This window comes from Notechis scutatus, chromosome 8, assembly GCF_049901735.1.
Source record: "Notechis scutatus isolate UNSWTSFEM ecotype Mainland chromosome 8, rNotScu1.2, whole genome shotgun sequence".
Lineage (NCBI taxonomy): Eukaryota > Metazoa > Chordata > Lepidosauria > Squamata > Elapidae > Notechis > Notechis scutatus.
In genome coordinates, this window is record NC_142016.1 from 18,803,957 (window position 1) to 18,922,621 (window position 118,665).

The following is a 118,665-nucleotide window of genomic DNA, read 5'->3' on the forward strand; positions in this document are numbered from 1 at the left end:
AAAAGAAAGGGAGAAGAAAGAGGGGGAGGGGGAGAAAAAAAGAGAGACAGAGACTTCCACTTATTTTTAAAGCCCCCTGAGCAGCCCCCTCCAAGCAGGTCATAATAAATTCAGGTTTCTCCCCAGCAGGCAAGGATTTGCTTTGAGTCTTCAGCTCCTGGAGACTTTAGGAATAAGCTCATGTACAGAAGTAGTTGGGTTGCCTTTCCCCGAGATAATGGGGTTTCTTGGAGGGGAGGGGGGGCTTTCTGGTCTAGCCCACCCTCCTGGGATCTCTTGGTGGTGTGCCATGCTGCTTAGCTCTGCCAGGATCCTCCCCAAACAGCAGCAGAACTACTTGACCACAAAACCAAATTGGATCTGGTTAAATAATAAAAGAGCCATTCATTCTCATGCAGATTGGAATCTAATAAATACAATTATTAATTATTCAGCTGCAGCTTGTGTTGAACTAAAAAAGCATGCAGCTTTTCTGGAAATGATGCAAAAGTAAGAGTCAGAGTTTGCTTAATTTAAAAAAACCCTCTGGAAGTGAAGGGAAAGGAAGGAAAAAGGGAAGGGAAGGAAAAAGGAAAAGAGAAGGGGAAGGAAAAGAAAGAGGGAAAGGGAAGGGAAGGAAAAAGGGGAAGGAAGGGGAAGGAAAAGAAAGGGGAAAAAGGGAAAGGAAAAGGGAAGGGAAGGAAAAAGGGAAGGGAAGGAAAAGGAAAAGGAAGGGGAAGGAAAAGAAAGAGGGAAAGGGAAGGGAAGGAAAAAGGAAGAGAAGGGGAAGGAAAAGAAAGGAAAGGAAAGAGGGAAAGGGAAGGGAAGAGGGAAGGGGAAGGAAAAGAAAGGAAAAGAAAGGAAAGGAAAGAAAGGAAAAGGAAGGGAAGAGGGAAGGGAAGGAAGGAAGGAAAGGAAAGGGAAAAGAAAGGAAAGGAAAAGAAAGAAGGAAAGGAGGAAGAAGGGAAGGGGAAGGGAAAGGGGAAGGGAAGAGGGAAAGAGAAGGGAAGGAAAGAAAGAGGGAAGGGGAAGGGAAGAGGGAAAGGAAAAGGAAAGGAAAGGAAAGGAAAAGGGAAAGGGAAGGGAAGGAAAAAGGGGAAGGAAGAAGGAAAAGAGAAGGAAAGGAAAGAAAGGAAAGGAAAGGAAAGGAAAGAGGGGAAGGGGAAGGGGAAGGGAAGAGGGAAAGGAAGGGGAAGGAAAGGAAAGAGGGAGAGGGAATGGGAAGGGAAGGAAAAGAAAGGAAAGGGAAGGAAAGAGGGAAAGGGAAGGAAAGGAAGAGGGAAAGGGAAGGGGAAGGAAAAGAAAAGGAAGGGAAGAGGGGAAGGGAAGGAAAAGGGAAAGGAGGGAAAGGAAAGAGGGAAGGGGAAGGAAAAGAAAGGAAAGGAAGAGGGAAAGGGAAGGGAAGAGGAAGGGAAGGAAAAGAAAGGAAAGGAAAGAGGGAAAGGAAGGGAAGGGAAAGGGGAAGGAAGGGAAGGAAAAGAAAGGAAAGGAAAGGAAAGGAAAGAGGGAAGGGGAAGGGAAAGGGAAGAGGAAAAGGGAAGGGGAAGGAAAGGAAAGAGGGAGAGGGAATGGGAAGGGAAGGAAAAGAAAGGAAAGGGAAGGAAAGAGGGAAGGGAAGGAAAGGAAGAGGGAAAGGGAAGGGGAAGGAAAAGAAAAGGAAGGGAAGAGGGAAGGGAAGGGAAAAGGAAAGGGAAGGAAAGGAAAGAGGGAAGGGAAGGGAAGGAAAAAGAAAGGAAGGAAAGAGGGAAGGGAAGGAAAAGAAAGGGAAAGGAAAGAGGGAAGGGTAGGGAAAGGAAGGAAAGGGAAGGAAGGGAAAGGAAAGGAAAGAGGGGAAGGGGGAAGGAAAGGAAAGGAAAGGAAAGGAAAGGAAAGGAAAGGAAAGGAAAGGAAAGGAAAGGAAAGGAAAGGAAAGAAGGAAAGGAAAATTAGCTTGGACAGGACTGCAAACTATCCAAACTGTATTTTAGGGGGCCTCAGGAAGTAGGCTGACTCTCTCAAGTTAAGCTGTTTTGTAAATGATGTCATGGCACCATAGCCGTGCCAGGTCACTTTCCACCGTGCCCTAAGCTCCCCAACCCATAGTAAGTTAAACACTAACCTAGCTTTGTCCTGCTTAAACCTGTCATGTGAACACCACCGAATGGTCATCCACATCCAGAAAATTGGATTAACCGAGTGGAACACAGTTAAGGTACTCGGGGCGGGGGTGAGAAAGTCGGGGGAGGGGGGGAAGCCCACCGATTTCTCTTGGGTCTGTGGGATTTTCCACACTGGAGAATCCAGAGGTGGTGGGATCTGGAAGAGGCAGGAGGCACCTAGCCAAAGTAAATAAACCATTTGTCACAGGGAAGCGGAAGGATGTCCGTGGATCATTCACTCCTCGAAAAACAGGTGCAAGTTCAGGAAATGTGCTTCAGACGTAAAAGGGAAGAGGTCTGAATGCTCAGTTACTGATTACCTGGGCAACCAGCCTGGGTAGCTGTTGGAAGCTGACCTGGAGAGGGGGAGGGAATGGGGGGAAAAGCAAGCTCAAGCAGGGATGGCCAAGAAAACAGCCGTTCTTACCCCCTTGCACAGAGTAAGGAAAACTGAGCCAAACGTAGCGTATCTCCCACCCCTTGCTTCAGTTCTCAACCTACGCCCTGGAACAGGGTCTTCACCAGGGAAAATAGGCCAGGAAATTGCTGGCTTTTGAGGGTTTGGGGTCCAGTTAGCACTAGTTATTTGTTATTAATTGGGATATTCTTTTCTGTGCAAAGAAACAGAGAACTAGGGCAAAATAAAGCCTATTTTCTGGATTCAGAAAATGTCAGTTCCCAAATTAAGAATCAGAATAGAGCTGGAGGGGATCTTGGAGGTCTTCTAGTCCAGCCCCCTGCTCAAGGAGGAGAACCTAAACAATCTCAGACAAGTGACTGTCCAGTCTCTTTTTAAAAACCTCCAGGGATGGAGCACCCACAATTTCTGGTGGCAAGCTGTTCCACTGGTTAATTGTCCTCACTGTTAGGAAGTTTCTCCTGAATTCTAGGTTGCTTCTCTCCTTGATTAATTTCCCTTGTTTCTTGTCCTGCCTTCTGGTGCTTTGGAGAATAATTTGTCCTCCTCTTCTTTGTGGCAGCCCTTCAAATAATGGAACACTGCTCTCATGTCACCCCTAGTCCTTCTTTTCTGTAGACGAGCCAAACCCAAATCCTGCAACCATTCTTCATATGTTTTAGTCTCCAGGCCTTTAATCGTCTTAGTTGCTCTTCTTTGCACCTTTTCCAAAGTCTCAACATCTTTTTTGTAATGTAGTGACCAAAACTCAATGCAATATTCCCTGTGTGAGCTTACCAAGGCTTTATAAAAATGATACTAATACTTCAAGTGATTTTGATGCCTCTGTTTATTCAGCCAAGGATTGTATTAGCTTTTCTGGCTGTTATCAGTTCACGGGGCAAAACCAATCATACCGTACTCCGTGTTGGAGGCAGTCCAACTGTTTTCGTGGTATTTGAACAAGCATCCTTATTTTAATAATTTTGTGTGCCATCCAGAGTCACCTGTGTGACGTGAGCATCTATATGAGTGTAATAAACAAATAATCCCCACTGTTTTCTTGACGTTTGGAAGTTTCTTTTTAGCTGAGCCATTCTTCCGAGTCAGAAAGTTTAAAAATCCAGCATACCATTCATGGAATGAAACCGGAGTATTTGCCATTAGTTGAAAAGGCAAAGCTGAGTAGAACCTGGAATTGTACCTGTGGGGAAGGCAGCTGAGAAGAGGGGATGGCACACCCCCCTCCAAGCCAAAAGCAGGGTAAAACACGGCATCCATTCTCAAGGAAAGAAAGTGGTTGGGTAACATTAGGACACAGTGACTAAGATGCTGAGCTTGTCGATCAGAAAGGACGGCAGTTCAGCGGTTCGAATCCCCAGCGCCGCGTAACGGGGTGAGCTCCCATCACCTGTCCAGCTTCTGCCAACCTAGCAGTTTGAAAGCATGTAAAAACGCAAGTGGAAAAATAGGGACCCCTTTGGTGGGAAGATAACAGCGTTCTGTGCGCCTTCGGGTGTTTAGTCATGCCGGCCACATGACCACAGAGACGTTTTCGGACAGCCAGCACTGGCTCTTCTTCGGCTTTGTAACGGAGATGAGCACTGCCCCCTAGAGCCAGAAACAACTAGCACGTATGTGCGAGGGGAGCCTTTAGATTTACTAAAATTAGTGCACATCAGTAAAGTAACATGTGATTCACTGGGCCAAAGTAAAAAGAGGTTAATAATTGTTGAATCCTGGATGAACTGCCTATTGTCTTTTATATCTTACTAAATTGCTTCTTTTATTGGCTGTGACTGTAAGAAGCAGAGTTCACAAACCTCTGAAGGAATATGGATCCCCCCCACCCTGGTTTTCCTATGATTGTGCCACACCAACTCTTCAGATGCACAGATCTCTTCTCCACCCTGGAGCATCCTGGTAGAAAATGCACCTCCTGGGGGCACAGCAGTGTGTATTCTACGAAGAGTGTGAGTGCTTTGTTTCCAATGGAGTGTGTGCGACGGCATGGTTTTTCTTTCCTTCTCTGTGTACATAAAAAAAAGAAAGGCTCCAGGTCTTAGACTTTGGAGGGCACACCTGTCCTTTATGGGCACACCTGGTCATAATAGGAGAGGGCATCACTGTGGCATAATGAGAGATAAGCAAATAGTGGCCTTCCTGGGCCAGGTATCCAGAGCCACAGCCTCTCAAGGTGATGCTGTTTCTGTTAGTACTGAAGCCTCTGGTGGGGGTAAGTCTACTCCACCTTTTTGACATGAGAAGAAGAGGAGATGTTTGGAAAAGCAAGGTTGGAGTTCCGACCAGCCCTTTTTATCAGGGCAGGGGAGACAGAGAGAACGGTTTTGGATTCCAGTAGTGTTGCTGGTGTGAATATATAGTAGACTTACAAACCTCCCTCCTTCCTCTTCTCCCTCCTCCTCCTCTTCCTCCTTTCCCTTCCCCTTCTTCCTTTCCTCTTCCTCTTCCTCCTCCTCCTCTTCCTCGTCCTTTTCCATGGAGTGGGAACATGTTGGGTCATGAAACATCTACAAGAAAACAGCCAAAGCTCAGAGATCACCAAGAACCCCATAGGCGTCCTCCTCCTCCATCCCATTTCCATTCTTCCTTTCCTCTTCCTCTTCCTCTTCCTCCTCCTCTTCCTCTTCCATGGAGTGGGAACATGTTGGGTCATGAAACGTTTGCAAGAAAACCACCAAGCTCAGAGAGCACCAAGGAAACCCACAGTCCTCTCCTTCTCTTCACAAACCCCACTCCCTTCTAGCACTGATGACATTCCCTAGTTGGGTCAGGAAACATCTGCAAGAAAACAGCCAAAGCTCAGAAATCACCAAGGACCCCATAGGCAGCCACCTTCTCATCCTCCTCCTCCTCCTCCTTTTCCATGGAGATGGAACGTGTGCTGTGGCATAATAATATGCCATGATTTAATACCGAAGTGAGTTTTGGGTACACAATGATGTAAGAATGGTACTAACATGATAACACGTGTGTATGGGTATGAGTCACGTGTGGTTTTGGAAGTGGCATCATTTGCTACCAATCGCCCTGAGTGTGAACTGAATGTACGTCCTAAAATTAAATTCTGTAGACTTGGACATTAATACATTTAAAGTTTGAAAAGTATCTAGCTTAGCAGTCTTACCACTGTAATGATCTGAAGCATTCACATTGTCTCGTTCCAGTGACCAGCTGCAACCTCAAAAGTCCAAACACATTCAGAGCTAATCATCATATCAACATAACTTGCAATAAAGAACTTTTATCAGATATTTTCTTTCTTACAGACCTACCCCTCTAGAAAATGGTAAGTGATGAATTGTTAAGTCAGTGAGGAAAAAAAAGAGAGAATTATATTTTATTTACAATTATAATTACACCCTACCTGGGGTATAATTAGATGGGGCAAGACTCCTCTTATTTTAATTCCACAACATCCCTGTGAGGTAGATTAGCCTAATTGCGAATGGCTGACTCCAAACCAACTATGGAATCCTAAGGTCAAATGGGGCCCTCAGTCTGGATCTTCACAGACCCACTTCAGTGCCTTCACTATCTCACCACACTCGCTCTCCTAAAAATCTCACTGGATCATAAGGTGGCTTTCTAATGTGGACTTAAGTCATGCTGTTGGCTCAGCATATTTGGATCAAATCTCAATTTTTAATTTGGTCATAACTATTTTGGATGTTGTGCCATTGCTTGTTCCCTTAAGTGTGACCCTGAAGGGGGACAGAAAGTCAAGCTGAGGTTCTTAGCTTGGGGAAAAGCTTGTGTGGAGAAGAAGGAAAGAAAGATTGACAGAGAGAGAAAGAGAAAGAGAAAGAGAAAGAGAAAGAAAGAGAGAGAGAGAGAGAGAGAGAGAGAAAGAGAGAGAAAGAGAAAGATTGAGAGAAAGAAAGAATGAGAGAGAGAAAGAGAGAAAAGAGGGAGGGAGAGTGGGAGGAAAGAAAAGAAAGATAGATAGATTGAGAGAAATAAAGATTAAGAGAAAGAAAGAAAGAAAGAAAGAAAGAAAGAAAGAAAGAAAGAAAGAAAGAAAGAAAGAAAGAAAGAAAGAAAGAAAGAAAAAGAAAAAAGAAAGAAAGAAAGAAAAAAAAAAAAAGAGGGAGGTAGGGTGGAAGGAAAGAAGGAAGGAAAGAAAGATTGAGAGGAAAGAGAGATTGAGAGAGAGAAATATTAGAAAGAAAGATTGAGAGAAAGAAAATTTGAGAGAGAGAAAGAAAGAAAGAAAGCATGGAAGAAAACGAAGGAAGGAAGGAAGTTCAAAATAATTAAAATAACAGCTGTGACCCTGAAATCAAAGTATTAGACATGTCCAAAAAAATGTGGTGGATCTGCCATCTTGCCTTTTTTGTTCCCCCCCCTGCAGATGCTTCAGAAGAAGTAGGAGAAGAAGTTAGGTCTGCTTCTTGGTGGGGAAATGTTTCTTCTTCTTTTTCTTCTTCTCCCGTTCAGTTTCAGCTCTACAGAAACCACTCGATGCTCACCAGCGACAGCAGCGACACCTCCAGCTATGGCCTGAGCAACACCATGGAGAACTCCAAGAACATCCTCTACTCCACCGGCAGTCTGCCTCACACCTTGGATGACCTCCTGGCTGGCATGAAGTTCCCACAGAAAGAAGCCCGCCAGCCTCCTCCCGCTCGCTCGAAGCGCAGCATCCAGAACGAAGGCGTCCTCATCAATTTGGATGTGAGCGACGGCGAGACCAGCATCTCCGACAGCGGGTCCGAGTCCCCCGTGTATGTGCAGTTGCCGCCAGAGCCCGTCATCCAGGAGCACACGGTCAGCACCATCAATGCCAAAGTGAGCCTCCCTGCACAGGGACAGAACAAACTGCACCACTCGCATGCGGTGAAACCAGATTTCTCCTCATGGGTTTACTTCTCAGTAGAAATACCTCCTCCTCTGTTTGTTGAGCAAGCCACCACCAGCTGGTTTCTCGGGTATCATCAAGCCAGTGGTGGGATTCAAAAAATTTTACTACCGGTTCTGTGGGTGCGGCTTGGTGGGTGTGGCATGGTTGGTGGGTGTGGTTTGGTAGGCGTGGCAGGGGAAGAATACTGCAAAATCCCCGTTCCCTCCCCACCCCACTAACCTGCTTTCCAGCTCCGTTCTCCTGTGCAGGGCAACCAAAGAAGACCCAACCGATCAGCTGTGGGCATGGCTTGGTGGGTGTGGCTTGGCTTGGTGGGCATGGTGTGGCTTGGTGGGCGTGGCAGGGGAAGGTTACTGGAAAACCCCCATTCCCTCCCCACCCCACTAACCTGCTTTGCGGCTCCATTCTCCTGTGCAGGGCAACCAAAGAAGCCCCAGCCAATCAGCTGGGACTTGGGAGGTGGAGAATAGATGGGGGCGGGGCCAGTCAGAGGTGGGATTTGCCGGTTCTCCAAACTACTCAGAATTTCCGCTACTGGTTCTCCAGAACTGGTCAGAACCTGCTGAATACCAACCTCTGCATCAAACCCTAAGCCCAGGGGTGGGCTTCAAAAAGTTTAGCAACGGGTTCTCTGCCTGGTTCCTGGGTGGGCGTGGCTATGGTGGGCATGGCCTAGTCGGCCTCCTGCACCACAGTGGGGTGGGGGCGTTTTTGCCCCCCCGGGCTCCGGAGGCTTTCCTCGAGCCTCTGGGAGGGTGAAAATGGCCTCCCCAGGCTCCGGAGGCTCTCTGGAAGCTGGAAACGGGCCCATTTCTGGCCTTCCTGAACTTCCGGGAGGCCCGTTCTTCGCCCTCCCCGAGCCTCCGTGAGCGCCGTGCCCTTACCTATATCCAAAACGGGTGGCGTGGGGACTCTTGGGAGGGGAGGGCAGGGCCAGCCAGGAGTGGGATTTGGGGGTTCTCCAAACGGTGCAGAATCTTAACTGGGGGCTCTCCCAACCCCCCGCGAACCCCCAGCAGCCTCACCCCTGCCTAAGGCCTAGTTTTAAAAGATGAGATATGGGATGAAGAAATTTTTAGTTGAACTGTTAAGAGAAAGTGATAAGTTACCCAACTTGTTTGTACTTATTTTGATGAAGGGAGAAATCATTTCTTTCGTTCCCTTTGTTTGGTACATGTATCTCAGCAAGATGAAAATCATTTTCTATTCAAATTCTCAGTCCTTCAGGTCATGGTTGTTCCAAAGATGCTTTTTCAGGAGGCAACTGGACTTTCTTGGGTTTTTTTTTCCTTTGAAGACATTTCACTTCTCATCCAAAAAGCTTCTTCAGCTCTGACTGAATGCAAATGACTAGCTGTCTGCTAGAAATATAAATCCTTCCATTCCCCACCATCCAGTCAGACCTGAAGAAGCTTCTTGGATGAGAAGCGAAACGTCTTCAAAGAAAAAAACAAAGTGATAAGTTACTCAAATGGTTTGTACTTATTTTGATGAAGGGGGAAATCATTTTCTTTCTGTTTCTTTTTTTCTTTATATTTTCTTTCCCTTCCCCCACCCACGTTTCTTCTTTCTGCACTTTTTATATTTGTATACGTATATTTAGTTTTTTATTTTTATCGTTTTAAACTTCAATAAACTTTTTTTAAAAAAAGTCCTAAGCCACAGTTGTCAGATGGGGTGGATGGAGTGCTACAGTGCACTAAGCCATGGTGCCTTTTAACTGTGATTTGCTTCAAATAATAATTTAAGCCATAAATCATGATTGACAGTTAACAGTGTGCAGCAGGAACCAACGAATTGAACCCCAGGATAATTTAGGATGAAGGGAGAATTCAGTTAGTCAAATTTATAATGAGGAAAGTCATGGGAACTTGCTTGTCCAGTTCTTGATTTGTGTTCTTCCATTTCTTTCACCCTTACTGAGGAGATATAAGTTTATTTTCATTAGCAGTGTTCCAGTTTATTCCCCACCAGCAGAGGTGGGTATTCAGCAGGTTCTGACCAGTTCTGGAGAACCGGTAACAGAAATTTTGAGTACTTCGGAGAACCTGCAAATACCATCTTTGACTGGCCCCGTCAAATCCATCTATTCTCCGCCTCCCAAGTCCCAGCTGATTGGCTGACTCTTCTTTGGTTGCCCTGCACAGGAGAACGGAGCTGGAAAGCAGGTTAGTGGGGTGGGGAGGGAATGGAGATTTTGCAGTATCCTTCCCCTGCCACACCCACCAAGGCACTCCCACCAAGCCACACTATGCCCACCAAGCCACACTACGCCCACAAAGCCACGCCCACAGAGCCGATAGTAAAAAAATTTGAATCCTACCACTGCCCACCAGCATAAAAGGAATGTGAACCCAACTTTTCAGGAAGCAATTAGACTTGCAGACGAGTCGATCCCTGCTTGTTGAGTTCCAGTACAAATTGTCAGGTTGTCTCTCCCATGCAGGTCTCTTGGGCCGGCCCACAAAACGGAGAGTTGATTTCCTTCTATGAGCTGCAGCTGCAGGAGGCTAAGCTAGAAGACCAAGGGAAAGATATCCATTGGTTTTGCTCACAGACAGAAGAGAACTTGGAAAACCTGACTCCTGGCACCGTGTACGTCATCCGTGTCAGAGCTCTCAACGTGGCAGGCACAGGGAAGTGGAGTCCACCTTACAGGGTACATACTGCTCTGGGGCTCGGTGTTCTGACCCAGATCCCCAAACACAACAAAACCCTCTGATGTGAACTCAAAAGATTCCTTTATTAGGAATGCCAGCAGCCCCAGCAAAAAAGTTTCCCTTGCAGGCTAACACGTCTGTCCGGCAGGGAGACAAATAGTTGCCTGCCACATCTACTCAACTCCACCCCCTGCCTTTTATCCCCAGAGCTAGGGTGGGGCTTCGCTAGCAGCAGTGGCTCTTTCTTCCCAAGGGTCAGCCCATGGATTTCCACTGCTCTCCTCTCCTCTGCCTTCTGTGCATCTGCGTGTCAGGCCCTGGTCTCAATTGTTCCTCCTCTTCTTCATCAACCACTTCCAACCTGGGTGCTGTTGACTCTCCATCTGAGGGCTGATGGATGGCCCAGGCTCTGCCCACCCACCCCTCCGCTCCATTCCCTCTTCCCCCTCAGAGCTCCGGGGTTGCCCTGATGCTGAGCCTGACTCCCACGCTTCCTCCTCCACCTCTGATTTGGTTGCTGGAAGGGTCGGCTGGCGGATGACAGGCCACAACCACTTGGTGAATATACTTGGCATAATGTTGGGTCTCCAAAAAGTCAGAAAAACACTCCTGAAAGCAAATCTGGTAGATAAACCTAACACTGTCTACTACTCAAATATGTTCCTCAAATACTTGGGACCAAAAAAATGTATTGATCGTATTTCTAACTTGCCCTCCTTTATTAGGATGTCAAGACAGGGTATCCAATTATACTGTGAGATACATTAGGCTAAGGCATGATTGATCCAAAGTCACCCAAATGGTTTAGGGTTTAACACAATATTTTGAATTATATTCAGTAATGGGGCTCACATAATACATTAAACCCGTGTATTTCAAGCCTGGGCGCTTTTAAGAGGCGTGAACTTCAAGACTAGGGAATCCTGGGAGTTGAAGTCCATACCTCTTAAAGTGGCCAAAGTTGAGAAGCACTGCACTAAACCATGTGTGATTAACAATACCTTGCTGAATAACCCACTGATTTGATCAATGTGCTAGGCCAGGCCATGGGATTCAACCCCTAGTTATTGGAGTCAACCCACACCTGAAACATATTCAGTCAATGTGCAATGGGTTAAGGGAAAAATAGGCTGGGAGGGATGCATGCACGCATGGGATTCGAGTTGCATGCTGCTGAATCCTCCAGATATACTCCGGATATCTTACAGAAATGGAAAATAGGCTACTCCCCAAGCATTCCCATTGCAATATATGAGCTCTTATATGTTTGACTCCTATTCTTCCTAATTTAGTGAGAATACCTCTTAAGCAAAATGGGCAGAATATTACAGTGAACCTTTAATGTTGATCCTTGCAGTTTTGCACAATGCAGCCGATTGCAGGCATGCCCCTGGATCCTTCTCCTGTTACCGTCACTGTACGAAGGCATCGGAAATCCCAAAAGAAAACTATCTTTATTCCATCTCCCTAAGATTATCTGCACCAGGCAATAAAGGATGACATCTCTGACCTGCTCCAGGATCACCGTCCTTCTCCATCTCTCTGTATGTTACTTGGAGGAGTCTTGGCAAATTTGCACACAAAAATTACTGCCTAGATATTTTGAGCAAATTAGCTTTCCCCCTCCCCCCTTGACTGTACTTCTAGAAAGCAGAGTGTTCCACCAACTCTGCTGGTATCTTTTTTGTTGTTGATATTAATTACTTTTTACCATGAACATTATTAGGGTTAACGTCATTGCCCAGAGGATCATGGGTTACCCTCTTCCCCTCTTTGGAAGAGCTTTATAGCTGCCACTGCCTTAAGAAAGTTCAAAACATTCTCAAAGATCCATCTCATCCTGGGCACCCTTTTTTTGAACTATTACCACCTGGCAGATGGTACAGGACAATAAAAACAAGGACATATAGGCTGAAAAACAGATTCTATCCCAGGGAGGTAGCTCTGTTGAATTCTACTGTATAGTGCAATATGAACGCAATATCGGGGATTTTCAATTCAATGTATAGAATGTGAAGGATGTGTGTTTGTGTTTATTTTCACAGTCATAATATACACTGAAGATGGTATTTAATTTCATTGTACAAGGTGCAATGGCAATAAAGTAAACTAAAGTAAACTAAACCAAACCATGCAGGTGACCAGTTCATATCAATAGGAGAACTGAAGTGTGAAAGAGCAGACATGATATACCAATTAGTATTTTTAGGCTTGCAATAAGTGTCTCTATTTCTTTAAAATTTGGGGGGGGGGGATGGTTTTATATGGTGTGGCCAAATCCTCCTGGGACATGATTGAAAAAGCAGCATCAAATGACTTCAAACAACCACACGGGGATTGAGAAAATATGGTCAAAACATTAGGTCTCCAGCCAGGAGAATGAACAAATTATATTTTGACAAAGAACAACTATGGAGAAAAGTGCAAGAATTTTAAGGTTAGTTTCTGTTATGGGATGAAGGCTGACAGAGCATTTGCAGTGGGCTTCAAAAAAATGTTAAAATGGTGCCAGTAGTTATGTGAACAAAGCTCTGCCCTGTGACATGTGTAAAAAAAGAGGCAGAGTTTCAAACATTTTTAACTATATTGTTTAATAAAATATATTTATTGTTATAGTATTGCCCTGTACTTTGAATTTAACCCAGCCTTTTATTTCAGGAGCCAAAGTGTTACTTGTTTCTGCCAGTTACCTAATATTTATTTTTGATTTTCAAAAGGAAATAATTTGGAGCACAACATTAAGCTTTTGTAGACTACAGTCCTTTTTACGATGACAATTTCAACCTTCTCCACATTAAAATATCTGCAACTGTATTTTTCCAAATCTGTGAACAATGATTTTGAACTGAATCTTTATTATTTCTTGTCAAATAGATCCCTATAGTAGATATTTGATCTTTTTAACAGCAATACTGAACCTCAATTTTGGTCCACGTATTGGTTTTTTTTTTTCAATCACCAACTCCTTTTTGATTTTTTAAATTCCTTGTGGACTCTCCTGAACTCTGAACAGTGAACTCAAGTTTCCATTGGCAGATGTAGATGTACATTATAGATTGTAGAGAGATAAAGATTCATGTAAAGTCAGAAACAGAGAATGCATTTTGAGTCAAAGAAGAAAAAAAAAATTAAATTCTTTTATTTGGTGGAAGTTGTCTTTATTTTTTTAAATGCACAATAACTATGCAATTCCCTGAGTTGTACTGCTAGTATGGCTGTCGCTCCAGTTTAGTCTGTGTTGTGCAGTCTACTTAAGAGTTTGGAATGTGATCCAAAGAATAATAAGCTGGTTTTAATGGCTATGGACTGGAGGGCCTCATGAATGGGCAATTCACCTGCCCACAGGTGAGAGGCACTTAAGAAAAATGCCAAGGATGAAAGAAAATAATATGGCAGCTTGGAAACTTGGAGATGCAGGGAGAGGGAGAAAAGAAACAGAGGTTTCTTACACTTCAGAGCTACTTAGCACCCGGGAGGCATTTCCACAATTAGTAGGCCATGTAATTAAAACAGGTTACATAGTGTGCTTACTATTAACTAGCAATGACCTTCCTGTGGCCAGGCTCTTTCTGTCTAACATTATATATTTGTCTCACTGCTGAGAAATAGGTCCAATTAGCATTTGGCTAGGGAAATGCTAACCGACATGTCCAGGGGCTGGCTGGGATAGGTCACAAAATAAGGCAAGGCTGAAAGTATGGAGAACAGGTTGTAAATCATAAGGGTCTGCTACAAAGTGTGGTGACCAAATAATGGCAAAATAGGATAACGATAGACAAGGTTTTAGATCTACAGTAACATATCTTGATTGTGGTTGGCTACCTTATATTCCTGATTATCTGAAATGCTATTCTTATTTTTTTTTTCTGCTCAGTACATCTATGGAGATTCTCAAATCATCTAGATCATGGTTGTCCCAAACATGCATTTTCCAAAAGGCTTTTTTTCCTTTTGAAAATGTTTAGCTTCTCATCCAAGAAGCTTCTTCAGTTAAAGGAAATAAATTATGTTTATTAAGAGACTTCTTGGATGAGAAGAGAAATGTTTTCAAAGGAGGAAAAAAAAACCAAGAAAGTCCAGTTGCTTTTTTGGAAAAAGCATCTTTGGTTATACTTGGTATGGAAGCTTGATTTATTTTGAGAAGTTTTATGTACTGTATTTACAAACTTAATCTTGCCATATTTATTTATTTGAAAATTTATATTGCCACCTATTCGCACATGGTGATTCAATGTGGCTTACAATATAAAACCTCATATAAAAACAATAACACTAATAAAAGAGAGAATGATATAAAAATTAATAAAATAATAAAATAACTCCCCCACGCCAGCAACAACCCATCACATGACCCATTTATTGGGCTCTGTGGCTAAGACGCTGAGCTTGTCGATCAGAAAGGTTGGCACTTCGGCGATTCGAATCCCTAGCACCACATAACAGAGTGAGCTCCCATTACTTGTCCCAGCTTCTGTCGACCTAGCAGTTCAAAAGCATGTAAAAAAAATGCAAGTAGAAAAATAAGGACCACTTTGGTGAGAAGGTCACAGCGTTCTGTGCGCCTTCAGCGTTTAATCATGCCAGCCACATGACCACAGAGATGTCTTCAGACTGCACTGGCTCTTCAGCTTTGTAACGGAGATGAACACTGCCCCCTAGAGCCGGGAATGACTAGCATGTATGTGCGAGGGGAACTTTTACCTTTACCTTTGTATTAACGAAGCTGCCAAAAAAAAAAAAAGGATCATCAACCACTACGGAGGATCTCCCTAGACCCAGGGATCAATAGGATGTTGCAATCAGCGGAAGATTGACTTGACCTTGTTTGTTATATGCAAATGAGATCAGGTGCCCTGCTGTCTTGTTTTGTATATACTTTTTATAGCATTGAGCTGTATAAACAATTATCTTTCCACTCGGAAAGAATTTGCATGCTATGTATAGCATGAATGATTATTTCTACATATTAAACTTTTCAGTTCTGTGTACTTGTTTTCTATGAGAATTACATCTGCTGCTATAGTGATATCTACCTTATTAGCTGTACATTTAAAAGGTAATAATATATGGATCACTGCATTCTATTGCTAAGGCACCTACAAATAGCAAAGAACTGAAAATAACAATGATCAATTCAGCCCATTTTCTGCTTTTCTTGATCAGTTTGACTATGGTATGAGTAAGATTAGTGCTGATTTAGCCCGTAATTACCTCTAGTTCCTCAATAAGAACTAAAATTACATAAAAACATAACAATAAATATTTTTACTTTCATTCCCTTTGGTTGGTACATGTATCTCAGCATGATGAAAACCGTTTTCTATGCACAATGTCTATGAAGATTCTCAGTCATCCAGGTCATGGCTGTCCCAAAGGTGCTTTTTCAGGAGGCAACTGGACTTTCCTTGTTTTTTCTTGGAAGACATTTCACTTCTCCCCCAAGAAGCTTCTTTAGCTCTGTCTGGATGTTGGGGAATGGAAGGATTTATATTCCTTGCAGACAGCTGGTCATTTGCATTCTTTTAGAGAGTCATTGAGGCCACTTGGAAGTTTATCTGTGTTCTCAGGGTCACCCAAGTAGTGCCAATGGGTGTAGAGCAGGGGTGTCCAACCTTGGCAACTTTAAGACTTGTAGACTTCAACTCCCAGAATTCCTCAGCCAGCTTTGCTGGCTGAGGAATTCTGGGAGTTGAAGTCTACAAGTCTTAAAGTTGCCAAGGTTGGACACCCCTGGTGTAGAGCTTTCTTGGCTGCAGGATGTTTTCTTCCCTTTGTCCCTTCCCTGTTGAAGACAGGCGCAGGCTGTTGAGGATGAGTCTGTGTTGTCTGCATCTCAAACTGAAGCGCACATGGTTCTTGTAGTATGCAATTTTTTTTCTGGAAATCCGTTCATACTCCTGCACCATCCGAAGGGTGTTCATCAAAAAAGCGTAGCTAAAAGTCTATGGAGATTCTCAGTCATCCAGGTCATGGTCGTCCCAAAGGTGCTTTTTCAGGAGGCAACTACACAAGTGGCCTCAACAACCCTCTAAAAGGATGCAAATGACCAGCTGTCTGCAAGGAATATAAATCCTTCCATTCCCCACCATCCAGTCAGAGCTAAAGAAGCTTCTTGGATGAGAAATGAAACATTGTCAAAGAAAATACCAGAAAGTGTACTTGCCTCGTGAAAAAGCACCTTTGGGATGTTTTCTAGGCAGTACAACCAATTTCTCCCTGGCTGAAGAATCACTTCAGCAGCCAAATAATTTTCAAAGAAAATTCCCGTCAGGTGGGTAATGCAGGCTGAAGCTAAAACAAAATTGATGGGAGTTCAATAAAGGAAATCAATGGCATTTCATATTGGCTGGTGAATTGCAATCTAATCTGATTTATCTAGCATCAACATAGGGATTAAATGTAAGAGGGACCACTGGGATTTTTAAAAAAATCCAATGCAACCCTATCTTATACAAAAGTCCACCGATTACTCAATTACTGTAGTTGATAATTGCTTTAGGATTTTCTAGCCATTTTAAAATTTCCTTTTATAGTTATATTCTATGCTGGTCTTTTATTGTGTTACTTTGATTGTACAATATCCAAAACCATTTTGTAACCAAATCATCCTCCAAAGAAAAAAATCCAAAATAAACCCAGCTTAGTAAAGGGTGCACAAATGTAGCTAGAGTGTTATGCGAAGTTATTTATTGGGTTTATGAAATCATTTTATGGATTTTGAGGATAGCAAATTGTGCTGTTTTTTTTAAAAAAGATATTGTTTTATAGCTTCATTTATGCTTTGAACAATTGCCACCAGATGGTGTCAGAAAACATCATTCTTCAAGATCTAAGATTTCTCTAATACTGTACATAACATTAGAGAAAAAATAGTACTAGAAGGTATGTTATGTACATCAGTATTAAGTTAAGAGTAGACAAATAATGAATATGGCCGTAAATTTTAATTGTTTTTGCACAAGACATTTGTACCCAGATGACACTGTTTAGTGGAAGATGGATTGTTTATACTAAAATAAAATAAAGAATTTATAATAATAATTTTAAAAAAGATATAAGATTTATCTTGTGTTTGTGCTCTCTCTCTCTCTCTCTCTGTCTCTCTCTCTCTCTCTCTCTCTCTCTCTCTGAGGTGGGGAGAGAAAGGGAGAGGGAGAAAAGGAGGAGAATTTGTGACTCCAGGAAACTGCCTGAAAAAATCCCTCCAGTTTTCTTGCCAAGATTTTCCAGAGCTGGTTTGCCATTGCCTCCTTCCTAGGACTGAGAGAGAGTCAGGGGTGGGATTCTACCAGTTCGCCCCTATTCGCTAGAACCGGTTGTTAACATTCTAAGCAGTTTGGAGAACCAGTTGTTAGAAGAAATTACTGGCCTAATCCTGTAAGGAAGGCAGGAAGGAAACATTCTGGTGTTGCTTACAGAAACTGCCTCTCCGTTAACCCTTCTTACATTCTTGGCAGGACTAGACTTCCTCTCTCAGGAACTTCTCTGGAGTTTTTTTCCACTCCTTTGCTGGTACTTTGCTTGTGTGGAGTGACCATTCAAAGTTAAAATGGCACTGAAAAAAGTGACTTATGACCGTTTTTCACACTTACGACTGTTGCAGCACCCCCACAGTCATGAGAGGCCAGGCGAGGAGATGTGTGCCTTGATGTGAGTGATATTGAGTTGGCCACGCCCATCCGATAACATGACCACCAAGCCACGTCCACCCAGTCACATGAACACCAAGCCACGCCACCAACTAAGCCACGCCCACAGAACCGGTTGTTAAAAAATTTGAATCCCACCCCTGGAGATAGTGACTGGCCCATCAAGCTGGCTTTGTGCCTAAGGCAGGACTAGAAGAGTTCAGTCTCCTGGTTCCTAGCTTGATGCTTTAACCACTACACCAAACTGAGTCTTGGGACCCATTTACCAAGGTTGTTCAAAGCCGTAAGAGCAATTCTCATATACCGTAGCCTATGAAAAGCATGACAGCAAATCTGACCGTTAACAACAACAACAACAAAACAGGGACAGATGGAATTTGACCCTCTCTTGCTAGATAGGGGACTAGAGCTTCCGATTTTTCAGTTGGAAAGCGGCGTTTGGGTGCTCGCGCCTTAGTTTCGTCGAAGGGGGCGGCGGCTTCGAACGAAGAGCCATCCCGATGGCGGTGGAGTCTCACGTTACTCAGGTACCGGTCCGTGGAAGAATAAATAATTGTGAAACCGGTCCCTGGTTCGAAAAAGGTTGGGGGCCACTGGACTAGACAACATAGAGGGCCAAAATACTGATTCAGAAGCAGGCCTTGCTCTTATTGAAGATTACTCTAATTCTTTCATGGTAGCTACCCAGGGGTGGGATGCAAATATTTTTACTACTGGTTCTGTGGGCGTGGCTAGGTGGGAGTGGCCATGTGACCGGGTGGGCGTGTCGTTTGTGTGCAGCACCCCCCACCCGCTCCAGGTTTTTTTGGCCTCCTGGGCCTCTGGGAAGCCTCCTGGAGGGGCGTTTTTGCTCCTAGGCGGCTTCCCTGGAGCCCAGGAAGGCAAAAAAACGGAATGTCCCATTTTGCCTCCTGGGCCTCAGGGAAGCCTCCTGGGTGAAGTAGTAAGACAGTGAGGGGGATCCTGGCACAGCTGATTGTCAGAAAAGCTGATAGTCGAGAGGGAAAAAAAGAATACTGGTTCAGCCAAATTCGCCCAAACCAGGCCGAACCAATAGAATCCTTCCACTGTGGCTTCCTAACTTTTCTTCAGTTTATTAATTAGTTCTTGGATTCCTGTGAGTTTATTTATTTGGTTCCGATGCAGTCTCTCTTGAGTGAATCCTAATTTTAGCAGAAAATAGAATAGAAATAGCATTCTTTTCCTATCTAGAAACACAAATAGGCAACTTCTACAGAATCAGTGAAGGTACTTTATTCCGAGCCACCTTATTGATCTGTCTGGGCCGGAACTACGCTACGCTACTACAAAAGCTCGACAACCCACCTAGCGATAGCAATTGGCAGCCTACTCCTGAATTTTGTTTTTTTGTGAATGGGTCACACCCTCCCACATTAAAATACTGACCATCCTCTGAGACAGAATAGATTAAGAATGCTTGGCTGGGTCAAAAACTGGTACTGGTACCCATTCTCTTTTTTTTTAATTGGTATGTGACCAAGTTAAATGGATGGTACGGTGGCCTAGAGGAGGCACCCTTGCCTCACAATCAGGAGGCTGTGAGTTCGATCCTGGGTAGAGGCAGATATTTCTCTCTCTGAGCACACTGAGAAAATATCCGCTGAACAAAACTCTGCATTGGCAACAGGAAAGGCATCCGGCCAGGGAACATTCAGATCAATTCAGTTGCCCAGACGCCACCCCGCAAGGGATTATGGGGTCGTTAAAAGAGGAGAATGGTGATGAAGTGGCAGAGTTAAACGATTTAAATAAAGGAGCAACTTTTCATTGTCAATTACGGAAGGGTGAATTTGCTTCTTTATCAGGAAAGGCCCATCATCTCCACTCCTTCCACTGAAAATCTGCATCACCTTATCCCCTGCTTAGACCCATCCAGATGTTCTATAGTCACCCATCACACTTACGATAGGAATTACACCAGTGAGCCAGAGCGGGTGAAATTCAATCGTCTTTATTTATGAACAAACCCTATTCTATTGTGATGGCAGCTGATTCCTAGGACCAGCTCCAGAGGGAGGGGGGAGGGGTCTGAGCAGAGGGGAGGTCAGAATATTCTCCAAACAGCCAAAATGGCCTGGCAAGGTAATATAATGGATCCAGGAAGGGGAAATGTGGAGGAGGGCAACGGAGGTGATGGCATTGCTGTGACGGTTGGTCTGCACCAATTCCAAGGCCAAGCTCAGCCACCAAGGCCCAACACAGGGCACCGTGACAACCCACCTCTCTAGGACAGAGGGAGAGAAGCAAAAGTCTCCTCCTCCATCTGATTTTTATTCCAAGGTGTCTCTCCTTTGCAAAGACCTTCCCCATCTTCCAGACAGCCAGCTTAGAAGGAAGCCTTGGTAGAAAATTAGGTGATGGGTGCCTTGGCTAGGAACGGGGGCTTCGGGGTGGCGCAATTCACACATCCGTACCCACCCTAGAGAGTTCACTCCGTAACAAGAGTTTAGGACAGTGTTTGCATCCGAGCATTCCCTCCACGGCTTAGGAACCATTAGGCAATTGTCTTCTGCCCAGTCTCCACTCAACCCACGGCTGGCTGTGGCCACTGAGAAGTCCAGATCCATCTTGACACGCAGGAGAGATAGGTGGGATCCTCTCCTCAGACCCATCGAAAGTGCTGGTTGCGAAGTAACCGAAAGAATTCGAAGCGCGAGAAATGTGCAAAAACATCAGAAAGCGCAAGTGCTCCTAAAGGAAAGAGGCCTCTGGATGGGAAGGAGGGGGGAGAAGAGGCCACTGTGGGAAAGGACCTCAAGCTTTTTTTGCATTACGTAAACAAGCCGCCATGCTGTGTTCTCCTCATGCGAATGGCGGGGGCGGGGGGGCAATGCCCACTCCAGAAAGGTGATAACCTGGGACTAAAAGAGCGAAACTCCTTTGCTAGGAGAAGCCCACCTTCCCCCCCCCACCCCCACGAAAATAGGCATGACTGTCAATCTTGAGTGGCTGGCTTGGATAGAGAGTTCTGGTATTAAAAATAGCATGCTTTCATTAAGGAAAGGGGCCGTGCAGTTGAGGGGGAGGGGCTGCTTGGCTCCAGCTCACTTTTTCTTGGGGCTGCTGATCGCTCTGCTGAGTCATTTTGCCTCTTCTCCACTCGTCGTCGTCAAAGCCTCGTCCCTGGAAAATGGTGGATAACGCAGCGTTAGATCACCTCGATGGCAAAAGACAACCTGGCTGGAGGCCTGGCAGTCGGGAGTTTTACAACACTGGTGCCAGGGTTCACTACTTGAGACTTACAAGAAGAGATTGGAGTGCCATTTGTCAGAAGTGGTGTAGGGTCTCCCGCTTGGGGGGGGGGTTGGACTAGATGACCTACAAGGTCCCTTCCAACTCTTGATTATCTGTTATCTGTTATTATTAGTGGATTGCTTGCTAAGGGGGCGGGGGGCAGCTGTTAAAATCTTCTATCCCAGCGGGGGTCAAACTCAATTTCATCAAGGGCTGCATCAGGATTTGTGTTTGACTTCGAGGGGGCCAGGGGAGGTGTGGCCATCTGGACATCACTTGCCGAAGCTCCGTTTTCAGCCGCAACGGCCTCCCCGAGCTCAGTTTTCACTGGCAGAGGGCTGCAGGAGCCTGTCATGGCTGAAAATGGAGCCTGGGTGGGCTGCAAGCGGCCTCCCCAAGCTCAGTTTTCGCTGGCAGAGGGCTGCAGGAGGCCGTTGCAGCTGAAAACGGAGCCTGGGAGGGCTGGTTCTTCACTGTTTCCAGGGCAGCCCCGCAGGCCGGATGCAGGCCTTGAGTTTGACACCCCTGTTCTATCCACTTCCCATCTGAAGGGGGAGGGATATCACAAGCGTCATATCCTCATGGAAATGACATGGAAAGGGTGATTGATATAACGTCATTGACACTATGACATCATGGCACAAAGGAATATCTCTGCTGCTTGTCCTAGCCTGGTGCATCTTCTCTGACCTGTTGCAATTTCATCTTCTGGAGAAGGAAGAGAGGAAAGTCAAACTTCACCTTCCTGCTCTTCAACCAGTGAGCCCTAAAAGCCCCTAAGGGTGATCCTCAACACATCTGAAATGTCACCTCCAGATGGTTATGGGACAGAAGGGGAAACTTACTAGGAATCCTTGATGTTGTAAGACAACTGTGTTAGTTGATGCCTTCCCAAAGAGTCTGCTAGTTGGAGAAGGTGCTACCAGACTGTTTTTTTTTCCAGAATGATAAAAGTCTGTGTATTTGAATGAAGTTTAACTGTACATCAAATCAGATTTAGTCGGGAGTTTTCTCCTGCTGTTTAATTTTGATGGGGGAAAACAGTAAGACAATTTCGATCCATTCTCTCTTTCAGAAGTCAGCCAAAATCCCCTCCAACAATATCAACTGGTAGAAGGATGAGAAGTAAATGCAAAGATGGGAGTTGTATTTCCCTACTGCCTCACTGCTCCCATATCTAATTTGAGAGAGAGATATCTTTGGCTCTTATTATAGTCTGCAAAGCACCAGGCACCCTTGATACTATTATTAATAATATTAATAGGCACTACATCCTTGTTACAATATTAGGCTTTTGAGAAAAGCTTGAATGAATCCTAAATCACCAGCATTTCCCAAGTATTCTTCAGAAGAGAATAAAAAGTACATAATAATATAATTATAAATCAATATTGTTGCAGCTCTTGATGCAATACCAGGGAAATTTACCAAATTTTAGAAATGTCAACGTTCCTGGATTTGAAATCTCCTATTTTGCAAGAGAACAGAGTACAATTTATGGCAATACCTTCATGATAAGATTCAATCACCAGAATCAACACTCAGTTAGATTACAGGTAGTCCTTGACTTATGACCGTAATGGAGCCCAGAATTTCAGTCATAAGTTATTGTAGTCGTAAGTCAAGATAACACATGACCGGACTCTATCTTATGACCATTTTTAAGACAGCAGTCTTAACTTTGAGGGTGGATTGTAAATGGCTTTTTTAAAGTCCGTTGTAACTTTGAACAGTTGTACAGATGAGAACTGTATGATATTAATTTAGGCAATGGTGACGATAACGATCATACCTTATAAAAACCAGGAATCCCAGTGCCCATCAACGGCCTGGCCTGGGCTATTCAGCTACCTGCACCCCTGTGCAGTTTTCTTTACTTTCCGATGTGATGGCCAAGTATTCCGAGCTGTTAGGGGACAGAAAGACATGATGAGTAAACTTCAGAAAGGAGGTTGAGCTCGCCTTTCCCCACTCCTCCCTTACACAAGACAAACTCCAGTAACTGCTGGAGGTTCATCACAACCAAATGCTAAGCCAGCCTTCAGTATCTTTAAAAATAATAATAATATCCTTGATGTGCTTTGGTACCCCAATAAGATCAAGTGACTCATTTAGGAGGTCCAGAACACTCCCTCCTCACTGTGAGGGAGACAAACAAAGGTGGGATTCAGCAGGTTCTGTCCAGTTCTGGAGAACCAGTAGCGGAAATTTTGAGTAGTTTGGAGAACCGCCAAATCCCACCTCTGACTGGCCCCGCCCTCATCTCTTCTCTGCCTCCTGAGTCCCAGCTGATTGGCTGGGTCTTCTTTGGTTGCCCTGCACAGGAGAACGGAGCTGGAAAGCAGGTTAGTGGGGTGGAGAGGGAATGGAGATTTTGCAGTAACCTTCCTCCAGGAGTGAGGAGGGAATGGAGATTTTGCAGAATCCTTCCCATGCCACGCCCACCAAGCCACACCACGCCCACCAAGCCATGTCCACAGAACCTGTAGTAAAATTTTTGGAATCCCATCACTGGAGACAAAGCTAGTGACAAACCAGTTCGTTGCATGATGTGATGGGAGAAGGATGAAACGAGGCGGAATCAGGGTTATACGCAGCAGTATAATTATAGAAGGATGAGTAATGGCTGCAGGACACCTTGATTTAAGGGAAGCTGAAGAGCCCAACCAAGAGGGAGAGGATGAAAAATGAGTGGGGCTTATGGTCAAAGCCAGGATTCATGGTCCATCAAGTCTTCCTCTGGAAGCCTGTAAGACGCTTTGGCTCCCTTAATTTCCTTGTGAATATGCAGAAGCTGCTTGGTGACTCAGTGGTTTTAAGAAGTGTGAACCCCACGCTTTTTCAAACGCTTGTGTGCGCAATCACAAGCCGTGAAGGAAAGGTTCTGCCCTTGAAAAGGGCAAATCAATGAAATAAGCATGATGTAAAAAAAAAAGTATATACCTTGGCTTTGTCAACAATTTAGGAAAGAAAGCAAGTATACTCTCTCTCCCACTGGACACACACGGTCCAGAGATTTTCCTTTCTTGTGCGTCATCATCTTTTAATGACCCCATAATCTCTTGCAGGGGGTAGAGTTTGGGCAACTGAATGGAGCTAGCTGAGTGTTTTAATGGCCAGATGCCCTTCCTGTCACCAATGCAGAGTATTGTTCAGCAGACGTATTCTCATTGGCCCAGAAAGAGAAATATCTGCCTCTACCTAGGATCAAACTCACGGCCTCCTGACTGAGGCGAGAGCTCCACCTCTAAGCTACCACACCACTCCATTTTCCTTTCTTATGTATATACCTACTTATATCCACTGTCCCATCTCAGCCCTACTCAGCGTAGTTTGATAAACAACTCAGAAAGCCTCTCTCTACTTAACTCAAAGATACAGTGAAGTGGAAAGCATATTCAATATTGCAAGATCCTGTGACGATATTCGGCATGATAACAACTACAATGACCTATATGGCATCAGTTTCTTGTTGGGCTGACGCAGAGCGCCGTAGAAGCTGACAGGAGTAATGTCTAATGTCAACATCAGCTTGGACATTTCTTTTAGTGCCATGTCTGGCATGTTCTGTATGAGCTGCTCATCAGTACTCAAAATATCCAATCGGTAGCATCTTCCCAGAGCCTTATGGGTTATTACAGGGCGCTTGGTAGCTAATAGCCACTCAACACAGTTAGATGTTACAACGTGGAAGCTCCATATTGTTCCCCCTTGCTTCTTTTCCTGCCCTAACCCATTCTCCTTACGCATTTTCTTGAGCAGCTGCCTCTGTCGCTGCAGCGATCTTCTTGTAGCAATAGATCATCTCCGCTACCAGCCAGATGGTCAGGACAACAATGAGGACGTACATCATGATTTCGGAGACAATAGATGCCATATCCCGATTGGCTATGGATGAAAGGGAAGACAGGGATAGGGCTGTGTGAAGTGCAGACAGACATCCAGGTTAACTAAACTCGATTACTTTTTGCTAGAATGGAAATGGAATACTGAGGAAACTGTGGTTCATGGACCACACATGCAAAGGATGACCTTGTTTCATCTGGAAGTGAACCCACTTACTGTTGGGCTCTCCGACAAACACCGAAAACTCAATGGGATTCTTTCCAGTCACCTTTCTCAGAGTTCTCTAACCTGATTTAATTAGATGAACAGAATGGAGGTACAAGAATTCCAGCATCTCAATGATTTCCTCTACAGCAATAGCCCTCAACCTTTGGGGCACCAAGGGCCAGTTCCATGGAGAAAAGTTTTTCCGCTGACCAGAGGTGGGGGTGGTTTTGCATTCCTGTTGTGGCCTATTGGCCTCCAGCCCCTCCAGCACCCAAATCAGAGAAGGAGGCGTGCGAGGGTCAGCATCAGGGCAACCCGGGAGGGAGCTTTGAGGGGAGAAAGAGGGAATGGAGCTTGCAGAGAGAGAGAGAGATACAGAGGCGGAGCCTGGGCCATTCGTCAGCCCTCAGGTGGAGAGTCAACATCTCCCAGGTCTGGAGGTGGCTGATGAAGAAGCGGAGGAACATCCGGTGCCTGATGTACGGCTGCGCAGAAGGCAGAGGAGAGGAGAGCAGTGGAAATCTATGGGCCGATCCTGGGGAAGGAAGAGCCACCATTGCCAACGAGGCCCCACTCTAGCTCTGGGGAATAAAAGCCAGGCATGCAGAGATGAATAGGTGTGGCAGATAACTATTTATCATCTGGTGGGATGGACTTGTTAACCTGTGAGAGAAACTTTTTGCTGGGGCTGCTGGAATTCCTAATAAAGGAATATTTTGACTTCACATCAGAGGGTTTGTCGTGTTTGGGGCGCTGGATCAGAACAGCTTCCTGCATCCCGTGGATGGGGCTTCACTTGTTTGTGCGGCCTGGCTGCTGTCATGCCATGGCCCACTGGCAGTCCACAGACTAGGGTTAAGTACCCCTGCTCTGAAGTGTGGATTTTCTTTTCTTTTCTTTTTTTTAACAGCTTTCTATGGTCCAGTTCCATCTATGGAACTGGATCTTCTCACGGACAATTGAGAAGTTTGCAATGGGCTGCCAAAATAACATTTATTTTCCCCAAACTGTTATACCTAGTCTATCTGTGGCTCTATTTCTTTTGATTCTGGCTATATCCATCCTTACTTCTGGTTATGCTCCTTGGTGGAACTTAGACAAGAACCCACCCCTTCCTTCTGACGTCGCTCACATTGGACTTATTTTTGCCTGGAATTGTTGGATAAGTTGCTTGATAAACTGCCAGATTGGACACTGTAGAAAATAAGGTGGTTAAAAAAAGATGCTGTGATCCATAAGAAATCTGATGTTTAAACTCTCCAATGGTCTACAACAGGGGTGTCAAACACAAGGCCATTGCGTGGTCGGATACGGCTCGCGGGGCTGTCCTGGAAAATGTAAGAGGCCGGCACATGTGGCTTTGGCCCAGTCTACCCAATGCGAAGAGGAAACTGTTCTGACCTAGGCTTCCTTAGAAAGCATAAAACACAATTTTAGTCTCGGCAAAACCTCTTTTATTTCCACAGCTGTGAATTATGTACATTCACAGCCTGCAAGCCTTCACAAACAATCTTTATGGGGAATGTTTGTAAACACCCACATTATCGCACTTGGAATGCTGCCAGAGAACTAATTGCCAAACGCAGGGCAAGGCCAAACTTGACACAGAGTCAAACAGAACTTGAATTGACGGACGAACTAATTGCTTCCTGCAAAAGCTCACGTCCCGTTCGCTCCTCTTTCATGTCCTATGGGAGGGGCCAATCATCTTGGAGGTGTGGCCTTACTCCTGAGTCAACCCTACTTTCTCAATTGTCCTCGTCTTCAGGTAGCCCTGTTCACGCGCAGGCTGGGAACCGGTTCCAGAAACTCTCCCGCCTCACTGCTGTCTGAGTCTGAAGGCGGCTGATGACTGCCATCCTGCCCTGGCCCCATCTCTGCCTCTGATGCAGAGCCCTCGCCCAAGCTCTCCCCAGCCTCCAAGTCTAGCCCAGGTTCCTCCCCAACCTCCTCACTACTGTCCAACTCTGCTGCCAGCTCCTTCAGCCGCCGGCGGGCCACAACAGAAACATCGGGCCAAACATAAGCTGGCCACACCCACCCAGTTGGCCACACCACCCAGCCCCCCAAGGTCAACAACAGTCCTGATGCAGCCCTCAATGAAATTGAGTTTGACACCTCTGGTCTACAACATGCCAAGATACCTTTGCCTGCTCCACAATCTTTGAGCTCCAGCTTTGTGCTTACCTTTTTCGACCACATCAAGTTGGATGGTTTTGTTGATCATGATGTTGTAGGAGAAATCATTGGCAAAATGGAGTGTGCGATTGACACTGCACAAGTACTCCCCTTTGTGTTCAAAAGTCACGTTCAGGATGAAAATGGAGACATCCTGCAAATCTGCAATTTTCTTGGTACCATTCCACACCACTAGATTTTCAAAGCGAGGATCATATATAACAAGCCTATCATAGGAATCATAGCGAAGAATCTGGAGAGAAGATGGGAGAGGACCCAGTCACAACCAGAAGAAAAGAGTACTGCACACAGAAAAACTACAGCCCTTTGGTAATAATATGATGGTGATGAGCAGAAGTAACATATTGGTGAAATAGCTGTCAGGGTTCCAGAAAAGCCCAACTCTAATTTTCAATAGCCATCTCTGGCAGTAGATTGAAGATTGGAGATTCTTCTAAGAGAACCACTTTGTGTCCTATATTAACTGGAAGAAAAAGACAGGGCTACGGCTGTTATTAGGCAAACTAAAATAATGGTCTCAGGTAGAAATGTTAAAATATTTACAGACCCCTCACATTCTTGACATAAACTGTTTCAACTCCTACCCTCAAAACGACCCTATAGAGCAGGGGTCCCCAACCACGGGCCGCGGACCGGGGTCCGTGGAGCACTTTACCGGCCGCAAAGAAATTTTTTTTAAAAAATGGCGGCTTTTCGCCGGTGAATGCTGCTGGGATCGGGGATCAAGGACACAAATGAAAGAAGGGGAGGGAGGGGCCTGTCCTGCTCTCTGGCTCAGCTCTCTCAGTCGCTTTCCTCACCAGCCCAGAAGAAACTGCTAAAGCGGGGCGCTTTCCTGTCGCAGCTTCCCGAGCGCCTTCACCCCACCCCCGCCCCCGCCCGCCGCGGTTCAATCCACAGTGCCCGTTCTGCCTGCCTGCCTGTCTGGTTGTTTGGGAGCAGCTTCGGCTGAGAATAGTAACTATTCGCCTTTTTTATCAGCCGAAGCTGCTCCGAAACGAAGAAGGCAGGCAGGCAGGCAGGTAGAACGGAGCACTGTGGATTGAACCGCGAGCGGGCGGGCGGCGGGGTGGGGTGAAACGGGCGCTCGGGAAGCTGCGGCGACAGGAAAAGCCACCCCACCCCCCACCCCGGCTTCTTTGAAGCAGTTTCTTCCTGGGCTGCTGTAGGAGCGATAGAGTGACTGAGAGAGGAACGAGGCAGACACCTGAGGGAGGGAGGGAGACACCTGAGGGATGGGGCTGAGGGAGGCAGGACCAAGGCGCTCCCTGAACTTGGTGGTTTTTCTGGCAGACGTTTTATTACCCGACTAGGTAACAACATCAGATGTTACCTAGTCAGGTAATGAAACGCCTGCAAGCAAACTACCAAAGTCGGATTCTCTCTCCTCTCCTCCTCCCCCGGTCCTTGAAAAATGTTTCTGCTTGAAACCGGTCCCTGGTACAAAAAAGGTTGGGGACCACTGCTATAGAGCACTGCACCCCAGAACAACTAGACACAAGGACAGTTTTTCCCTGAATGCCAGCACTCTGCTAAATAAATAATTCCCTCAACACTGTCCAACTATTTACTAAGTCTGCATTACTATTACTACTAATCCTCCCATCCTTCCTTTCCCCCCATCTCCTCCCACTTATGACTGTACGACTGTAACTTTGTTGCTTGTATCCTAATGCAGGGGTAGGGAAACTTGGCTCTTTTATCACTTATGGACTTCAACTCCCAGAATTCCTGAGGGAGCCATAAACGGTTCCCCATCCCTGGCCTACTGGTTTTTCAGTTGTGAGGGAAAACAATTTTTTACTTGAATGGGACTGTTTAGTATATTAAACCGTATATTAAATATACTATTAAATATTAAATATTATTAAATATAATATTAAATATATTAATATATTTAGTATATTAAACAGTCCCATTCAAGTCAAAAATTGATTTCCCCCACAACTGAAAAACCAGTAGGCCAGGGATGGGGAACCGTTTATGGCTCACTCAGGAATTCTGGGAGTTGAAGTCCATAAGTGATAAAAGAGCCAAATTTCCCTACCCCTGTGACCTAACGATTTATATTGGCTGTTTCCTAGTATGATTTGATTGCTTATTGTACCCCATGACTATTATTAAGTGTTGAACCTTATGACTCTTGACAAGTGTATCTTTTCTTCTATGTACACTGAGAGCATTTGCACCGACAAATCCCTTGTATGTCCAATCACACTCGGCCAATAAAGAATTCTATTCTATTCTATTCTATTCTATTCTATTCTATTCTATTCTATTCTATTCTATTCTATTCTATTCTATTCTATTCTATTTTCCCAGAGAACTCTCCAACTGCTTCTTCTGAGCCCCAGAACGCTCCGCTCTTCTGGAAGACAATCTGCCTTAAATCTTCTGGACTACTTCGCTCCCTTCACAAGTAGTAGAGCAGGGGTTAAGACCTGTGGACTTCAACGCCTAGAATTCCTCAGCCAGCTAAGCTATAGGCTGGCTGAGGAATTCTGGGAATTGAAGTCCCCAAGTCTTAACTTTGCCAAGGCTGGAGACTTGTGCTGTAGAAGACTGTATCCAAGAGCTACTTTTAGTGGTCACTGTAGTTAGTTCTGGATGTGAAACAGAAAAGGCTATTCTTTTGTTCTTGCGTCATAAAACATTAATTTCTCTAGCAAGCCCTTGGAGGAGGACAGATCCGTTCTAGGAGCCTCCAAATAGCAATTCCCCCATATCTGATATATAGGGTCTTATGGTGGCTTTTATCTTAGGCAGGCTGCGCTGCACCAATGGTATACCATTTACTATAAAGCTGAAGACTCCAGATGACTACATGATTGCACCCATGGAGTTTTCTGGCAACAACAGAAGAGTGGCATGTCATTCCCTTCTCCTAGAATGCTTTTTTTTAATCTTTCCAATCTGGTTTACATCCTAGAGGTCTCCCGTCCAAGAATAACCAGATCAAACCAGACATGTCTTTTAGGTGGCGAATGTCATGCAAACGGGGATCAGAGCAACTGGACTTCTAATACAGATTAAATCTGTACAAATCATTTTTCCTATTTCTACATGGTAAGCAATAGCAATAGCACTTAGACTTATATACCGCTTCACAGTGCTTTTGCAGTCCTCTCTAAGAGGTTTATTAAGTCAGCCTTTTGCCCCCAACAATCTGGGTCCTCAGAAGGACAGAAGGCCAAGTCAACCTTGAGCCAGTCAGAATCGAACTGCCAAATTGCAGGCAGCCGGCAGTCAGCAGAAGTAGTCTGCAGTACTGCACTCTAACCACTGCACAGCAGTAAGGGTGACTCTCTACTTTGGGCCATTGTTAAAATGGTTCCATCTTGTCCTCGCTTGACAAAAGCAGAAAAAAATATTCCTAGGAGAATATTATTCCAGGTAGTCCTTGATTTGTAACCATTCGTTTAATGACCATTCAAACTTACAATGGCACTTATCACCTTTGCAGCATGATCCATATTTTGGCAGCAGCCAACTGATGTGTATTTACAATAGTTGAGGTGTGCTGGGATCATGTGATCGCCGTTTGTCACCTTTCCAGCTGCCTTCCAACAAGCAAAAGCCAATGGGGAAAGCCAGACCCACTTAATGAGCTCATGGTTCATTTAACAACAGCGGCGATTCCCTCAAGAATGTGCCCCCCACCCTCAAAAAAGTTGTAAAACTGGATGCGACTCACTTAAAGCCAGCTTGCTTAGCAATGGAAATTCTGGCTTCCAATTGCAGTTCATGTCACAATAAAGTCCCACAAAAGATTAGCAGGGTTTGCCTTCAGGGAAGTGCCAACCGAATTGCAGATTTACCAAGGGTGAGATTAAAGAGCTGCAGGTTGGATTCAAGATTTCTGCTGTAGAACAGCAGAAAAAGGGACGGGTGAGAAATCTGTTTTCCTTCCGGGGACGGGCAGAGATGGAACTAGAGCTGTAGGAAATCAAGTCACCCTTTGCAAATAAGAAAGGCCAAACTGAGGACAGAGCTGGAAAACTACTTATCCAGTGCATTTGCAAGCTGCCAATCAAGAAATGCTGACTCAAGGGCAAATGGGTCATTTCCATGCAACTGTTCTGCCCCCACTGGACTCCTAGCCCAAATAAGGGATGTCCGGTTTGCCTTCTCATCAGAAGACCTGCACGTACAGGTGCTGCTGGAGTGATTAATCCTAAATCCTGGTTGCAAAAATATGCCCTGGAACAAAGTCGCACAAACACAAGAGTACCCTAAAAATCACATCCATTTCGCTACTCGGAAAAAAAACAAAATCCATACCATTAATAACTGGGCACTGGAAGAGGAAGCGCATGCTGCCGCTATGTAGGAAATTAGAATATCTGTGTTCCCTATGTGAGCTCTTCAAAAGGGGACAGCTTTGGTCTGCAAAAGCTTCAGTGAATAATCAATTTATTGACTAAATCAGGGACTAACAACCTGCAACTCTAAGGCGGAAGGGCAGGTTTTGGCCTGATTTCAATATCCCTCTGCAAGCGAATCAATTCAGATCTCTGATCTTGTCCCAAAGCCTCCTAAATACAGAGGGAGAAAGAAAGCAGGAAGGAAGAAGGCACGGCAGAGGAAAGACCAAGGAACTCAGGGCTAATGTTTTCATTGTGATTTGGCTCTGCACCTTTTGCTGAAAAATACAATAGAACAGGCCACCCACAATTCATGGATTGTGATGCCCATTTGCACACGGATGACATAGAAGGGTGGGTATTGTTTGTCTTGTTCTCCTTTCCCCACCTCAAATTTGTTGTTAAATAACCCACATGTAAATTTACACACATGTAGAAATGCTGCGTTTACTACAGGTAATCCTCAGCTTACGACCACAGTTGGGACCAGAATTCCCACTGCTAAGCAAAGCAGTCATTAAATGAATTGTGCCCGGTTTATGATTTGTATTGCCATGTTTTTTTAGCTGAATCGGGTGGTCATTAAGCAAGTCCAGCTTCCCCCATTGATTTCGCTCATCAGAAGCCAGCTGGGAAAATAGCGGTTGCATTTATCTGTTGATTTAATAGGCCACACATCACAGTGTCGAAGCAACTCTGGGCATCTTAAAAAACAAAAAGATAATACAAAATGATTAAAATTAAGGGAGATTAAATTACCAAGAGCAGGAGGTCTCCAACTTTGGCTACTTTAAGACCTGAGAACTTCCATTCTCAGAATTCCGCAGCCAATCATGCTGGCTGGGGGAATTCTGGGCACTGAAGTCCACGAGCCTTAAAGTTGCCAAGTTGGAGACCCCTGAGGAAGAGGACTCGGGACACGTGGTTGGGAATCTCCTCTCTACCCTATCAGCCAGCTCCAGCACAGAGCACATCTATCAGGGCTCCAGGCCATCCATTAGAGCCAGGTTTTAAGACTCTTCTGGGAGGCCAGGAGTGTGTGGGGGCCAACCTCATCTCTAGTGGGAGAATATTCCAGAAGGTGGAGGCCACAGCAAAAAAGGCTCACACCTTGACCGAGTCGGTGGTGCCCTCTTCTTTGAAGAACCATTCAGTAAATGCTTCCGCCTCTGTTTCACTGCGCTTCTTGCACGAAATGCAACGGATCTTGAAAGAGTGGCCGACTACAGCCTCTGTTTCTGCATCCACCTCCACGCAGCCAGCTTGACACAAGGTCACTGAAAGAGGATAAATCAGGAAAATTAGAATCCGGCGGTATCAAAATTCCCGTCTCCAGTTTTTATATCCTTTTTTTTATATTTTAAAATATTTAAGGGAACAAAACAAATGATTACAGTTGTCATAACATGTAACATTTATTACTTCATTGTTTAAATAATTAATGGAATATACAAAATTAGATTCCTTATATCATCTTAGGAAGTAACATATAGTAAATCACCACAACACTCTCTAAACCTTAATACTTATATGCATATCTCACCCTTATTTGTCGTCGTTCCTAAAATAAATGTCCATGTTCTTGTAAACAAAAATAGAGAAAAAGAAAAAAAAAAGAATGAAAAGTGAGGAATAAATACTTTAAAAAAAACCAGAGTTGTTTTAAAATTCTTTCCCATTGCAATCTACTGATTACATCCAATATACTGATTACATCCAATTATATATATTTATAATGATAAATGTGCTAGTTTCCCCTTCAGACAGTGTAAATCTTTCGCCCAAACTTTTTTTTTAAAGCTTATATGGGTGTCAATTTTTAATTCCAGTCGAGGATCCTTTCTGCACAGGGAAGGATGCAGAATCTCAGATATTCTCCTGCATTTTGTCAATAAGAATAAGAACATATAACAAAACAAACTTCAATGTAGATAAAAGTAAAGTCCCACATTTAGGTAAGAAAAACCAAAAGTACACCTATAGACTGGGTGAAACCAGGCTTAATAGCAGTAACTGTGAGAGGGATCTTGGAGTCTTAAGTGAACAACCGATTAAATATGAGCTAAGAGTGTACAGCGGCAGCCAAAAAAGCCAATGCAATCCTAAATAGTATAAACAGAGGGATACAATCAAGATCAAGGGAGGTATTAATATCACTTTATAAAGCCTTAGTACGACCACACCTAGAGTACTGCATCCAGTTTTGGTCACCAGACTATAAAAAAGATGTTGAGACTCTAGAAAGAGTGCAGAGAAGAGCAATCAGGATGTTTAGGGGACTGGAGGCTAAAACATACAATGAATTGGGCATGGCTAGTCTAGTGACGAGAAGGACTAGGGGAGACATGATAGCAGTTTTCCAATACTTGAGGGGCTGCCACAGAGAGGAGGGAGGGTCAAGCTAGTTTCCAAAGCACCTGAAAGCCAGACAAGGAATAACGGATGGAAACTGAACAAGGAGAGATTCAATCTGGAAATAAGAAGTTTTCTGACAGTGGGAACAATCAACCAATGGAAAGCTTTCCTTCAGAAGTTGTAGGAACTTCATCACTGGAAACTTTCAAGAAGAGACTGGACTGCCATCTGTCAGAAATGGTATAGGATGTCCTAGTTGGGTGGGGGGGTTGATGACCTACACGTTCCTTTCCAACTCTGTACCTAATCTGTATTGCTCAGTGTCAGCCCTTTCAGGGAGACCAGTCTCTCAACCTTAGCAACTAGAAGATGGATGGATTTCACCTCCCAGAATTCCCCAGCCATCCTGAAAGTCCTATAGGCCAATTTATTGTAAAGTTATAGTTAACAGAATCTTGCAAAATCTCGTATTGGGGTTCCCTATAAGAGCCAAACTGAGGGAGCGGCCTGGGGCTCCTGTGGATGGCTGAATGGGAAGCAAAGCCAATGCCTAGAGCAGGGGTGTCCAACCTTGGCAACTTTAAGACTTGTGGACTTCAACTCCCAGAATTCCTCAGCCAGCAAAGCTGGCTGAGGAATTCTGGGAGTTGAAGTCCACAAGTCTTAAAGTTGCCAAGGTTGGACACCCCTGGCCTAGAGAGACCCCGGGGTGGGGCAGGCCCAAGGCCTGCAGGGACCCTAGAGACAGGAAGTGGAGCAAGGAGTGCCTCAAGGGTGTGGGGAAGGCCTTGGGAGGCTCAGGGCAGGTAAGATTGCTTAACAACTGTATCAGGGAGAGCACAGGTAGGAGGTCATTAAGCAAGGTGATGATCACGCAGGCACCTTGCTTAATTAACATTATAACTTGTAACCATGATGGGCAGTTCCATTACAGTCGCAAACTGAGGACTACCCATACTCACATTACATTCTTGGCCCCTTTTATCTGACTTTTCCTGCTGTCCCTCAAGGCCATTCCCTCTTTTCTCTACACGCCCAACCACTCTTTCTGCTTTCCCCCAAATCTTCTTCACCGCTTCTTCACAATGTGTCTGGGTGTGTGTTTTTTTTTTTACTTTGCTCACAGGTGACAATGGCCGTGGAGAACCCTAGCAAAGCTGGCACGACTGGACAATTTGCAGACCTTGGCAGATGCCCTCTGATATTCGTCCTGATTCCTTACCTCCTGTATGGTTCACATCTTTCAAAGGCATTCCAAATTCACAAGGTGGATCGAACAAAATGGAGAAATCCATTCCTGTGGAATTTCTGCCTCGCTCATCTGCTGTATGAATTCTGGAAAGCGAAAACATCTTGACCTACTTTTTCCCATTATTCCTTTACCTGGCTGTGAACACTTATAGCAGCATATGCAGAAAAAGTGCCATATGCTTTTTTTATCACAAAGGATGGCTGTTTCCTCCCACTGAAGGATGACTAACCAAGTTTTGGGGATATGCTGCAATGTCCTCTCATTTAAAAAGTGAATCTGATGTAAGTTCAACTCTAACCATTCTTAGACTACAATTTGACATGATTTTGTTCCAAACCACTTAAAAAAAAAAAAAAACATTTAGAGTTTGCCCTTCAATTTTTTTTACCAAATTAGATGTCTAGATTTTGAGAGGCTGCCCTAAAGAGGAGGGGGTCAACTTATTCTCCAAAGCACCAGAGGACAGGACAAGAAACAGTGGATGGAGATTAATCAATGAAAGAAGCAATCTGGAATTAAGGAGAAACTTCCTAACAAGGAGGACAAATTAACCAGCAGAATAGCTTGCCGTCAGAAGTTGTGGGTACTTCATCACTAGAGGTTTTTAAGAAAAGACTGGGCAGTCACTTGTCTGGAATGATATGGGGTCTCTCCTGCTTGAGCAGGGGTTGGACTAGAAGACCTCCAAGGTCCCTTCCAGCTCTATTCCGATTGACTAGAGTTTATTAACTTCCCAATAATCGTTAACTCTAGCTACTGATTTATATTTTGTTAACCAGACATTCTTAGTTTAAACCAGGTGATGATAGGGCAGAGGGGCTGAATCGGATGGTCCACAAGTCTAAAGTGCCAAGGTGGGCTCCCTGGTTTAAACCTAATGGGAGTTTGTTTTTCCCTCAAAAAGTGACAGAACATTTTATACAAAGCTCCAAAAATGCTTCTGACTATGTCAGTATTTCTACAGCCCTCCCTGGATACCCAGACAAACTCAGCTGTGGGTGAGCTCATCAGGTAGCAGAACCACATGTTGAGGCATCTCTTTGCAAATCCCTTGCTTCAAATATTCATCATATCACAGGCTTCTGTGAGGGAGATCTTACTCAACTCTATCTCCCACTCAGAGAAAGGTGAACATGCTGATGACGGTGAACCTTTTAGAAATTTGGGATCTCCGCAAACATTTCAACCTGCCCATGTTGATCACAGAAATGGATCTGGAAGCAGAGAGGTGGAGAAATAATGTTTTGGCACACACTTTGTTTTGCTTCTTGAAAAAAAATATCAAATGAATTTAAAAAAAGAAGAGAGTGTTGAATGCCTAAGGAAGAACTATCTCAAGAGGAAGCAAGAGCAGATAGTGTAATCTGATGCATGTTTATTCCGAAGTAAACCTCCCAGAGTTCAACGAGGCTCATTCCCATAGGTGCCAAAATTGTAATCAGATAAATTACTCCAGCTTCGGAGAAGGACAGATTATCCATTGAAACAGGAAGAAGAAAGGGTGTTATCTAATGCTACAGTGATGTATATATAGTCCTGGGCTTACAGCTATTTGTTTAGAGACTGAAGTCACAACACCACTGAAAAAAACTGACTTGGCCGTCCTTGCACTTATGACCATTACAGTATCCCCCCAGTCGTGTGATTAAAAATCTGAGTGCTTGGCACCCAACATGTATTTTACAAGAGTCGAAGTGTCCTGAGGACACATGATCATTATTTGTGATCTTCCCAGCCAGCTTCCGACCAGCAAAGTCAATGGAGGAAGCCGGATTTGCTTAACAACCATGTGATTAACATAACAACTGCAATAACTGTACAACCATGTCAAAAGAGAAAGTAATATCAATAATATTGGGTGAGCTGCAGTGGCACAGTGGTTAGAATGCAGTACAGCAGGCTACTTCTGTTGACAGCCGACTGCCTGCAATTTGGCAGTTCAAATCTCACCAGGCTCAAGGTAGACTCATCCTTCCATCCTTCTGAGGTCTGTAAAATGAGGACGCAGATTGTTGGGGCTGACTCTGTAAACCGCTTAGACAGGCTGTAAAGCACTGTGAAGCAGTGTATAAGTTTAAGTGCGATTGCTATTGCCCTTCCTTCCTTCCCTCCCTCCCAGTGGCTAGAATGTAGTATGCAGGCTAATTCAGCCGAATGTCAGCAGTTCGATTCTGAGTGGCTCAAGGTTGACTCAGCCTTCCATCCTTCTGAGGTGGGTAAAATGAGGACCCAGATTGTTGGGGGAAGGAGGCTGACTCTGTAAACCGCTTATAAAGGGCTGTAAAGCACTGTGAAGCAGTATATAAGTCTATTGCTATCAGGCATAACCCCTTTATCAACTGCTTTGCCTAACCATAGAAATTTGGGTCTCAAATTGTGCTTGCAAATTGAGGACCTACCTATAACTCATTGCTTAATTTGACAACAGACACCCACCAAACCAAGAACTTTGAACAGATAAATCTAAGCTCCTCCCCATTTCTGGTTCACGGAAGTTGCAAAGGTGACAGAGAAATATGACATTCGGGAGCCAGGGGAACATTTACCGCTATGGGAATTGCACAGGATTGTCAACTTGGGAGATTTTGAGATGCAATGTACCTTCCTAAGCACCATTTGGCCTCAACTCCACAAGCTGACAAACAGCACTTGAGCGAGAGCTCTGCAAATTTAATGACTGGAAATGGGCTGAGCATTCATTTTAAGCAGCATCCCAAAATCAAACATTTCCACAAATGTGCAACTTACCTAATGATAATAACGCACTTTACGGGGATTTTTAAATGATTAGGTTCCTTTCCCCCATCTCTAATAAGATACTAAATTCCCTATTAAGATGTTACTTCCTCTGTAATTTCAATATTTAACCAGTTAGAAGTTATTATTAGATTCTAGATCTTTAAAGCTGGAATTCCTGGGCATCTAGCAATAAGCCCCACTGAACATGTATTTCTGCACAAAGTTGTCCAATGACCAGAGTAGACAAGCTTTCGTAAATAAACTCACATTATACAAGCCTAGGATAAGAGATCCATTTGCTCTAAGCTGCTGGAAACATTCATAACAGATTAATTATTGTTATAACCCATTACAGTATAGTCACACAATCCTGCCATCTAAGTAAAAGAGGTGGCCTCCAGCCACATTGGTTTGCACAACAGAAAACTGCATTTTCATCCAATGCACCCAAGAGCCATTACACCTGATGTAAATACGCACCTACAAATTTGGTTACTGTTTTTTTTTTAGAGGATATCATTTGTATGTCATTTGCAAAGAGTCTCACGCAACATAAAGCAAGGCCATTGATTCGTTCGGTAATGGAATTGCTTTGGAACTTCTAATTCCAAATGCTTTCAAGAAAATCAGCTGGAGGCAGGCCCAGAGCCAAACAGCTGCAGTGGAAACCTGGTTTTAGAATGGGAGCAGAAAGCAGTGTGTTGCATATTTGAACATATGCAAAGCATATTTATGAATCGCTAAGGAATTTTAGGTTGCCCCAATATTCTTGGGGGAGTTAGAATAACTGGCTTTAGATTAGGGGAGAAAACATTCTAGATCATGGGTGCCCAACCTTGGCAACTTGAAGAAGTGTGGACTTCAACTCACAGAATTCCCTAAGCAGCCATAACTGGCTAGGGAATTCTGGGAGTTGAAATCCACAAGTCTTAAAGGCGCCAAGGTTCTAGAAAGAATTGATAGGGATTTCATTCTTCAAAAAATACTTTGTTATGTCAATGAAAACAGAACACACAATATTCCAAGGTCAGGAAATACTGTCAGACAAGCAACCACAATTCTGTGCCTTCTGAGGAGACAACTTTGCATGGAGGCCAACACAAAAGAACATAAGAGCCTTACTAGGATTACTGTACATCTAATCTAGTAGCTTTTTTCTAAGAAATACCAGCAAGATATCCCAGGAAATCCCTACAAGCCCACCTTTATTGTCTCTCCATGGCACCCTGCATTTAAAGATAAATTGCCACCAGATGTGGAGGCTCCATTTATAGCAAAAACACTGCCTTTCAGAAAGAAAAGTTAACACCCAGGAGAAACCAGGCGACCATGAGTTCTAGTTCCACCTTTGGCATCAAAGCCAGTTGGATGGCCTTGGGTCAGTCACGCTCTCTCAGCCCAACTCTCCTCACAGGTTTGTTGTTGTGGGGAAAATAAGAGAATGAAGGAGTATTAAGTATGTTTTCTACCTTGAGTTATTTATACAAAGTAAAAAAAAGCCAGGATAAGAATCAAAGAAATAAATTCACTATAAAGGTAAAGGTTTACCCTATCCAGTCATATCTGACTCTAGGAGGTGTGTTCATCTCAGTTTCTTAGCCAAGGCAGCCAGCATTGTCCAAAAACATTTCCATGGTCATGTGGATAGCATGTCTGTATGCTGAGGCGCACAGAATGCTGTTACCTTCCCACCTAAGTGATACCTATTGATCTACTTGCATTTGCTTTCAAACTGCTAGGTGAGCAGGAGCTGCGGCAGGTAACTGGAGCTGACAGCGATTGATTATACAATCTTAAATTCTTGCTACATAAAATACAGCATATTTTGAAGACAACACACTGTGCAAGGGGTGGAAGTTTTTATATCTGGTGCAGAGGTAAGCAAATTGCTTCATGTTGCCTTTCTGGCTTCATGCCATTTCCCCCTTTCATCCCACTTCCCAACTCAGCTTCTAATTTAAAATGACATGTACTCAAGTTGAAGGACAGGCTCTCCCAAGTTACATCTACCCACCCCATTGGGGTCCAGCAGGAATGGCATGTTATGGGTCCCTTCTGCTAAGGAGTTCTATCGGAGGGGATTCAAGAGCATGGCCTTTTCTACTGTGGCCCCCATCCTTTGGAACATCACCCCCCTCCCCCAGTTAATTAGTCCTGATCCTATTGCCTTTTAGGAAATCCCTCAAACCCAGTTTAAGAGACTTGGGGATCCCATGGCAACAGGGAACCTGTAAGATGGTTAGTGTGTGTAAGATGCTGGTTCATTCTTACACAGTCTTATTTATATTTGTGTGTAAATAGGTGTTAATTATTGCTGTTTATTTGTTTTAGCTGATTGTTTTATTGTACATGGTCTAGAATCGTATCTGTGAGTTGGGCAGCTATAAAAATATGAAAGATGGATGATAGAAGGATAGATAATGGAGGATAGATGGAAGATAGAAGATGGATGATAGAAGATAGAGGATAAAGGATAGACAGATAGACACATGTAATGAATTAGCTTAATGATATGGTATAATTCTGAAAGCTTAATTATTGTGAACTTGTCCACTTTCTTTGCTGCCAAGTTTCGCAGCCCAGGTTTTCAACAACCAAGTGTAACGAATCTCACTTTTAATGAAACACATTCTGAATTTCTGTCAAAAACTCAACCACGCTTACAGAGGTCTTACAGCAGCCATTCACTCCACTTTGGAGATCCTGGTAGCCTGACAGAATATGCCAACACTGATTTATTCATTGGTTAAACCCACTTGCAGACAACGAAAACCAGATTACTCTAGAACTTTCCAAAAAAGAGTTCAATATAATTTTCCTTCCACCAAACATCCAGGTCCTCCTGTTGAAGCCGTTTCTTATAGGGTGACTCATCTACCAAGAAGAAAAACCAATTGCAGGTGTCTAGGTAGGGAAGATTGAAATTGGAAAAACAGTTGCCAAAATACTGTATATACTCTAGGGACTTAGAACATTTGGGAGGCAAAGAGAATACTGGCATGGACTATGACTGAAAAAAGCAGAGTGTCAAATTTAAATTTAGCCATGATGAAATAGAAATGAAGGAAATGATCTGTCAGATAAACTTACTTTTCAGGAGTTGTTATGCATTAAGAAGCAGACAGTTAAACTTCTCGGAAAGGGGCAGCATAAAACAAAATACATAGCCCTCACTTGTAACCAGACTTTTCAAAGGCCTTTTAAAACAGTGTCTTTCAAACTTAGCAACTTTGAAATGTGTGGACTTTCACTCCCAGAATTCTGCAACCAGCATGGAATTCTGGAAGTGGAAGTCCACACGTTTTTAAAGTTGCCAAGTTTGAAAAATAGTTATATAAGGACCTCCAACCAAATTACTTTCATACCTTCTGATGATGACATGCTTTATTTTATTTTAATTCAGTTCTTTATTAGTTGGTTTTGTTTTTGTCTTAAACTGAAGAGTATATGTTTTTAAAATCCCATACTGTGTATCTATCATTTATCTATTTATTTATTTCGTACTCTACAATTGTAATATCCTCCTTCTGTTTCTTTTGATGGTTTTAAAAATGTTACCACCAACCATCAGCTTTGTCTACAATGGGTTTACTTTGTAGGTTGTAAAATAGGAACAACTGGAAATAAATAAAAATTGATGCTAAAAATTGTTTCTACCTAGCAGGTTGGGAATTGACGGTACTATACACATTTTCCATTCTATTCCTGGATAAGAGAAAGAAGAGGTTGTTGTTCAAGTGTTTAATTATTTTTTCTTCAGGATGATGACATTGCAGGACGACAGCTGTGTTTATCTAAGGTCACAAAAAAAATCAAGAGTCTAGTAGCATCTGATCAGATCTGGTAGGATCAGATGCATCTGACGAAGGTTATGGGATGTATGCCTTTTAATAAAAATTTTTAAGTTGGAAAACCAGACTTTTTTCCCCCAGATGAAGGAAAGTCTCACACCCTTCTATAGAATGCCTCAAATCTCCTGTGATTGTGGGCTGCAGGGCTTGGGCATCTGAAGGCCAAATTTCACTGTAAGGCACATGTTTCTCTGGACCAGAAAATAACTTTTATCTCTCCAAGGGACTGATGAAAAGAAGGTTCCAAGCAGCCTTTGAAATCGATAAGGAAATCCAAGATTGGAAACTGTAGAAAATAAGGGAAGAAATGGGAAGCACACCCTCCTGTCTCACCATACACACTCAGTAAAAAAAAGCAAGGAAAGGAAGGCTACCTTTAAATGCATTAAGAGTTTGCTAGCAACGCAGCTTCAACTGATGTAAGAGATGGCCTTAGTGTGCATTATTATTATTATTATTATTATTATTATTATTATTATTATTATTTTGGGGGGGGAGAGAAATGACATTGCAAGGCCCAGGCTACAGGAATGAGGCAGATTATTTATCATTTTCTTTAAACAGTTAAAAGAAACTTAGGTGCGAGTTAGTGAAAATTATATTTTCCAATTATATATTCCAATTATATTTTGCCTCCAGAATTAAAAATAAACATTTCTTCTATTGCTTTGCCAATCTGACTGCAGCATGGTTGCCATCCTTGCACAGCTCTGTCCCTGCAGGGCTAGGGACATCCACCATCTCTGGAAATCCCAGGTTTCAAAAGACAATTTCCCTTTCTTGAGTCAGAAGGAAATCTGCAGTTTGGCGGTCTTTGCTCTGAATTGTCCTTGATCCTACCAGCATGGCATAAGCCTCCTGTCTTCAGTAGGGCTCCTCTGACCACCCTGAAGCCCCCTTCAAATCTCAAGCATCTTTTAAGTTTCCCATTTTCTTCCTCCACCCACCCGCTGTGATTTCATTCCTTTGCAAGAAATTCTAGGTTTTCTGCAGTGAAGAAGAGACCCTGATCTGGATTTAAGGCACCAAGAGTTTTAGGGGACAAAACCCCCTCATCCAAAAAAAGATGCAAAAGTGTTTTGGGGGGAGGGGGGAAGCGATTGCACGAGTTCCATCCAAGCCTACACATCACACAGATCCAGAAGTCCAGGCCCAACCTTTGGTAGAGAAGCAGGTGGGTTGGACTAGATGACCTACAAGGACCCTTCCAACTCTCTTAATCTGTTAAAACCAGCAGAAAACGGAAGGCATCCCGGATTGAACACTTCCTTTCGCTTGGCACGAAAAAAGGGCCAGAGAAGCAAAACGCAAGAGTCCTTCCCGGAGACTTTACCTGCTTGCGCCGTTCAGAAAGCCTCCAAATTAGGTACCGAGAGGCCTTCTGAGGAGAAAAGGCGGCCTGGGTCGAGGCTGGGGGGCCCATCATCCTATCCCACAAGGCCTGAGCCCGCCAGCGTCCACGCACAGTCCGAAGGGCGGGATTTCAAGGGGGGAAAGACTCGCCATTATGCCGGGCCTCTCAATATACCCTCCGGGGGTCCCGCGCCGTCTCCTCGGACCTTCTCCAACCGACCCCCCCCCATCCCACGCCACGCGTGTCCTTCTCTCTCTCAACCCCTCGCCCCTACCCCGGCATGTCCAACTCACCCAAGGCCAGGCAGAGCAGCAGCGAGACAGGTCGCAGGGCGGCCATGCTGAGGGATCCGGCTCCAGGGTGCGCTCCCTTCTAGGCCGGGGGGGAGGTGGGCCCCGCTTCGGTGGGCTCGTCCCGCCCTTTCCAAGCAACCTCTTGCGGTCAACAGTCAGACGATCCTGGTCAAAGAATCTTCCCCGCGAGGGTATTTATAGCTCGCTGAAGGAAACCCCGCCGCGGCTGCTCGGAATGTCCCGGCCGGATCCACCTGCCCTTGCTTCGGACACCCGATCCTGCCCGGGATCGTCACGGACGTCGGCCGCACGAGGCGCTCCGCCACTCCTTGCCTCGACGACGGCTGCTGCTGCTGCTGCTGCTGCTTTTGCTGCCCCCGTCGCCCCGGGTCTGCGAGGGACCCAAGCCGGGGAACGAAATGGCACCAAGAAGCAGAGGAGGCGGCCGGCTGCTGGGGGAGCCATAAAAGTTGGGATGGGCCCGAGGAAAGGCGAGCGGCAGCGCGGCAACCGGGTCCCCCTTCTTCAGCCAGCCATGGGCAAGGAGGCGGCGGCGGCTCTTCCCGGTCGCGCCGGCCCGGCCTCGGCCACCCGCGCTCCCGCGTCCTTTCGGCTTCAAGGTGCGCCCGGAGTGACAAGGTGCCGCCTTTGCGGCCCTCTCTTGCACGGCCGGAAGGTCGCGGCTCCTCCGCGGCCGCGATGAAGCCCCCGCCCCACCCCGCGCGGTCTTCCCGGGGCCTTTTCTCAATTGGGAAGAGGGTCGCTCCTCTCCAAATTAGACGCCCCCTCCCTTAAAAAGAGAGAGAGAGAGAGAGAAGCGGGGGGCCACTTCTCCAAGCAAGCCCTTGGCAAAAGGCAGCTTCTCCGCTGCCGCCCAGGAGGAGCCCGAGATCAGCCGCTCCCTCCTCGGGCAGGTGCTTCCTCCGCGGGACTCGAGAGGGCCGGATCCATGTAGCCTCTTCGCTGGCTGGCTGGCCGGTTGGCCGAAACCTTGGCGAGCTGCACGGGAAGCGGTCGGAGCGACTGCGGCCCCCGCCTTCCGATATGCTGGCGAAGCCTGGGCTCGGCGAAAGGAAGGCTGGATGGGGGAGCTGCCTGCCTGCCTGCCTGCGCTGGATGCGGAAGGGGATCGGGAGCGAGCGCCGGGGATGATGACTCGCCCGCTGGCTGGGCGACTCCTCGCTTCTCTCCGCCCCCCCACCCCACCTGCTCTCCTCCGGCCCCGAGGCGACCTACTCCCCCGCCACCCCTTCTCCTCTTGCCTTAGCCTTGCCCGGCGGCGCGCACCGCTGCGGCAGAGGCTGAGCCGCCCGGGAACTGCTCTGGCTCGCTGCTGGACAGGGCGAGGAGGGATGAATCAAAAGCGTGCGCCAGGCGGAGGAGGAGGCGGGCGCCGCCAAACTTGATGCATTGCAGCAGCGGCGGCGGCGGCGGCGGCGTAACCAAGGGAGGGAAAAAAAGCCACGCGGGCCTAAAGATCGAAGGGTTAGGGGGGGGAGGGATTTTTTTTTTTTTAAAAGTACCGGTAGGGAGGCCGGGCGAGCCGGGCTGGGCCCCCGCCAGTGGCTTCAACCCGCCCGCGTCTCGGAAATGGGGCGATCGGAACGTAAGCGGGGAAGGGGAAGGAGCAGCCGGTGCGGCGGGGGGACGGGTGGGGGGAATGGAAACACGACCATAGGCGGAGGAGGGATGCGTCACTCTGCAGTGGCTGCAGAGCCCGTCCCGAGGCACACACACACCCCCACCCCCGGCGTTGAATGCCAGCTCTGGTCCTGTTCAGTCACTGAATCAGAATAGAGAATGGAAGGGACCTTGGAGGTTGTCTAGTCCAGCCAAGAAGGAGACTCTAGGAAGAGTCTCCGTGGAAGGGACCACGGAGGTTGTCTAGTCCAGCTCAAGAAGGAGACTCTAGGGGACTTCAACTCCCACAATTCCCCAGCCAGCTTTGCTGGGAGTTGAAGTCCGCCAGGCTTAAAAGTTGCCAAGGTTGGAGACCCCTGGACTAGGCCAGTGGTCACCAACCAGTGGGCCGGGGACCACTGGTGGTCCGTGAGAAAATTTTGGTGGTCCGCAGAGAAATGTCACCCCCAAAGCAATTAATCCAGGCTGCACGGGAACACAAGGCTATGCTGCCCATATGGCCCGTTGGAACACAAGGTTTGCGTTGTTTGCATTGCGAACAACATGAGATAGTGAGGGGAGGGGGAAAGGGCAGAGGGGGGAACTTGCCCATGCACCTTGCCTGGCCACCAGGATGTTTTTTTCCGCTTCTTCTTCTGCTTTTGGCTGCATGCAAGGAAAGCAGCAAAAGTCTTCCTTTCTCTCCCCCAAACTCCACCAGAAATGAGTCTTTGGGACCCTGCAAGGCATCACAAAGACTCATTTCTGGCAGAGTTTGGGGGAGGGAAAGAAAGACTTCTACTGCTTCTGCTGCTTTCCTTGCATGAAGCCAAAAGTCTCTCTCTCTTTTTCTCCCACTGAGAACAGAACTGGAGACGGTATCCTGTGATCCCAAATAAAGAATGATAGATCGGTAGGAAAATGGGGTGGGGAATTTTCCTGCAGAGTTTTTGGGGGATTTTCCCAGGGTCTCTGGTCCGCGGGATTTAAAATTATGAGTTTGGTGATCCCTGAGGTCCAAAAGATTGGCGGCCCCTGGTCTAGACCATTTCAGGCCAATCCTCGGTTGGAACTGCCGATCAGCCCAGATAAACCACACACACACACACCTGTAAAATAGCAAGGTGGAAGTCCAGTTGACCCGAAGGAAAGGTTTTGTTTCCCCAAACTGCTGGTTGTGAAGAGTATGAAAAAAACATCCCGGAGAGTGTCCCCGGTTATTGCGGTGGTCCAGGAGACTGGAATGAATCCTGGTAGTTTCACTTGGGAGAGGGGGTGTTGGAAGTTAAAAACCACCCCCCTCCTAGGAAAATGAAATATCTTAGGATATACTAAAAAGACAGAATATTTCCCCTAAAAAGAAAAGTAGAAACTCAAAGAGGCAGAAACTCAGCCCCCACCCTCCCCACCTTTGCTAATGGACCATTACTCTGGCCTAGGCCAGTCTATTTTAGATAACAAAGATCTACTCCAGGTAAAGCTATAATAGGAATTACCCAAAGCTCTTTTGTTATATCATCATCCAGCAAGGCTCAACCAAGCCTGGGACTCAGGACACCCTACAGAGTTGCCCCTGCATGGCCCCATGGGAGTCTGACAACCAATCAGAATACAAGCTCAAATTCAAACCCCAACAGAGGGTATAAAACAATTGCACTCTCAGCATATTAGCCCTTCTTTCTCTCTTTCTTCACCCAAGGCGTGTGATCCTGTCCACCGTTAAACCATCTTTCCAAGCAGTCACCATGTTTCCAGTGTCTTTCTTCCCCACTTGGAACTGAACCCAGAAGGCTATTTCTTCCAACAGGGGGAGAGATTAAATTTCGGATCTGCTGTCTCTTTAACCCATTGCAGTTAATAGTTTAATTTTATTTTGGTATGAATGCTGGTCTTGGGGCTTGACCACAAATATTTGACTTGATCACATTTGCTGGACAATAATGTGCAAGGAGAACCAAGTATCATCATGGGATTATGTGTTTAGACAGCACAAATTCTAACAGCTATGCTTTTTTTAAAAAAGTCCTAAATGTCAAAAGTTTTTCAGTCTGTTGGTTAGGAACTCCTGCTTGTCTTTGCCTGCACAAGCCCCAAGATGCTAATCCTGAAAATCTTGATGATTTTGTGTGTGTGTGTGTGGTGACCAGTATATTGCCTATCTGTCTTCCAAGATTCTTACACTCCTTGTGAGCTCCATCCCTTTTGTATGTCCTTATGACATCATGGCACATGTGCAAAAGGGGTGGGACATGCATTTCAATCCTGTTTTTGTCCATCTCACACACAAACTGGAATGCAAAAACAGTTAAAACAAACTTCTGCTAAGTTTTGGGAAAGAACGGGATGAGAAAGAAACTCAAGATAACCCCAGCTTGACTTTCTTCGTTATAAGAAGGTAGAAGGGTTTTCAAGATACTGTCACAACTGCACACTGCAACAATAAAGTGAAATTCCAGTCATTCTTGTGGTGTCTGGTTCCCAAACTGGCCTACTTTAAAAGGCTGACTTCGGTCTTGCAAGGGGGAAAAAAGCAAGGCAGGCATATTTCGATGAAACATTTTTAAAAAATGCATCCCTCATCAAAAAGGACACACATGAGGACATGGCAAACTCCAATCCACGGTCTTTATTTCACTCCCTAATAAATAAGCCCCGGCATTTTTCTGGAACTGCAAACACACTGGATTATTAATACTGAACAGATCTACAAAACTGAAGGAAAGAGACTGCCCCTCCCTCCCTCCCTTCCCAACCCAAGTTTTAATGGGGGAAGGGTGAAAAAAAAGGGGAGAGGGCCTAAAACCTGGCTCTTCCAGGGGTTTGTTTTTTTTTGTGGGGGGGGAAGGGAACACAGAATTGACAGACAAACAACCCCCTCTCCAGGAGAGGGCAGAATTAATGCCCCCTCCCTGCCGTGCCGGCAGTATATTTGAAGGGCTTAGAGGCCGAGATTGGCAGTGAAAACTTTATAGAGACAATGCAGCTTCTTGGTGGGAAGGCAAAGGCCCAGCTGTTGTCCAGGAGACTGATGAGAGAAGTCTCTGGTGTGGCACATGTGGCAAGCTGCACAGGGTTTAAAGAAATAAAACCCAGATGGAACCACCATTCTTGACCGCACCCAGACACAACGTTCCCTAAAAAGCACCATTTGGAGAATTATGAACTAAATTGTCTTGGTTTGCATGGCACACCAAACCAAATGCCCGGTGAATGAGAACAAACATTAGCACTTTGCCCATCCTCTCAATAACTGTGTCTGTGTGTCTGTGTGTCTGTGTGTGTGTAGTTCATTAACACTGTTTTTCTTCCAAATTCAAAAAAAGTGTGCCATTTGAGGTTACGGAATACTTAAACCTGTAACACACCTTAGCTGCAAAATCCATTTTCAATCCGTCTCAAATGATGACTGTTTCTGGTTCAGATTGCACACCGTGAAGTCATGTTTTTTTTTTTCAATCTTAGCAATATTAAGATGTCTGGACTTCAGCCCCCAGAGTTCCCCCATGCTGATTGGGGGAATTGTGGGAGTTGAAGTCCAGATATCTTAATGCTGTCAAGGTTAGAAACCCTGCATTACGTTTATGACTGGCTATGCACAGGTGGGGAAAACAGGCGTGCTCTTTTCACCAGGCATTTGGGTTGAGTGTTGCGTAAATACAAGCCCAAGAGCAGAACTCAGCGCATACCTTTCATAAGTCAAATACTACACTGAAAAGAAGGGTTGGACTGGACTCCAGCGTATAGGTATGTATAGAGAACTGCTGGTGTAATGTATCTTTCAAAGCTCCAGGGATATTTCAAAGGTGAACCCCTTGTTCTTAAAGTTTTCTGGGTTAATAGATGCCATCAACAAGAAGATGCTGTAGTCCAGCCCCCTGCTTTTTTCTGTGTCTGAAAATGTGGGCCTGACATGCCTTTACCCTATCGGAGGCAATTGGTTGGGAAAATCCCTTTTAACAGGGGTGAGCAACTATGGCCCTTTTATGAATTATGGACTTCAACTCCCAGAATTCCTGAGCAAGCATGGCTTGCTCAGGAATTCTGGGAGTTGAAGTCCATAATTCATAAAAGGGCCATAGTTGCCCACCCCTGCCTTTTAACAACGTTGACAAATCAACCCACTGAATGGTAGGAAAAACAAGGTAGGGAAGCAGCAGCGAAGAGAGCTGAAGAAGGAATGACACACACACACCCTTTGGCGCCTCTGATTTGCTTTTGCCCCGCCGTCAGTTCATGATCGCTTGTGCGTTAGAGAGGCAGACTAAGAGAATGGCAGGACTGGGTTTTTTGCTGTCCTCCATTAGGGTGTCTTAGCTGCTGAGTGAAGTTTCAGGGCAAAAGAGAGATCCCAGCTCCAGAGGACACCCCCTTCCCCAAAACTGATCCCTTCCTCCCCAAACAATAGCTGGGGGAAAGAAAAATAAAAGGACCGGTGCCAGGATACAGGAAAATCAAGGATTCTCGGAAGGTCCTGGCTGCAATAAAAATAGCACTGGAGTGGGGAAAGGGATAAAGAGAAGTCCCTACAGGAACTATCCCAGGGAGAATGGTCCAAGAAAGATGTTCCCGGCAAAAACCAAGAGACCCATCGCTACCAGGGGCAACCCTTGAGGATAATGTCCAAGGTGATGGATCTGGCGAGGAGCCCGGTGCTGTCTCCTCCCGCAGGATGTCCACGCCACTGGTTCAACAGTTTCTGAGATAGATCTCAGGAGCCTTCTTTCTGGTAACTCAGCAACCTTCTCAAAAGAGAGAGAGAGAGGGGGGAAGGTACTGTGCCTTCACTCCGGTTCCAACGGGGGTTCTGCCACCATGATGCCTTGCTGCAACTTCTCCAGGGAGAGCTTCATCTGGTGGAAAGAGAAGAGTAAGTCATTCCCCAGAGAGGAAAGCCAGGCCCCAACCAACAAGAAGGAAGCTGGGGTTGTTGTGTTCACGTTGTGGGAAACGGAGCCGATTGTTTTTGCAGAACGGTAAGAAGACATGCTAGCCTGGGAAGAAAATATACGTCGTGTATGTTTCTAATCTCATGAGCTAGGCTGAAGCTTGAGAATTGTATGTAGCAAGGCCTCTGCTATGCTAAAAACCGGCCTTAACTAGAATTTCCTGATTGATAAGTTACTTTAGAGCAGTGGTGGCTAACCTTTTTGGGCTTGCGTGCCAACACCCAGAAGGCAATGCGCATGCTCACCACGCCCCCTGCGCATGCATGTGCATTCCCCCCTTTACCTGCACTGTGCCTCACACCTGATTTTTGGCTGGTTTGAGGCCTTTTTTGGCCTCCCAGAGGCTTGAAAAAAAAGCCTCTGCAGGCTTTGCAGACCAAATAGGGCTGTTTGTCACTTCCGGTATTACAGGAAATGATGAAATGGGCCTATTCGTCCTGCAAAGCCTGCAGAGGCTTTTTTCAAGCCTCTGGGGAAGCCGAAAAAAGCCTTAAACCAGCCGAAAATCAGCTGTGAGGCACGCACATGTGCAGTGAGGTAAGTTTGCCTGCGGCTCTGCGTGCCACCTGTGGCACGCGTGCCATAGGTTTGCCATCACGCCTCTAGAGCAAGAGTCTTCAAACTTGGCAAGGTTAAGACTTGGGACTTCAACTCCCAGAATTCCTGAGCTAACATGGCTGGAGGAGGAATTCTGGGAGTTGAAGTCTACAAGTCTTAAAGTTGCCAAGGTCCCTGGAGATCCCTGCTCTAGAGACAACCTCCAGGAACTAGGATCATAAAAAGTCCTAAAATAAAATAAAATAAAAATATAATAAAAGGGAGCAGGGGGTGATAGAATTAGAGCAGAGGGAGATGTAATTAGGGGGTGGAGATAATGTTATTCACTTCTGACGCTTCGGATAGGTTGTGACGGCATGAGTACTAAGCCAATGAGGAAAAGATGGGAGGTAAATTTGGAATGGCAATAGGGAATATAAGGCAAACATATTGATGATTTAGGGCAGGCGTGTCAAACTCCATTTCATTGAGGGTCGCATCAAGGTTGTGTTTTACCTCAGGGGGCCGGGGTGGGCCTGGCTGGGAGCGTAGCCAGCATGACGTCATTCGTGTCAAGGGCACCTGTGATGGCCCAAGCAATCTGCCAACGAAAATGGGCTCCTAGGCCCTGTTTTTAGCCGCGACGGCCTCCTGCAACCCTCTGCCAGCAAAAATGACACTTCAGGGGAGCCACACGCAGCCCCCCCAAGCTCCATTTTCACTGGCAGAGGACTGCAAGTAGCTGTTGTGGCCGAAAATGAGCCCTGGGACAGCCATGTATAGCCCTCCCAATCCCCATTTTCGCTGGCAGAGGCACCGCAGGCTTGTCCTTTGCTGTTTCCAGGGCAGCCCCTCAGGCCAGATCTAAGCACCCCGTGAGCTGGATGCAGCCCTTGGGCCTTGAGTTTGACACCCCTGACTTAGGGTATGTCCACTGTACCCGCGTGCGCATGGGGGGGGGGCACCCTCTTTGCAAAGCAGTAAATAAAATTACCGTTGTTTTCTCTTGGAAGTTTTTGGCTGGTGATTGTTTATTTCAAAACCAAACAACGGATCCCACAATGCAACACAGTAAACTCCACATTTCATTGGACAAGGCAGAACTGGTTGATTTCACAAAACACTGCTGAACCATCAACCAAAGATATTGGAATAGAATAAGAGTTGGAAGGGACCTTGGAGGTCTTCTAGTCCAACCCCCTACTTAGGTAGGAAACCCTACACCACTTCAGACAAATGGTTATCCAACATCTTCTTAAAAGCCTCCAGTGTTGGAGCAGTCACAACTTCTGAAGGTAAGCTGTTCCACTGATTAATTGTTCTCACTCAGGAAATTTTTCCTTAGTTCTAAGTTGTTTCTTCCTTGATTAGTTTCCAGCCTTTGCTTCTTGTCCTGCCCTCAGGTGCTTTAGAAAATAGCTTGACTCCCTCTTTCTTGTGGCAGCCCCTCAGATATTGGAAGACTGCTATCATGTCACCCCTAGTCCTTCTTTTCATTAGACTAGAGATACCCAGTTCCTGTAACCGTTCTTCATATGTTTTACCCTCCAGTCCCCTAATATTAAAGTACTGGTTGAACCCAACCTATGGGCAAAGATCCCATCAGCATTTCAGTGCATGTTTGTACATGTTTGTACTCCACACGTAAATGAGCCTTAAGCCGGACCTATGCAATATTGTGACTTCCAGAGGCGATAAGACAATTGTTTCAACACATTGAGAGAGAACTGGGGTATTAAAGGTTTGCTTAAATGGTCACCATAGCAGTTCATAGTCAAGTGTGAATGTTGGGTACCCAATTCCATATCCTAAGATTTTAGATTTTCTGTCTTTTTGTTAAGTATGGATGGGGAATCTGCGCTCCTCCCATCACTGGATTTGGTGCCTCCAAGAAACCCTCAGAAAGAAAACCCTTGCTTTGAAGTTTAAAAAGCTGGTTTCAAAATTTTTGGTATAGAGGTAAACACTCTGGTGCCTTCCTCCCCATCTGAACTTCAACATCCATCAGGCCTAACAATGATGAAGGAATGACGTCTGATATATCTTAATATCCTCTGTTTGGTCAACATCTGATGGAAATCTCTGGCTCTAAAAAGGGGCTTCTGGAAACCAAGGGTTGGAGCATCCTTTCTCACATTTTCTATGAGCTTAGCTGGACTGGAGGAACATTCAGACTGGAGAACAAACCTCATCCAGAAGTTCCACTGATGCCTTCAGGATCTGTTTCCACTTTTGCACCTCCACGCTATGGAACTGTTTCTGCAACTCCAAAATCTCTGCCCATTCCGAGGCCGTCTGTGGAAGCTTCCTGCCAAGCAAGAAGGAGACAGAAATCTCTTAACTGCAATGGATCAGCAGTGGTACCCGCTCCCTGAGTTCACTTCCTATGAATGATCACACCCATCACTAATGTAGAAGCCAGTTGGCCTTCCAGAACCTAATTCCCCTGATTCTAAGGCTGGGGGAGCAACCTTTTGCCAGAAGCTAAATTCTCTTCTCAGTAACCTTTTTAAAATAGTGATTTGTTTTATGGCTAAAAACATACCAGAGGGGGTGAGATTTTATAGCACTAGCACTTAGACTTATATACCGCTTCACAGTCTTTACAGCTCTCTCTAAGTGGTTTACATCGTCAGCCTATTGCCCCCAACAATCTGGGTCCTCATTCCATCCTCAGAAGGATGGAAGGCTGAGTCAACCTTGAGCTGGTGAGAATCAAACTGCTGGCAGTCGGCAGAATTAGCCTGAAATATTGCATTCTAACCACTGCACCACGACAGCTCTTGGGCTTTAGAGGTATGGAGGGAAGGTTATAATTCTATTTTAGAAGCAAGTTGGGTCTATCAGAAAATCAGCTTGCATCTACCTGGGGTTTCTGGAGCTTGCAAGACACATCCAATTCTTGGTTGGTCAATCTTGATGGATGGACTTCATCTGAAAACTTTTCTCAAGCATCCTTCCAAACGCGGCAGGATCCAAGTTTTAGGAATGCTTCCTCAAAAGACTCTGGTACCTGCTTCCGGTTTGTCGGCGCGAGCGGCAGGGATTTGCGAAGCTGCGCGATCCCTGCCGCGCTAGCCGTTTTTGGGGCTCCGACCCAGCCGGGGTGGAGCTAGGCTGCCTGCAGGGGCAGCTGAAGGTAGGGGATCCGGAGAAGGGTTTGGGGTGCTGCAGACCCCCTCCTGGCGGCAGAACCCCTTTTCCCAGGACGGTGCAGCGGCGGTCCGTAATGGCCGCCACAAAGAAGCTGGCAGCCGGGTAAGAATGCGCAGGAGGAAGTGGAGAAAGTGATTGAGAGGAGAAAGTTTTTCTTGGCTCCTAGGACTCTAAGACATATTTAATAAAATTCCTGAAAAGTATGACTTTCTGAATAATACCTGCCAGAAGAGGAAAAAGCGGCTGCTTGAAGGTGCTGAAAGGATAGCTTTCCTCTTTCCTACTGGAATAAATAACTGGATATTAAGAAACCTATTTTTTAGGTGGAAATTGGTTTTAAGCGATGAGTGGGAAGAGAGAGGATTAAAAAGAAAATATTTGTATGCTAAGATTTGTTGGAGCAGATGCCTTAAGGATTTGAAGACTAGAATATATTGTAACAAGACTTTAAACAGATTTGGACTTTCTTTCTCTTTGATTGATATCACCCCAGAAGGAGAAAGTGAGAACTCTGCCTTGGTTTGGACTGATTGATAACTTTGGGACTGTTTTATCTTTTTTATTTTCTTTTGAATATTCTGGTTGTTGTAAGAAGAAAGAAGGAGAAAAGAAAAGAAAAGATTTATAATGGCTCTTTCTGTTGAGGAACTAAGAAATGGTGTGGAAGAAGCTTTCCTTTTCTTAGAAATGGCGCTACTAATTATCAACAAAAATTACAACAGATGAAGACAGCAGAGGAACAAGAAAGAAAGGAAGGAGCCATCTTTAATGAATCTCAGAATTTGATCCAGAAAAAAAAGAAGAGAGAAAGAAAGAAAAGAAGAGAAAAGAAGAAAACTAAAGGATTTAAGGACTTAAGATCTAAAAAACATTTAAGAAAGAGAAAAATAAAGTGCAAAACCAATATGATGATTGTAAACAAAGGGGAAAAGAAATACGACAGAGAAGGGAAGCCGGTAAGGCAGAGGCTAGAAGAAGGGGGGTAGAAAGGTTTGTTGGGAAAAGAAAAGAAAGGGAAAAGGTGGAGAAAAGATACAACGTTTTGAAATTAAATGGAAAAAGGAATTTTTATGGATAATGGATAAAGTAAAAAGATTTTGCAAGGTACATAAGATGAGATGGTAGTATTGCAATGGTTTAAGAGTTGATAAGAGATTAAAATGTTAAAATGTTTAAAAATGATTGGTTTTAAAACTTAATAATAGGAGGGTTTAGAATATTGTTTTAATTAAAGAGTTTAATAAAATTATGGTATTGATATTATTATGAAATTTTTATTATAGTATTTCTTTTTAATATTTGGATTTATTCTCTAATTATGCACTTAATTGTGTTGGATGTATTAGTTAGATAGAATGTACCAAGCAAAATCTGATTGGGTATTAGATATTATTTTAAAGATTAATTTGATTAACTTAGGGGGAGATAGAAAGGCATCATACTCTGATTAATGATTTCAGGAGAAACTGATTTTCTTTTTTTTCATAAGGGATGAGACAAAGGGATGATAAAAATGGACAAAAGATACAAATATAATGATTTAAACTAAGATGATTAATTAAGGTAGAATTAAGAAGTGTGAAATATGTGGAGAAGTTAATATAGAAGGCTTAGAATGGTAAATAAAATAAGTAATGATATGTAAGATGAGCATGAATATAATTGAAGTCCATGAAGAGAGAGACACCTGGGTCCAAGTTACTTTCCAAAAGATATTTTTTATGTTTTGTGTGTTGTGTGTATATGTCTTTTTGGGGGAGAATTGGTAAAAACTTGTAGAAATATAGAATGAGAATAATGGTAACTAAGTCAGAAAGAAACAGATGAAATAATAATAATGATATTGAATAAGAGTAAAGAGAAGTAAAGAGAAATTGAATAAGAGGTTTTGGTATATTATATGGAAATGGTTTAAAACAGAATCATAATTTATCTGACTTGTTAAATTTACAAGGGAAAAAGGTTTAAACATGTAATGAATAATGATAATTTGTGTGTTTTAAAAATTAATAAAACTTGTTTTAAAAAAAAAAAAAAGACTCTGGTACCTATCTTACAACTCCACTATGTCAAACAAAAAACATTTCATTGGCTCAAGCGTTTTAAAAACTGTGGGAAGTTCACAGCACTTTATTGCCAATGATTTTCTCTCGGTTACTGTACTGTGGGATTTTTTCATTGGGTTTTATATTGTTTTATTGTATTCTATTTTATTCCACTCAGAGGACTACATTTATTAGAGAGCAATTGATTAATTCTATTGGCTATAGAAAGGCAAAGGATATCAGCTTCCTAAATCCTGTCGCATAGTATTTCAAATAATTTACTGACCCTCGGTATTCATCCACCTGCTTAACATACATTTATATCTCACTTTTCCTAAAGAAAAGTGGTATCCTTTCTTTGTTTTATCCTAGCTACTTTATAAGATAAATTCACTTAAAAGAATTGATTCTCTGTCCTCCTTAGGGAAAGACTAAAAGCCTGACATGTTTATTTGAATTATGTTATGCTTTTCCAGGCAATAGCCCAGAACATTCAATGTTAGACAGTATGTTTTCCAAAGTTGTGCTCAAAACAAATTTTAAGTCTTAAGTTAATCACTGTTTAGCACTGGAAAAACTTTACAGTTACAATAATTATTTTAAAATATGCTGCATAATTCATCATCGTTTCACACAGTGTCAAATCTTGGTTTACCACTGAAGATATAACTCAGCCAGGAATGTAAATAATTTTGGCTTCCTTTTGAGGGTTCCTGACCTGCTTTAAAATATTCTGATAATAGATATGTTTATCATTCCACTTGTATCCGTTTTGGTTTCTGTTATGTCTTTATTGATTTATACCCAGCCTTTCAACAATAAGATACAATTTTGTTATGACTACTTTTTTTTTTACATTTTAAGCATCAAGATTTTGCAAAGCAAAATGGTCAAACTGATTAGTGGCTTTGATTTAGAGTTCAAAAGCATCACAGGTATAAATATACCTGATTTAATTTTGTCTTAATTTAAAAACATTTTCATAGCAGAGCTATGCTCTTTCTCAACCTCTGCAACTTTAAGATATGTGGACTTCAACTCCTAGAATTCCCCAGCCAGCATAAATGCCAGTGATGGACTGATGGGATTATGTACCATCAAGTCAGCATCTACTCTAAGCAGTCACATAGACAGACCTTCTCTGGAATGATCTCTCCCGCCCTTCTCCTTCAGTTCTTCCAGAAGTACAGCCATTGCAATTGAATCCATCTACCTTACTGGTGGTCATCCTCTTCTCTCTCTCCTTCCAGCTTTTTCACCATTATTAACTTCTTAAGGGGCTTACGTCTTTACATAAGGTGTCCAAAGTACGAAAAATTGAATCTGGCTATTTGTATGTTGAGTGAGAAGGCTTGAACAGATTTGTTCTGTGATCTATCTATAGCTGATTTTCTTGGCTCTCCGTGATATTCTCAAGGAGTGTTGTCCAACAGCTAAGATCCAAAGCTGCTGCTTCAAAGTCCAACTTTCACTTCTATTAAGGTGTCCCAAGGAAACCCACTGCTTGCATAGTCTGATGTCTGTCCATATTGGCTCATCCAGACATCAGAATACCTTTTTCAATGCCTTTCGTTGCTATTCTTCCAGGGGCTAATTATTTCTTGACATAAATGCTAAATTATATTAAACCAGCAATAAGCTACCTTGAGAAGATTGTTCTCCCTTTCCCTCAATTCAAACTGCATCTTGCCAAGATTTTTGAGAAAATTCAGGGCCCCAAATCCATGAGCTGTGATGGTGCAGTGGTGTGAATGCAATATTGCAAGCTGACTCTGCCTTCCACTGTCAGGAGTTCGATTCTCAGGTTGACTCAAACTTCTGTCCTTCCGAGGTCAGTAAGATGAAGACCCAAATTGTTGGGGACGACATACTGACTCTGTAAACCTCTTACAGAGCGCTGTAAACCACTATGAAGTGGTACCTAAGTCTAAGTGCTATTGCTACATTAGGTAAGGTAAAGGTTCCCCTCGCACACACGTGCTAGTCGTTTCCGGCTCTAGGGGGCGGTGCTCATCTCCATTACAAAGCCGAAGAGCCAGCACTGTCCGAAGATGTCTCTGTGGTCATGTGGCCGGCAGGACTAAACGCTGAAGGTGCACGGAATGCTGTTACCCTCCCGCCAAAGTGGTCCTTATTTTTCTACTTGCATTTTTACATGCTTTCGAACTGCCAGGTTGGCAGAAGCTGGGACATGAAACGGGAACTCACTCCATTATGCGGCGCTAGGTATTCAAACTAAACTGCCGACCTTTCTGATCGACAAGCTCAACGTCTTAGCCACTAAGCCACCGTATCCCTATATTGCTACATTAGCTTGCATTAAATTCTCAAAATCTCTAAGAGTAGGAAAGTCAGTCTCCTCTTTTCTCTTTCCCAGAGAGTCTTTCTCACCCACTGGAGAGCGCATACGTCTGCCATGACTCCACGGTTCGGGCTGTGTGCTCCAGAGACCACAGCCGGTAGAACAGCATCATGTTGAGGATAACCAGAACTAAAAGACTAGAGAAACACAAACACGTTGGTAACATAAAGGACCCATTTAGACCAAGGTGACACTCAATTCCAGCTAGAATGTGGTAGGGTTCCTCCATATGTCACAGGAAGCACATCCCCTATATAATACACACACACACACACACACACACAGAAAGACAGAAAGGGGATGTGCTTGTGAAATATGGAGGAATTTTTACTCATTTTACCACACACACACATACACACAAAGCATTATTCCCACCTTGGGGGATTTGGTAAAGAGTCAGAATGAGAATGTATACTCACTGGGAATCATCTCCTTTTAATGACCCCATAATCCCTTACGGGATGGAGTCAGGGCAACTGAATGGAGCTGAGTGTTTGCTGGATGGATGCCCTTCCTGTCGCCAATGCGGATTTTTATTCAGCAGATAAATTCTCACTGTGCCCAGAGAGAAATGTCTGCCTTTACCTAGGATTGAACTCACAGCCTCCTGATTGTGAGGCGAGAGCTCCACCTCTAGGCCACTAATGGATATTCAGTGGGAATAATCCCTTCAAGATCATGATTAAAAGGATGCCATGTAACAAAAACACCTAGGGATTAAAATAGCCTGATATCCCTATTATGGTTTCCTAAGAATAACGACATAATAAAATAGCATCCCTAAAGTCTGCCCTTCACGGTTTGCCTTAATCCTGCAGCGATCTATTTGGTTTGGCTTCAAATGTGGTTAAACGAGCCTTTATACCACTGAATAACCGCCTGGCTTAATGCAATGTGTGAACGGAGTCTTTCAATCACCGTAAATGGTCATAGAGGAAACACATCGATGCATCTGGATCGACAAGAGGAAGGAGAGAAGCCACATCATGCATGCCATGCTGTCATTGTGCAGCGGATATGAATTTCATAATTTGCGCAACCTCATCGGGGCCGGTATCAGACATCTATGCATCGATAGTGCTCCTGGTGCAGAAGATAATCTCAGCTTGAGCTAATGAAGGGGTTTGGAGCAGGCAGAGTTAACTCCCAGAGATAGTCTTACTATTTTTGCATAGGCAATCACATTAACCTTGGACACAAAATCCATCTTCCTTTCAGTGGCTGGCCCTCTAAGCTTTAAAAATGTATAGGCTGAAATATCAGAAGCCCAAGGAATGAAGATAGGCAGGGAGAAAGTTAGCCCCCACCACCCCGCCCATCAGTGGCAGGACAGAACAGGGATGCTTATGCTGTAAGAGCAATTGGTCAGTTTAATGAGGTGAACAAGGAGGAAACTGTAGTTGGAAGGCGGATTCTAGCTAAGGATTTGGGCCGCCTGTTGTTTCCTCGTTTCCTGTTTTAATCTGGTTGGGGATCCCAGTTTAGAATTGGGGCAAGGGATAAGAGACGTGGCAAGCAGAGTGCAATGGGGGTGAGGGGTGAGTGGAAGACATCATGGAAGTGACTGCCAGAGACAAGGAGAGGATTGAAATGGCAGGAGTCATGAAGGCCAATCAGGAAACCAGAACTAAGCCAGGATGAAGAAGCCGCTTGGGCCTTGGGATCGTAAGAAAGGAAGAAGGAAGGAAGGCGGGTTGGAAGCTGCAGGTTTTCAAAGCAGGAAGGCATGGCAGGATGGGGGGGGTCAAGGGAGGGGACAGGGATGTCCAAGGCAACAGCAACATGGCCAGTGCTGCAGGGCTGTTGGCATACAATACCTCACACAGATCCTATGCGGAGGCAAGAACAAAAAAAGAAGAGAGAGAGAAGAGAGAGGAAGAACAGGAGGAAGGGGAGAGAGAGAGAAAGAGAGAGAGAGAGAGAGAGAGAAGAAAGAAAGAAAGAAAGAAAGAAAGAAAGAAAGAAAGAAAGAAAGAAAGAAAGAAAGAAAGAAAGAAAGAAAGAAAGAAGAGGAAGGAAGGAAGGAAGGAAGGAAGGAAGGAAGGAAGGAAGGAAGGAAGGAAGGAGAGAGAGAAGAAGGACGAGAAAGAAAGAAAGAAAGAAAGAAAGAAAGAAAGAAAGAAAGAAAGAAAGAAAGAAAGAAAGAAAGAAAGAAAGAGGAAGGAAGGAAGGAAGGAAGGAAGGAAGGAAGGAAGGAAGGAAGGAAGGAAGAAAGAAAGAAAGAAAGAAAGAATTGAAGCTTTGTTCCTGCATTCTCTCATCAATAAAAGAAAGACAAGGGAAAAAATTATCCAGCATAGATGCTGCCACACCAAACTTTCCTAAACTCGATTGTACTTTTCAAACAAATAAGGTTGCTAATTTAGTAGGAAATTAAGTTAGTTAACCTAGAAACCTTTAATTCAATTACGTTTTATGGCATTTTAACTGTTGGGAACTGCTCAGAGTCATGAATTTGCATTTTTTTTTGAGGGGGGAGACAGATAAATTGAAATAATAAATAAACCAATCCACTTGGAGAAAAGAAGCAGGGTGAGGGATCTTAGGAAGACAGTGGTACACCTTAAATCACAAGCCAGCATACCTTTTAAGGTATTAGTAACTAAGGAAAGTAAACATGAGATTGCAAAGCGAAAGTACCCAAAGCTTTCCAACCAATCTTGACAGTTCTGGGACCCTGACATTTTTTTCCTTTTACTACAGCCCACCAAGCAATGGGACAACAAGGTCATCTCGGTTTGGGGAGCAGAGAGGAGAGCCTTGTTCTTAATGGTCATGCATGTTACTTTCAGCCAGCCTTGCTGCCTTGGAGGCCACCCTACCAGTGGTGGTACGCTACCGGTTGGGCCCAGTTGTAAAAATGACTATGGTTCCCAAACAGGTAGTAAAAAAACCCTCCAATCAACTGAGAGGATAAAAGACCGAAAAAGCACATGGGAGGGTGGGAGGGTTGCTCCTAGCTTTTCGTTTCTTCATCCTCCCAGCTGATTGGCTTGTTAGGTGCGTGCGCGTTGGGGGGGGGAGTGCGCGCGCACACACATGATCGCCCATCGAACTGGTAGTGACTAAGCTAGGATCCCACTACTGCACTCTACCCATTAAGCGGAATTCCAGGCTCCACTAAACTCCCCATTCCGATGGCATCATGGGTATTCCTGGATAAATCCAGCCCTGTTCCTGGCTTCAATGGACTGGACTCTTTCTTGGCTTCCTAGAGAGTAGGCTGTAACCCTGTGTAAGGTGTGACCTTGTGTAGACTCTGGAGAGTATACTTCTACGTTTGCAAATGGAAAACTCACAGAGAACATTGGAAAAGCCTGGCTGGGGACGTTGGAAGTTGTAGTCTACCTCTACAAAGCACCAGGTCTGAAAAGGCTGGTCTAGAACCTTGAGGTCTTCTAGATGTGTGGCGTTCAGTTCCCCAACCAGTTCAACCACCACTGAGAATTTTGGGAAGGGGAACAATCTCCAATTACAGCCCAACCTCCCCCAAAAGCAGCCGCCTTACACCAGGCTGATGACGAGGATCACGGTGGAGACGGTTTGTCCCTGTCCTGGCTCCAACAGTTGTTCTGAAAGATGTGAGGTCAGGCTGCCTAAAGGACAGAAAGCCAACAGATCAGGACAGAGAACAAAAGGAACTTGAGGTGCTCCAGGCATTATTGAACTGCAGAAGGAGTAGTGCAGTAATGTCTGGGGAATCATAGATTAGCAATAGCACTTAGACTTATATACTGCTTTATAGTGTGTTACAGCCCTCTCTAAGAGATTTCCAGAGTCAGCCTCTATTGCCCTCAACAATCTGGGCCCTCATTTTACCCACCTCGGAAGGATGGAAGGCTGAGTCAACCTTGAGCCTGGTGAGATTCGAGCTGCCAAATTGCAATTAGCCGGCAGTCAGCAGAAATAGCCTGCAGTACCACACTCTAACCACTGCGCCACCACAGCTCGATTTCTTATACATCCGCAAAGAGGAAAGAAGTAGACTGTTCCCAACAAGAAGGCATACCTGAAGGACGAACAGCACGCGACGCCCCTTCGCTATCTGGTAGCGTGGGCATGGGGGCTTCAACATGAGGAGCTCTCCAGCTCAGAGTCCGTTTCCTGCGACGCAATCCGGACAAGAGACCCCGGGGTTCTTTGCCATGGCAGCTGTCCTCTAGCAGAGCCTTTTCTGCTTGCACCAGCGCCAGCTCTGAAACAGCGTTTAAGACCACAGAGATGAAGGGGTTACAAGGCTGAATTCGTACCCTAAAATGATGATCCTGATACCATCAGCCTCTCTCCTTTTCCAAAACGTCTACTCTTTTTGTCTCATTCTGCACATGGCTGCTACAGGTGGATATCTCAGACAACTTCAGAACTACCTGTTCTCTAATGACCTCTACTGGAAGAAGTTGATGAAATTTCGAGAAGGCTCAACATTTTGGGCCTGGAGAATCTGGAACTGCGCCATCTGCGGTGCGATCTAAGCATAGTTCACAAAATTGGCTGCTATAACATCTTGCCTGTCAACGACTTCTTCAGCCTCAATCACAATACTCCACGGGCAAACAACCAATACAAACTCAAGGTAAATCGCTCCAAACTCAGTTGCAGAAAATATGACTGCAGCAACAGAGTGGCCAATGCCTGGAATGCTCTACCCGACTCTGTGGTTACAGCCTCAAAATCCTCACAGCTCCAACCTCAAACTGTCTACCGTAGGCCTCACCCCATTCTTAAGAGGTCCTTAAAGGGGGCGTGCATAAGCGCACCAGCGGGCCCTACCGTCCCTGTCTTACTGTCCCCGTTTACCTGTATTTACTCCCTTTGTTTGTTTGTTTTTTCATATTATGCTTGTTATCTTGTACATTTTTGACAAATAAATAAAATAAATAAAATAAAACTTCATGAATGGGAAGATAAAAGGGAACCCACCCCCAGACTGTGTTATAATTGTTCCAAAGCACAGGTTCTGCACTGAATCACTCCTTGATTCACTCACCCAAGTGCTGGAAGAATTCTTCGACACCACTCCATGCATTTTTCTCAATCAAAGTCTTCACGAGGGACCATGGCTGCTTCCGATACCGGATTTCAGAGGAGACTCTGTAATGGAGAACGACTGTTATGGGTGGGCCAAAGAACCTTCCCGTTTCCCCCAGGGAATGCTGGGAAACTTGAAGAAGAACGAACCCCTTTGGCAAAGAATGGACTACTCCGTTTGGCTTGCAACCCGAAGGATCTCTGGCGTTATTTAATCTTCCCTATATCTATCTCATCTTCTGCAGTTACAAGATCAAGTGTTCCCCCCAAGGAGATGGGGAGAGCCTCAGTAACCTTTGTGTTTTCAAAACCGGGAAGGTGGGGATATCGGTCATTCTTTGTTGCTGAATGCTGTAGGTAAGATGACCTGAAGGTGCCCACAGTCATACATTTAGATTGCAGCCTCTATCTCAATATGAACTCTGCTGCAAACTGCGAACTGGCTGGCTTAATACGTTTTGTGTTGCTTCTTCCCCGTTCTGATTGAATAACAGAATAATAGAGTCGAAAGGGATCTTAGAAGTCTTCTAGTCCAGCCCCTGCTCAGGCAGGAAACCTTATCCAGTAGTCCAGTTCTGTGGGCGTGGCTTCGTGGGCATGGCACGGGAAAGAGAATGCAAAATCTCCATCCCCACCCCACTCCAGGCGAAGGAGACATTAAAATCCCCATTCTCTTCCCACACCACTAACCTGCTTTCCAGCTCCATTCTCCTGGGCAGGGCAACCAAAGAAGACCCAGCCAATCAGCTGGGACTCAATGGGAGGTAGAGAAGAGATGGGGGTGGGGCCAGTCAGAGGTGATATTTGCCGGTTCTCTGAACTACTCAAAATTTCTGCTACCGGTTCTCCAGAACTGTTCAGAACCTGCTGAATACCACCTCTGCTTATATCATATCAAATAAATGGTTGCTCAATCTCTTCTTTAAATTCTCCAGTGTTGGAGCATCCACAACTTCTGGAGGCAAGTTGTTCCGTTAGTTTATTGTGCTCACTGTCAGAAAATTTCTCTTTAATTCTAGCTTGGTTCTCTTCTTAATTAGTTTCCATCCATTGCTTCTTGTCCTTGGAGAATAGCAACAGCACTTAGACTTATATAGAGCTTTGTAGTGCTTTACAGCCCTCTCTAAGCAGTTTATAGAGCCAGCTTATTCCCCCAACAATCTGGGTCCTCATTTTACTGACCTCAGAAGGATGGAAGGCTGAGTCAACCTTCTCCTGCTCAGAATCGAACTCTTGCAGTGAGCAATGAGTTAGCCTGCAGTACTGCATTCTAACCACTATGCCACCACGGCTCTGTCTTCTTTGTGGCAGCCCCTTAGATACTGGGACACTGTTATCATGTCACCCAACAGTCCTTCTTTTCATGTAGCATTGATGGATGGAGCATTGCACCCAATCAAGGCTTTTTGGAGAATCTGAACCTTTGTACATCTTTGACTGATTCGTGCCGTGTCCTTCTACTGATTTAGTTTAGACTACACGGCATCGAGAGGGCTCTGTAATGTTTTTGCTCCCCTTTTAAAGCAACTGAACTATGCGTCAAGAGAAAAGGGATTTGCAATCTGAGGTCCTCTTTGGCCTGGGATGGTTTTGACACATTAATCAGATTTAAAACAAAAGCAAGCAACCCAAATGCAACCAGGAGCCTCTTCTGGAGATAGGCAAATTAATTGATTGATTCACTGATTCATTGAACGGAAGAAAGAATGAACTCTTAAACGAAGAGGAATGAGCCCATGAGCCGTATTTTACGTAATGAAGCCATGACATGACTCGCTCATTTGTTGTCAGGTGTGTCTTTCACTCTATAACGCGATACATGCAGGCCTGGGATTCAGCCGGTTCTGGCCGGTTCGGGCGAACCGGAGGTTAAATTTACATCTGGTTCGCTGAACCGGTAGTTGGCCCTTCCGGAAGTTCCAGAAGTGGGCCTGTTTCTGGCTTCCGGAGGGCCTCCGGAGCCCAGGGGAAGCAGTTTTCGCTCTCCCAGATGCCTGAGGGAAGCCTACGGACTCTGGAGAAGGCAAAAAAACGGCCCTCCTGGAAGTTCCAGTAGGCCACGCCCACCATGGCCACGCCCACCCAGCAACCGGGCAGAGAACCGTTTGTTGGGATTTTTGAATCCCACCCCTGGATACATGTCAACATTTAGGTGAACGTGAAGCTTATTATGGCTGCCACGGACAACCACGTCCCTCACCCCATTTCTTCCCCAGTAATTTCCACTTATTTTTTAGACTCTCCTAACAGAATTCATTGAAAAATTTGGGGGGAAACCCCTTTTTTTGACAACCGTACAGACGCAGCTGAGAAGGGAGTGATCCAAGAATGAATACCTGAGCCTGGTTTTGCTTTTGGCTACTTTGGTGATGCAGTACCGATGCACAGTATAGAAGTAATCCTCGTAAGGGATGCCATGAGTGATCACTTCTGTGTCCACCACACAGCCTCCATTCTTGGAAGTGGCACGGAAAAGAGTCTAAGCACCCAGCAGGTAAAGAGGAAGAGAAAGGCAGGATAAGTAGAGTCATTCAGGTTTTTGGTACCCGTGCTTGGAAAATGCTACGCTTTACCCATGCTCATCCGTTTGTTCAGATAACAGTCTCAAGGAAACAGTGGCTTGAAAGTTACAAGTAAGTCCTCGACTTATGACCACAATAATCCTCCTTTTTTTAACGACTCCATAATCCCTTGCAGAGTGGAGTCTGGGCAACTGAATGGAGCTAGCTGAGTGTTTTAATGGCCGGATGCCCTTTCTGTCACCAATGTGGAGTTTTGTTCAGCAGACATATTCACAATGTGCCCAGAGAGAGAAATATCTGCCTCTACCTAGGATCGAACTCACAGCCTCCTGATTGTGAGGAGAGATCTCCACCTCTAGGCCACCGCACCACTTGACTTATAACCACAATGGAGCCCCACATTTCTGTGGTTAAGTGAAACATCTGTTAAGTGAATTTTGGCCCAGTTGTTAAGTGAATCGCCATAGCCGTTAATATAGCAACAAGGTGATTAAATATATTCTGATCATGAGACCTCAAGGATGTTGCAACTTTTTTCAGTGCCGGTGTAACTTTAAACGGTCACTAAACGAACTGTTGGAAGGCGAGGACTATCTGTACTGGGACAGCCAACAGATCAAAACACCATGACCTTGCTTTGTCCGTCCCTCTTAATGCAGGTAGCCCTCGAGTTACAACGGTTTGTTCAGTGGCTTATTGTTCTGACTCAGGCTTCGTCAAACTTAATGAAACACAAGCTTACTGTAAAAACAAAACCTATTTTATTGCAACTCTGGGAATTACTTCCATTCCCAGCCAGAAGAAATTATAAATAGTTCCCCCGGATAAGAGTATGCCTTTCAGTGCTATAGAACGCTGCCAAAAAACAGAAGACCAATTAATTATAACATAAACCAACCAAAGTCCCAGAAAAAAACAACAACCACAGTTCACGGAGCTTACAGAAGGACTCAGACACTATTGAACTACTTTGCTTCCTACAAAGCGTTCGTCATTGAGGTCTGACTTTTATCCCTTATGGGAGGGGCAATCACCTCCCAGCCTCACTCCCAAGTCACCCCTTTTGTCTCAGCTGCTCTCGCCTTCTAGTAGCTCTGCGCACACGCGCACTGGGAACAGGCTCCCCTGGGTCCTCTGCCCCGCTGCTGCCAGACTCCAAAGGCTGCAAAGGCAGCACCCCACTCCCAGATGGTCCTGGCCCCATCCCTGCATCAGATGCAGGACCATCATCCAAGTCCTCGCAGACTCCCTGCCTAGTCCCCTTTCTTCCTCACTCTCCAACTCCACTGCCGTCTGCACTGGCTGCCAGCGAACTACAACACTTATGACCGTTTTTCACACTTACAACTGTTGCAGTCACATGATCACAATTCAGATAACGGGTTCATATTTATGACGGTTGCAGTGATCCCCTTTTGCGACCTTCTGACGAGCAAAGTCAATGGGGAAGCCAGATTCACTTAACAACTGGGTTATTCACTGATCAACTGCAGTGATTCACTTAACAACTGTGGCAAGAAAGGTCGTAAAACGGGGCAAGGCTCACTTAACAAATGTCTCACTTAGCCACAGAAATTTTGGGCTCCATTTGTGGTTGTAACACGAGGACTACCCGTATTTTTAGGAACCCAATGGCCCTACCTGATTCTCCACCACAGGGGCAGCCTTGGGGCCCAATGGGTTGCTGATGGGAATGGTGTAAGTCATGACCCGGCTTTGATGACACTTGCTGTCTCCGCTCCATGAACTCAGTGTGACATCTAGGAAGGCGGGGGGAGGAAGAAAAGTTGGGGACAAAATAGGAAAACCGAGTGGTAATTAAAATATTACCAGTATCAGGAAAAAACAGTAACAGTAAAGTCTTAGTTTGATGAAATAGCAGATGATCATTTAGTGCAGGGGTCGCCAACCTTCTGGGCCTCAGGGACCACCAAACTCATAATTTTAAATCCCACAGACCACTAATATGAATTTTGACTGACAGTGGCTTGCTGACGTTGGTGGGAGAGAAAGAGATCGAGAGGTAAATCTAATATCTCTCTCCCTCTCACTCACTCACTCACACACACAAACACACACGTGCGCACCCACACAAACACACACAAAGATGTGTTTCAAACTTCTTAACAACCGTGTTCTGTGAGCATGGCCTAATTTGTGGGTGTGGCTTGGTGGCCATGTGACTAGCTGGGCATGGCTTATATGTAAATATTATAAATATTTATGTAAATATTTAATTTTTTATAAAAAAGAGCAACTTTTACCCAAAATCAGGCAAAGAAGGCAGATTGAGTTGCTCACAGAATCACAGATTCATTCAGAGATCTATCTATCTGTCATTGACTAGCTCAGTCTGTCACATAAAATTTGCTTACAAGCAAACTCATAAAATTTGCTAGCAAGCAAACTCACAACACACCATGTATGTAAATATTGAATTTTCTCTGTGGACCATCAAAATTTTCTTGCGGCCCACCGGTTGGCGACCACTGATTTAGTGAACTCTGGGTTCAGCAAACACATGTTGTGTTCAGAGTCCACCCTCTTTGGAAGGGGCGTTAGTTAAACCTCGTCGAGTCAAGGTTTAACTGCAACCCACACAATTGACATCAAGCATGTAATTATGCAAATGACAAAAGCATGCACGGATTTGAATTGAATGGGACACCCATTATCTCTGAAGGTTGCAAGGCTTTAGTATAAATGGCTTCCAGCCCCCCCAAAAAAGGCACATTAAAAAACAGACCCAAGGTTTCAAAGGGTTGCTAACTTATTCTGCATACAGCCAGTTTAATTCAACCTGAGGTCTTTGGCTCTGCCAGGGAACTAAGATCCATTCTCACAACCATTAACTTTGGACTGAAAAGGAAAAGGGTCATGGGACTGAATGGATGAATTCAACTATGGCTCATGAGGGATCCCCCAGCACCTCTTGTGCAGTTGTTGAAGTCCTCTAGAATTGGGGGTGGGTGGGGATTTAGGCCTGGAGATTTGGCTTGCTGTGAAGGAAAGCTCTGAGGGAAAATGGCTGCCCTGTTTGCGTCTTAACCCACCCCAAATAGTCAAAAGGACCAAAATGGTTGTTTGTGCCCCATCTGGAAATATTATATTGTAACATGGTTGTATGGTTTGCCAATTGCACAGGGGCAGATAGGACAGCGCTCCAGAGGGTTAATGTCATTGCCCAGAGGATCATTGGTTGCCCTCTCCCCTCTTTGGAAGAGCTTTATAGCTCCCGCTGCCTTAAGAAAGCTCAAAACATTCTCAAAGATCCATCTCATCCTGGGAACCTTTTTTTTTAAACTATTACCATCTGGCAGGTGGTACAGGACAATAAAAACAAGGACAAATAGGCTAAAAAAACAGCTTCTATCCCAGAGCAGTAACTCTATTGAATTCTACTGTATAGTGCAATATTAATGCAATATCAAGGGTTTTCAATTCAATTGTATAGAATGCGAAGGATGTGTGTTTGTGCTTTATTTTTTTATAGTTATGATGTACACTAAATATGGCATTTAATTTTGTGGTACGAGGTACAATGACAATAAAGTAAATTAAACTAAACTAAAAATAAACGTCCTCTGTCACACTTGCTGTTAGCTTCAGAAGAGATAGATATGATGGATCAGGATGCAGGTATAGATATATGGATCCAGACATTTAAAAAGTTGTTAATAATAATTATACAACAAAAACAACAATAATAATAATTTGTAACTCAGGGTTGACATGTGGGGTCCTTGGTGCTCTCTGAGCTTGCTTGTTTTCTTGCAGACGTTTCATTACCCTAACTAGGTAACATTGTCAGTGCTACAGCTGATAACTAGCACTGATGATGTTACCTAGTTTGGGTAATGAAACGTCTGCAAGAAAATAAGCAAGCTCAGAGAGCACCAAGGACCCTTCAATTGACTTAAATCTGGAGCCTACCAGATGTGGTGGGAGCAACAGACAGCAGCAATGCCAGGAAGAATTCCAAGATTGGTTGGCAACCTCTTTGGCAGTTGCTTAAAACTGAAAACAATAATTTCCAGCACAATTCTCAGATCTATTCTGTAAGACTGATTGAGTTAGATGGGCATAAAAGAGTTTCACCAGCTTTGAAATTAATTTTTGAAATCAATTTTCCTCCATGGACATTCAGGTGAAGAGCATCTGTGGAGATTCTCGGTCATCCAGGTCATGGTTATCCCAAAGGTGGTTTTTTTCCCCAAAGGGCAACTGGACTTTCTTTGTTTTTCCTTGAAGGTGTTTCACTTCTCATCCAAGAAGCCTCTTCAGTTCAGTTCAGAACTGAGAAAGCTTCTCGGATGAGAAGCGAAACATCTTCAAGCAAAACAAAGAAAGTCCAGTTGCCTTTGAGACATTCAGTTGAAGACTTTGAGATTTTCTTTCCAACAGACTATTTGATTAGGCTTTTTACTACGATCTGCCAAGAAGGAAGGTCGTGTCTCTAGCAATCAGGGAAGTTTATGCAACAGCCTCCCAAATATTTATCCAATACACCAGCTGGAAACCAGGTTATGGAAGTCTAAGGTTAATCCATCAAACAAGACAGAAAACAGCAGTGTCCTTTGTTTTTGCAATGTAAACTCTTGCCTGAAGTTCGCTCCCGAATATTGACCGAGGATGTGATTTGAACCAGTTTCTCCTTACCTGTGAATTTGCGTTGGTCGAAAAAGCTGTGCATGAACTGGGAGTCGCTGAAGAGCATTTGCTGCAGCCTCTCAGCTCCAACGTGATACACGGCATTGATCAGGAGCCGCCCTGGTAAGTCTGTGAAGAAGGCTTCCACCTCAGCTGGAGAAGGAAGAACGAGAGATGGTCGGATTAGATCTCCTAATCTAAAAACTGGGAGATGTCAGCTTGGAAGCCATTTTTCTTTGAGGCTTCTGGGCTGCCACATTCAGTGCCTGGGAATTTGGGAGGGGGACTTCAAGGAGCGGTAGAAAATTAGCCACAACAACATTCCTTTCTCAGCAAGTCAAGGACATCTTACCCTGCACCTGGAGTGGATGACTGGGGATAGACTCCAGTTGGAACGAAGAAACAATTGGACCATGTGATGAACTATTGGGTGAAGGGATTTTGGATTCTCTTTTGGGCTAAGAAAAACCTGGAAATCTCAGATTCGGGTTTTCCTCAGATGTGCCAACATGACATCTCTAATAAAATGGATCTTTTGAGGAGATGACAATCTTGGGAGTCTTTTAATTTGGAGGTTGTTACTTGGAATGCTGATAGGAGAATTCAGGCAGGATGGAGGTTGCCCTCACCTTCATCTTGCGTGGATGAGGAGGAATTGCTCATGTCGGTGGGGAGCTCTTCACTGGGGTCCCCCTCCAGGGGGGACCCAGCAGACCCTTGCAGCAAGTCATCCAGAAGGGGGTCTGTGGCTGAGGTCACTGTGTGGCTGGATGAAGCATCCATTTGGCTGTCAGTGTTGTCCTCTGCATCCTCAGCCAGCTACAAGGGAAGCATGTCGGCATTAGATTCAACCCAGGTGAGTTTTGGCTCCATTTGAAATACACATTTGGTTATGAAAGAATGTTCTTTCTGCGCCAACTCAGAAAGCTCAAACTGCCCAAGGAGCTGCTGATCCAGTTCTACAGAGGAAGGACTGAGTCTGTCATCTGCACCTCCAGAACTGCCAGGTTTGGTTCTGCAACACAACAGGACAGACACAGACTTCAGAGAGTAATTAGGACTGCAGAAAAAACTATTACTACCAACCTGCCTTCCATTGAGGACCTGTATACTGCATGAGTCAAAAAGAGGGCTGTGAAAATATTTACAGACCCCTCACATCCCAGACATAAACTGTTTCAACTCCTACCCTCAAAACGACGCTATAGAGCACTGCACAACAGAACACAAGGACGGTTTTTCCCCAAATGCCATCATTCTGCTAAACAAGTAATTCCCTCAACACTGTTCAACCATTTACAAAGTCTGCACTACTATTACTACTAATCTTCTCATCACTCCTTAACACCCAACCCCTCCCACTTGTGACTGTATGACTGTAACGTTGTCGCTTGTATCCTTACGATTTATATGGACTGTTTCCTAGTATGTTTTGATTGCTTATTGTACCCTATGACTATCATTAAGTGTTGTACCTGATGATTCTCAACTCTTGATGAATGTACCTTTTCTTTTATGTACAATGAGAGCATTTGCACCAAGACAAATTCCTTGTGTGTCCAATCACACTTGGCCAATAAAGAATTCTATTCTATTCTATTCTATTCGACATTCAGCATCTGGACAGCCAATGAGGTATCAGCCAAAATATTTGCTATTTTGAGCCCTGATGGCACCCAGTGGTAAGAAGGCAGTTGTCAGGATTCTGGCAGTTACCCCAATTAAATCATGAGTCTCGAGCCAAAACTTCCAAAACTTCAAAAGGATTTATTGGGAATTAATATGTCTGGCACTGCCTGGGTGTAGCCAACTCTGTGACAGATAATTCATTGTCACCCTTTACCCTGGTTTTCCCCACCCCCTGGGTGTAACATAATTCATATTTTCTAATGAGACACATCCATAGCCAAGAGTCATCAATCATGCTCTCCAGTTAGATATTTGCACAGCACAAAACTTCAGTCACCTAGTTACCATCTCTGAAAAACTATTTATGGAATGCACTTTCAATTTCCAAGCTGCCACACTGCTCTTTCAAACCCCTTTCCCCCCTCCCTTTCTGTTGGCAACTCTAAAAAGACCATAGAAATATTTTATGAGTTGACAGTAGTACTGCAGGCTACTTCTGCTGACTGCCAGCTGCCAGCAGTTCAGTAGTTCGAGTCTCACTGGCTCAAGATTAACTCAACCTTCCATCCTTCCGAGGTGGGTAAAATGAGAACCCAGATTTTGGGGGGCAAGATGCTGACTCGGTAAACTGCTTAGAGAGAGCTGTAAAGCACTGTGAAGTGATATATAAGTCTAAGGGCTATTGCTATTGCTATTTGATATGTTCTTGTCGCCGAGCATGCAGCAGAAGGTAATACAGGTAGTCCTTGACTTGCAACCATTTGTTTAATGACTGTTTGAAATTACAGTGACACCAAAAAAGTCCTTTTACAATATTCAATGGGACTCATTTCTAAGTAGACATGTATTGGGCTATAAATAATTTCCAGAGCTAAAATCTCTCTCCTTTGTAGGTTGCAGTTGAATTAGAATCATAACACCATTTTAGCTAGATGTATTTCAATAGATTGGCTTCATTTTTAAGTATTCTGAAATATCCTTGGACAGTTCCCAAATCTGTGAGAAACAACCACAGAGTATGTTGGGTTTTTCTATTATTTTCTTTAGCTGCTTAAAAAAGCGAGTATTATTAGACTACATATCTAAAAATATTCTTGGTAGTCAACGCTGAACTGAAAATTTCAACTGTTTGGGCAGCCGGAGAAAAAAGGCTTTTATTAGGAGGCATCAAATCAAACATAATTACTTTCTACTCAAAAATTATTTAATCAATGGGAGAGCTTCCCATTTTCCTTCATGTCCTTTGTGTTGTCTTTACTTAAAGTTGACAGTTGGATGGCTTTACAAGGTTCAGTCTTTCATATTATTTTTAAATAGTTTTATGCTGTTGTTTGCAACATTCAGGTTATTGACAGGTGTATGGAGCATATCTATCTATATATATATGAAAGCAAAATACCACTCACGCATCATCACAAAATCTCCAGAACCATAAAGCCTAAGAAATTTGGCACGCATGTTCCCCTTGGCTTCTAGGTGCTCACTAAGAAAGGATTTTTCCAAATGACCATCAGAGCATTAGTATTTCATATATTATTATTAACATGTTCTGATGCTAAGGAGTTCTATTCCCCTTCCTCACCTGAAAAGAAATCTGTTTCAAATGCAAAACACAAGCAGAGGAGAGGAGTTTCAGTTTCACAGCAGCAAGCAGCTTTAGTACAGAATAGTTGAGCTAAGCCACGCCCAGGCTCCTTGCTGTCTCCTTCTTGCTCACACAGCAAATACTACATCAGTTTCCAAACAGCCCTCAATTCTCTCACACACTGACAGGGCGCTAGCCAGATGAATACCAATGGATGCTGGTAGGCAGAATTTTATTTTCCTTATTTTCCTCCCCAAAAACTAAGCCCGACCACATAGTTTCGTAGCAAACCACGGGTATCGAGCTAGTATACTTATAAAAGCAAAGGTATAAAAAATAGTATGGCGCATTGAGACAATTGTAGTATTTTCACCCGGGTCTCTTAATAGTTCAAAGGCATTCATTTGACTGCACTGAAGACTGTTAGTTAGACTGTTAACTAATACTAAATGTTCCAGAATTAATTTATAGCACTTCTAGGTGGAACTAGAAAAGACAGACTTTTTTTTAGAGATACATCATATCTCTGGGGAATATTGATCGATAGTCAGAATTTACGATACCTTCCTGTATTTCAAAGACAAAGCCCTTCACAAGCCTGGTGGAGGTTAATTTGGGCTCTGTTTAAGATGTTCCATAGGTTCTTCTAGTTGGAAGCGGCTGCTGGGCATTGGCACCACAGTGGAAATCCATGTTACAACATCCCTGATAAATCAGTCTAGCTGCCTTTTGAATTACATCCAAGGACAGGAAGTTTATTTCCAGCTAACTGTTCTATATATATATATATATTTAACATTCAGTTGGAATCTGGCTTGCTGTAACTCAGAGCCTTCATTTTTCATGTCCTGTTCTTGGGAACTATGGAGAGTAAGACCTATGTGGCAGACTTCCAGATATTTAAAGAGTGTTATCTATTCTCAGTCTTCCATTCTCAAGCTTACAACATTCCCAAACAAACAAAAAACCTACCACTGATGATGTTACACACTAACATCATAATAGTTTGGGTAATAAAACATCTACAAGAAAGCAACCAAGCTCAGAGAGCCCAACGACCCCTCTACTAAACGATCTTAAACAGTTTCTTCTTCCTCAAATGACTTTGTGTCTATCCTTCTCTCCAATCCTCATCTCTGAACTGATTTTAGTGTATTTGATTCTTACTTCAGTGATCCAATTCTGCTACATACATTTTTCCCGTGAATATTGTCTTTTAGATCCTTTATTTTAACCCCAAGAGGGCAAGATTTTGAAGACAGGTAACCTATATAAACATCATGCAACCTTCCAAAAACTCTCCAAGATTACACTGCTGAAATTTGGTGGCGTGATTTTGTTTTTCCTCTTTCCACCTACAAATAACTGTAGGTGGTAAAATAAATGCATTAAAATGCACAAAACAAATGAGATTTCTCAGGAGGGGAAATTATGCAGAGCAGGTAATGTTCAAGAGGAGAATGGAAAAGTTTGCAATCCGCTCATCATGCATTATTGTAGGGCAAGTAGTTTTAATGGGGGGACAAAACCTAGGAATGGACCTTCATAACATTCCAGCTGTCTTCTGAATCCCCTGTCCTCACCGATGTGGTTCCATCGCTGCTACTGGCCAGTGAGCTGATGCAATGACTGGTGTCCCTTTTGTCCAGCAAGGGACTGGTGTCCAGCTTGAGGTCAGTGCTGCAGCGGGAGGTCAGCTCTGTCAGGTCAATATCATCTCCAATTTCTTTCTGGCTTCTGTTGTGATTCAGGGAAAGACAGATAAAAGAGAGGGAGATTTTAAAGGAATCTTCTGGACCAACAAGACTAATTTATGGAAGGATCAACTTGTTGTGGTCCGCCGGGCGGCCTGTGGAGCTGGCAGCAGTCAGACAGTGGGGAGGAGCATGGGCCAGTCCTGGAGTCTGGGGAGGGCTCGGATGAGGGGTCTGCGTCCGACACAGAGATGGTTTTTCGGAACAGTGTGTGATTGTTACTGTCTCAGGAAGCCTTGGTCAGAACACAACCTTGAGAAAGGCTGCTCACTATCTCCTGCAGATGGCAAAGAGACAACTAAGAGGTATGGCTGCAGGCTACATTCCCTGACCCAGAAGAAAACTGTCCTGTCCAGAGTAGATACTCACCCCAAGCCATTGAGGTCATCAATGGGAGAAACATAGTCATCATCTTCACTGGTCAAGCCAAGTTCAGAACCGTAGCATTGATGGACAATGTGCCAGAGTTCTCGTGGGGGCAAAGTCTGATGGCAATGGAAGAACACGGCATTAAGAGAGGAAACAAAGAAGCAGATACATAGCACAGCTATTGAAGGGCTCATGACAATAAGTCAACATTTGTTTCCAACTGTGGATTGCTGAGCAAGCTGCAATCGATTGGGTTCAATGGCACAAACTATGGTTTTTTGAGACCATAATGGCTGCATTCGTGCAACGAATTAAGTGCAGGGAGTCATGGAGATGACTTTGGAGAAGGAACCTAGAAGCTATTAGGGCAACAGGAAGTGTAGAAGAGGAAGCATGTATTCAATCTTGGAAGGTGGGGAAAGTATGGGTGGTCCTCGATTTATGACCACAATTGAGCCCAACATTTCTGTTGCTAAGTCAAACACTTGTTAAGTGAATTCTGCCCCCATTTTACCACCTTTCTCGCCACAGCTGAATCACTGCGGTTGTTAAACTAATAACATGGTTGTTAAGTGAATCTGGTTTTCCCATTGACTTTGCCTGTCAGAAGGTCACAAAGGGGGATCACATGACCCCAGGACAATGCAACCGTCATAACTATGAGTCAGTGGCCAAGCGCCTGAATTTTGACCATGGGGATGCTGCAACGGTCATAAGCATGAAAAACGGCCATCAGTCACTTTTTTCAGTGCCATTGTAACTTTGAATGGTCACTAAATGAACAGAGGTAAGTTGAGGACTACTTGTATTGGAAAGACACTGGTTTTCCTTAATTCCCCAGGGTAGGAGTGAAAGGAAAATGCTTTTTAAAAACTGGTTTCGGTTACTATAGCCCAGTGGTGGCTAAACTTTTTGGGCTCCTGTGCCAAAAATTGTGCACACATTAGCACATATGTACTTGCAGGCCAGCACCCAGAATGCAATGCACACACCCCTACACCCTCTGCGCATGCCCGCTCAATCCTACCCCCCCTGCCATCCCCTTACCTGCACTGCACCTCACAGCTAATTTTTTGGCTGGTTTGAGACCTTTTTCAGCCTCCCAGAGGCTTGGAAAAAGCAAGGCTTTTCAGGACGAATAATATGCCCGTTTCGTCACTTCCAGTATTACAAGTAGTGACGAAACGGGCCTATTCGACCTGAAAAGCCTTGCAGAGGCTTTTCCCAAGCCTCTGGGAGGCCAAAAAGGCCTGAAACAAGCAGAAAAATCAGCTGTGAAGCGTGCGCATGTTGCAGTGAGGTAAGTTTGCCTGCGGTTCACGTGCCAGCACAAACGGCTCTGCATGCCATTTGTGGCATGCGTGCCATAGGTTCGCCATCACGGCTATAGCCTATCTCAAAAAAGTTTAATTCCAGTCTTCCTATGGTGTAAGTTTCTCGATCTGGTTGGCATTGAGCCAGAACCAAGAAAGAAAATGATGGTTTGGAACAGGTGACCTGTGGAACCCCAAGTTACAACTCCTAGCATCCTTCACCATTGGCCACACCTTCTAGGAAAGCTGGAAATCGTATTTTGACCATATCTAAAGGGTCAGAAAGTTTACCCCCCCTTGGCTAAGCATCATGTTTGAATCTCATTTCTGGGTGTACCTGTTTCTATGGGTGCATCAAAGGCAGGGGTAGATCCGACAGGGTTAACTACTGGTTAGGTGATTTACGAGGTTCGGTGATTTACGATGTGCTTCCCTGCAAGCTGCGGCTGTGCCTGTAAATCGTCATCAGCTTGCTGCCTGGACAGCTGAGCAGCGCTGCGTGCAGAGAAGCAGCGTTTGAAAAAGCACTTTTTTCCTGCTTTTTCAACCGCAGTGGTGCCTTGCAGGAAATAAAGGTCGGGTAAGAGCCCAGGCGGGCGGGTGGGCCAAAACATCAGCAGACATAGAACCAGTTCTATGTCTTTTGCTCTTCAGAGCTACCGGTTCTACAGAGCTGGACAGAACCGGTAGAATCTCACCCCTGATCAAAGGTAAACAAATCAGTATACTGTATAGGAGTCACAGTGAAAAACCTTGAAACGTGTCCCAAAGGTGCTTTTTCAAGAGGCAAGGGGACTGACTCTCTTTGGTTTTCCTTGAAGACGTTTTGCTTCTCATCCAAGAAGCTTCTTCAGTTCTGAGTGGTCACCATCCAGTCAGAACTGAAGAAGCTTCTTGGATGAGAAGTGAAACATCTTCAAGAAAATAAAAAATAAAAAAAGAAAGTCCAGTTATCTCTTGAAAAAGTACATTTGGAACAACTGTGACCTGGATGACTGAGAATCTCCATAGATCAAATATAATCTACCACTCTCAAAAAAAAATCCTAGGTAGGTTCTCCCCTAGTTTGTTCCTACCTTATCCAGAAGTGCGTTCTGCCAAAGGCGAAAGATTAGCATGAAGCATCGGTCACGGGCACCAAAGGATGTGAAGAAATGCTAGGAACCACAAAGAACAGTGTTAAGAATGGTCCCCCCAAAATAAGTTTGACTGTGTGGAACTTTCATAGCTTCTATGTTGCATTTAGGCTGTGCAGTGTCCCAGGCACAAAAGAAACTTGCTTTCAGAAAATTACTGAAAACATAACTATTTTGCAGGCCTTAGGATGATCAATGGGACACCCATACTTGATTTATTGATTTACTAAGTTCTTTTGATGTGCTTTAATATTTTACCTTTGAACTTTCAATAGGATGGCTTTTCTTTTATGGTTTTATTTATTGTAAACTTCAGAGAATCTGATTGATCGATTTAATTAATAGGTAGGTAAATAGGTAGGTAGACAGAGTGACAAAGGAACTGGAATTTATTCATGTGAACATGCACATTTGATTACAGAGCTGCAACGACATTTCCTCTTCACAAATGATCTCCGGGAGATAATCTATGTTCTTGCTCCTGCTGTTCACACAGGTGGGTGGATGTCAACAATGGGAAGATAACCTTTTAACTATGTAGACCAGGGTTACTCTTCCAGACATGACAGAACTACAACTCCCAGCATCCCTCAGCAGAAGTCATCTTATTGCCACATGGTTGCTGGGAAATAATTGTTCAGCAGTGTTCCTCAGCCTTGTCAACTTTATGAAATGGGGAATTCTGTCATTTGAAGTCCACATGTCTTAGAAGATGCCCAGGTTGAGACATACTGTTCTACGGGATCACCCTATTCTCGATTCACAGAAAATTGCTTCCTGCCTCAGATTGTGCAATGCATGCTTGCGTGAATAACATACTGAAAGAGTACACTGATCTCAGGCAGAAATAATGAAAGGTTTCTGTGAAATGGGCACTGCTGTTTCAAACTGCAAACCTCAAGAAAACATCAGAGGGATCTGAGCAATCTTAAAAGATTACAAGCCCTCCCCCTGGCTGTCTAAACCACAATTGTTGGTGGAAGATTGTAATCTCAAGACTTCCTGGATGTGCATAATTTGCAGGGCGCTTGTGAAGACTGTGCATTGTTTTCTCTGAAGTGTGCAGTCACAGGTCATTAAACTGTGCAAAGGAAGGATGGCTTCACATGAAAATGATTTTCTACAGACACACCCATCTTTCTTTGAAGTTCTTTGTACCTGATGTGCTTTCTCTTTTCAAGGACGTTGCCCTGTTGGTTAGGGCCATAAGTCAGGACGAGATGCCTCTGAGATAAAGGCCTCGCCCTGGCTCAGCAAGAAGATCTTAGGAAATCTAGGACAGGAAGAAACCAAAGGTGCTTCTTCAAAAGGCAACTGGAGTTCTCTTTGTTGTTTTTTTCCTTGAAGAAGGAGTTTCGTTTCTTCAGTTCTGAAGAAGCTTCTTGGATGAGAAGCGAAATACCTTCTTCAAGGAAAAAGAAAAGTCCAGTTGCCTTTTGAAAAAGCATCTTTGGGGCAACCATGACCTGGATGACTGAGAATATCTATATACAGAGAAAGGGGGAGAGAAGAAGAGGAACAAGTCAACAACAGTGAGTTATCAGTGAGTTAGCCTCTCCTCTTGCCCAGGATTGCCCCACTTCCTAGAAGAAAGATAACCTAGATTGATGGGAAAATCTATTCAAATATTTACACTGTCCATTATGTGCCGCCTGCACTTTGAAAAGTGGGGAAAAGAGAAAAGGAAGCTGGGACAGAGAAAGGCCGATATTCTTTGGTCAGGCCACAGACACCATATTTTTTCCCAGTGGCACTGAGCATTCATGTGCAGCTTCAGAATGGCCATTCTGGGGAATTCTGGGAGATGAAGTCCCTGCATCTTCAAATTGCCAAGGTTGAGAAACCCTGGTCTAGAACAAGGACGGGAAATCTTCACAACTCAATGCCCAACTGAAGATCCAGATTCAACCCTGGATATTGCAAATTTCAGCCAAATCCGTAATTGCAGATTTCTACCAAAACCCCAGGGAGAAGCCATCTTGTAAAATTAGCTGGGGCATCTGGCAGCCATCCAGTTCTGAGATTCACAGTCCTCCTGAACCACCTCTGATCACAATACAGGAAGCAAATTCTCGCAGTTTGAGTCAGGAAACATACACATAATTAAACTAATGCGAGAATAGAAGTAATACAGGTTTAAATGAAATTGAACCCCACCGTGGAAAATCTTGCCCCTGTCTGTTCTCATGTGTGAAGTATCCTCACCTGTTTAACATCATTTCCTCCCTGAGGGGAAAAAAAAAGCTAAATAAGGTCCACAGCTCAAAAAATAAGGAGGAGGGGGGAATCACTACTCATTTATTTTTATTTATTGAAGACATTTATATGACTGCCAATTCACACATAGGTAACTCCAGGCATTCAGTCCAACTATAAGCCTTTCATGTCTAAGTTATTTTCTGCTTTTATTCTATTCTACTCTTTTTTATTTCACTTTTAAAGTTTATTTTAATTTTATTCTGCATATTACTATTTTAATTTATTTTTATTCCACTTTGGCAAGGGTTTTTTTTTCCACAAAAAAGGCGAGCAGATTTGTGCAGCAGCTTCCAATTGCTTCAATGGTAGAGATGCCTATAGATAACGTGCAAACCAAATCAGATTAACAGAGTTGGAAGGGACCTTGTAGGTCATCTAGTTCAACCCCCCCCCACCCAACTAGGACACCCTATACCATTTCTGACAGATGGCAGTCCAGTCTCTTCTTGAAAGCTTCCATTGATGAAGCTCCCACAACTTCTGAAGGCAAGCATGGGTTGATTGTTCTCACTGTCAGAAAATTTCTCCTCATTTCCAAGTTGAATCTCTCCTTGTTCAGTTTCCATCCATTATTCCTTGTCTGGCCTTCAGGTGTTTTGGAAAACAGCTTGACCCCTTCCTCTCTGTGGCAGCCCCTCAAAGATTGGAAGACTGCTATCATGTCTCCCCTGTCCTTTTCACTAGCGTAGCCATTCCCAGTTTCTGCAACCATTTGTCGTAATCAGTAAGAACAGATTACAAATAAAGCCCAGTTTTGCAACACAAAGACTGGGGCCCTTTGCTGTCAGATTATAAAATGCAGCATCTTGGAAAGGATAATTATCTATCCCTAGGATTGGATTTTTAGGGGATACGCAACGATCTCACCTTGTCATTCTCTGTGCAAATCTGAATTGCATTGGGAATCAGCTTGGCGGTTTTTTCCTTCTTGATGCATATCACCTCCTTGAGCTGGATGGAGATCTATCATGGAAGATGACACAGAGGTCAGTGGCCAGGAGAGGAAGAGCTAAAAGCAACCAAGAGTCCTGGATGGAGCATTTACCGTGGTCTCCCATCGAAAGATGTTGCTGTAGAAACAGATCCAATTCTCCGATAGATAAAGCCGTCCTTGAAGGAGGATGTCACGCTGCAATGCACAGGAGTAATCTAAGGAGAGAGGAGATATGAGGGGCGGGGGGCATGGAAAGGAGGACATAGCAACTATAAGGTTTTTTTAAAAATTGATTTTCTATTAAATATATTTCTTAGTGCTTTATAAACATCATGTTGTCTGGGTATTCAATTTGCTTAACAATACAAATTACAATCTCCACCCATTTTTTCCACCACTGGTAAAATAAATTCCGTGTTTGATAATATTCTACGTCTTCTTTCTGCTTAATTTTCAGTGTCAATCTATCCATTTCTGCACAATCTAGTATCTTCTTAACTATTTCTTCATCTCGTGGTGTATCTTCATTTTTCCAGTATTGTGTGAAAATAATCCTCGCTGCTATTAAGCCATTAAATACATACTTTTCAAGTTTTTCTGATATTATACCTAATAAAAACAATTCAGGTTTATAATCTATACATTTCCCTATCATCTTTTCTAATCACATTTATCTTTGTCCAAAATTATTTTGCTTTGACACACATCCACCACATATGATGAAATGTGCCTATTTTTTATTACATTTCCAACATTTGCTGGACATATTTTTAAACATTTTAGCTAATCTAGCAGGTGGTAGATGCCACCTATGAAACATTTTATATAGGTTTTCTTTATAAGAAATCAACATTGTTAATCTGTAATTCCTTTCCCATAAGTTTTGCCATTTCTCTAGTTCTATATTATAGCTAAAAAATTTCCATTGTACCATTGTGTCTTTTATTTGTTCATTTTCCATTTTCAAATTCAGTAAGAAGTTATATACCTTAATTAGTTTTTCATCATTTTTTCACGTGAAAAAAAAAACAACAGAAACTACAAGATAAAATGGGAGGTTATCCTTGCAGCCTGGGGGCTGGATGCCTAGAGATAGAATAGAATATAATATAGAATAGAATGGAATGGAATGGAATGGAATGGAATGGAATGGAATAGAATAGAATAGAATAGAATAGAATAGAATAGAATAGAATAGAATAGAATAGAATAGAATACCTTTATTGTCATTGCATTCTACAAATACAATGTAATTTGAAAGGTACTCCAGCACAGTGCCCCAAACACCACATCACAATCACACTACAGAGTATTTAAAAATTAAACATAGATAAATTAGATACTCGTCTAAGTCCCGATACTTTTATTTCAGATACAGGTAATCCTCAATTTATGACCGCAGCTGAGCCCAAAATTAGGGTTGTACGTCCTGCCCAGTCATTAAGAGGATCATAGCACGACTATGCCCAATTTTTACGACATCTTTTGCATGGTCATAAAGAGGATAGGGCAGTCGCTAAGCAATTGGTGCAATTCTTAAGTGAACCCATTGTCCACCGTGGACAATGTGGGGAAACATTGTAAATTGTAGTCACATGATGGCAAGACCTTGCAATTGGTCGTAAATGTGAACTGTTTTTGGCCAAAATGCTTATGTGACCCGGGGGGTTAGGGTGGGGAATAGCCATTGGAGCTTCAGATCTAGATCATTAAGTATCTTTCTGTCATATGTCTGAATGGTTGCTAAGCGACTGCTTACAAGTTGAGGCCTACTTATACATTGGCTATGCTCACACCTTAATCTAGCTGAGACCAATTTTTATGTCCCACCCTCTGAACTACAAACTAAACCAACACACAGCATACTATGCCACCAAAACACTATCCTACGCAAAGCTAAAACCAACTATGTTTTTTGGAACTGCAGCGGTGGACTTTGTAACTGAGAGCCAGAGATAGGCAGCAATCCAAAAGAGAGAGAGAGAGAGAAAGGGGGGGTGGGGGTGGGTTTGAACATGGCTGTGACAACAACGATTACAAACTACCAGTGCTTTTTTAAAAAAAAAAAAAAAAAAAACGAGGCATGCAAAACATGTCTAAAAATGATAACTCCAGTTCTCCCCCTCATAATTCCTCCCACCCTTTGCTTTTAGTTCTACCCTCTGGAATGTTATTTGAAGACTATCATAAACCTCTGAAGTGGCAAGCATTCCAGGGTTGAAAATTACCCACAGGACTTGCTGCTGATATCTAGCCCCCAAACTGAAAGAAAGAAGAGGAAAAACACTCCCCCCCCCACCCTTGCAGTTTCATTATTTCTCACACATTCTGAAGTTGTTCTCGATTGTTCTCCCAATGATTTCTTCCACCATCTTTATGCAGTCACTGATGAGTGATGACCAATTGTGTCTTCAAGTTGGTGTTAACTCTTAGCGACCGCAGAGGTAGATTTTCTCCTGGATGATCTCCTCCTAACCAGGTCTTTCAGGTCTTCCAAGGATGCAGCCATCGCTACTCGAACTGAGTCCTTACACCTTGCTAATAACTGTCCTCTTTCCAAGCATTAGAGTCTTCTCCAGGTCTTCACACAATGTGTCCAAAGTAGAATAATTTAAGCCTGATCATTTCAAGTAAGAACATTGGATTTGCTTTGTTCGAAGGTCCATTTGTGTTCTTGGCTATCTGTGGTATTCTCAGGAATCTTATCCAAGTCCAAAGTTGGAGTCTCCAACCCCAAAGTGTCCATCTCTTTCTCCCCTGCTTCTTCAAAGTCCAACTTAGTCTTCCATTGAAGTCACACACAATACCATAGCCCAGGGGTCCCCAACCACCGGTCCGCGGGCCGATACCGGTCCGCGAAACAAGTCCTACCGGGCCGCTGGCTTGCTGGGCGCCGCCATCTTTTTGATGAAAAAGTGCTTCCGGTGAGCTTTTCCGGTAGAAAGCTCACCGGAAGCACATTTTCATCAAAAAGATGGCGGCGCCAGCGCTCGGTGAGCTTTTCCGGTAGAAAGCTCACCGGAAGCACTTTTCATCAAAAAGATGCAGCGCCAGTGAGCGTGAGCTCACGGCACGCATCAAAAGATGAGCTGAGCTTTTCCGGGTAGAAAGCCATTTCTACCCGGAAAAGCTCACGAAGCGCTGCGCCGCCATCTTTGATGAAAAGTGCTTCCGGTGAGGTCACCGGAAGCACTTTTTCATCAAAAAGATGGCAGCGCCCAGCTGATGCCGGTACCGGGCCGCGGCGTAAAAAAGGTTGGGGATCACTGCCATAGCCTATTCTGACTATTATAAAGTCTCTAATAAATAAGTGGTTCTATTTGCCCAGTTCACCCACTCTTTTTTAAAAAAATGTTTTATTGGATTTTTCTTTTTTACATATCTCAATCACATACTAAACAGTACTATGACATTTTTATAGTTACATTTCCTGTCCTATACAATCTATACATTCTATTCCTATACCTTCTGCATCTATTGTATACACTTTCTTTTCTTATTTCTATTGTCTATTCAATCGTACCATTTCTGCCATATTGCATACTATTCAGAATTTTCTTTTCCTTTCAGTTCTATAGTCAATTTAGCCATTTCTGTGCACTCAATTTTTTTTTTATTACTAAGTCTTCGGATGGTATGCAATCTTTCTTCCAACACTGTGCATAGGCAATCCTTGCTGCTGTCAATACACGTTACACCAAATACTTTATCCTTCTATTGTATTTCCTTTTAATTATCCCTAGAAGAAATAATTCCGGAGCAAAATCTATTTGACTTCCAGTTAATTCCTTGTAACCACTTTTGTATTTTCTTCCAATATTTTTTCGCTTCCGGGCATAACCACCATGTATGATAGAAGGCACCCATGTTTTTGTCTGCATTTCCAGCAATCACCCACTCTGTTATTTAGATCCAAGCACAACATTCCCAACCCCCCATCTCCTCCAGTGGCCTCACCTACAAGAAGACGCTCAGCTTCAGGCAGCCCTTTGAAGATCCTGCGGAAGTCTTCGTTGCGTTGCTTGTAGGTGGGACTCAGCATCTGCCAATGCATAAACAGAGGCCTTTAGGATGATTTGGTCTTCTTACCTTCAGCTCAACCAGCCTTTCCAGCCTGGCTCACACTCCAGATGATTTTGGCAACGAACGACACAAGTCACATCTGCTGGGCTAGATCCTTTCTGCACAAAACGCCCAATGCAGAGAAGATTTGTAGTCATTTCTACCACTTTATAAGGAAGTAGGTTCTAGGAAAGAAATTTGCTAGCCAAGTCTGACAGCAATGTTTTCACCAAGAAGATCAAGAGTTGCAAAAGAATGAGATTGTGTCTGTTAATATTTTTTAAAAAGACATTAACCTTGCCCTTCCTGAAACTTTGGTTTTGGGTTTTACAGATTAGATTTGTTGTTATAAAAATGGCTAATTTATACTATTATGTAAAAGTAAAAAAGTTGAGGTTAGATGTTAATGCCTTATTCTACTGTACCAAAGGAGTCAATGCCTTTTTCTTCTTTTTCCTCTTGCTACTATCCATCTCCCTTTTTCTTCTCAAATTTCCCTACTATTTACTTTTGTATTCTTTTTGTATTTTATATTATAGAATAGTAAAAAATTGTATAATAAAAGAAAAGACTGCCCACAGCGCTTGCTAATGGAAATCTGAAAATAGCTTTCTTGCACTGTATTATTTTTTCTAGATTCACACAACACTCTGGTTACTAAACTAACCCACTTTCTGGATACACTATGCTGAACCTGAAATGAGCCAAGCAGGTCGAATTCATAACATAGGCTAAACTACAAAACCGAAACAAAACCCTTGTGCTAATGTTATCTCTTTAGTTGGGTCTTTTTATATGGTGGTGTGAACTCAACAGCTGATTATCTGTTGCTAAGTGGAACAGGGGCTGATTATCTCAAGGAGAGAGAGAAAAAAAGGTACTGAACAAAATCAAGGGCGTGAATTGTGAACTGGGTAGCTGCCTTAATCCCTTATTACTTGATAGATTTATATCTTGCGTTTAGAAGCATAAAGGTGCATACATAGCATTCTGCTATTTTTTTCCCCCCACAACAAACCAGTAATGAAGATAGGGTTGACAAGGAGAGACTGTCCCAAAGTTCTCCAGGGAGATTCTGTGGCTGAGAACTAGAATATGTTTCTCTCCATTCCTAGTCCAGCACCTTCTCTATTACTCCTCGGTGGCTCTTGGGTTGAGGCAGGGGGGCTCACCCCAAGTCCCACCAGGAGCTTCCATGGCTCAAGAACCTGGATTTGAATCTGGATCTTCTCACTCCTCACCCAGCATCCTCACCACTCTCCCACACTGGTTCTTGGTTAGCCCAAAGTCATCCAGGGCTGAGGGATGGGCTAGGACCTGGATCTCCCTGGTCACCATTCAACACTTTCACCTCTGCACTGCACCATTTCCGGTTCTATTTGCATAGAGTGTTTTTCATTTGTAACCAAATAAAACTATTTCTTCCCTCCCTCCTTTCCCCAAGCATATAAAAGTGCACCTAAAAAGAAGAGGACAGACAGATTCTCCATGCCTCCCCAATTATCAGCCCTGTAATCATATACCATGGAGCCCCATTCTAAGGCAGGAAAACTACATATTACCCATTTGTAGAATTGATGGGAAAGTGAAGGAGGAACACCAGAAGATTTATGAAGGAGAGCGGTGGAGAGAGAGGAAGGAATGAAGGAAGGAAGGAAGGAAGAAAGGGAGGGAGGGAGGGAAGGAAGGAAGGAAGGAAGGAAGGAAGGAAGGAAGGAAGGAAGGAAGGAAGGAAGGAAGGAAGGAAGGAAGGAAGGAAGGAAGGAAGGAAGGAAGGAAGGAAGGATCTGTATCTCTTACTTTATCTGGATGAAACAGCCACCAGCAGCCCGTGAGTCAAACCTAGTTTTGTCATAACGAGCAAGACCAGCCATGATCCAGAAGGCAAAGGGTTGCAGAGCACATCCTGATAGTTTTGGACAAAGAGGAGGGAGCTGTTGCAGCTGGCGGGGAGGGGAAGGGAAGGATGGATGAGCCAACTATGGGAAAAGTCTGAGTGCCAGTTGCACAAGAAAGGTAGGGAACAGGATGGCTGCAGGCTCAGCCCAGGAAAGGGTTTTAAGGGTGGGAGGGAAAAAAACAAAAGGTGGGACAGGCCAACAGAGTGTGCAAAGTCCAAAGGACAAGAATCCAAAGAAGGGTTAAAAGTTTGGAAAAAGAAAACACCGGGGTAGAAAATTTGGCTCCCGAAAGAACCTTTGAAGATACCTTTGCAGGTAGAAGAAGATTCGGGTTTTTGTTTTTTTTTTTTTGCAGAGGCAGGGAATCCTGTTGGCAGAGAGGGGTGGGAAAGAAAACGGGGCAGAAACTGGCGATCATCAGAAAAGAGAAGGGGGGGGCTGGAAAGTGTTTTTTTTCCGTGCAGCCCTGAAAGGCACAACTGGAGCCCCCCCCCCTCCTCCAAGGAGAGCTCCAGTTACACTGCCCGGCCATTGGCTGAGGGCGCCTGGGTGTTACTTACAGGAAACAAAGGGGGTGGGTGGGGAGATGGGTGTCAGGCTGCACTTAACCATTTCCTGCCCACAGACGGAAGTTTTGCCCAGCCAAAGAAAACAGCAGAAAACATAATCTATAATCTTGACCGAGAGCCCTGTCTTTCAAAAAAAAATAAAAAAAAATCCAGGGGAATGGAAGGGAGGCTGCCATTAACTGGGGATGTATGGGAAAGGAGTCCTGAACATGCCTGGAATGCCAATGGCTGCATTCACACAACTTAACTGGATTCCTGAATGAAACCACCGCCTCTGTTCAATGCACTGAGCCATAAATTGAGGGGGCAGCCGGCTGTGCCACAAATGCTAAACTACTAAAACTTGGCATGCCATGTGAACACAGCCGGTGTGGAATTAGATGCCTATAAACTGTAGTCCCAGAAACAGATGTGAGGATTGAACTCTGCTCCAAATCAAACCAGCAATGATTTGTTTACTCTTCTGCCTGTTTATATGCCATATAAAGAAGAGTTGCTGGAATTAGGTATGTCTAATTTGATGAAAAGAAGGATCAGGGGTGACATGATAGCAGTCTTCCAATAGCTCAGGGGCTGCCACAAAGAAGAGGGAGCCAAGCTATTCTCCAAAGCACCTGAAGGCAGGACAAGAAGCAATGGGTGGAAGCCAATCAAGGAGAGAAGCAGCTTAGAACTAAGGAGAAATTTCCTGACAGTTAGAACAATTAATCAGTGGAACAACTTGTGTCCAACAGTTCTAAATGCTCCATCACTGGAAGTTTTTAAGAAGAGACAGGACAACCATTTGTCTGAAGTGTTGTAGGGTTTCCTGCCTGTGCCAGGGGTTGGGCTAGAAGACCTCTAAGGTCCCTTTCAACTCTGTTATTCTATTCTATAATCTGCATTTTTCACCTGCCATTCAAGAACGTTCCTAGGACATCTAAAGCCAAGTAGAGTACTGTATTGTGAAGAACCAAACCAGGATCGCAAAAAATAAAAATAAAAAATAGAATCATAGAATTTTGAAGTCGGCAGGGACCACAAGGATTATCCAATCCAACCCAACCTTCTGCAATGTGCTGGAAAACCAATTCAACTCTCTCTCTCTCTCCCTCTCTCTCTCGTTGCTGGGTGGACGTCACCATGGTGGGCATGGCCTTGTCAGCCTCCTGCACCATGGCGGTGGAGGAGGTATTTTCACCCTCCCCAGGCTCCTGAGGCTTTCCTCGAGCCTCCAGGTGGGGTGCAAAATGGCCTCCCCGGGCTCCGGAGGCTGTGTGGAGGAAGCCCGTTTTTTGCCCTCCCCAGGCTCCAGAGGCTCTCTGAAGGCCAGAAACAGGCCCATTTCCGGCCTTCCGGGAGGCCCATTTTTCACCCTCCACGAGCCTTTGTGCAGGCCCTGCATTTACCTGGGATCCAAAATAGGCCATGTGGAGACTCCTGGGAAGGGCGGGATGGGGTGGGCACGGCCAACCAGCTGTTGCAACTACCAGTTCGGCGAACCAGATGTAAAATTAACATCCGGTTCACGCAAACCGGTGCGAACCGGTACCAGCCCACCCCCTGATCCTCTCCCACTGTGCCCTTCTCATACATTTGTTATACAGATAACACAAGCAACAGGGAGAAAGTCATATGTGTTTTCTTACACTGCTTGAAAAGGAGGCTATAAAGAAGATATAACCAGCCGACATAAATATTACAGACAGTTCTCAAAGTGCAGTCACAACAAGCTTGTAATTCTAGTCATCAGTTATTGCAGTTTTAAGTTGAGGCACCACACGCCTGGTCTTGATTTTACAACCATGTTTACAATGGCCATAAGGTGAGTAACAGCAATTGTGAAGTGAATCAAAAGGTCATTAAGTGAACAAGCTAATCCAGAAAATCCAATGGCTATTTTATATGTACAAGGAGTCCTTAGTGACCACGATTGGGACTGGCAAGCAAGTCCTTAAGCAAAGCCATCAGTAAATGAAACCACAACTGTGCTTATATTAGTAGTCCTCGGCTTACAATCATAATTGAGCCCCAAATTTCCATTGCTGAGCGAAGCCTTTGTAAAGTGAGTTTTGCCCCAATTCACGACCTTTCCTGCCACCGTTGTTAAATGAATCACTGCAGTTGTTAAATTAGTCATGCAGTTGTTAAGTGAATCTGGCTTCCCCGTTGACTTTGCTCGTCAGAAGATCACAAAAGGGGATCACATGACTCCCAAGACACTACAACCATCAAATTTTTCAACTTTCAAATTCCAAACGTTAAGGGGTACTGACATGCCTTGGGGATTGTAAAGATATTTTGAATACTTTAATATAATTTAGACGTGCTTGGTAAGTAAACTACATAAACATCGTAACTTTAACATTTTGTTTGTTTCATTTTGGGGATGCTACAACAGTCCTAAGTGTGAAAAAAAGGTCATAAGTCACTATTTCCAACACCGTTGTAACTTTGAACAGTCACTAAATGAACTGCTGTAAGTCGAGGACTACCTATAATCTTTTTTCAGTGTTCCTTGGTTTTACAGACCTACGAAGATTTGTCAGTGCAACGATCATTCACAAAATTGCTGTCTTGTCACCATCGTGACTGCAAACAGTCACTAGACAGACAAAGCCAATCTCTTCTTCTCCCCTTCAACTCAATCAGATTGGTGTCAACTCATAAAATATTTCTATGGTCTTTTTGGAGTTGCCAACAGAAAGGGAGGGGGAAGCAGTGCAGCCACTTGCAAACCGAAAGTGCATTCCATAAATGTTTTCAAAGATAGTAACTAGGTGACCAAAGTTTCTGCCCCCGCAAAATTCGAACTGGAAAGCATGATTGATGAATCTTGACTATGGATGTGTCCCATTGGAGAATATGAATTATGATACACCCAGGGGTTGGAGGGAAAACCAGGGTCAAGGGTGATGATGAATTATGTGTCTCAGAGTTGGCTACACCCAGGCAGTGCCAGCATGTTAATTCCCAATAAATCCTTTTTAAGTTTTGGAAGTTTGGCTCGAGAATCATGATTTAAATGGGGGTAACTGCTAGAATCCTGACAATTGGTTTATTTAAATGTTCTTTGACTGTTTTCGTTTTCCACAAAACAAAACTCTATCAGGCAACACTTTCTTGTCATTTAAAATAAATAATCTGAAAGTTGCCTTTGGGGATCCTTTGATCAGATGCCAGGATGAATTTCCAAAATAAATACCTAAGTACTGACTTCACAAACAAACCCAAGCTACAAATGGCAGGGCAGCCTTTCAGTAGCACACAGCAACAGTTCTTCAAAGCTAGTCTTCCAATCCCAAATGCAATTAAATATGGTCTGTTTCCGTTCTAAACTGAACACAAAGATAACTTTATATAGTCATCACTGCCAACAGCAAAAGAAGAATTTCTAAATCTCCTTTTGCACTTTGGGTTTCAGCAAATGTCAAAAGTACTGAAGTTAAAGTTGGGGAATTGGCGGTGTTGCCAAACAATTCACCTAGGATTTCCACTAAATCTTAGTGGGAATCTAGTAAGGAAATAAATTCCCTTTTTTTCTGTTTTATCTTGCAAAGGGAAGAAAATGTCCCTTGAAATGCAGAGTTGTATTTCTTTCAGACAACTGTTGTGTGATAAGCAGCAACGAATTCAGTTTCTGGGTAAACATGCAAAGAAAATATATCCAGTGATTCAAGTAAAATGAATTCTATTAAAATCTACAGATAAAGCAACTATATTTTCTTAGGAAAAAAATTAAAGGTCAAACCTGAAAGTGAGGCCAATCTGAAAGAGTTCATAAGGATTTTTAGAAAGGTTCATAATTTTGCTTTATCCAAAAAATAATCAAGAGCAAAACCGAGAAAATGAATAATTAAATTAAAGAAATCTAAAGGTCAGCTTCCTGAAATAAACGACTGCCCTTTATAATAAAGGCCATATGGTCACAGTTATCTATAGGGCCCCCTCAGAAAGAACTTTAAGTTAAAAACTCACATGGCTTTGGGGATATTGCAAAGCAATATATCTTTTCAGTGAATTCTCATCCTTCTGCTTGTAAGGAAATATTTTATGCTTCTAACAGCTTTTATACTTAACCCTCTGACAGAAAAACAATATTAAACAGCCAACTTGATGAAGTGCTGAAGGTATATAGAAACTATATAGAAACTAGGAGACGATAAACGTGAAGCTGAGTGATTTTGGGCCACACCATCACATTCAGCAAAGCCCACCTCACAGGGTTGTTGTGGGGAAAATGGGAAGAGGAAGGAGTATTACGTATAGACTGCTTTGAGTTATACATAAAAATGGCAGGATTAAAAAAAATCACCGTCATCATCTACTTACACTGTACCAGCTCTGCATTTTCTGGAAAAAAAATAGAAAAGAAAAAGAAAAGTTAGAATTAAAAGTCTGTAGAGATTCTCAGTCATCCATGGTTGTCCCAAAGTTGCTTTTCCAGGAGGCACCTGGACTTTCTTGTTTTTTTTCCTTTGAAGACGTTTCACTTCTCATCCAAGAAGCTTCTTCAGCTCTGACTGGATGGTGGGGAATATTCCTTGCAGACAGTTGGACATTTGCATCCTTGAATTGTTGAAGCACTTGGAAGTTTAACTCTGTTTCAGGGTCACCTTTTAGCTATATACCTTTTAGCTTTCTTTGAGTTATACAATTTGGGATGAACACCCTTCAAATGGTGTAGGAGTAGGAATGGATTTCCAGAGGAAAAAATTGCAGACTACAGAAACCAGGAGCACTACTCAGATGACCCTGAGGACCCTGATAAACCTCCAAGTGCTTCAACGACCCTCTAAGGATGCAAATGACCAGCTGTCTTCAAGGACTATAAATCCTCCCGTTCTCCACCATCCAGTCAGAGCTGAAGAAGCTTCTTGGATGAGAAGTGAAACATCTTCAAAAGAAAAAACATTTTTAAGGAAATCAAGCTTCTTTCCATTAAAGTAATGTGTTTCACATTCCCAAGTATGTTTTCAGCTCCATTAATTCTCACAAGTGCGTGCATTAAAGCACAAGAATTATTCATCTCCTTTTATATGAAAGTAGTAGCAAATCTAAAATTGCTGCTAGAATGTAAGAAGCAGCCATCCTCTACCCAGGCAGGCCCTGAATAGACAGAAAGCAGCCATCTATGGAATGCTTACTTTAATATTGTTTGAATCCGTCAAGAACATGGTAAGGCGGTCAATGCCCATCACCCCAACCAGCTGTGGGGGTGGCCCATACTCAGAGGCCATGCAGAAGTTATCATCGATAAACATTGCTTCATCATCACCAGCAGCTTTTGCCTGAGTTAGAAATGAACAGGAAGACAAGGATCATCTGCAGAGCCAGTCAGACGCTGGGACTTGGGGGAGGAGTTAGGATTATATTACGATTATATATGCTTATATATAACACCTGTTGTTTCCCATTTCTACTTCCAATGGTGGATTCTAATTTGACACTTCTAAATAAAAGTACTGGCCGCTACTCAAACCAATCTCTCTCCAACTGCTTCTTTCATCCTGAGTTCTGCCTGGATTTACAGCTCCTTCCTAACACTAGAATGGAACCAATGGCTAGGAAAATCTTGGCACCCAATGACCGCCAGGGTACCAGTTGCCTCCTTTCTTGGATCAGGCAGCAATGTCTCTATTCACTCATGCTGTCATCTCACGGATGGACTAATCCTATAACCATGCTCGTTGGCACTTCATTCCCATTACTGTATGGAAACGTTTGCCCCTCATATATCTGAACTGTGTCCTCCCCTGAGTGGTTGTGTAGTGTGCGAAACTTTGGGACAGTCCCTGAGAGAAAAGTGCATTTTAGTATAGACAGATTTTTCTCCTCGGTTTTCTTTGAAGCAGCCCAGGCGGTTGGAAGGGAGATGTACTGAAGTCTTAAAAACAAACAAATAAAATTCCCACTCAAGAAATTTCTCTGCCACCTGTAATACTATTGTCGCAGATCAGTTTTACAATCCAGTTAATTCCATCCCTTACGGGTCGGCATTTTCTTCCCCCCATTACATATAGTCCTCAACTTATGACTAGTTAGACTAGTTATGGTGACCAATTGAAGTTATGACAAATTCCAACAAAAATACAAAACAGTTCTGGCAGCTCCAGCCCAGGCCCTACACCCTCACTCACCTTAGCTTGATCTTCAAAAAGCTGTGGTGCGAAAGGGATCATTCCAGTTCTGTGTAGGCATTGCAGATTTCTTTCTTCATCACAGAGCTCAAATGTTTTCAGTCAATCCTGGTCGGCAGTTTCCTGAATAAACACCAAGGAAGACTGAAGACCACACAGAGAAAAATAATTATTCTGCGACCAGGGATACCAGGTCAGATGGTCTGCATTATTTACTCTGTTTCACCCGAGATGGAACAAAGAGATTTGAACAACTGCTTACATCTTTAGCCTAGGAATCAGCTGGCTTTTTGCACATCATATCAAACTTATCAGAGGCTAGAAACATCCCATAAGATAAAACATTTCTACCTTCCTGCAATTGTACCAAGGTTTCCAAATGTGTTAAAATGTTTATTTTATATAAAATTAGGTGGATTGGGCGGATTATATGCTGCACATCCATACTTTCATAACCGCAGCATTTTGCTTACCATTTGGCTAGAGGACTGTGATCTGTGGGTGATCACAAATAAATGTCGGATTGATACAGGTGACTTCTAAATATTCTCAACCAGCTAAAAATGAGGATGGGAAAAGCAAAACATCAGATAACTATTTGGGAATAATCCATCACTGTTAAAAAACTGTATAACATGGTTTAGTTCTTTTCAGGTTTGTTAGTCACCTAACAGTTATTTGGGTTGAAATATAAACTAGGATGAACATTTTTAATACTGTATTCTTTAAGAGAATACTAAAACTGTAATTGGGTGTGGTTCCACAAATGGCCATAAGATGGAGCCAGAAACCTGGGTTGTTTAGTCTCAGTCTCTCTGTTTCTTCTGTTGGAAGGCTGCCTGACTGTTACTGATAGTTGATGTAAGTCTGTTACTGAACTGTTTTTGAAACTGGACTTTGTTATTGGATTATCCACAGACTGAAAACTGACTGATTTAACCGTGAATGACTTGGACTGTGTTTGAACTTTGCTTGTAACGTTTATGGGAAGTAAAAACCTACATTTACTGTACAGTGTATCTGTGTGCTGTGTGTATTATTCTTCACTATTCTCACTACATCTCCTGTATGCACTCATTCTCCTAACGGGGATTACCTCAACAAGGTTCATTCACATAACTGTACCACAGCAAAGCTTCCAGGACCATAGTTTTACAGCATCTCTCAGGGCAACTGAACACATGGAGTATCTTTTAGACTATTGCCGATATGCAGCAATTATTTATAATCCTCTTGGTTTACAATTTAATCTGGATATTTTGTTCTGTGCACAATACTCATGTAATTACAACAGATGATACAGTAACAATTACCATGGATGTTTGTTTTAATTGTGAATTATTCATTAATATAAACATTCTTTTTGGTTGACTGGGATCTTTGGACATAATGAGATTAGAGTACATTAATGACAGCTTGGTCTAGTGGTTAAGGCACCAGGCTAGAAAATAGATTTTGAGTTCCAAGTCCTGTGTTATGCAAGCCAGCTGGCTGACTTCAGGCCAACCACTTTCTTTGGCCCAACCCACCTCGTAAGGTTATTGTTGTGGGAAAATAGGATGAGGAAGTTGTGTTGGATATATTCACTATATGATTATTTGTAAAATAATAAGGGTAAGTACAAATAAATACCTAATAATTTATTAAATAACTAAGCAAGCCTTTAAAAAGGACACATTTCCTCTGCCATTGTCAATGTCACCTATCCAAGGAAAACTTTTATTTGATCATTTCTCGGAGGCCCGTAAGATACATATAACACTTTGAATTAGCATCTCTGTAAGAAAGATTTGGAAACCCAACTCAGTGTGATCCCATCAAGAGATCCACCTCAAATAAGAATCAGGAGAAATAGCCCCTCCTTACCTTATCTAGAAGCCTGGCTGTTGTCCGTGGGATGGGCATTCAATGCCACACGTTCTTCTGAATGGCATCAAAATGAGCAGACTCTGCATGCATAATGTGAAATCAGACATATTATATTATGATGTTAATATTATTTAATATGTAACTTTATACAGTTTATCTTGTCACACATTGAGTATTACATTTTTGAATTTCTCTTTCCAGAATAGAGTGGTTTTTCTTTGTTCTTAAATCTTTTTCTCCTTTGCTTAGAATGTGTATTCACTTGTCAGGATCAACTTATTTTTGAGGGATGTTTGTAATTTTTCTGCTACATTCACATTTCTTTGCCTGATCATGATCTAGTTTTTAACTGGAAGTTGTTGTAATGGCAGGATATCAAATGTTGACTGAGCTGCCTTCAGCATTATTTTATTGTGAAAAAAAAAGAAAGTGAAATCAGACATGACACTACTGCAGTCCCTCCCCTATGCTTGGCTGTAATTACTCATGCTTTCCCCATTCCTAGAAACAGTAGGAGTAAACCAAAAGGCATACAGAGCCCACTGTAACACTGTCAGTCAATCTAAACCAAACAAGGTGATCTGTCTTGGAGAGAAAACTTAGAATGCAGGCCCACCCTTCCTGCCTGTAATAATGGTCTCTTTAAATTAAAGAGGAGATAAAATATCTTCCTCTCACCTTCAGTCTCAAATTGATCTGCTGCAGGCAGTCTCACTCCCAGTGTTTTCTCCAACTCATCCACCATATTGATTTTCCGGAATGGTGGTGTAAAATCTATTCACTAAGCCTGGCCTTCTGATTCCTTCAGGATAGTAAGTCACCTTGTATCCACCGCTGATGTGTTTCACCATTCCTACAAGAAAACCATTGTTTTAGCCTAGCTAGTTTCCAAATGGATGTTTGAATGACCTCTGAGCAGTTTTAAAATAAGAACACTTGTAACCAACCTGAAATCATTTGTTCTGTGGTCTCCATCAGATCATGGTAATCCGCATATGCCATGTAAAATTCTGGTAGTGAATTCTGGGACACGTAGGTTAAATCAATTCCTTCATTCGGAACTGCCCAATTTCATAGACCCTGTCCATTTTCCACCAACCACCAGCATCTGAAATATAGCAATTAACAAGCCCTGTCGGTATGAAGACAAATCCACAGGATCTGGAAATTGCTTCCAGGAGCACTATAGACCTGTTTGATAATATCTGTTTCCCATTTCAAGCATTTGAAATAATCTGTTCCCCCCATCCTTTTGTACCACAGAAATTAATAGTAGTGAATCAACCTCTATCTTAATGGAAACTGAGGAAAATAGAAACTAGATTTTTTAAAAGGTAGAGAGTAAATGTTGGGTCTACTTGGTAGAGCTTGAATTATGCCATCCATAAACTCACAGATTTTATAACATTTGTTCCAGCCACGTTGCTATGGCTGAGCTCACAAAAACATGGTTTTAGCTGCCAGATACTATTTTAAGATTTTCAACACAGTTTGATATTATTTGACTCCCCTTCTTTTACGTCCTGTCTAAGCAAGTAAATTGGGATGACCTGGAACAAGCATTAATTGATATGTTACATCATCTCACAAGTGCAGTTTAACTAATTGTGGATTTAATGCTAGAATTGGCCCAGATTTGGAACTAGTGAAATTAAAGGGTTTGTTGTTGTTGTTTTTGAAATAGAGTTGCTTTTCCCTCTAGGTCATGTGCAATAGTAAGATACAGAACAAGCACAGACTGGAGCTACTTACATTTTTATTATCCCAGTTTTATTTTTATTGCAAGCTCTGTTTCAGCCATCAATTCTATCAATCCCCCCTCCCGATTCCCAGGCACAAGAGTGTCCAGCCACCGAGCTTCTGAGTAAAATATGGCCTCCAAGGCTGACAATAATCCTGTGATTTTCCAGACTGAAGTTAGAAATTCAACCCAGTCTTTCCAATTTCTAACTCAATTTCAAATCATAATCACACAATATCTTTTACTATCCCTGTGTTAACCTAGCTATTTTTATAGCTAAGTTTTGATAAGGCCCGCACATATTGAACCAGATTCCAAAGCATATAGAAATATACAATATACTTATTCACCTTGTGGTAGAGCTCTGGTGCTATTCTTAGGTACAAGTTCATGTCCAGCTCATTGTGGTGGGTGTTGATGAAAGGCAGCCTGCCCTGAGTATGATATTTATGTAGGTGTTTCCAATCTAGTTGGGGGAACAAAAACAGACAGAAAATATTGTCTCTACATTTTATAAAGAACCTTGTCGATTTTGAAGACAAACAAGATGGCAAAAACAAATGGGAAAACATTCCTCATCAGTCTACCAAAGATTTCAAATTCAGGCAAGCAGAGAAGCAGTGATAAAGTCTGCAATAAGAACATAATCTATTAATGACAAAAATGAGGTAGTAAGGCACTGAGGTAGTAGTGTATGCTGAGATACATAAAATTAGTTCCAAATGATTACTAAGATCAAATTAGCATGACTGAAAACACAAGCCTTAAGACTCTCTTAAAATGTGTCAAATTAAGATTAAATTGAGTATATATTTTTGGCAGCCACTACTACTTTGCAATTCAGAACATTCAGTCTTGTATTTCTGCTCAGTTCCATTTTGAAATTATAGATCAGCTCTGAGCTGTATGGATTATATCAGGTTTTCCCACATACATCACTTCAGCATTTTAGAGTGATATCTCCCAGCCCAAAGTGTTAAAGAAGGCACCTATGATCCCTTGGCACTTCATCAGGTACTCAACAGCCAGATGAAACTATCAAGGGAAATTATTCAGAGATATATTCAAACAAATGTCCTCTGTCAGGAAAATATATACTGTCTCTCGGGCACAGAGATTAACAGTTTCCCATTATACACTACTTTTTGATGTTTGCAGAAGGGAATGTAGTTCCAATACCAGCAATGCTTTCTTTTCTCTGTTTCTCTAAATAACCACTTTGCAGCTGCCATTGCTTCCTCCTCTATTCTAAATGCCTTTTCCTGGGCACATAAGAATACAGTATCTTCTGAACCAAGTAGTGGCACTGAAGCATTTGACCATCCTCAACAAACCATCATTAGAGGACCTGGAAGATCACTTACCCAACCACGTCTGTTTATAACATCCCTGCCTGGCCTCTTATAAATGTATTTTATTCTAACAATTTATATGTATTTTGGGGTCTTTGCTCTAGGAATTTAAACAACAATGCAAAGGTAAATTCCTATAAAAGATTGCTCTTTGAGATATCTACAAGCAATTACTACACTGCATTTTAACATATAAAAGCAAATACCCACCTCCAAAATGACCCAATTCATCCAGGAAATTTCGAAGGTATGTTATGATTTTAACGAATTATGAATTTTGCGCCACAAAATCATTAAGAATTAAAATCAGGTATCTCTGTCTAAAATCTGGTTTCCTAAAAATAGAATTAAAATGAAGATAATAAAATACCGCAAGAAGGCACTCTTGGAACTATCAAGTAAGTTACTTAAAAAGCAGCAGCATGTCTGATACCTTGTCTTTGAGCCCAAAATGAAGATGAGGGGAGCATATGCAGGCATGGTGACAGCGGAACAATTTCATAAGAATAATGCTCAGTTCCCCTTTCTTGGTCTTTCCAGGATTCCCTAAGTTTAATGATATCTCCACGGCGAAGCTTATGTTGTTAACATATATATTCTTCTTCAGATTTGTAGTTTCTGAAAGAATGTTTACAATTCCAGTAAACAACATTTCTAGGTAAATCTTTTCAGCCTTATCAATTAAATATTCACAATCCATTCTATTCTATATTGCTGAGGGGGAATTTCTATAAAGATTATTTTCCCCAAATTGATTCTCCAATCAATATTTACATGCAAGCCTAGCCAAAGAAATGAAATAGAAATAGAATTTCAATCTCAGACTAAGTTACAAGATCTGAATTTTGTTCTATAAATTTAACTACATACAACTATTTTAATGAGGCACTACACACTGGTGCCATGCCACAAGGACTTGTTTAAACACATGCTGGATCAAATGGAGCAATCATCTAGTGTAGCATTCTATATCACACAATCCGATGGATTTTGGAAATTTGTAGCTTGGACAGCAGGACAATATCCCTCTTCTAGAACTGTTTTGCAACAATTGACATTACGATATATGTCTGGGATTCCAGAGGTAGCAGTCACTAAGATAAGTAACAGTCAGGTAGACAACTTCATGAGAAATATTAACAAACTTCTCCTTGGTACCGTCATCTTTGTCTCCCCTGTGCCACACAAGTATATTGGATTGCCTGTAGTTTAATTCATGAAATATACTGGAAACTATGGTCGGGCTTAGTGTTTGAGGAGGAAAATAAGGTGCGGGGGGATTCTGCCTCTGCCTACCAGCATCCATCGGTATTCATCTGGCTAGCATCCTGTCAGTGTATGTGAGAGTTTGAGGGCTGTTTCAAAACTGAAACAGCATTTGCTGTGTGAATGAGGAGACAGCAAAGAGCCTGGGCGTGGCTTAGCTCAACTGTTCCTGTACTAAAGCTGGTTGCTGCTGTGAAAGTAAAACTGGAACTGAAACTCCCCTCCTCTGCTTGTGTTTTGCACTTGGAAGAGATTTTTTTTCAGGTGGGGAGGGGGAGTAGAACTCCTTAGCATCAGAGGGTGTTAATAATAATATATACGAAATATTAATGCTCTGATGGTCATTTTGAAAAATCCTTTCTTAGTGAGCACCTAGAAGCCGAGTGTGCAAATTTCAAGTACGTGCCAAATTTCAAGTTTGTAGGCTTTACAGTTCTGGAGATTTTGTGATGATGCGTGAGTGGTCTTTCGCTTTTATATATATATATAGAAACCTATAACATCTCCAGTCTAGGGTTTTTCTAGACGCAAGTGACGTTGACTTTCCTAAGGGGGGGCCTCCAGAACATGGAAGGTTCTTGGCTGAGGGCTACCAGGATGTGAAAACTTTAATAAACAAAGGGCTACCCTTCGGGAATCGAGGCACTGCATTCCCTCCCTTCTGTTTACTGTTTGTTTGCTTTAACGTTAAGTTTGGATTTTTATGGTCTGGCCTGAAATTGCCTTTTTGTTTGCTGACGCTAAGCTGCCCAAAGAAATTTTATGTTCTGGGATGGTGCGTAAAAATCATAAGAAAGGAAGAGCCCGCTTTCTTGCGCCTTTCAAATCTAAGTCTTTTGGCAATTAAAAAAAAAAAAAGTATTCCTATTTTCATGACTATAAAGCTGTTTGAACGGTTAAAAACTACAGACGTTTGTCCTACCGTCCAAATGTAAAATGCATTATGACCCTCAACGCTTTTGATTCGTTCTCAGTATCATAAGGAGAGTGAGCTAGAAGGTAAAAACTAATCCAAAATAATAGATATCATGTACAGGCAGTCCTTGACTTACAACCATTTGTTTTGTAATGGTGGGAAGTTGCAACAGCACGGACAAAAGTTACTTCACAACCGGTGCCCCCCCAATTACAATTAATGCAACATCCTCACAGTCACATGCTCAGAATTGTGATGCTTGCCAACCAGCCTCTATTTATGAGGGTTGCAGAGTCCTGGGGTCATGTGATCGCAACCTACCCAGCTGGCTTCCAACAAAGTCAATCACAGAAAACTGGACTCACGTAACAACTGCAGTAATTTGCTTAACAACTGTGTGGGGGAGGAAGGTCATAAAATTGTTAAGTGCGACTCACTTAGCAACTGCCTTGTTTTAGCAAGGGAAATTCTGGTTCCAATTGTGATCATAAATCAAGGACTACCTATAACTGAGCCTTGTCACAAAAGGATAACCTATTAGCTGCCAATGCCCAATATCTGTTTAGTTCTTTCCAGCTGCCACAAGCTTAATCTAAAGAGAACAAGTGGTGGGATTCAAATTTTACTACCGGTTCTTTGGGGGTAGCTTGGTGGGCGTGGCAGGGGAAGGATGTAAAATCCCCATTCCCTCCCCAGTCCTGGGGGATGGATACTATAAAATACCATTCCCTCCCCACCCCGCTGACCTGCTTTCCAGCTCCATTCTCCTGCGCAGGGCAACCAAAGAAGACCCAGCCAATCAGCTGGGACTCAATGGGAGGCAGAGAATAGATGGGGGCAGGGCCAGTCAGAGGTGGCATTTGCCGAGTCTCCAAACTGCTCAAAATTTCTGCTACCGGTTCTCCAGAACCGGTCAGAACCTGCTGAATACCACCTCTGGAAGAGAAACATTGTAAATCTGGCTAATTGGTAGACAGCTGTTTGCTTGCTAACGTATAAAAATAACCCTTTGATGAAACAAAAAAACTTCTGGAAGGAACCCTCCTCTCTCTTTTATTTCTTTCTTTCCCAGCCATCAATGTGCCGAAAGGATTTTAACCTACAGTGGCCCAGCTTGATAATCATTGTTCTGGAATTCCAACACAGGTACAAGGGCAGGATTATCAATGTCTGCTAGCTTGGTATCTCATCCTTCCTCAAAACAGTCCTGTTATCTTCCCTTCTAACATGCCTGCCCTCCAAAAGAGAACTAATCTGGAGTTTTTAAAAAAATCCAAGCTTGACACCTAGGCTCAGGGGTGGGATTCTACCAGTTCGCATCTATTCGTTAGAACCGGTTGTTAAAATTCTAAGCAGTTTGGAGAACTGGTTGTTAGAAGAAATTACTGGCCTAATCCTGTAAGGAAGGCAGGAAGGAAACAGTGTTGCTAACAGAAACTGCCTCTCCATTAACCCTTATTACATTCTTGGCAGGATTAGACTTCCTGTCTCAGGAACTTCTCTGGAGTTTTTTTTTCCTCCTTTGCTGGTACTTTGCTTGTGTGGAGTGACCATTCAAAGTTACAATGGCACTGAAAAAAGTGACTTATGACTGTTTTTCACACTTACGACTGTTGCAGCATCCCCACAGTCATGAGGCCAGGCGAGGAGATGCGTGCCTCGATGTGAGTGATGTTGAGTTGGCCACACCCAGCCAATAGCATGACCACCAAGCAGTGTCCACCCAGTCACATGATCATCAAGCCACGCCCACCACCTAAGCCCACAGAACCGGTTGTTAAAAAATTTGGAATTCCACCCCCGCCTAGGCTGGATTTCAGCTTCCATGAATCCAGGCTTGAGGTCAGGTCAGTTCAGACAACCGAGTGAGTTTAGGACTTCAAGTTTAGTACCAGGCGTGATGGAAAGGGGTAGGTGAAGATGGCAGCCCACTCTTTTCGGAGCCGTGCGAGGCCAGCCTTTCTCTAGGTTTTGCAAGTGTGGGAAGCAAGGACATCCCCACGTTCTCCATCATGCTCATGCACACTCCCTCCCTTTCCCGAAACCCAATCTGGCAGGCAACTTACCGGCCACCTGAGGATCTGCCTTGCGCCCTGGTACAAACGAGAGCGAGGAAAAAAGAGAGCGGAGGAAAATGCATGAAAGCCAAATACTGGTGGAGCGAATAGCGCAAGAAAGAGAGGAAGACAAAGACGGAGCAAATGGTTGCTGCGGGCTGTCTGAGACCACCTGCTCTTCTCTTTGGCTGGGTGTACATCAGCCCCTTAGTTTAGCTCCGGCTTCCCTCCTTCCTGTCCTTCCCAGACAAATGCTTACAGCAGGTGGTTATTTTACACTGAACAGCTGCTTTAGAATATTGCGAGGAGGGGAGAATGGCACACAAACGAGTGTTTTGAAGGATCATCGCTCATCCTATGGCAGTTCTGCTTTTTCAAGGGACATCAGTTTGGCCAAGCCCATCTCTATGGGCTGCTCCCCAAGAATCTGCTGGGATCTTATGGTCCCAATGCCTGGATAAGAAAAACCAACAAGTTTCTAATGCAGGGAAGGGCAGAGAAGGGAAGGGAAGAGAGAGGAAGGAAGAGGAATCCAAGCTTTGGTTCCTGAAAGGCATATCCTGCAAGCCGCTTTCACTGCATTGCTCGGTTCCATGAATGGCATTTCTGCTCCTGGTGCCTCCAATCCAAGCCGTAACAGCTACCTCTAAACCCAACGAGACTGGGCCAGCTGGATGAAGGTGGCACTGCCCACTGCTCCTAATTTCCTCAGACCGCCCTGGCAAGCCTCTCCACCCTCCATTCCACAGATGGCCTTCAACAACTTTGGACTGGAGATGGAAACAATAAACCTCTTCCCAAGCAGCCTTATTATGGTTTTGGTTATTGGGATGACTATTAAATACACAAATGCACAACTATTAAATACACAAATGCACAACAAGGTGAAATCACAGCTGCCAGTTCTTTGGCTGGTACAATCAGGATCAGAAGAGCTTTTAAGAACTGGGAAATAATAATATTGAGAAAATCTGTGTGTTGACAAAATTTCCATCCGTCAATCACAAAAGACCACACCGCGTGGATCTGCACATAATGCATACTGCGTCAAGATATCATGACATCATAAGTTCTTGGGAAAAACCCCGATGCATTATGACTTAGGATGTCATAATGTACTGACGTAATATGCATTACGTGCAGATCCAAGCAGTGTGGCCTTTTGTAATTGAGGGATGGAAATTTTCTCAACGCACAGACTTTCTAATATCATCATCATTATTTCCTTTTTCCAGTTCTTAGAACCTCTTCTGATCCTGATTGGTAAAAACCACAGGCACGGTTTCCCACCAAAAAATAAAGACTAAAATATACTATGTAAACACTAAAATCAAATAAAGCTAAATGCTGCTATTAAAAGACAAAGATCTCCCAAAACTTTCCACTGAGAGGCGAGATTTTTCTTTCTTTATAGAGCTGTATCCCATATACTGTGTTCCCCACTTTAGCTGGCTTAATTCCTTATTAAAAGAAATGGCATCATCCATTACATTGTCTTCATAATGACAAGTTAACCTGGTTGAAAAAAATTGGAATTTGCTCAATATTTTTATAGAAACCTGAATCTGCTAGTCAGAGAGCAATCTTCTGCCAAGCTACCAAACTAACATGCGGAAAGCATTTTTTAAAAATTGTATCTTTTTACATATTTCTTCCCCAGCCATTAATGTAGTTTTGCCCTTTAAACATGATACTTCTAAATATCTGGATCCTGCTAGATGGCTAGCAGAGAGTTAAATGAATGTACTCTTTTGTATGCTTTTTCTGACATTTGTTTTTTTCTTTTCTTTTTTAAATTTTTAATCATTTTAATTTAATTTGGTTGTTTTCAATACATTTTACATATCTCATTTTATTATGTACAGCATCCAGCCACTACATGAGATGGCAGCTATACAAATGTGACAAATAAACAAACAAATAAGCTCCTCCCAGATTGCTTAAATAAACATTTTTCACCTGTTTTTATTTTGCTTTCATCTTGTACCGGTGCATATCTTATTTCACTATGCTGTTTTTATTTCTTGTTTAGATGCGCTTATGCTGTTTGCTTCTGGAACAATGTTTTGGCTACCATAAATGGCTTTGTGTTTTGCTATAGCGAGAAACGGCACAGAAATTATTCAAATGTTTTCTGTTTATCTGTAGAGATTATTTCGATTCCAATGTATAATATAAAAGTAAACATGATTTATGTTTACCTTATGCTTCTATATTGGCTTAGATAAGTGAGCAGTAATTGTTATTCAGTTACACACCCTTCCTGCTTGCCTGTGCCTTCTGCAGCTCCCAAGTCTGGCATAATTATTGCATGTCCTGGTCAGCCCACCATCCAAGTGGGTGTTGAAATCTGAAAAATGCTTGGAAATCACAAGGGTTATAATCACTAGATATGGTGATTATCAGGTGAATCAGACCAAGAAACTTTTGTTGTTAGTTGCAAAGTCATGTCCAACTCATCGCGACCCCAAGGACAACGTTCCTCCAGGCCTTCCTGTCCTCTACCATCCTCTGGAGTCCATTTAAGCTCATACCGACTGCTCCGGTGACTCCATCCAGCCACCTCCTTCTCTGCTGTCCCCTTCTTCTTCTATTGCCCTCAATCTTTCCCAGCAGTAGGCTCTTCTCCAGGGAGTCCTTCCTTCTCATGAGGTGGCCAAAGTCTTTGAGTTTCCTCTTCAGGATCTGGCCTTCTAAAGAGCAGTCAGGGTTGGTCTCCTCTACAACTGACCAGTTGGATCGCCTTGCAGTCCAAGGGACTCGCAAGAGTCTTCTCCAGCACCAGAATTCAAAGGCTTCAATTCTTTGCCGCCAAAACAGTAGTGGGATTCAGCCAGTTCACACCAGTTCTGGAGAACCGGCTATTAACTTTCTGAGCAATTTGGTGAACTGGTTGTTGGAAGAAATCATTAGGGCAGAGAACCGGTTGTTAAATTATTTGAATCCCACCACTGCACCAAAACATTTCAGCTTCCCCAGCGATCAACCAATCCCAGTGCTTTTAAAGTAGCTTCATGGATTAGAGCAGGGGTGGGCAAACTTTTTGGCTCGGGGCCGCATTGACTTTTAAAATTTGACAGACGGGCCGGGTCAGCACAATATTTTTGGGAATCGCCCCCACCCTTCCCCCCTCTTCTCCTCCTTCCCCTCCCCTCGGAGGCCCCTGAGTCAGGAGTTGCTACCGCCGGCGCGGCTCCGTGCGGCTCCAGTCCCTTGTTGCCTCGGGAAGGGAAAGGCAAAAGGAAGAGCCACGGCGGTGCTTTGCAACGGGAGCAGCGGCACCGGAGGCTCAGGCTCAGCGGCTTCTGGTTTTGCCTTTTCCTTCCCAAGGCAACGCGGGACTGGAGCCGCACGGAGCTGCGCCGGCGGTAGCAACTCCTGACAGCCCCAGCCGGACACCTGAGCGGAGCCCAGGCGAAACTGCCTGTTGCTGCTGCCGGAGCACCGCCGGGTCGCCTCCTCCAAGCAGCCTGCCCGCCCACCGGGCTTCCTCTGCCGCGCGGCTCGGGGCCAGGCGCGAGCGCCCGCAAGTTAAAAGGAAGCCAAAAGTTGCTGGGAAGTTGCTCGGGTGCTGGGAGCAGGCTTTTAAAGTGCCGCCCGAGCAAAGTTTAAGCAGCCTGCCCACCCGCCGGGCAGAACCCTTCCTGCTCCTCGGCGGGAAGATGCTCCAGCCTGCAAACTTTGCCTTTACAAAGTTTAAGCCTGGAAGCCCGAAACCCAAGCAACTTCCCAGCAACTTTCGGCCGTTTTAACTCTCGGGCGCTCACGCCTGGTGGAGGAGAAGCCCGGAGCCTCCTCCAAGCAGTCCGCCCGCCCGCCCGCCGGGCTTCCCTCCGCCGCGTGGCTTGGGGCCAGGCGTGAGCGCCCACGAGTTAAAATGAAGCGGAAAGTTGCTGGGAAGTTGCTCGGGTGCTGGGAGCAGGCTTTTAAAGTGCCGCCCGAGCAGGACCGCCAAGCCGGGAAGCGGGCACCAAGCCAGGGCAAGGCTCCACCAGCAGCGGCCTAGCTTTAGGTGGCTCCAAGCAGCCCGAGCCGCGCGGCGGGTGGAACCCTTCCGCTCCTCGGCGTGAAGACACTCCAGCCTGCAAGCTTTGCCTTTGCAAAGTTTAAGCCTGGAAGCCCGGAAAAAAAGGGGATCGGCGGGGACTCACCTTCGGAGAGGTCGCACTCGAAGGTGATTTCGAACTCCCAGCCGAGGCCTTTGCAAATTTCTTTTCTTTCCTACCCCTAGATCGCTCCGCACTGTTTTGCAGCTTTGGGGGCACGCGGCACAGGGCAATACGCCACGCCCAGCGATTTTTTTCAGGGGCAGGCCGGATTGGACAGACCAATGGCAGCGATTTTTTTTCAGGGGCGGGCCGCATTGGACAGACCAACGGGCCGGATGTGGCCCGCGGGCCGTAGTTTGCCCACCCCTGGATTAGAGTCACATCTATGGAAGGAGATCCTGAAGATAGTGATGACCACACATTATTAAGGATGTGGTTTGTTTGTTTTTTAAAGAAGGCATTATAAGGAACTCTGCAAGGTCTCTGCAAGTTGGAGAACTATGTAGTAAGATGTGAAATGTCTTTCAATCTAAGTGTAATCTCTGGGAGAGACATTACTTTACACTTAGGTTGAAAGGCATTTCACATCTTACTACACTTACATTTATATTGATAGGGAATGAGCTACCAATGACAGGTGTATTTGTTATTTAAATTTATATGCTGCTAATCTCAGTATCCAAGTGATTCTGGGAGGTGGTGAATCAGAATTCGGATTTCTTTCTTTCTCTTTCTTCCTTCTTTCTCTTTCTTTTTCCTTCTTCTCCTTCCTTCCTTCCCAGTTTGGAGCCTCAAACTAACCACATGGCCAAAGTTGGAATAACTTGCAAATAAGTTGTTCAACCCTCTAAATAAGTAAAATTCAAGCTCATTGAATTTGGTATGGGCGCAAATGGAACGGCTAGGTCTGGGGAAGGGTGCTGTGTAAACACTGCCACCAAATACCAAATTCTGGGATCCATTACATAGGTGCCAGTCAATCAATCACACCAGTTAACCCCACAGCTGGCCTTCCTGGTCCTCTAAAGCAGGGGTCCCCAACCGCCGGTCCGCGGACCGGTACCGGGCCGCGGAACAAGCCTTACCGGGCCACTGGTTGCTGGGCGCCGCCATCTTTTTGGTAAAAAAGCAATTTTCGTCAAAAAGATGGCGGCGCCAGCGTTCGGTGAGCTTTTCCGGAGAAAGCCATTTCTACCCGAAAAAGCTCACCAGAAGCGCTGGCGCCGCATTTGACGAAAATCACTTCCGTGACGTCACCGGAAGTGATTTTTCGTCAAAAAGATGGTGGCGCCCAGCTGACGCCAGAACCGGGCCGCGGCGTCGAAAAGGTTGGGGATCCCTGCTCTAAAGCAATGCTGGGAGAGAAGGCAGGCATTCTGCCCAATTATTTCCACCCCACAGACATTTGAGGTATCCTTATGCTTGATCATCTTGTGGCTGTGAAACCTTTGCTAGAACATCTCCACCCTTCTACTTACTAAGGTAGCTGCTAATTGCAACCACCCCAACCTCAGCCCTAATATGGGAAAGGAGGTACATGCAACCAATTTTTTTTTTTTAAAAAATACAGGCCGTCCTCAGCTTACAACAATTCAAAGTTGCAACGGCACCAAAAAAAAAGAGACTTACGACCATTTTCCACACTTAAGACCACTGCAGCATCCCCACAGTCACGTGATCAAAATTCAGATGCTTGGCAACGGACTCATATCTATGACGGTTGCAATGTCATCTTTTGTGACCTTCCATCCAGCAGAGTCAATGGGGGAAGCCAGGCTCACTTAAGAACCGTTTTGCTAACTTAACTGCAATTATTCACTTCACAACTGTGGTGAGACAGGTCGTAAAAGGGGGCGAAATTCACTTAGTAACTGTCTCGCTTGGCAACATACATTTTGGGCTCAACTGCGGTTGTTTAAGAGGACTCCCTGTAGCTGGGTCTTATTGCACATAAAAGATGTCAGGCCACGATAGTTGCATTTTTTTTTAAAGCCCTACCAACTCCTCACAATTCCTCCTCCCACATCACTGGTTATGCCAAAGACAGCCTCTAAGATTTGTAATTGAGCAAGATTTGCTAGATCGCAGGTACCTGAGAAGGTGAGCTTGTTTCATGCCAGATGCTGATGCAACATCTGAATGTGGAAAAACATAAAGAGCTTCTGAATTCTTCCCAAGATCTTTTCCAGCCCTGGCTCCTGAAGGCACTTGTATTTTCTTCCTGACAAAACACACCAAGAGTGGGCAGGGGTATGTGCATATACACATGCACCTGCCCTCCAGGAGGTATCAAGGAATATGGATATAATATTGGGGGTAATACAGGTGTGGCCTCTATTAGCATGTGCTTTTGTGTGAGGGTCTGGTAAATGTAAGTCCACAACCATTGTCCTCAAGGCCAGTGATCCCCAACCTTTTTTATGCCGCGGCCCGGTACCGGCATCAGCTGGGCGCCGCGGCCCGGTACCGGCATCAACTGGGCGCCGCCATCTTTTTGATGAAAAAGTGCTTCCAGTGACCTCACCGGAAGCACTTTTTCATCAAAAAGATGGCGGCGCCACGCTCGGTGAGCTTTCCGGGTAGAAATGGCTTTCTACCCGGAAAAGCTCAACAAGTGCTGGCGCCGCCATCTTTTTGATGAAAAGTGCTTCCGGTGAGCTTTCTACCCGAAAAGCTCACCGGAAGCACTTTTTATCAAAAAGATGGCGGCGCCCAGCAACCAGCGGCCCGGTAAGACTTGTTCCGCGGACCGGTACCGGTCTGCGGACCGGTGGTTGGGGACCCCTGCTCAAGGCGACTTCTGTTCTCCACTATGTTGTGCCTGAGCCTATGTGTACACTGAGAGCCCAGGATGAATTGCCTCTGAGCCACATGGCCAAGGAGGAGGAAGATGAAGACCTTATGAAAGGAGTCACTAGCAACATTCTGAGCTGCCTGCCTCCTTGCATAGGGATAGCAATAGCACTTATATACCACTTTACAGTGCTTGACAGCCCTCTCTAAGCGATTTACAGAGTCAGCCTATTGCCCCCAACAATCTGACTCGTTTTACCCACCTCGGAAGGAAGGCTGAGTCAACCTTGACATGGTCAGAATCTAACTAACTAATTAACTTACTTACTTAACTTACCTCCCTCCCTCCCTCCTTCTCAATAGCACTTAGACTTATATACCACTTTACACTCCCTCTCTAATTGGTTTACAGAGTCAGCATCTTGCCCCCAACAATTTTGGGTCCTCATTTGACCCACCTCGGAAGGATGGAAGGAAGGCTGAGTCAACCTTGAGCCCGGTGAGATTCGAACTGCCAAATTGCAGGCAGCCGGGAGTCAGCAGAAGGAGCCTGCAGTACTGCACTCTAACCACTGCGCCACCACGGCTCTTCTGCAGTGGGAATCTCTTTTTTTCTGTAACCTCTGGTCAGATCTGGATCGTTGATAATTGCTGGCAATGGGATGCCATGCCAGTTTAATTAAATCATTATTATTATTATTCTCACGCTTCCCCTTTCTCTTGCCATACTAAACTTGACCCTGTCTGTTCTGGTTGTTGAAGCATTATCCTTCTGACCATAGACCTGCAGACAGACAGACTGACAAAGAGTCCTGTACCTCAGAGGTCTCCAACCTTGGCAACTTTAAGACTTGTGGACTTCAACTCCCAGAATTCTCCAGCCAGCTGGAGAATTCTGGGAGTTGAAGTCCACAAGTCTTAAAGTTGCCAAGGTTGGAGACCTCTGCCACCTTCCACAAGACTAGCTTTTAAGCTTCTATAAGACTGCAAAGAAAATTCCTGGGCCAACAGAAAAGATCACAAAATTTGCTACAGAAACAGACTAACACTGGAACTGGGAGGGGAAGGAAGAAGGAACTGACCTATTCTCCTTCTTCCCATATTCCCTGAAGTCATAATTGTCTGTGCTGGCAGCATGATAAAAGGCTGTTGTCCTTCACTTCCTGAGGCTGACGTTTGTGCAACATTGCCCTGACTGCAGAGTTATTGAAACATTCCCCCACCCCAAGTCCACAGAAGTGACTCAGAGATAAGGAGGCTACATCTACCGGTAGTCCTCTACGTACATGAGGATCAGAAATTCCGTCGCTAACCAGAGTGGTTACTAAGTGAGATGATATTTTTTTTTTGCTCAGTCGCCATAGGGGTCAGGTGAATCAGGGGGTCATTGAGTGAATTCCACTTTCCCCATTGACTTTGTTGGAAGCTCTCTGGGAAGGTCGCAAATGTCAGCGTTCCAATGAAACTCCCCGTTCTCGTTCAACTCTCAGAAACAAAGTTCATCCAAGTTAAGAATTTATTAAGGAATTCACGTTGGCACATCTGGGAAAACCCGAATCTGAAAATTCAGTTTTCCCTTCCCAAATGAAATTCAAAATCCAGCCCCCGCACCCACTAGTCCATCACATGATCCAATCAAACATCATCCCAACTGGAGACCTTCCTCCAGACACTCCTCTCCAGGTGCAGGGTAACCTGTCCTTGACTTTGTGAGAAGAATGTTGTTGGGTCTAATCTTCCACCTCTCTAAGAAATCCCACTTCCCAAATTCCCAGGCACTGAATGTGGCAGCCTCAAAGCTTCTAAGTAAAATATGGCTTCCAAGGCTGACAGCAAATGGCACTTATATGACCCAAGGACTCTGCAACCATCGTAAATACACACAGGTTGCTATGCGTCTTAATTCTGATCATGTGACCATGGGAACACTGCAAGGGTTGGAAGGACCAGTTGTAAATCACTTTTTTGCAATTGCTAAATGAATGGTTGAGAACTAGCTGCACCTCAAACACATTTATCAACATCTAGTTGCATCACCAAGACAAAATTCATACTTATTCAAGTTACTGAAGCTATTTTAGGGGTTTCAGCTTGGAACTCCAGGAATTAGCACTCCAGCAAAATCTTCTTTTAAGTTTTAGTAAAGGCTGGTTTGTCCAATGGGCCAACAATGATATTTTTTTGTAAAAGGATTGTCTTCGTAGCTTGCATCTAGTGGGTGTTTAAGCCTACAAATAGGCCTTTAGAGATCCCAAAATTACCCAGAATGCAATTGAAGGGAATTATCTTTTTCAGTAATATGAGAAGGGAACCTCAGGGATGAATTTCATATTGATCCTTAATTCATTTTTTGGGGGAGAAGAAAATAATGGCCCCACATAATGGTTTCTTTTTCTTAACACAACATTCCTAAAGGGTTGTTACCTGGATTTCAATAACCTTGTTTTCTGAGGACTTTGAAAATTTGAATTGATTTATACCTAGATTAACTGAAGACAAACTTGCCATAAGGCCAAAGATACCAACGCAACTTTGTGTATTAACACAACATGCATTGCCTAGTTGTTAATAAATCCATGTGGGGAATTTCAGAATACAATGACAAAATGAGCTAAAATTAATTAAAGAATTAAAAATTAATCCATTAACCAAATGGCCTGGGCTTACACAACATAAGGGTTCCCCTCGCACCTATGTGCTCGTTGTTTACAGCTCTAGGGGACAGTGCTCATCTCCGTTACAAAGCCGAAGAGCCAGCGCTGTCCGAAGACGTCTCCACGCTGTTACCTTCCCACCAAAGTGGTTCCTATTTTTCTACATGCTTTCAAATTGCTAGGTTGGCAGAAGCTGGGAGAAGTAATGGAAGCTCACCCCATTATGCGGCGCTAGGGATTCCAACTGCCGATGACCTTTCTGATTGACAAGCTCAGCCTCTTAGCCACTGAGCCACTGCATCCCTTTACACAACATGCCAAACCACAAAATAATTAAGCAAGATCGAAACAAAAAGAAGAAAAAACCCTAGCATTTTTATACCTACTCTATGCAGCTACAGCTGCTAAGTTTCTAACTGACATCCTTAAATGGCTGTGTGAATCTCATTAGTGACTTTCTGGCATCCCCATGGTCCTATGACCTATATATGGTTCCAGATCATGACTGGCCTGCAAAGTTTTGAATAAGGATCTCAAAACTACACTGTTTTAAAAAAATGAAGATATTTGTGGCACCTTAAAGATTCCCCAAAACTACATCACAATTTTTTGTTTATCCTCCCATACTGCCTTTTAGGGCTTTGGAAGTCGTCTTCTTCTCCCACATATATAACAGAAGGACATTAGAAGCTCGGGAAAGTAAACCCAAACGGCTTCTGGAAAGTCTCTCTACTGTGCAATGTGTTATGTTCAACTTCTTCAGCTGCTAAAAATATGTTTCAAGGTTCCCGCAAACTGGCTGCTTTGCCAAAGACGCTTAACCATGCTACTCCAGACTAGAAAAGGATTCTTGGGTGTCCTGATTCAAGGGTACCCCAACTTCGGCGGAAGAAAATAAATAAATCACACACTGTACTGGACATCTGCTCAAAAGCACATGGTATGTCTGTTTGTTCATATACTAGCTGACACAGTAGTCAACAAAGATAATCCAAGAACTGGCTGGCATTCTTGCTGTTGCAACCTCTATCTATGTGGGGGTTGGGGATGAGGAGTGTGCCACAGGGAACATCAATAGCCTGTGCAATATTGGGGCAGAAGGAAAAAAAAAACAGTTCAAAAGCTGGAAAGAGAGAGAGAAAGTGAGAAAGGGACGGAGGGGAGGAGGAGAGTATGGAAAGCTGCATTTACCAAGTGCACCCAAGCTGTAATTCACTTAAACCAGGGTGTCCAACCGTGGCAACTTTAAGACTTGTGGACTTCAACTCCCAGAATTCCTCAGCCAGCAAAGCTGGCTGAGGAATTCTGGGAGTTGAAGTCCACAAGTCTTAAAGTTGCCAAGGTTGGACACCCCTGACTTAAACGAACCAAACCGCCTGGCCTCAGACAAGATATGAAACCACCAAAAGCCAACCAGGTTTTTAAAAAGCCAAATACTATAGCAAGTTGAAGCCAGCCATTCTGGCTCTCTCCAGACCTTGAGGTCCGTCATCCCTTCAGCTGGTTGGTCCTGCAGGCTAGAGAAGATGGGCAGCGTGGCTGAGTCCGATCACATCACGCCTGCAAAAACGGGGCTCCTTCAGCCGCCAGAGGGGAAAAAGGAACCCGCGTGGCGGTGGTGGTGGGGGGGGGAGAGATGGGAAGGAAAGAGGAAAAGGGGCAGGGCCAACTGCATCTGAACCCTTCTTCTTCAAGGAAAAGCTTGCGAATATACACTCGGGAACGCGCACACACGCGCGCAGACTGGCCCTTGCCAGTGCTTTCCGGGAATTCAGAGACCAGATTTGGGGGAGGGGGCGGGAGAGAAGGGGGCGTGTGGATATTGTACACCTCGCCCGCGTTTCCCGGCTCCTTCCTTTTTGCCACCCGCCAACCAGACCCAGCGCTCCCTCCGCCCTCCAAAACAACCGCCGCCGTTCAGGATGCCACACACTCCCTTCCACCAGCTCTCGCTCCCTCCTCTCTCTCTCTCTCTCTCCTCTCTCCCCTCTCCCTCCCTCTCTCCCCCTTCCTCCCTCCCTTTCTCTCTCTCCCCCTCTCCCTCCCTCCCTTTCTCCCCCTCCTTCTCTCCCCCTCCCCCTTCCTCCCTCCCCCTCCCTCCCTTCTCTCTCTCTCCCTTCCTCCTCCCTTTCTCTCCCCCCCCTCCCTCCCTCTCCCTCCCTCCCTTTCTCCCCCTCCTTCTCTCCCTCCCTCCCTTCTCTCTCCCCCCCTCTCTCCCTCTCTCCCTCCCTCCCTTTCTCCCCCTCCTTCTCTCCCTCCCTCCCTTTCTCTCTCCCTCCCCTCTCTCCCCTCTCCCTTCCTCTCCCCCCTCCCTCTCTCTCTCCCTTCCTCTCCCCTCCCTCCCTTTCTCTCTCTCCCTCTCTCCTTCCTCTCTCTACCCCCCCCTCCCTCTCTCCCCCTTCCTCCCTCCCTTTCTCTCTCTCTCCCTTCCTCCTCCCTTTCTCTCCCTCTCCCCATCTATCTCCCCCTCCCTCCCCTCTCTCTCCCTCTTCCTCCCTCTCTCCCCCTTCCTCCCTCATTCTCTCCCCTCTCCCTTTCTCCCCCTCCCTCTCTCCCTCCCTCCCTTTCTCTCTCTCTCCCCCTTCTCCCTCTCTTTCTCTCTCCCCTCTCCCTCCCTCCCTTTCTCCCCTCTCCCTCCCTTACTCTCTCCCTCCCCTCTCTCCCCCCTCCCTCCCTTTCTCTCTCTCCCTTTCTCTCCCCCTCCCCTCTCTCTTCCTCCCTCTCCCTCCCTCCCTTTCTCCCCCTCCTTCTCTCCCTCCCTCCCTTTCTCTCTCACCCTTCCTCTCTCTCCCCCCTTTCTCTCTCCCCTCCCTTTCCCTCTCTCCCGGCAGCTCCTTTGTCCCTCCATCCTTTCCTCCCTCCATCTGCCAGCTGACAAGCGACCAACCCCACTCGCGAAAGGCTAAAGCCGGGCGATCGCCGAGGACTGCGGGGCCCTCCGATGCCCTCTTCCCGCCCGGATCTCACCCCACCACCTTCTGCCAGCTCCCCAGCCTCAGCGGAGCCCACCCACCCCCTTTGCCCCGCGTCCGGACCACCGCAGCCTCCGCCACCACCTCCTCCTCCTCCTCCTGACCGCGCGGTAGCTCCCCGCCATCCCTTCCCTCCGCCAGCCCGGCATCCTCCCTCCCTCCCTCCCTTTCCCTGCAGCGCGGCTCCTTACTCGAACATAGCCCGGCGCGGGCAAATGCAGGGCGGGGGCGGGCGGACGGCCCCCCTCCCCGCCCGGCCGGGATGGAGAGGCGAGCGAGGGTCCCGGCCGGCGGCCCCCGTTGCGCCGCGCGGAGGAAGAGGCAGGCCGTTCTCTGCCGCCCGCCCTCCCTGCCTCCTCCGACGGCGGCGGCGGCGGCCGCCCCTTTTTGTCGCACTCACCCCCTCGAGCCGCGCGGCCGCGAAGCCCAGGCGAAAGGGAGGGGCTAAAAGCAGGCGGCGAGGCTGGGAGGAGCGGCGAGGCGAGCTCCGCGGGTGCGTGGAGACCTCTCCGCCCTCGTGGAAAGCAGGGGCGGGGGGACATGAGTGGGGTGAGGGGGAAAAAGAGGGGGATACCCAGGGAAGGCAGGCCTGGTTGGTCGCGACGCCCCCGGCTCGGCTTCCCATAAGCTGCTTTTCCCCGGGGAAGGAGCCGAAACCTCCCGGGCGGATTCCTGGGTTAAACGGGGACCGGGGGAAAGGGCTGCGGCTGAGCCCCGCGAGCCGACCGGGGCCTCCTCAGGCGGTTGACCTTGGCGAATCAGAAGGACGCCTCGCCTGTCTAGGCCCGTACCCCGCACGAGGCGCCTCTCCTGTTTCTCCTACCCACGCACGGGCGCACGTGTGCAGGTGAGGACGGCTGAGGCGCAGTTTCCAACCCCAAGAACATGTGGACGCGGCTCCTGTTGTTCCCAGCAGGAGCAGCGCTCCTTTGCGGTGGGGGACCCCTGGGTTGGGGAAAGAAGCGGTGCTTTGAAGCGGTGTATACACGGTGTATATACTAAGAAGCAGAGACGTTCCCCTCCTGACAACACAAGTGTGTGTAGTCAAGGCTCTGGTTTTCTCAGTTGCAAAGTAGGGCTGGGAAAGTTGCACCATAAGGAAGGCTGGGCGCCAAAGAATAGAGGCCGCCTGCGAGTCCCTTGGACTAGTGGTTGCCGAGAATTTTGGTGGTCCACAGAGAAATGTTACACCCAAAGCAATTAATCCAGGCTGCACCCACATGGCCTGCAGGAAACACAAGGCTTGCATCACTTGCATTGTGAACAATAGGAGGTAGTGAGGGGAGCGGGGAAAGGGCAGAGAGGGGGAACTTGCCCCACGCACCCCACTACGTGCCTTGCCTGGACACTGGGCTGCTTCTATCTGCTTCTTTCTTCTGCTTTTGACTGCACATAAGGAAAGCAGCAAAACACCCTTTCTTTCTCTCTCCCAAACTCCACCAGAAATGAGTCTTTGGGACCCTGCAAGGCATCCTGCTCCAAGGGGCTGCGCCAGCGTGACAAGCCTCACAGACTCATTTCTGGCGGAGTTTGGGAGAGAGAAAGAAAGACTTCTGCTGCTTTCCTTGCATGAAGCCAAAAGTCAGTCTCTCTTTCTCCCCCTGAGAACAGAACTGGAGACGGTATCCTGCGATCCCAAATAAAGAATGATTGATCAGTAGGAATTTTCCTGCAGACTTTTTTGGGAGGATTTTCCCAGGGTCTCTGGTCCACGGGATTTAAAATTATGAATTTGGTGGTCCCCGAGGTCCAAAAGGTTGGCGAACCCTGCCTTGGACTGCAAGGCCATCCAACCGGTCAGTACTAGGAGATCAACCCTGACTGCTCTTTAGAAGGCCAGATCCTGAAGATGAAAGTCAAATACTTTGGCCACCTCATGAGAAGGAAGGACTCCCTGGAGAAGAGCCCAATGCTGGGAAAGATTGAGGGGCAATAGAAAAAGAAGGGGACGGCAGAGAATTAGGTGGCTGGATGGAGTCACTGCTCAGAGACCCTTGTTTACGAGATGGGCAGTCATATCAATTTGACAAATAAATAATGAATCCTATTTGTCATTTACTTCCATTTCTTTCTTGGTCATCCATTGTGCCGATTAGTGTACATTCAAGATGATAATAAAGTTATTCTATTCTATTCTTTCTCCTAAATTGGAGACAGCAATCAGACATTTTATTCTCTGTAAAATCTACAGATCGTCCTTGATTTACGACCATTTGTTTAGTAACTGTTTGAATTTACAATGGCATGGACTTAACTGTCACAGCATCTCCATGGCCATGGGGTCAAAATTTGGACACTGGCATCTAGCATGTTTGCAATGGTTGAAGCATCCTGCAGTGACATGACCGTCACTTGCAACCTTCCTTACAAGATTCCAACTAAGTCAATGGCAGAAACTGGATTCACTTAACTGTGGCAAAAAAAATGTAAAATTGACCACAACTCACTTAATGGCGGCTTTGCTTAGTGGCAGAAGTTCCCAACTGTGGTCATAAATCAAGGACTACCTACCTGTATGCCAATTCAAAGCACTTATAAATACATAAGGATAATTTGAGGCATTTGATCAGCTGTTCTGCACTGAACTTTTCAAATCAGCTTTTATTTTTTTCTGTCCATAGAAATTAGAATGAAATGAATCACTCTGCACCTTATTTCCTTAAAATGTTGTTTTTTTAATGACTGCTGCTGTTCACATCTTAATTCAGAATTGCAATTGGTTATATGTCATTAAGTCTTATGTTGACTCTTAGCAAGCACATGGATATTCTGTGTGATTTATGACAATTCAGAACTGCTTTTCTAAATTCAAAAGAATGGACGGAAGGGAAGGGAAAGGAAGATTTCCAATACTCCCTGCCAGATTTCAGAAGAAAATTCACTAGGGAAACCAGAAGAAACTCTGAGGTTGCTCCCACTCCCATTGCTTTTTTGCCCACCTATGTTCATTTTGTTTCTGTTTAAAGAAATATCACTGAAACTAAGACTCAGAGGGACACGGGCTGTCTAGTGGTGAAACAGATTATCAAAGTAACTCATTTTGGAGATCTGCTACAGCAAATAGAACCATAAATAAA

General features: G+C 44.3%; 3 protein-coding genes and 1 pseudogene across 10 annotated transcripts; 1 reads left to right on the forward strand and 3 right to left on the reverse strand.

Moving 5' to 3' along the window:
* Nucleotides 1–1,850: 1,850 nt before the first annotated feature.
* On the forward strand, nucleotides 1,851–13,199 carry FNDC8 (fibronectin type III domain containing 8). Of its 5 annotated transcripts, XM_026685291.2 has the most exons (6): nucleotides 2,065–2,170; nucleotides 3,603–4,487; nucleotides 5,703–5,824; nucleotides 6,976–7,326; nucleotides 9,846–10,058; nucleotides 11,417–13,199. In XM_026685291.2, exons 3-6 carry the CDS (start codon nucleotides 5,822–5,824, stop codon nucleotides 11,528–11,530), a joined length of 681 nt encoding a protein of 226 aa, XP_026541076.1. In that variant the 5' UTR covers nucleotides 2,065–2,170; nucleotides 3,603–4,487; nucleotides 5,703–5,821; the 3' UTR covers nucleotides 11,531–13,199. The 5 variants fall into 5 exon arrangements, with proteins under 5 accessions (XP_087827049.1, XP_026541076.1, XP_087827046.1 ...); XM_087970923.1 differs by lacking the exons at nucleotides 3,603–4,487; nucleotides 5,703–5,824 and having other exon boundaries at nucleotides 1,851–2,170; XM_087970920.1 differs by lacking the exons at nucleotides 2,065–2,170; nucleotides 3,603–4,487; nucleotides 5,703–5,824 and having other exon boundaries at nucleotides 6,500–7,326.
* Nucleotides 13,200–19,664: 6,465 nt separating this feature from the next.
* Nucleotides 19,665–44,555, reverse strand: SCN1B (sodium voltage-gated channel beta subunit 1). The gene is made up of 6 exons (XM_026685289.2): nucleotides 43,424–44,555; nucleotides 32,690–32,856; nucleotides 27,204–27,447; nucleotides 24,710–24,851; nucleotides 22,756–22,869; nucleotides 19,665–20,852 (listed from the first exon to the last, which is right to left on the reverse strand). Exons 1-5 carry the CDS (start codon nucleotides 43,467–43,469, stop codon nucleotides 22,803–22,805), a joined length of 666 nt encoding a protein of 221 aa, XP_026541074.1. The 5' UTR covers nucleotides 43,470–44,555; the 3' UTR covers nucleotides 19,665–20,852; nucleotides 22,756–22,802.
* A 3,094-nt stretch (nucleotides 44,556–47,649) lies between these two features.
* Nucleotides 47,650–92,132, reverse strand: GRAMD1A (GRAM domain containing 1A). 4 transcript variants are annotated; one of them, XM_087970916.1, is made up of 18 exons: nucleotides 92,112–92,132; nucleotides 85,226–85,310; nucleotides 81,380–81,483; nucleotides 81,202–81,297; nucleotides 78,016–78,096; nucleotides 75,627–75,742; nucleotides 75,087–75,240; nucleotides 70,919–71,108; nucleotides 70,299–70,442; nucleotides 67,281–67,399; nucleotides 65,454–65,596; nucleotides 63,077–63,180; nucleotides 62,099–62,284; nucleotides 61,598–61,685; nucleotides 58,119–58,226; nucleotides 52,714–52,834; nucleotides 49,137–49,893; nucleotides 47,650–48,993 (listed from the first exon to the last, which is right to left on the reverse strand). In XM_087970916.1, the coding sequence occupies exons 1-17, from the start codon at nucleotides 92,127–92,129 to the stop codon at nucleotides 49,825–49,827; spliced, it is 1,926 nt and encodes a 641-aa protein (XP_087827042.1). In that variant the 5' UTR covers nucleotides 92,130–92,132; the 3' UTR covers nucleotides 47,650–48,993; nucleotides 49,137–49,824. The 4 variants fall into 4 exon arrangements, with proteins under 4 accessions (XP_087827042.1, XP_087827040.1, XP_087827043.1 ...); XM_087970914.1 differs by having other exon boundaries at nucleotides 75,045–75,240; XM_087970917.1 differs by lacking the exon at nucleotides 92,112–92,132 and adding an exon at nucleotides 87,131–87,517.
* A 779-nt stretch (nucleotides 92,133–92,911) lies between these two features.
* LOC148129917 (lysine--tRNA ligase-like) lies at nucleotides 92,912–101,089 on the reverse strand (annotated as a pseudogene).
* Between the last annotated feature and the right edge of the window lie 17,576 nt (nucleotides 101,090–118,665).

Bases quoted from the DNA above. Each gene is read 5' to 3' on its own strand.
- FNDC8 (XM_087970920.1), top strand. From the start codon at position 6,832: ATGTCCAAAAAAATGTGGTGGATCTGCCATCTTGCCTTTTTTGTTCCC. The intron at 7,327-9,845 runs GTGAGCCTCCCT...TCTCCCATGCAG, and splicing joins TCAGCACCATCAATGCCAAA to GTCTCTTGGGCCGGCCCACA. The intron at 10,059-11,416 runs GTACATACTGCT...TGATCCTTGCAG, and splicing joins AGTGGAGTCCACCTTACAGG to TTTTGCACAATGCAGCCGAT.
- SCN1B (XM_026685289.2), bottom strand. From the start codon at position 43,469: ATGGCCGCCCTGCGACCTGTCTCGCTGCTGCTCTGCCTGGCCTTGG. The intron at 24,852-27,203 runs GTAAGCACAAAG...TTTCATCCATAG, and splicing joins ACTTGATGTGGTCGAAAAAG to CCAATCGGGATATGGCATCT. The intron at 22,870-24,709 runs GTAAGGAGAATG...GTCCCCTAACAG, and splicing joins GCAGCTGCTCAAGAAAATGC to CTCGGAATACTTGGCCATCA.
- GRAMD1A (XM_087970914.1), bottom strand. The intron at 81,484-85,225 runs GTGAGGCCACTG...CTCTCTCCTTAG, and splicing joins AGCTGAGCGTCTTCTTGTAG to ATTACTCCTGTGCATTGCAG. The intron at 65,597-67,280 runs GTAGGGCCATTG...CTGGGTGCTTAG, and splicing joins CCCCTGTGGTGGAGAATCAG to ACTCTTTTCCGTGCCACTTC.